A 111,299-nucleotide genomic window follows, 5' to 3' on the forward strand; every position below is an offset into this window, starting at 1 on the left:
CAAATGCTATTTTGTTCTCACAACCACCAAGTAAAGTAAGTTTTATTACCTGCTTCTTGTCCTTTTTGGTTTAGGAAATGGGTTCATTTAGGTTAGGTGACTTGCTCATGGTCACCCACTTAGTTTGCAATCATGAATTCAAATATTGGTCCCTTTTCACTCTTACTTGGCATTCTGAAGAGAAAGCTGTGTGCAGTCTGAATAAAATAAGATCTTGATTATGGGAAGGTGGCCTGGGTGTTAAAAAAAAAAAAAAAAAACACCATTCAATAAAAAAAAAAAATCTGTTGTACATCTGTAGAACTCTCATGTCTAGTTATATTCATGCTATTTGCTTTAATTGAAAGACAACAGGGTCTGTCATAGTTGTAAACATCCCTTGAATATAGAAGTATTAATTATATTCAACTCCAAGAGGACTGGACACTGGCATTCTTGTGAGGTAGATTTAGTATTTAAAATTGTTCCCAGTAACCTCTGAGTCCTATTCTCCTCCACCAAGGTAGACCCACATTGGGGGTGCGGGGAAGGGAATAGATGATAACTTGAGGACTAAGGTCGGATGATTTAGACCAGGGGAAATAAGGGAAGGTCTCAGTGAATCCCTGGGAGATGTTTTGGGTCAGCTTTAGCTCTTGGCATTCTCCTCCTGCTAAAGTATCATTTGTTTCTGTGGGGGGAAAAAAAAAAAAACATGTGATGGAGACCACAGTGAATCCCAGCTTCAAGATTAGTCAGGTGATGGGACTCCCCTGGTGGTTCAGTGGCTAAGACTGTGCTCCTAACGCAGGGGGCTGGGTTTGATTCCTCAGGGAACTGGAATCCATAGGAGGCAACTAAAGATCCCACCTGCTGCAACTAAGACCCAGGGGAGCCAAAAAAAAAAAAAAAATTAGTCAAGTGAAACTGGATAGACCTAAAGAGTTGGGAAATAGATCAGGAAATGTGGTCCCTTACAAGGACCCCCTCCCTGTTAGTGTAGTATCAATCTCTTCTAACATGGGCTGATGACCTCTACTGACTTGGCCCTGAACACAGAAGCAGTGAAGCCAGGTAAAGTGGAGAAAGGAGGTGAACAACCATCTTCAAATAGCCAAGTAACGCCTTAACTATCCCCATCCTGCTAACGAAGGTCAGAATCCAGCCCAGCCAAAAGCCTGGAAAGGAAGCACAGAAGCATGAAAACCAACAACAGGGAACCTCACGATGCTTTCAAACGGCAGTTCGGTCAAGGTGTGTGTTTAAGAGTCATAGATCAAGTGTAGCACTCGCTTTTTATTTACTGATGCTCTCTCTTCTGAGGTTCTAACTTACATAAACCCGGTGAACAGCAGCAGCAAGAAGGCATAGGGATCTCAGCGTGCCTCTGATGAAATCCACAATGCCTCCTCGAATTCCCCGCCCGATGTTCTCTGTGCTCAAGGAGCCTCATAACCTTTTATGCCATTCTTGCTTCGTAGTTCCTTCTATCTTGGGTTTGAGAGGCCAGAAAATCTCAACTCACGTGCGTGTCCCTAAAGCCCCCGCCCCAGCCCCAAGGGTGGCTGCCCCTGGGCGCAGCAGTAAACGCGGCTGGAATAGAACAGGGTCCTCCAACGTCTGTTTCCACCTCTGATTTCCGTTAAACATTAGCTCTGGGGTCTGCGCGCAGACCCCAAGGGGCCGGCCTCCGGGGTACGGAGCTTGGACACTAGCCCGACCGCCGCAGAGGGCCGGGGGCGCACTTCCTGCGGGACGGCGGGCGGGGACCAAGCTGACCGCCTCCCCTTTCCCGCCCCTCCCGCGCTCTCCCCGCCCCTGCCCCTCCTCCTCCCCCTCCCGGGACCGCCGGGCGCCGCGGGGGCGGGGCCGCGAGCTGGCTGGGCGGCGTGGCGGTGCGGCCGGGCGCCCGGGATAAGGTGCGAGCGGACCCGCCGCAGGCTCGGGTGCCGAGCGGGGGCGCGCGGCGCGGCTCGGAGCGGAGCAGCCCAGCCCAGCGCGGCGCGGGCAGACGCAGCCGGCGGGTGGCGGTGGCGGCGGCTCCCGACCCCGCTGGTGCTGGGCCTCCGTTCGAGCGCGGCCTCGGCCGGGGCGCTGGGGGAGCCCGCGGAGGCGGGCCGTAGAAGGAAGCGGCGGCGGCGGCGGGCGCGTCCCGAGCCGAGCGCGCCATGTCTGGCGGGCCCCCCAAGGCCCTGCCGTCCACGGGGCCCCAGTCTCTGCGCGACATGCCGCACCCGCTGGCCGGCTCCAGCAGCGAGGAGGCCGTGGGCGGCGACAGCACGCCCAGCCCGGACCTGCTGACTGCCCGCAGCTTCGGCGACAAGGTGGGACGCGCGGGGCTGCGGGTTGGGAGACTGGTTGGGCTCCCGAGGGGGGATGAAGGATCTAGAGCCCGGCTGGGCACCGGGCCGCGCCCACCCTGCCGCCCGTTTCCCGGGGGCCGGCGTGCCCTCACCCCGGAGCCTTGGGAAGAAGCGTCTCCTCTCTGCCGCCCCCGCGGGGTCGCAGCCGCGCAGGGGGAGCGGTCAGAGTCGAGGGCTGGCCGGGCTTGGCTGGTCTCGAGCGCCAGTGACAGCTGGTGGGGAGGGGTCCCTGCTCGCTGAGGCTGGAGGCGTGTGTGCAGTGCTCAGCGCCTGTGTCCGGGGATGGGGTCCCGGTTCCTCCAGATGCAGTCACTTGTAGCTCCACCAGTTTGCTGGGACTGCAAAGAAAAAAGAGTTAATGGTTTCCGTGGTCTTAACTGCCAGAGGCTTCTTACCCCCCGTCTGTCACGTGGGGAGTGATCTTTGTTTAGGTTTGCTGTGTGCCCCGGAGAGTCACCTGACTCAGATCCCCGCCGGCTGCGGGAGGAGAGTGCCCCTGTGGTTTTCTGTCTGGGGCTCCATTTACCTCTGACGGTCTCCCACGCTGTTTAGGCTTGGCAGAGGCTGGTTTTGTGGCTGATGGGAAGAAAGGTCGCCCTTTGACCTCCTTTGTGTAGAGGGAGGTTCCTGATTCTCTTAGAGCAGCATGACCCTCCTGCTGCTTTGAGGGATAGGAGAGTCCAGTGAGCGGTTAGGGACGGACGGCATCTCCCTTCCCCCCACAGGCATTATCAGCGCTGCTGTTGTGACTTCGTCACTAATTGCAGAAATTAGAGTTGTTCTCAACACCTGTGATCAGGATAGTCTCTCCTAGTAAAATACTAAATGAGTGCCTCTTTGTCCCAGTACTAAATGAAATCAGGAGACCCAACTTTCTTTCCCCCTTAGATGGGAGGACATATGGTGGTGAGTGAAATGAATGTGAGAGCACTGAGCAGTCAGAATAGCCAGGGAGTGGGACTTGATGAACCTTCCCAAGAGCTCTGTGAAAGCAAAGAGTAGAGTTGGGGGAGCAAGGGGAGGGACAGCATTAGGAGTAAGGGAACTTATAAAGCTAAGGAAACCAATGGGTTGAGCAACTGGAGATATGTGCGTGTCTCTTTGTAAATATTCCTCTTTATTTTATAGATTATAAACTATATGAAGGTTTCAGTCGCTTGGAAATACCTTGCCTGTATTTGCTATTTAATAAGTAATTGTTGAATGATGATAATTTGTTGCTTTCTTAGGGACAGAGAACTTGGTCCTGTGTGTGCATGTAGAATAGGAATTGAGGTTAAACTTCTGATTTCTTTCTCAGGTCTATATAGGATAGTGAATTAATTATCTATGGCTGTGTAACCAATTACTCCAACATTGAGCATCTGAAAATAGTGTCTGGGTCAGAAATCTGGGACCAACTTAAATCTCGGTGGTTCTGACTCGGGTCTTTCACGAGCTTCCCTTCAAGCTTTGACACGGGCTGTAGTCATTGAAGACTGGATAGGGGAGTGGACTCCAGCTTCCATGCTCACTCATTTGGCTGTTGTCAGGGCTTCGTTCCTTTCCGTAAGGCTGCTTGAGGTGACAACTGGTTTCCCCCAGAGCAAGGAATCCAAGAGATGGAGAGATCCCAAGATGCATAATCTCAGAAGTGACATAGCTGAGCCATATTCTATTGGCCACACCGGTCATCACTGGTACAGTCTGGGAAGAAGGTATAAATCCCAGGAAGTGAGAGTTGTTGGGGCCGTCTTGGAAGTTGACTGCTTAATGAACCACTGTTGGACACCTGACTCAGAAGTGTGGGCATCTTTGCTAAGTACTGAAAGGACAGATGCCCTGTGCCCCCAGGATCTAGTTGGTGGCCCTGAAGTCAAGCTTAAGTCTGATCATCCCTGCTTCCTTTACAGGGACAGTTCCCTGAGAAAGACAAACTTGAAGGCATTATTATTAATTATTGGAATATTTAATGTCTCATTAGAGCTATGAGGAGCATCAAAATGACCTCCCTCCCAAGGGCCTGATTTATAGTGAGCCACTTTTCCTTAGAGGCTTATAGAGCAATAGAATTTCTTTCTTTGACTGGGAGGAACATTTTCCTTGAGGCTTGGCATACACATATGTTCTTGTAACTCTGGAGAAAATTCTGCAGAGAGAAGCTTATCAAGCAACGGAGGTGAATCAGGACCGGTGGAAGGAGGCCTTCCCTTTGTCCCGGTTTCTCTTGCCCAGGAAATATCGGGGTCATGGGAGAGCAGGTAGGAGCATTGAGTGCTATGGTCTGTCTTTGAAAAGGAGCCTGTGTCGTCTTGCCTTTTGGGGCTCTGGGGTTGTGACCCTGGATGCCTGACTCATAGTCAGTTCTGGACCTGGAGAATGAGTGTTTGACAGGCTGCTCATAGTGCAGGGGTATTGTATTATGCAGAGGGGAATTGCTTTTTGTAGTGCTATGAAAGGGAAAGCCTTGCGTCTCAGTCCAGCAGACACTTCTCAGTGGCCTCTGGGGTTTTGGGAAGGAAGGAAAGACCAAATGTGATGGCCTTTTCACCCACAAAGTCTAAAATCATTCAAACCTTGGTGTGAAGGGCAGAATCCTTTCTATCGACCAAGGGTTGCTAGAAATGCTTTTGATGCTGGCTAAACTCCCCAGGTCTTCTAGCGCTCTATCTTTTATCGCCACCTGAAATGTAATAAACCACTCGGCCCATTTATCTTTTTTACTTTCACCTGCAAACCACTCTGGGCTTGCTTTTCCCCTAACTCAGCCTCCAGCTCTTGTGTTCCTCCCAAAACATAACACCAAGTCCTCTCAAGCCCCACCTGTGGTTAACACCTCTACCCACATCCTCAACCTCTTCACTGAGCTCTTCCACCTACTTTCTGCCCCCTTAGGTAACTACTTCCCCTTCAAAGTCTTCAAAACGGAGGTATCTTTTCCTCCTCCACCCTGCTTATTTCAAGTTGAGGCGATGGGTGTCGGGGTCCTTTCCTCCTCCACTCTGCTTATTTCAAGTTCAGGCGATGGGGGTCGGTGTCCTTTCCTCCACTTCCTCTTAAAGACCAAGTGCTGCTCCTTTGAGGCTCATGTCATTGTATTTGCTCACTCAGAATATGTTTGAGGGCCTCCTACAAGCCAGGCACTGTTCTAGGAACTCAAGTCAACCAGCTGAAAACCCCTGTCCTGGTTGGTTATATTTTTAGTGATTTTATGTAATGCTGTGAGTGAGTGAGTGAGTGAGTGAGTGAAGTCGCTCTTTGCGACCCCATGGACTGTAGCCTACAAGGCTCCTCTGTCCATGGAATTTTCCAGGCAAGAGTACTGGAGTGGGTTGCCATTTCCTTCTCCAGGGGATCTTCCTGACCCAGGGATCGAACCTGGGTCTCCCTCATTGCAGGCAGACACTTTACCATCTGAGCCACCAGGGAAGTCGCTAAGTAATGCTGTGAAAGGAAGTCAAACTGGAGGGGCGGGGGAAGTGTTCAGGATCACTGGCTGTACAGAGGTGGGTTTCAGTAACCTTATTGAGAACTTGAGATTTGAGCAGAAAATTTGAAGGAGGTGAGGGAGTTAGCGAGTGGATGTCTGGAGGAGTGTCCTGGTAGAAGAAACAACCAGAGCAAAGTCCTCAAGGTGCCTGCTCAGCGTGTCAGGGGCTACCCTAGAAGCCAGTGTGTAGGGGCAGAGTGCTAGTGGGGAGGCCTTGACCATGGGTAGAAGGGGGAAGGGGCCAATGATCTAGGGCCTGGTATGCCACTCTCAACTTTTGCCTTGACTTGAGTACCGTTGCAGGGACTTGAACAGTAGGAGGGTATGATTTGACTTAAGTATTGAAGGATCACACAGGCTGTTGAATTGAGAATCCTTTATTTGCTTGCTCCACTGAGTTTAGTTTCCTTTTAGTCAAAAGGACATAAACTGAGTGCAAGCTGGCTGAAGAAAAGGGAAAAAAAAAAAAATCTCTTGGCTCGTGTTGAAAAGCCACAGGTATTTTGGTTTCTGGAATGGCTGGAACAAGGTATTCAAACGATGCTGGGAGTCTGTCACTTTCTGACTCTTCGCTCTGCTTCCTTCTCTCTGTGTTAACTAGTGATGTTCTCAAGTCGGTGAAGGGATACAGTCTACAGACAAGGTTTGCAACTCCAGCCGAAAGAGAGCACCTCTTTCCTGATATTAATAATTCCAGCCAAAGCTCTGGGCTACAGTCTTCTGGGCCTAAATTGGGTCAGGTGCTGAATCTTTGTAACTGATTGCCCAAAGCCTGGGCCAGGTCCTTATCTTTGGAGGGTAGAGAAGGGAAGTTTTTGTATGTATGTTTTAACTGTGAATATAAATATAGATGAAGTATATAAATGTTATCTGTATTAATAAAATGTATCTGTACAGTTTAAAGAATAATAAAATGAGCACTTATGTTCCTACCCCCACCCTCTGGACATAGAGTTAAGGCATAGACTCTTACTCGTATTTTGGAAGCCCTCTTTGTGCCTGGGAAGAAGGAGGTGGTTTCCGAAGCAGGGTCAGGATGCTACTAGGAGGAGGAATGAATGAATGTTGGACAAGCATCTGTTGTTTCACAACTGTCCGTTACAGACCTCCCACTGCCGCCTTCGTCCCTACTTCTTCGTAACTTCCCTGCTTCTCTTATTCGTTAAAATCTTTAAACCCCCAGCTATCTTCCCCAATTACATCTTCACTGCAAGAACTCTGTCCAAATCTCTGAAACTGTCAGTTGCTTGACCTCGTGTCTTTTACCTCCATCCTTTTTCCCAGTTCAGTTGCCCTCTCTGTGGCCACACCCTCACACCGTGACACAGCTGTGCCCACTCTGAAATAGTGCCATCATATAGCTCTTATCTTGCCTGTCCTGCTGCCAGTCAGTGAGAACTGCTTGCATCTGTTCCCCAAAGGCCTGTGCTCACCGGACTCCTTTAGATTCCATGGCTCAGCCTGTCAGTTTCTTTGCTGCTGTCCTTGACGCAGTCCCCTCACTCTTCTTCCTCTACATCCAGTCTGGGTCCTTCTGTTTGTTCCTGTCTTTTGCCCGTGCCTTGGGAGGCGAGGTACCTTGAGAGCTGCTGCCAGTGTAGCCTCACAGCTTCCAAGCACAGCCGGGGCCTTGCTGATGTTGGGCTTGTTGTGTTGTGCTCAGTCGTGTCTGACTCTTTGTGACCCCATGGACTAGAGGGGCTGTTAGTCTTGTCTTTACTATAGCCCAAATTGATGAGCCTAACATCCACACATTACATTCATATTTACATTCCCTTTTCCACCCCTCTGCAATTGTGCTGGAAGAGGGGCTGTATGGACTATAGGACCCCACCAGGCTCCTCTGCCCATGGGATTTCCCAGGCAAGAATACTGGAGTGGGTTGCCATTTCCTTCCCTAGGGGATGTTGGGCTGGGCCCTCCTTTCTTTCCTCCCATTCTGCACCGTGGCTGATGGAAGCTTTGCTCCTCACACCTTGCACCCCCCACCTCCACTCTACCCGCTCATTCTGTTGGCCTCACTTTCTGCCTTAGAGAAGTTAGAAGCTGCTGTAAAAGAACTTCCTTTCACCAAACTCAGGATGATCAGAATCTGTGGCCTCCCTTTCTATACCTCCCACCCGGGTTGCAGTAGAAGAGATTCTGAGGCCCATCCTGGACTATAGGTACAGCCCACCTGCTCTGGCCTCTCAGAGGCCCTGCTTTTTGTTGGCCTGCCTCACTCCTGTGTCTTCACCCACTCTGTCAACTGGCTCATTCCCATCAATTTTGTAAAAATTTAAAGAAAATTTTTATTAAAAATATTTTTTAAAATTGAAGTATGTTTGATTAGCAGTGTGTTAATTTCAGGCGTACAAGCACAGTGATTCCGTTTATGTACCTACATCCATATATATCTTTCAGAATCTTTTCCCATATAGGTTACTAAAAAATATTGAATGTAGTCCCCTGTGCTATACAGTAGGCCCTTGTTGGTTTTCTGCTTTAAATATACTATTGTGTATGTTAATCCCAAGCTCTGAATTTATCCATCCCCTACCCTTTTTCCCTTTGGTAACCATACGTTTGTTTTCCATGTCTGCAGGTCTGTGTCTGCATTCCCATCGGTGTTTACATGTCCTCAAGTTGCTCTTGCTTCTAAAACAAAGAGCAAAGGGAACTCTTATGATGCTTCCTTCTCCATCTCATGCCCTATTTTGTGACTCCTCTTAAGAGCCAAACCTTTTGAAAGAAAGGTTTGCTCCTCTTGTCTAGTTCCTAACCTCTGGCTTACTCAGCCTACTGCTGTCTGGCTTCTGGCTTTACTACAGGTCCCTTGTGACTTTCTTATTGCTAAATCCAGTAGGCACTTCATATCTTTGCCTTCCCTGATTTCTTTTTAGGTTGAACAGCACTCGATCCTGCTGAGTAACCCCCTGTTTGAAACTCTCTCCTCGCTGGGATTTGTGTTTTAGAGTGTGCTGTCTGGAGCCAGGTTGTCTAGATTTGAATCCCAGCTCCACTACGTGTAGTCTTTGTGACAGTAAGTTATTCAACCTCTCTGAGCCTCAGTTTCCTCCTCTGTGAAAAGGGGATAACAGAAGTGAGTACCTCCATCACAGGATTGATACGAAGATGCAGTGATTCACACTTAGAGGAGCGCCTGATGCAAAGTGAGCCTTGAACAGCTTCGAGGTGGTAGTAGTGGGATTTGTTATTCCCTGGTGCTGACCTCTTCACATTTTCTTGGTACATTTCTGTCTGTTCTTTGTCAACTTGAATATTGGTTGTGGTCTGGTCAGGGAGTTAAAAACTACAGTAGGTTTTTTCAAACTGAGAGACTATAATGCAGGGAGTTAATTACATTGGTGCTGGAAGACATGTTGAAGTTACGCCGAGGACAGGGAGGTAACCCAGAGCCTAGGAATAGCCGGAAGCTGCAGTCACCCAAGCGGCGGGGGTTGGGGGGCTGGAGGAGGTGAGGTCAGCAGAATCCAGGAGCTTCTGTGGGAACTAGACCGTGGCTGAACAGCTGAGCCAGTGCAGAGACCACAGGAAGAGGGAGCGCTGGAGAGGAAGCAGCTGCGGCCAGGGATGCTCTGTGACCCAGAGAGGAGGGCTTAGGGTTGGGGAGAAACACTCTGGCTTCTCTCCTCCTCTCGCTTAAGGCCTTTCATCTGTGGCATCCATTGGCCCCCGTAGCGTCCTTGGTGGACACGTGATCCCAGCAGAGCCAAGTAACCAGAGATTTGCTCAGATGGCTGCTGGGGGCAAAGAATCTCTCTTTTTGTTAAATCATGAGCCATTGTTCCCTGTGATGTGGAGAGTAGAGCCAGAGAGGAAGGTGGAGTTGGAGAGGAAGAGGGGGACGATCGCTGAAGATCACTTGAAGCCTGGATCCACCTGTGCCGGCTGTGGCTGAAGCCAGCACTGCTGCCCGGGCATCCTGGTTACAGGAGGGCGTGATGCCCTTTTTAAAAGTTCGTTTTTATTTTTGGCTGTGCTGGGTCTCCGTGGCTGTGTGCGGGCTTTCTCTAGTTGCGGTGAGTGAGGACTACTCTCTAGTTGCGGTGAGTGAGGACTACTCTCCAGTTGCGGTGAGTGAGGGCTGCTCTCCAGTTGCGGTGCGTGGGCTTCTCGTTGCGGTGGCCTCTCTTGTGGCTCCTGGGCTCTAGAGAGTGGGCTCAGTAGTTGCGGTGCAGAGGCTTAGTTGTTGCCTTGTCACGTGGGATCTTCCAGGACCAGGGATAGAGCCCGTGTCCCCTGCACTGGCAGGCAGATTCTTAGCCACTGGACCACCAGCGAAGTTCCATGATTGCCTTTTTGTTTATACTCTTTTCAATTTGATTTGTCCCTTGAAACCTAAAAAAAAAAAAAAAGACCAATACGTCTACTTTAAAACATGAAGTGAAAATTAAATTTTACTTTGGGAGCTTGGAGTGGAGGATGATTAGTTCCTCTTGGCCACCCCCACTGCTGGATATGTTATAAATACAAGTGTATTATCAGCAAATCAGCTTCGGTGGCAGAGGTGTGTTTTCACCAGGTCCTTGAAGTTCAAGGAGGCTTTCAGATGCGGAGTGGGGAGGGCATCATGGGCCCAGGGAGCAACTAGAGCAAAGTTCCTGAGATGGAAGAGACTTGTGTCCACTGGGGTTGCGTTGGATTAGGTCGTGTGTCGGGAGTCGGTTTGGAGAGCCAGTATGGGGATCAGGGAGAGAGGAGGTGGGAAGACAGAGCAAGAGGAGGCTGAGACTGCTTTGGATGCTCTGATGTGGAAGTTGTATTTCTTAGGCAGTAGCCAGCCCATGAGAATGTTTGAGCAGGGGAGTTGTGATCAGTGCTTGGGGTGGGGAGAGTCTGGCGGTGAAACAGCTAAGTTAGAAAGGTGTCAGTTAGGTTTAGGTTGCCGTTGCGGCCTGAAAGAAGAAAAATGAGAAGATGAAAAGATGACTAGTTTTGGTGCAGTGGGGATGGCTGGTTTTCTAGTCTGAGAAAGAGACTGGCGCCCTCACTGAGAGGGAGAGCACAGCTGGGGAAGCGCACGTGAGCAGGTGTAAAGATGGCCGGAATGCAGCATGAAGTCAAGTTGGGACAGCTTGTCTGAACCCTGCTGCTAAAAGCCCACTCACACTTCAAGGTTTAGCACCCTCGCTGCCTCCGGGAAGCTCTTCTTTGTTATACGAATGTGTAACTCCAAGCAATCCAAAGCAAGATGAGAGTGGAAGATGCAGAGGTTGAGGTCACAATTTAAACAAAGTGGATATTAGCCGTCAAATGGAAGGCAGGCGATCCTAGCAGTTTGTAGGACGAAAGGTGGTAGCTTGGGGGAAAAACAGGGTTGAGGGAAGGTCTTTAGGATGGGGGATCAGGGATTAATAGAGGTTACGGGGAGGAGGACAGATGTTCCTTGGTAAATGAGAGTCTCTCAGAATAGGTACCTAAGTAACAGGTAGTCGAAGGTGCAGTAACTCATATGTGAGCAATTGGGTTTGTTTACTAGGCCCTGGGGCGGGGAGTCATACACTGTCTCACGTTTGCCTTGCCCACAGAATTCCTCATTTTGGCTGCCACAGAGCAGGGATCAAGAATTTGTGTGAGTGTGTGTGTGTGTGTATGTGTTGGGGCAGGAGGGGACAAGGGCATGAGTGACATGCAGAAAAGGTGTTTCAGGACTCTTGTTTGAAAAAAGGCACAGAGGCAGGAAAAGCATATGGCATCTTTGGGTGTCAAAGTTTGGGCACTTCTCAAAACCTGAACCTCTTGAGTATCTGTTACATACCTGGCTCTGTGCTGGATGCTGGGGACATTGAGAAAGATTAAAAAAAAGAGAAAGATCTCTCGGGACTTCCTTGGTGGTCCAGTTGTTAGGACTCTGCACTTTCACTGCGGAGGGCAACGGGTTCAATCCCTGGTTGGGCAACTAAGATTCCACATGCTGCGTGGTTCAACGAAAAAAAAAATGTCTGTCTCCTGAGAGAGTCATGGTCCAGTGCAGAAGAGAGGACACATATACCCAGATGGTTTGCAATAGAACGTGAAAACCCTAGATAATAAAAAAGGCCCTGCGGCCTTGGGCAAGTTCCTTAGCCTTGTAAGGCCTCAGGGTCTCCCTTGTTAAATTTTGGATTATTGCACAGTAGTGTTCTGAAGTTTAGAATAGTGTCTGGCACATAGTAAGTACTGTGAAAGTGCTAGGTGTTGTTACTGCCTTAGAAGCAATAACTGGGGGTCCTGGGAGTCTGTACAGAACATGCACCTCAGTTGTCCCCACCCTGTAGCAGCCCTTGTCCGTTACTGGTTGACCACTGCATGGATGTGGTGTTTGAGCATTAAACTCTGAGCACTTTTCCAGCCTGCCCATGGATGGGTGAAGCAGGTTCAGCAGTGGGGGAAGCAGTTGGGCCAAGAAGTGTGGGTTGTTGGTGGTTGGAAGTCAGGCCAGTGTGCACTGAACTGGCCAGCGAAAGGAGACAGATGGGCACCACAGCATCTACATGGAAGTAATGTGTAGGGAGTGTGGTAAGGAGTGACCGTGCTCCAGGAGCGTGGTGACTTTTCCAAAGGAGATGCCGTTTAAGCTGGAGGCTGAAGTAGATATTTCCCAAATGGACAGGAAAGAGGGGTAACTGGAGCAGAAGAACCAGTCTGTGCCAAAGCTTGGCAGTGTCTTTTTGCAGGAGTGGTGGGTAGAGGGGAGGCAGCTTCAGGAGGGCTTTGACTCACTGGATTCAGGGGGTGTACTGGTCAGGAGTTTCGTTTGCAAACAATAGAAACCCAGCTCACACTACTTTAAGCAATACCATATGCACAGACCATTAAAGCCACCTTTTAGAAACATACAATGTAGTGATTTTTAGTATATTCACAAGGTTGTACAGCTGACAGACACCATTATCTAATTCCAGAGGGTTTTTGTGACCCTCTGGACCCCATAAAACTTGTGACCCCAGAAAACTCTTCATTCTCATTAGCAGACACTCCATTTCCCCGACTCCCAACCCCTGGCAATCACTAATCTGCTTTTGTTCTCAATGAATTTTTTTATTCTGGATATTTCATAAAAATGGAGTTACAGAATATGTGGCCGTCAGTCTAATGTTTTTAAGTTTATCCATGTTGTGTGTGTCAGTACTGATTCCTTTTATGGGTGGATAATATTCCATTGTATGGATAGAGTACTTTCTGTTTATCCATTCAGCAGTTAATGAGCATTGGGTTTGTTTCTTAGATACATACGGTTGACCCTTGAACAATTTGGGGATTAGGGTGGTGACTCCAACGCAGTTGAAAATCCACATTTTAACCTTATAGTCAGTACAGTTCTACATCCACGGTTTTAATCAACCTTGGATTTTGTAGTGAGAAAAATCGAATAATAAGAGGACCCACAGTTTGTTCAACAGTCCACTGTATACTTAAAAAAAAAAAGACACTAGACTTCCTGGTGCTCCAGTGATTAAGACTCCATGCTTCCAATGTAGGAGACTTGGGTTCGATTCCTGTTTGGGAAACTCGGATTCCAGCTGCCCTGTAGTGAGGCCAAAAAAAGAAAAAAGAAAAGACATGAAATACAATTTATTTAATTTTCTACAATAATTTTGACATTCGAAGTTAGTAGTAGTTTTAGACTTGAACGTACAATGAGGTGGTCGTCAATACCCTGATTATTTTTTTTTTAACCATCTCAGCCATTTTTAGGTATATAGTTCAGTTGTTCAGTTGCTAGTCATGTCTGACTCTTTGCGATCCATGGACTGCAGCATGCCAGCCTTCCTTGTCTTTCACTGTCTCCCAGAGTTTGCTACACTCATTCCCATTGAGTCGGTGATGCCATCCAACCACATCATCCTCTGTCATTCCCTTCGGCTTCAGTCGTTCCCAGCATCAGGGTCTGTTGCGGTGAATTGGCTCTTTACATCAGGTGGCCAGAGTATTGGATATAGTTCGGTAGTGTTAAGTATATTCATATTGTGGTGAAACTGATCTCCAAAGTTCTTCATCTTGCAAAACTGAAGCACCGTACTCATTAAATATAACAACTCCCATTATCTCCCTCCCCCAGGCCCTGGTAATCACCATTCCACTGTCTCTATGACTTTGAAGCCTTTACTTTAGATTCTTCATATAAATAGAATCATAACAGTATTTGTGTTTTTGTGACTGGCTCATTTCACTTAGAATAATGTTCTGAAGGTTCATCCATGTTGTAGCATGTAACAGGATATTCTTTTTTAAGACTGAAAAATATTCCATTGTATGTATGTTGCTGCTGCTGCTGCTAAGTCGCGTCAGTCGTATCTGACTCTGTGCGACCCCATAGACGGCAGCCTACAAGGCTCTGCCATCCATGGGATTCTCCAGGCAAGAACACTCCTACATTTAACAAATCAGTTATCCACTGATGGGCATTTAGGTTGCTTCCACCTCTTGCCAGTGCCTCAGTGGATGTGCAGCTATCTCTCCAAGATCCTGTCTTCATTTTTTTTTGGATGTATAAACCCAAAAGTTTATATATAAAAACTGGATCATATGCTAATTCTATTTTTAAAGTTTTGAGAAGCTTCCATACTGTTTTCTATAGTGTTTGCACCATTTTACAGTCGCACCAACTGTGCACAGGGATTCCAATTCCTCTGCATCCTCACCAGCATTTTTTTCCCTATCTTTTTGGTAGTGGCCATCCTAATGACTATGAGGTTGTATCTTGTGGTTTTGATTTGCACTTCTCTGACTAAGGATGCTGGGCATCTTTTCATATTCTTGTTGGCTATTTGTATATCATCTTTGGAGAAATGTCTATTCAAAATCAGATTATCTGATTTTTTTTATTTTTGAGTTGTAGGAGTTCTTTTTATATCCTGGATATTAACCCCTTATCAGATATGATTTACAGATGTTCTGTCCCATTCCGTAGTTTGCCTATTAACTCTTTTGATTTTAATCCTTTGCACAAATTTTTTTAAGTTTGATGTAGTCTCATTTGTCTATTTTTGCTTTTGTTATCTGTGTTTTTAGTGTCATATCCAAGAAATCACTGCCAATTCCAGTGGCATGAAGCTTCCCCACCATGTTTTCTTGTAGAAGTTTTGTAGTTTTGGGTCTTTAATACATTTTGAGTTAATTTTTGTATATGGTGTTAAGAAGAGGGTCCAATTTCATTCTTTTGCATGTGAATATCCAGTTTCTCAGTATCACTTGCTGAAAAAATTATTCTTTCTCCTTTGAGGGTGTATATTCTTTTTAAGTATTCTTTCCTGGAGAATCCCATGGACAGAGGAGCCTCGTGGGCTACAGTCCACGGGGTTGCAAAGGGTTGGACATGACTGAGCGACTTCACACACACACATACTTTTAAATATAATTTCTTACTAGAATCAATAGAGCGTATCAATACTTGAAGTGCTAACATGAATTTTTGTACATGTGTTTGAACCTCCTCTGTCTTGTGGAGTGGGAGGCATTATATTCCTTGGGAGTTAAGATACCTACATTTTGGAAATAACAATTACCTGGGACAGGTCAGGGCTCAGATATTCCAGGTGAAAAATGTCTTACTGGATATATAGAATAAAAATGGTTGTAGAATAATTCTTTTACTGTGAAAATGGAGACCTAGCCCTTTTCAGGCTATTTAATTAGGGAAGAGGTATGTTCTCAGGAGGGCTTCCCTGGTGGCTCAGTGGTAAAGAATCCACCTACCAATGCAGGAAGATCCCCTGGAGAAGGAAAAATGGCAACCCTCTCCAGTACTCTTGCCTGGAAAATCCCATGGACAGAGGAACCCAGCAGGCTGCAGTCCATGGGGTCACAAAAGAGTCAAATACGACTAGTGATAAACAACAACAACATTTGTAAGGAATTAGGCTTATCATCCTGCTGCGTCAGCATCTGTGCTACAAAAATGCAGTATAGCAGCCTTTTTTCTGCACTGTCTGGTCCAGTAAATCTTGTTTGTTTCATGACGTGCATCAGCACTAGTGAAGGACGCTTGGACTTTTTGTTCGTTCCTCAGAGATTTATATGGGCCTCTCATGTGCCATGCTTGGGGAATGCAAAGATGATGAGATGACCTTACCTTCTAGCCACTCAAGGTCCAGGAAGGGAGACAGGGAGGTACAAGTGAGTCACTGCTGTTTAACATTATAACAGGGGTACGTGCTGAATGCCAGGGGGGTAGTCAGAGTAATTTATTAAAGAAAATTTTAAGTGAAGCATGTTGGAAGGAGGTCTTGGGTTAGCTATTAAAGATAACAACTGCATTTTGCCTTCTGAATTAGTCAGTGTTGGGATTTCAATGATTTGAATAATTGTTTTTTGGCCTGAGTTAATAGTAAATTTTTCAGTCCTTTAGCTTTTAGTATATGCATGTTAATGCAGTGACTGTTCTTCACCAGTGTATGTATATCCAAGATTGGCCATGTAATTTGTGGGGCCCAGTGCAAAATAAAAATTCTTACCCCCATGTTAAAAAAAATTGTTAAGAATTTCAAGATAGTAATAGCAGAGCGTTAAACCTAGTGTGAAATCCCTCGGCACATGGGGTCCCTGTGAAGCTGGCCCTGAGTGTACCTTTTGGACATCCTGGTTTCCAGGTCCTGTTAAAATCACCTCTTGACCATCTCAGTCTTCTGGTTCAGGACTGTTGCCATTCTGGGGGTATGCTTGCAGTGAGTCGGGGTCCCCCCGACTGGCTTCTCCATTCTGGGTTGACTGCGGGGCTTGCCCGGAACACTCCATCCCCCAGTCAACATCTAGACTAACTTAACACGGTCTCCTGTATGCCCAGACTGTCATGTTTAACATCTGCTCGGGACTGTTGTCATGTCCCTAACTGTTGCTTCTCTTCTCTTTTCCTTTTGTTCTGATGTCTTCCCTGTCGAGGGTGTCCCCTCAGTTATCACCTTTACCCAGCGATGATAGTACCATGTGTCTGTGATCATTACAAACCTTTAGGGAACACCTCTTTTAGTTGGGAGCCATACTGCATCCTCCCAGAGCACTCCCCTAGCATGCATTTACTATCTCCTTTTCCTTTGACAGCTGGGAAAACACAGGCTTTGAAAGATGAAGTTGCATTTACATATCCAAGGTCACAGAGCTAGAAGAGAGTGGGGCTGGGATTTGAACTTGGATCTGTCCCGCCTTAGAGCACGTTCTCGTCATCACCACGACTGCTGCAAACTGGCATCGACCCGCTCCCCACTGTTTGAGCGTTTATTTGCATCAGGCACTGTGGGTTGCGTTTCTTATACAAAACGCAGTTTCAGGCCAAGGGAAATGAAACCAACCCCTGTGTATCTTAGCCTGTGTCTCTTCCCTCATCTCAGTTTCTGGTTTTTTCCAGCCCCTTCCTCCTCCCCTAGCAGCCTCCCTTGTTAGAGAAGTCTCCCAAGGCTCGCTGCCTGCTGCCTGCTCGCTCTCCCGTCACCGTCAGGCTCCTTGGATGAGCAGTCTTTGTGCAGTGCTTCCATCTGCCTCACCATCTGCCTCCTCTTGCCTCAGCATCCAGCCCCACGGGCCAGGTCCTGCCTCGACCGCTCACGGCTCAGGGAGAACCGCAGCAGCTGTTTTTGTGCCGTTAACAACTCAGGCCTTTAGAGCCGCAGAGGACTCCGTGGTCTCTCCCTCCAGGACCCTCTCTTTTCAGTAGAGGAAATTGTGACTCAGAGAGAGGAGTGATTTATCAGATAGGGTCACCCGGCTGGTTTGTGGCAGAGTTGAGGTCAGGACCCAGGTTTCTAGACCCTTGGTTCAGTGCTCATTTTCCTTGAGTGATATCATTAGCTAGCTTCCCCTCAATGCTTTTTTTCTATGCCTTTTTTTCCTCAGGGTCTTAAACTCTGTTCACGGCCCAATGCCTGGCACATAGTGGATGCTTCATTCACTGGATGAATTAATTCTCTCCTCTCTTGGCCTTCCTTCCCCTGCTCTGCCCCGCTTTGCTGGGCTCTCCTCTGTTTCCTTCTAAGTTCCAACGGTAAGCCCATCCAGCCATGCTTCCTGCCCTTTGCTAGTTCCTTAGGTTTCGTCTCTGGATGGACTTTACTACTGCAGCAGGGCTTAGGACTCCCACATCTTCCTTTTTAGCTTTAAACACATCTTTCCAGGTATTTCTGTGATTCTTGTTTTTAGCACGTTATAATCTCCCTATGGTGAAAGTATTTGAAACCTCATCTTTCTTTGTCTCTTTTTTAAACATGCTGTTTTTGTATATAACATCACTGTTCTTTTTCTTTTTTAAAGAGAAAAAATATTAAAGATACAGGGCCCAGGTATTATCAAGAGCAGATTTTCCCTAAAAATGCAGGAATCTAGGTCTTTTGCCTGTAGGCAGCTGTGTGCCCGATGTGGAGGCTCACTGCTATGGCCTGCATATCCCTGGCTGCACTTCTGTTGTGTTTTCAGAAGAGAAGCCTCAGGCCAGAGAGCAGTTCGTGTGAGCAGTCAGGGAGGTCTGTTGCCGCAGGTCACCTCTCCAGGTCTGCTTTACTCCAGTGTGGTGTGACCGAGGTGTGATCCCCTGCAACTGGTCTCAGGACTCAGTGAAGCTCAGATTCTCAATGTCTCACTGCAGAAAGAATTCAGTAAGAGACAAAGTGATAGATAAGAAGCGGATTTATTTAGAAAGAAACGCGCTCCACAGAGTGTGTAGGCCGTCTCAGAAGGCGAGAACGGCTGACATCACTATTCTTTAAATGTCCTTCTTCCCGGACTAGGAATTGAACCAGTGTCCCTTGCATCGCAAGGTGGATTCTTAACCACCGGACCACCAGGAAAGCCCTTTTCTGTAGATTTTAATCTGTTCTCATCAAATACAGGTGAATACTGGCTCAGAGTGAGCTTTTACCCTTTTCTCCCAATGATCATTCAATTTTCTGAACTATCTTTTTTTCCCCTGGAGTTAAGACATTTTTTCTTTCCTGCCTCAAGTCACCGAGGAGGAGCAGGACCTTGCCGTGTTTCACCAGCTGTCCGGACCTTGTCAGACCCTGTTTCATGCTCTTGCCCCCTCCCTCCCTGACCACAGGGCTGCCGTGGCCCTTGCTTGGCTCCATGAAAGAGACACGTTTTCAGCCAGTGATGTGAGCTCTTCTCCCTTCCAGATTTCCTCATAGCAGTCCTTATCCTGGTGAGGGGTTCTGGGCTTCGCTGCAGCTTTTTAGAGAGAGGGGTGACCAACTTACAAACAAGTGCAAATGGAAGACGTGGTACCAGGGGGTGGATATGTTAGTGATGGAGAAGGAGATGGCAGCCCACTCCAGTCTTCTTGCCTGGAGAATCCCGTGGACACGGGAGCCTGGTGGGCTGCTGTCCGTGGGGTCACACAGAATCGGACACGACTGAGGCGACTTACTTTGCATGTATGCATGCTTATGTTAGGGGCAGACCAACAGCTCTGTCTGAAACAGTGCAGTGGACTTGACTTTTTCAGTGTAACCAAATTCTCCTTCCCAGGTCTTCTGGGAGGCTCGGCACATTATTGTAGGTATCTGTGGAGCCTTTTGAGTAACCTAGGTAGTATTTTATATAGTATTTTATACTAGACTGTTTAGATTTTTAGACTGAGATCCAAATTCGGGGCTAACGTGCATCTACAGATTTCTTTCTTTTTTTTTTCTTTAATCTTTATTTTTATTTATTTATTTGTCTGTACTGGTTCTTAGTCCTGGCATATGAGATCCTTTTGGCTGTGGTATGTGGGATCTAGTTTCTTGACCAGGGATCAGATCTGGGCGCGCTGCTTTGGGAGTGTGGAGCCTTAGCCACTGAGCCACCAGGAAAGTCCCCGCAGATTACTAAGCATGTCTCAAGTGCTGTGGTTTGAGCAAAATGGTCACATCTCCACTTTCAACCTGACTCTGAAGAAGGTAGCCACTTGTTTTTTCTCTCAAATCATTCTTCTCTTGAACATGTGAGTGGAAAAGGATAACATTCATTAAAGACACACCACAGCGTCCCAAGATTGTAAGCTGTAGAAGCAGTGTTTGCATTTTAAATAAACCAGTTTTGGTATCACATAGCTGAATATGTTTTCAGGTATTAACCTTGACAGGCTGGCTGCTTACTTAAAATCACAATACTGTCCACTTTAAACTCTCTTGGAGGTTAAATTATGATGAAACTGACAGAAGAGTCTTGCTGTTGACTTATTCATGAATCAGGGAAACTTCATTTCTCTGTTGGTCTGTGATGTTGCAGGAAATGGATAGAGAGAATCTGTCCATCATGAGAAACAATGTTGCCAGCAGCAGGAGGAATAAAGTTTTTTTGCTCCTCTGGTTCCAAATCAATGTAATTTCAAACTGTTACATTAGAGAAGTTAGAGTAGTGTAGGTTTGAAGCTGGTGCAACTGAGTAGAAAGAAAAAAAACGGAACCTTAAGAGTTAGCCAAGGGAGTCCTAATATAATCACTTACTGGCTGGGAAGTCACTTACCTGCCCTGAGCCTCTGTTATCCTGTTAATAAAATGAGAATTATAGTGCGTGCCTACCTGCTTAGTTGCACAGTTATGTCCGACTCTTTGGGATCCATGGACTGTAGCCTGCCACGCTCCTCTGTCCGTGGGATTCTCCAGGCAAGAATACTGGAGTGAGTGGCCAATTCCTCAGCCAGGAGATCTTCCCAACCCAGGGATCAAACCTGGGTCGCCTGCATTGCAGGCAGATCTTTACCGTCTGAGTTAGTAAGGTGGTTCTGATAACTTAATGACATGCATAGTGGGCCCCAAAAGCTGTTCTCATAACTTTATTTATTTAGTTGTTATTTTTGGCTGTGCTGGGTCTTTGTTGCTGCGTGGGCTTTTCTCTAGCTGCGGAGAGCGAGGGCTGCTTTCTCGTTGTGGTGTGCAGGCTCCTGGCTGTGGGGGCCTCTCTTGTGAAGCATGAGCTCTAGGGCATGCGGGCTTCAGTGGTTGTAGTGTGGGCTTAGTTCCTTCGTGGCATGTGGAATCTCCTGGATCAGGGATCGAACCCATGTCTTTGGCATTGGCAGATGGATTCTTCACCACTGAGCCACCAGAAAGGCCCCATGACTGATCCTTGTAATTGATATGAACAACATATTTTAGATGACTACAAAGATTCCTTGCCTGTTTTGATAGGTACCAGTGGTAGGTGTGGAGAAGGCAATGGCACCCCACTCCAGAACTCTTGCCTGGAAAATCCCATGGATGGAGGAGCCTGGTAGGCTTCAGCTATGGGGTTGCGAAGAGTCAGACACAACTGAGCGACTTCACTTTTACTTTTCACTTTCCTGCATTGGAGAAGGAAATGGCAACCCACTCCAGTGTTCTTGCCAGGAGACTCCCAGGGACAGCAGAGCCTGGTGGGCTGCCGTCTATGGGGTCGCACAGAGTCGGACACGACTGAAGTGACTTAGTGACTTAGCAGCAGCAGTGGTAGGCATATGTGCATCATGTGGTGTGTTAACATTCAGAACATAATAATACAGGTGAAAGAAAAGAAAAATGCTTCCTGGACTATAGCAAGGTTGTATAGTTAAGAATTTTTATAAGACTGCACGGAAGGAAGAGGAAACAGACCCAGTTCTACAGAAAGAATGCATAAATTGTGGGAAAGAAAACCTTGAGTCAGCTCTAGGGTTATTTTCTGCAGTTCAGGGCCAGATTATAGATAGCTTTAACCAATAAACAGCTCACAATAAACATTCACAATCATGTCATATTTACATTAACATTGATCTGATTATTGCCATGACTTGATTATGGTAGATGTTTTCACTTCCTCTCCTTTATTTGATTTTCATTTTGTTTGAATAAGAGTAAATTACTCTTGGCTCATTCAAGGTGCTAAAAAGGAAAGGAGAAATCTTTCTGATGTGTGAGCTATATACCTTGAGAAGAAAGGTCTGTTTCAGCTGGCAAGAAAACAGAACTCCCTCCTAGAGGAAATAGATGAGAGGAACCAGACCTAATCAGGAAGCTCATATTCCATTCATTTATTCATAAAATATTTATCCAGTGCCCGGCACTGTTCTAGGTGCTTCTAGCCAAATCCCCTTTGGACAGACCATTGCATTTCTGGGCTTTTCAGGTTCCTGTTTCTCTTCCTCTGCCCCAAGATCAAAAGATAAAGTTCTAAAATAAAAATTACTATTAATTGCAGTTTCTTATGGCCTGTATATAGAGAAGCTATTTATTTTTGAAATTTTATCATGCACTTAGCCACCTTATTGAATTCCTAACATGTTTTGAATCATTTTTCATTTATTTTCTACTTGGAAATCCAAGAGAATCATATACTTTGCAACTGAATGCTTCTCTCCTAAAATATACTTTTTTCATTTTGTTGTACTGACCAAGACCTATGGAAATTCTTAAAATAGTGAGGGCATTTTTATCTTGTTTCTTGTTGAAGGGGATATATCGAGTATTTTCTCATTAGATATGTTTGTTGTTGTTTTCTTATCAAGTTAAAGTTTTGTTTTACTTTTAATTCATTGCTTACCAATTTTAAAAAAATTAGGAATGGAATTGGGTTTAATAAAATGCCTTATTAGCATCTATGAAAATTATTTTTTTCTGCATTGATATTTTAATATAGTTAATTTCCTAATATTTATACTCAGGATGAGTCCTACTTAGTCTTGGATTCAGTTTGCTAATATTTTGTGTGGAATTTTACTTTTATTCTTTATTTTCTATTTATTATGCTTTCTTTTTGTTTTATTTCTCCTTTTCCTGACTCTGGATACATCGATCAAGTGTCCTTTTGTTCAATTTTATTTTCTTCCAAATTCTGTTTCCTGTTTCTATTTGACTAAAGTTTATAATTATATTCTTCTACCATAATCAAGGTTTAATTAGTATTTGTAACTTTCTCCAGAACAAGGAGAGACCTTGAGTTAGTTTTTACTTCCTCTTTTAGGTTTTAGTGAAATTACTGAGTTCCTCATTGTGATCAATTTTTTTTTTTAGATTAATGCCTCTTCTATTTTATGAATTCTTTTTTTTTAATAGTGCAGTTTTTTAAAAATTTTATTTTATTTTTAAACTTTACATAATTGTATTAGTTTTGCCAAATATCAAAATGAATCTGCCACAGGTATACATGTGTTCCCCATCCTGAACCCTCCTCCCTCCTCCCTCCCCATACCATCCCTCTGGGTCATCCCAGTGCACCAGCCCCAAGCATCCAGTATCGTGCATCGAACCTGGACTGGCAACTAGCTTCATACATAATATTTTACATGTTTCAATGCCATTCTCCCAAATCTTCCCACCCTCTCCCTCTCCCACAGAGTTCATAAGACTGTTCTATACATCAGTGTCTCTTTTGCTGTCTTGTACACAGGGTTATTGTTACCATCTTTCTAAATTCCATATATATGCGTTAGTATACTGTATTGGTGTTTTTCTGTCTGACTTACTTCACTCTGTATAATAGGCTCCAGTTTCATCCACCTCATTAGAACTGATTCAAATGTATTCTTTTTAATGGCTGAGTAATACTCCATTGTGTATATGTACCATAGCTTTCTTATCCATTCATCTGTTGATGGACATCTGGGTTGCTTCCATGTCCTGGCTATTATAAACAGTGCTGCGATGAACATTGGGGTACACGTGTCTCTTTCCCTTCTGGTTTCCTCAGTGTGTATGCCCAGCAGTGGGATTGCTGGATCGTAAGGCAGTTCTATTTCCAGTTTTTTAAGGAATCTCCACACTGTTCTCCATAGTGGCTGTACTAGTTTGCATTCCTACCAACAGTGTAAGAGGGTTCCCTTTTCTCCACACCCTCTCCAGCATTTATTATTTGTAGACTTTTGGATCGCAGCCATTCTGACTGGCGTGAAATGGTACCTCATAGTGGTTTTGATTGCATTTCTCTGATAATGAGTGATGTTGAGCATCTTTTCATGTGTTTGTTAGCCATCTGTATGTCTTCTTTGGAGAAATGTCTATTTAGTTCTTTGGCCCATTTTTTGATTGGGTCATTTATTTTTCTGGAGTTGAGCTGTAGGAGTTGCTTATATATATTTGAGATTAGTTGTTTGTCAGTTGCTTCATTTGCTATTATTTTCTCCCATTCTGAAGGCTGTCTTTTCACCTTGCTAATAGTTTCCTTTGATGTGCAGAAGCTTTTAAGTTTAATTAGGTCCCATTTGTTTATTTTTGCTTTTATTTCCAATATTCTGGGAGGTGGGTCAAAGAGGATCCTGCTGTGATGTATGTCGGAGAGTGTTTTGCCTATGTTCTCCTCTAGGAGTTTTATAGTTTCTGGTCTTACGTTTAGACCTTTAATCCATTTTGAGTTTATTTTTGTGTATGGTGTTAGAAAGTGTTCTAGTTTCATTCTTTTACAAGTGGTTGACCAGATTTCCCAGCACCACTTGTTAAAGAGATTGTCTTTAATCCATTGTATATTCTTGCCTCCTTTGTCAAAGATAAGGTGTCCATATGTGCGTGGATTTATCTCTGGGCTTTCTATTTTGTTCCATTGATCTATATTTCTGTCTTTGTGCCAATACCATACTGTCTTGATAATTGTGGCTTTGTAGTAGAGCCTGAAGTCAGGTAGGTTGATTCCTCCAGTTCCATTCTTCTTTCTCAAGATCACTTTGGCTATTCGAGGTTTTTTGTATTTCCATACAAATTGTGAAATTATTTGTTCTAGCTCTGTGAAGAATACTGTTGGTAGCTTGATAGGGATTGCATTGAATCTATAAATTGCTTTGGGTAGTATACTCATTTTCACTATATTGATTCTTCCAATCCATAAACATGGTATATTTCTCCATCTATTAGTGTCCTCTTTGATTTCTTTCACTAGTGTTTTATAGTTTTCTATGTATAGGTCTTTAGTTTCTTTAGGTAGATATATTCTTAAGTATTTTATTCTTTCCATTGCAATGGTGAATGGAATTGTTTCCTTAATTTCTCTTTCTGTTTTCTCATTATTAGTGTATAGGAATGCAAGGGATTTCTGTGTGTTGATTTTATATCCTGCAACTTTACTATAATCATTGATTAGTTCTAGTAATTTTCTGGTGGAGTCTTTAGGGTTTTCTATGTAGAGGATCATGTCATCTGCAAACAGTGAGAGTTTTACTTCTTCTTTTCCAATTTGGATTCCTTTTATTTCTTTTTCTGCTCTGATTGCTGTGGCCAAAACTTCCAAAACTATGTTGAATAGTAATGGTGAAAGTGGGCACCCTTGTCTTGTTCCTGACTTTAGAGGAAATGCTTTCAATTTTTCACCATTGAGGATAATGTTTGCTGTGGGTTTGTCATATATAGCTTTTATTATGTTGAGGTATGTTCCTTCTATTCCTGCTTTCTGGAGAGTTTTTATCATAAATATTTTATGAATTCTTTTTAACAGTTGAGTCAAATTTCACAGTAGCATCAGCTCTCCCTTAAACTAATGTTTTCTTTCTCAAACAAATTTTTGTCTGTTTTTCAGTATACTATATTTTATGTCTGAGAGTAACTTAAGGAAAAAAAACACAACCACCCTGGATGATATATATTCTATAACAACAGCTGAGTGGTATATATTATTCTTTTCTTGTCTGAATGGTAATTTGGCTGAGTATTTCCTCTTGAGACGTATATAGAGACTGCCCCACTGCCTTCTTTTCCACTTTAAAAACATAAATTTAAAGCATTGTTAAGAAGTAACTTCTTGGGGTGTAATTTATATAAAATAAGTGTGTGATTCAATTAGTTTTAACTCTTGCATATATACCTGTGGAGCTACTATCACAATCCAGATACAGAGCATCCCCTCCAGCGGTTTCCATGCACTTCTGTCGTTCATATTTTCCCCCACCTTTGGCCTAGTTAGCCACTGATCTGCTTTCTGTCACTATGTCAGTTTGCACTTTCTAGAATTTTGTATAATTGGAATCATAAAATATATACTCTTATTCTCTAGTTTCTTTCAACATGATGACTTTATATTGTTGCTCTATCTATAGTTCTTTTTTAAAAAAATTATTGAGTATATTCATTCATTCATTGAATGAATATAATCACTATCTGTTTCTCTGTTCACTCATTAATGAATATGTAGGTTGTTTTGAGCTTTGGGCTGTTACAAATTAAGCTACTACACTGAAGAAAGGAGAGCAAACTGACCTTTAAAGCAAACAGAAGGAAGAAATTAAGATTAGAGTGGAAATTAGTGGAATAGAGGATAGGAAAACAATAGAGAAAATTAATAGGACCAAAATTTCATTCTTTGAAAACAGTCAACAGAATTGGCAGCGTTTAGCTGGAATTGACCGAGAAAAAGAGACGATTCAAAGTACTAAAATCATACATGAAAGAGTACATGTTCCTGACCTTGCAGAAATAATGAAGGATTATAAAGTCATGGTGTGAGCAGTGTCAGTGAGCTGTGTGACTTAGAGGGAAGGGACACATTCTCGGACACACATACAGCTGCTGTGAACATTCGCGTCCATGTCTTCAGTTGACAGGTTTTCGTTTCTCTTGGGTAAGTACCTCACAGTAGAGTTGCGGTGTCCCAGAGTCCCAGCAGCTCCACGTCTTTGCTGAGGCTTGGTGTGGTTTGATCGATTCTAGTGCATGCATAGGAGTGTCTCATTGTGACTTTAGTTTTTTTTATGTGGTTACTAACGATGTTAAACCTCTTTTCAAATGCTAATTGATCATTTGTATACGTTTTCGAAGTATCTTCACATCTTTTGCCTGTATTTATTGAGTTGTTTTTCTTATTGAGATATATACATATCTATTTATATTTTGAATATAATATATATACTGTATCTATATATTGAATATACTATATATATTGAACGAGTCACATAGTCTTCTTTTTTAAAAAATCACTTTACTGAGGTATGGTTGACATACAGAAAGCTGTATATGTTAAATGTATATAATTTGAGTTTGGAGATAAGTATGTTTCTGCTTAAATTGTCACTATAGTCTATGCCATAAGCATGTCCATCATGTCCCAAAGTTTCCTCCTACCCTCTTAATATTGCTATTACTAATATTGTTATTTGTAATAAGATCTACCTTCTTAGCAAATTTTAAAGTGTACAATTTTTTTCTTTTTAAGTTTTTTCTTTGGCCACACCTCACTGCATGCAGAATTTCCCTGACCAAGGATGGAACCCACACCCCCTGTAGTGAAGTGCAGAGTGTTAACCAGGGAAGCCTCACCACTGTTAACTATGGATGCTATGCTGTACATTAGATCTCTAGTGCTTTCCATCTTGCATAATGGAAACGTTTCTTCCCGTTCCCCAGCCCATTTCCCATTCCCAGGAGAATGGTAGTCACCGTTCTACTCTTAGCAGCTATGAAATGGACTATTTCAGATTCCTCAGATCAGTGGGGTCATGCAGCATTGTCCTTTTGTGACCCACTTATTTCACTTCACATAATACTGATAATATTCTCCATGTTCCTTCATGTCATTGCAAATGGCAGAATTTTCTGTTTTAGGCTGAATAACATTTCATTGTGTGTGTGTGTATATATATATATGTATCTCACATATATTCTTTTTAAGAGTTTTTGATATATTCTAGATACAGGTGCTCATCAGATATGTGTATTGTATTTTCTCCCATTCTATAGCTTGCCTTTTTAAATTTGACTATGTGTGTGAGAAGGGGAGGAAAGAGTGAGCACGACTGAAAATTTTTGGTGTGTGGTATAGCCAGTGCATTGCCATGGCACAAAATCCAGAAGAGACAAAATTTTATCTGGTGAAAAGTGTCCCCTTTGCCCAGGCCCCATCATTTCCCTTCCTCTGGCAGCAGGTTTCCCTCCCCAGAAGCAACCAGCTTTACCAGTTTCTGGAGAAACTTCCTAGAGGCAGATGTTATGCACGAATGTGAAAGTACACACATGTAATCCTTTTGAAAGTCAAACGGCAGCATACTGTACACAGAGTCTTGTGCCTTGCTGTACACTGTTACAGATCTCAGAGACCCTTCCATATGGTGCATAAGTCTGTTCCTCCCTCCCCTCCCTGCCTTTCCTGTTAATGACCGCATAGTATTCCTTGGTCTCAGTTCAGAACTTAGAGTCCCAGGCGAGAAGTCTATGCCAGTGCCTTTTTCTTCTTTTTTATTTTTTTTTTTTCCTTTTTCTTCTTTACCCGATCTTCCATGTATGCCTAGGGTTTTCTTCTTCAATTGAGAAGTTTAGCGGCCTGCTTGTATTTAGGTGTCTGTTTTTCTTAGGTATTTCTACTGTAAAGCCTTTCTGCTTTGTCTACATCCTTTTTATTTTTCATTCTCTTTTTTAGAAGAAAGGACTTGTGGCTGTTTGGATTTTAGTCTGTACTTTTCGAGGCTCCACTCTTTCTGGGCTGATTTTATCAGGTTATATTTTCATTCTTTATGTTGGGAAGATTCATTGATTTGATCTTCTGAATGATGGATTTATTTTTAATTTCATTCCACTCCACTGTTTCTACTTTTCTGTTTAAATTAAAGCTAACTTGTTTTAGCAATCATGTTTCTAGACGTGCTCTCACAATGTGGTGTCCACAATGATGATCCTGGCGTCGGGCAAGAGCTGACCACCTTTAGATGGAGGTGCGTGGACCTTCTGGTCTGCAACTGGGGTTTGGCTGCTTCTCCCTTCTTGGAGAGGTACATGCTGTTGTCCCAAGTACTGAGATTTGCTTTTGGGCCTCCTCTGGGGCATGCATTTGTTTGGCCATGTCATACCTATGTTTGCATACAAACATAGGCCATATATGCATATATGACCATAAGCTGGAGAAGGAAATGGCAACCCACGCCAGTATTCTTGCCTGGAAAATCCTGTGGACAGAGGAGCCTGGTGGGTTTCTGTCCATGGGGTCACAGAGTCGGACACGACTGAAGCGACTTAGCATGCGTGCATGCATTGGAGAAGGAAATGGCAACCCACTCTAGTTATTCTTGCCTGGAGAATCCCAGGGATGGAGGAGCCTGGTGGGCTGCCGTCTATGGGGTCACACAGAGTTGGACACGACTGAAGCGACTTAGCAGCAGCAGCAGCATGGCCATAAGCGATACACAGAGACCGTGTAGTCAGCCTCTGCCTGACTGCAGTGGTTGGGTTGGGATGGGATGCCACGCGATAAGAAGAGGATGGAGAAGAGCTCCGTGGCTTTACTCTTGGGCAGGCTTCCTGTCGGGGTGGGTGGCAGATAACAGGACAATAGGCTGGGTGGACCCTTCTTAATTGAGGAAGTGGGGAGAGAGTTGCCCTGCAGATGGAGAACTTCACAGTTGATCCAAAAATACCCTTCCTCTTTTCTTTCTTTTGTTTTTTTCTTTTTGATGGGTCTTCATTGCTGTGCAGGCTTTTCTCTAGTTGCCACAGTCAGGGACTGCTCTCTAGTTGAGGTGCACTGGCTTCTCATTGCGGTGGCTTCTCTTGCTGGGGAGCCTGGGCACTGGAGTGAGAGATTTTCGGTAGCTGTGGTTCCCAGGCTCTAGAGCACAGGCTTAATAGTTGTGGTGCATGGGCTCAGTTGCTCTGCGGCATAAGGGATTTTCTCAGACCAGGGATCAAACGCCTGTCTACTGCATTGGCAGGCACAGTCTTTACCACTGAGCCATCAGGGAAGTCCCCCTTCCTCTTCTCTTCTCTTCAAGTTGCATTAGAAACTCAGCACTCCACTCCCTTTTCCTTACCCCACCTGCCAACTCAGTGCCTGCTCTGTTCTTACTCACTTCTGAATTTGGGGTTTTCTCAGACCATTCCCATATCCAACATTTCCCACTGTGGTCCAGTTAGGTTGTGATCTCTCAACTCTGGCTAAATTTGATTTTTATATAAATTTGATCCTGTCTTTTCACACCTTTTCCAGAAATACTGCAAATTTTTTTTTGAATGATGGCATCCATCCCCATTTTCCAGATTTTGAAAACAGATTTATTCTTAATTTTGTATTTCATTTGTCATTTCTGTGGAATTTGATGGAATGCAAGAGTCAAGCCCAGGACTCAGCTCATACCCACCGTGGACATAGTGGATTTTGTTATTTTTCACTGGCAGGAATGTACCTGACTCTTTTACCGTTTCTCTTTGTTCCCCTTCCACATAAAATCAGTAGCAGCAGCAGCTTCTGCTGCTGCTAAGTCCCTTCAGTTGTGTCCAACTCTGTGCGACCCCATAGACAGCAGCCCACCAGGCTCCTCCGTCCCTGGGATTCTCCAGGCAAGAACATTGGAGTGGGTTGCCATTTCCTTCTCCAATGCATGAAAGTGAAACGTGAAAGTGAAGTCGCTCAGTTGTGTCTGACTCTTTGCAACCCCATGGACTGCAGCCTACCAGGCTCCTCCGTCCATGGGAGTTTCTAGGCAAGACTACTGGAGTGGGGTGCCGTTGCCTTCTCCTAGTAGCAGCAGCAGCAGCTGTTAAATTGAGTGCTCTGGGCTGCATGTTATATCAGAGCTGATTCAATTGTTCCTTCACTTTGTGCCCCCTGTGTACCAGGTGGACAGTGTTTTGGTTACGCACTGCGCTTAGCAGACTACCCCAAATGAGGCAGGTTAAAAGACACATTAACAAAATTATGTGTTTATTTGGCTGCACCAGGCCCTAGTTGCAGCATGTGGGAGCTTCACTTCTCACTGCAACATGCAAGGTCTTTGTTGCAGCATGCAGGATCTACTTCTCTGACCAGGAGTCGAACCTGGCCCTCCTGCGTTGGAAACGAGGAGTCTTAGCCGTTGGACCACCAGGGAAGTCCCAAAATATGTTTATTCTTATGCCTTGTGGCTCCATGCGTTCCCTGGACTCAGCTACATGGTTCTTGCTTGGTGTCTCTCGTGTGGTCATCTGAAGGCTTGCTTGAGTTGGGTGCCTGAGTTGGCTCGTGGCTGGCAGTTAACTCAAGTGACATTTTCATGTGGCTTGGACTGCTCCAGGCAGGCTGGCTGGCTTCCTGGGGATGTGTCCCAAAAATGAGCATCCCAAGAGATCGGAAATGGAAGTTCCTGGGCCATGTGAGGACTGCGCCCAGAATCAGCACAGCATCACTTCCGCCATATTCTTTTGTTCAAAGCATACATGGGGCCTGCGCGGATTCATTAGGGTGGGTTGATAGCCTCCATGTCTTGATGGGGACGCGGCCAGGGCACACTGCAGGTAAACATGTGGGATGGGAGATACCATTATGTCTGTCCTTTAAAATACATGAACTGACCCAAACACAAAGATAACCAATCCCAGGACCATAGATCCTCAGACCTTCTGGGACAGAGGCAGGTGGATAAACAGGCAGTCACAGCACAGGTGATAATGTGTTTTGAGAACGGTAGGCACAGGCATGATAGCAGTGTGGGAGATATCTGGCCCAAACTGGGCAAGTGCTGGTGCAGATGGGGGGCTCTGTTAAGAAAGGTGGCATCTTAGCAGGAATATCTCTGGAGCTGAGTTTTAAAGCACACAGGGACATTAGGTAGGTGAAGGTTATGAAAAGAGTTCTAGAGATCAATTGCACAACAGTATGAATGTACTTAACACTGTTGAACTGTACACTTAAAAATGACTAAGATGGTTAAGTTTCATGTTATGTTTATTTTGCCACAGTTAAAAAAAAAAAAAAGCACGGGACCTGTTTGGCACAGCCTAAGGAAAAGGAAATCACTCTAGAGTCCTGAACACTTGATGTGTGGATTTGCTGATAGCAGCTGGAAGGAGATCTCTGGGCCTTTTACTTGCACTTTTGGAAGCTATTATCTTTACACCCAAAGAATGGGTTTCCTGCCTGCTTTACACAGACTCCTCCCTTGTTGTAGTAACACCACCGTGCGTAAAACAACTTGCTCCTTACTCTGAGTTTTAGTACACCGTTTGGCTGACTGTCGTTTGTGTCCTTTGCTTCGTTGGGTGATTTTGAGGACTGTCTGCTTTCCTGGGCTTGAATTTCATAGGAAGACGAAACTCACTGGGTATAAATATTACCATCTGCTGTTAGTCTCAGCTGACAGAGGAAAAGCATGGGTCACTGGAGACAGATACATGTGGGTCATGCCTCCTGCGTCTTTGTTCTTGAGAGAGGTATTGGTGACAAGGCAATGGCACCCCACTGCAGTACTCTTGCCTGACAAATCCCATGGACGGAGGAGCCTGGTGGGCTGCAGTCCATGGGTTCTTCAAGAGTCGGACACGACTGAGTGACTTCACTTTCACTTTTCACTTTCATGCATTGGAGGAAATGGCAACCCACTCCAGTGTTCTTGCCTGGAGAATCCCAGGGATGGGGCTGCTGTCAATGGGGTCACACAGAATTGGACTCGACTGAAGTGACTTAGCAGCAGGTGTGGCTGCAGAGGAGGGACTCTCAAGAGTCTTCTCCAACACCACAGTTCAAAAGCATCAATTCTTTAAGCACTCAGCTTTTTTCACAGTCCAACTCTCACATCCATACATGACCACAGGAAAAACCATAGCCTTGACTAGACAGACCTTTGTTGGCAAAGTAATGTCTCTACTTTTCAATATGCTATCTAGGTTGGTCATAACTTTCCTTCCAAGGAGTAAGCGTCTTTTAATTTCATGGCTGCAGTCACCATCTGCAGTGATTTTGGAGCCCCCAAAAATAAAGTCTGACACTGTTTCCCCATCTATTTCCCATGAAGTGATGGGACCAGATGCCATGATCTTCGTTTTCTGAATGTTGAGCTTTAAGCCAACTTTTTCACTCTCCTCTTTCACTTTCATCAAGAGGCTTTTTAGTTCCTCTTCACTTTCTGCCATAAGGGTGGTGTCATCTGCATATCTGAGGTAATTGATATTTCTCCCAGCAGTCTTGATTCCAGCTTGTGCTGCTTCCAGCCCAGCGTTTCTCATGATGTACTCTGCATAGAAGTTAAATAAGCAGGGTGACAATATACAGCCTTGACATACTCCTTTTCCTATTTGGAACCAGTCTGTTCCATGTCCAGTTCTAACTGTTGCTTTCTGACCTGCATATAGGTTTCTCAAGAGGTGGGTCAGGTGGTCTGGTATTCCCATCTCTTTCAGAATTTTCCACAGTTTATTGTGATCCACACAGTCAAAGGCTTTGGCATAGTCAATAAAGCAGAAATAGATGTTTTTCTGGAACTCTCTTGCTTTTTCAGTGATCCAGCAGATGTTGGCAATTTGATCTCTGGTTCCTCTGCCTTTTCTAAAACCAGCTGGAACATCTGGAAGTTCAGGCTTCCTGCTGAAGCCTGGCTTGGAGAATTTTGAGCACTACTTTACTAAATTAGCATTACTTCATCTAAATTAGGAAACAGCAAATGAAATCCAAGAAGCTAACTCTGGCCAGCTACCTTGTTTTTTTTTTAAATATATATAACTCATGAGTAAAGAATTGTTGTTGTTAACTTTCTATTTTGAAATAATTATAATTCACAGTCAATTATAGATTCACCAAAAGTGTGTATAAGAAGATTCCAGGTGCTCTTCATCTACTTTCCTCCAAAGCTAAGTTCTTGCTTAACAGTGCCAGCACACTGACATTGGTACAATACACAACTCGTCCAGATTTCGCCCGTTTCACAAGCGCTCCTTTGTGAGTACACGCGTGCCCGTTGTTTGTGCAGTTCTATCACGTGTGTAGATTTCTGTAACCAGGACCACCACAGTCAACACGCCGGCTCTCCCCACACTGAGCAGGGCTCCCTCCTGCTGTCCTTTAATAACCACGCCCACCCCGTCCTCCATGACACCTTCAGTCCTAAGAGATTTTGAATGGCATTTTTAAATGACTGAAAAAAATTTATATTTCATGACATAAGAAAATTAGTGAAATTCAGCCTTCTGTGTCCATAACTGAAGTTTTACTGGGATGTAGCCGCACCTGTTTGTCCACGTACTGTGTAAGACTTCTGTACCCCAACGGCAGACTTGACTTGCTGCAGCCGAGACTGTGTGACCCGAAAAGATGGAAATATTTACTGTCTGGTCCTTTACCAGAAAAGCTTGCCAGCCTCTGATATAAAACATCATCTGGTTATTTTTTTAATCTTGCGTTTCATTCCTTTTTAAACAATTTGAGGTATGGTCAATGTATTTCATTTAATTTGGTATATGACGTGATGTTTATTTTTGCACTTGCTGTAAGGATATGACTTAATTGTTTCCTGGTTGGTTAACCAAATTCTTCATCAGCATTTATTGACTAATCTGTCCTTTCCTCACTATTTGAAATTCCATAGTTATCGTATACTAAAAACTCAGATCTGTTCCATCAATTTAGATATTGATGGGATTAATCATTAGGCTACTTTGGCAGAGTATTTTCTACCCAGGATTTCTCTGGGGATGAGAAGCCCTCGCCTTCTGCATTAACACTAAGTGTTCAAGCCAGATGTGCCCATGCACAGTGGTGGTTGGCCTCGCAGGTTTATTTCTGCCTGCACACCCTGTGATGGCCCTGGCTTGATTCTTCTGGAGCCTGTGGGGGATCATGGCTGGCCACATGGAGCTGTTGGTTAATGGTCTCTGGTCCCTTATGTTGGATCTTCTCTGGAGCTGGCTGGCTCTTAAAACATCCTTTGAGAGGCAAGGTCTCTGGCACTGGTAGATTGGGAATTTACTGGTTTGAAGGAACACACGTGAAGGATTGCTCACGACCAGGCTGTGCTGCAGCTTCCGAGGTGAGCGCGGTGGTGCTGGGTCTCTTGTTGGGTAGGTCCTTGTTCAGAGAGAGCCGTGACCAGGGGCCAGTGCGCGACAGCCATAGCCTCTGCTCTGGTCTCTTGGCGCTGGGCTTCAGTTGTGCATTCTGCTTTGTACTGGCAGAGTGACCTTAGGCCCATCCTCAACCTTCCCTGGACCTGTTCTCTTAGTAGGAACATGCATAATCAAGCTCACCTCCCCCCATCCCACCCCTGTATCATTTTGAGTGTTGAGACGTATCAAGTCAAGCTTGCACGGTGCTCAGCAGAGAGTATGAGCTTAAAATATTTGATTTGTTTTTCCTTGACTTAGAGGTGTGCGTGTATGTATGGATTTTTGTCTCCAAGTCCTGTGATCTTTCTCAGTCCCAAGGGTTTGCTTTCGGTTTTGGCATTTTGTTTTGTTTTGAGTCGCTTTATAGCCCAGGCTCCCAGGGCACTCAGCTGGCTCTCTGCCAAAGGTGGGTTCAGGTGACAGCCAGAACCCTCTAGCCAGGTGCTGGAACCAGGCGGTGCTGACAGTCTCACGTGGCCTTAAGTGGATGCTGATGTGAGATTCCCCCCGTGAGTTCCTGAGTGAGTGTGCTGGCTGTGACAGAGAAAAAATGACCTGAGACAGATATGCCGGCAGCAGGTGATGGAAGGTGAGTGGGTGGAGTCTGCTGGATGGAGGCGGCTCCCCACTCCCGGGTCAGAGTGGCAGGTCCCTGGCCACTTGCTGTAAGCCTTGCCGAGCTCAGTCACTCTGGCAGGATTTGCCCGCTTGTCCCAGGGATGGGCTTCATGGATTTAACCACAGCACACAGGGCTGTTGACCTTCTGCTTACTCAGTTTTGCTGGAACTTCAGGAATTTCGAATCCTCTGTAATTCACCTATGTTTGAAACATGATCCCTCTAGTGTGGCCAGACTCTGTCTGTTTGTTTTTTTTTTTCCTGCCAAGGAGACATTCATCAGAGTCTCCCACGCCACCCGACATTATTGTTGACGACTCTTCTCACCTGTCCTTTCTTCTCTGGCATCTTCCACCTGACTCAGGTACCACCAGGGGCAGGGCAGGGGAGGTGTGCCTGGACAATTACAAGGGCTCCCCAAAGGATCCCTCTCTCGTCTCCTATTTCTTCTCCTCTCTATTTGATCTGTGTTTTTGTTTTTTTTTTCTTTCTGAAGTCTTTTTGAAAACCTTACATATGATTGCTACTTTCTTGCCTAAAAGCTTGAAAGTGAAAGTGAAGTCGCTCAGTCGTGTCCAACTCTTTGCGACCCCATGGACTGTATGTAGCCTACCAGGCTTCTCCGTCCATGGGATTCTCCAGGGAAGACTACTGGAGTGGGTTACCATTTCCTTCTCCAGGGGACCTTCCTGACCCAGGGATTGAACTGGGGTCTCTCGCATTGGAGGCAGACACTTTAACCTCTGAGCCACAGGGAAGCCCTACAAGCTTAGCTACTGCCTGTAGGGTGCACCACAAATTCTTAAGCCTGGTATTTGAGGTCCTTCAGAGTTTGGAGCTCACCGGCCCTCTAGGCCTTCTTTCCAGCTGCTGCCCCTGGCTCAGCCCACGAGGCCAGACCCCAGCCGTGTCCTTTGCCTCTTAGCCTGTGTCTGTCCTGCCGAGGCGGCGCTCCACACTGGGGACGCCTCAGCCCCACCTCAAGTGGCTCTTCGCTGTGTACACGGGCTTTCACAGGCATTCTCTGTATCCTCCATGCTGCCTGGCCACCTGGATGGGTTGGCCTTACCATTTTCCAGCGAGCATTGGTGAATTCAAGTGGTTTTGTTGCTGCCGCAGAGCTGGTAGGAGGGCTGGGGTGGCAGGGTGCCTCTCTGGAGCCGGCCTCGGAGCGCAGTTACTCTTGCTTTCTCTGGACTCCAGCACAGTGCTGTTCCCTTATTCATGTATGTGTCTCACTAGATCATGTTGCTGTTTGTCCTGGGTCCCTGCCACACCCGCACTCCACCCCGAAACTTGATTCCTCAAATTCCCCTGCTTCTAGAATAGTACCTGGCACTCAGTGGGAACTCGATAAATGTTTGTTTGGATGAAGACATGAATGAGTAGATTTTTTTCTTTCCATATCCTGTAATTTGTGGTTTGAGGGAAGATGGTACCCTGGTAATTAGGCTACTTAAAACGCCTGTGTGTAGGAAAACATCTCTTTTGGCTACAGAAGAAATAGAAAGTGGCCATTATTTTGTCCCATTCCCTCTGCCATCTCACAGAGATTCCTTGAAGTAAGATGCTGAAAACATATTTAATTATATCTATTGTAAGAAGGTAATCCTTCAGCTAAATTTTGTCAAACAACAGCTATACCTAAAAGTGGCTTTGAAGAAAGCTAACTCTCCCTTGATCTGTCAGGCCCCACCTCCCCACAACAACCACCTTAACTGAAGAGTAATAATAAGCATCTTTACTGTCGACAGTTGACATCTTTCTCTGTCGTGTGTGAAGTGTAAATGAAAGCATCTTGAGAAATCCTTGTGTCTTGCTCTCTTGTATACTGGCTTCAAGACAAACCTCCGCACCTCCCCACGGGGATGCATGCCCTCCAGCCTCTGCTGCACCACCACAGGGAAGCTGCCCGCTTTCTGACTTTGTTTTTATGTGTCATTTTATTTATTTATTTTTGGCTGTGCCTGGCCTTGGTTGCTCTGCAGGCTTCTCTCGAGTTGCGGTGAGCAGGGGCTCCTCTCTTAGTTGCCAAGCTCAGGCTTCTCATTGTGGCGGCCTCTCTCGTTTTTGGAGTGTGGGCTTTAGGCACACGGGCTTCAGGAGTTGCGGTGCAGGGTCTTAGGTGCTCCTCCACATGTGGGCTATTCCTGAATCAGGGATCGAACCTGTGTCCCCTGCATTGGCATGTGGATTTGTAACCACTGGACCACCAAGGAAGTCCCTGACTTTGTTTTATCCTCATAGTTCATAGGCAGATAAGGTCGCAGTATTTTTTTTTTTCCTGTCATTCATTCCTTGACTTCTTTTATCTGTTTCTGCCCTCTACGTTTGTATCCAGTCTGAAATACTTCCACTCATCCTTATATTAATATTTATAGGGCTCATTTCTGCCTCTGAGCTCAGAACACCCACGTAAGAGGGCCAGACCAACCAGTATGAAGCAGGGGGCCCTTTTCTTGCATGTCCTTCGTTTCTGCCTTTCCACCACTTTCCTTGTCTGGTTACTTAGTTGTGAAACTCTCTTGAGCTGTTTTGGTGTAGAATGCCCTACTCTGGCTTTTTCTTTCACTCCTGGTTGTTTAGGACTGTGATCAGCTGGATGTTGAGTGCCTTCTTATTTTCCAGTAAATCCATTCTCCATGGAAATAAAGAGAGAGCCCCCATGTCCCGGTCCAGTTCGAGTCATGTCAATAGGAGTGTGGGGATTAGATCTGGAGCAACCAGGTAGCCAGGTAGGTCTCAAGCCTGGAAATGCATCTGTACTTTTGGGTGGGAGGTGGGCACGCTTCAGGCTTCTAAAAAGGATGCCATGGGGATTGCGTATCTCAGGCTTTGAAGAATTTCTCAGAAAACCATCTCTTTTAGCTCCTCTGTAGTTAGATGCAGATTCCTGAATCAACACAACAGTGTTTAATCCACACGACTAATATTGAGAGAATCCTATTAGGGAAAGAATCCTAATAGATCAACCAACTGTGACATATTTGAGTACAGTCACATATTTCCTTCTGATTTGACAATTGCTCACCTCAGGTTAGTTTTAGGCTTGGATGGAGGTTCAAGGGCATCCCTGCCCCTAAAGGCAGGGTCTGTGTGTCACAGATCGTTGAGCGTGAGAGTATGCAGTTAAGGAGCACAGATCGTTGAGCGTGAGGGTGCTCAGCTAAGGAGCACAGATCATTGAGTGTGACAGTACTCAACTAAGGAGTGATTTGAATTTAGGGAGCTCATGTAAGTTCAGATATACTTCTGCTTCCTTTTTTAATTGAGAGAGACAGTTTAGAAGCAGTAGGGCTTAACTTTATCCCCCATGGGTACCTTTGGGACTCTAAAAATGCTAGGTTCTCTCCAAAAGAAGATTCAGATTTACAAGGGCACGTGCAAAATCTTGCACATTATTTTTGGCCTGGGGTGTCTTTGGACTCGAGAGAAAGAGTTCCGATTATGGAGGAATGGTGAGCCTCAGGTCATTTTTGAGGACAAGACGCTTTTAGTCTCGCTCAATGTTCCAGGCTGTTTTAAGCACAGCTGAATGGTGTAAGCGTGGCCTTAAGAGTAACCACTTCACTTGAATTGGTGGTGGAGTCTTGCCCTGGTCTGTTCCTCACTTAAATGGTTTTTGTCCTTGGAAAGGGATTTGGTCTGAGGTGATGATTAATCAACAAGTGTTTGATCCCCTAGTAGATATTCAACAATATAAGTATATTGTTTTGTCTCAGTCCTTGTTCTGAAAACCAAGATGCTTCCCTTATCTTTCCGTAGGCGTCTGACTCATTACCTCAAATTCTTGAGTGCATTCCACGTGTGCAGTGCTGTGTCAGATGGTAACAAAAATCATGTCAGTTAGGACCAGTTTGTGAGGTGAACAAATGGTACAGTTAAGGAGTGTTATGTGAAGGGTGGGAAAGAACTAACACATGTAAGGGATTATGGTGGCACATTACTTGTGTGTTTCCTTGAATCCTTACACCCTCTGTGTCATAGATGGAGAAACTGGGGCTCAGAGAGATTGAGTACCTTACTCCAGGCCTGGTGAGGAGCAAAGCCAGAATTCAAGCCCAGTCATTTGGACTCTAAGCCCAGGTCTTCTTCCTGCCTTGCCTCTTCTGTTGAAAGACCAGAGGTAGATGGAGTGCGCCGTCTATGGGGTCGCACAGAGTCGGACACGACTGAAGTGACTTAGCAGCAGCAGCAGCAGCAGCAGCAGCAGCAGCAGCAGGGTTGGGAGAGTATAGAAATGAGACCCTTAGACTGAATATCCCCAGTAGGTTTTTTTTTTTAATTTTATCTGACTGCACTGGATCTTAGTTGCAGCTCGTGGGATCCAGTTCTCCTGACTAGGGAGCCATCCCAGGCCCAAGCTTGGTGTCTTAGTCTCTGGACCTGGAGGGAAGTGCCCCCAGTAGGTCTTTATGAAACGTTGTTTCTCCTCTGTTGATTGCCACCCGTCGTGTAACTTTTTCTCAGTTGGTCTTGTGGAGCTCTCTATGTGCTCCTGTGCCTCACTCTCATTCTTGTGTGGGGTGTCTGGGTTGTGTGGTGTACCACAGCACTAGGTGAGAGAGCAAAGACCTGACGTCCTCACAGTACTGCCTACGTGACCGCTGACGTGCAACTTCTGAGTCTTTCTTATAAGTGACACAAACAACTTGGATGATCTGAGGGGTTCTCCGCCCCTGCATGATTTTGATGTAGAAACGTCAGGGAGGAATGCCTTTACTGCTGAGCTTTCAGTTGGCAGAATGCATCAAGGTGGAAAGGAAAGAGGTTTTCAAAGAGGTTTTTAGAGTCATGTTCTCTTTGTTGGGTACTTTGGCTGAGGTTTAATTCATGTGTTCAGAAAGCTGTCTGCTTGGCCTTTTCATTCCTCTACATCATGCATGTACTTGACCAGCAACAGAGTTACAACCTTTGTGATGTGGGTCCTAGGTATCATTCAGTTAGGGACAAGCTTGCAGAAATACCTCTCCTCCTTCAGCCTGGAATGTGCAGACCAAGCTCTCCCACTATCTTGTTTTCCTGTTCAGCAGATTTTCCTGTTATTCTCGAGTTGCCCCAGCAGCCTTTGCGTGCCTCCCTCATCTTGCGTGGACCTCCATTGTATCCCATATTCTTTTGCGTCATAGGTAGAGGTTTTTGTGGCCGTGTGCCCAGCCAGATTGAGTCATCTAAACACAGGTGTCACATCCTCGTAGCTCCCTGTCAGCACTTTGACTAACGTGTGTTAGCTGTTTCACTATGTGGTTGAACAGTATATATCCTCTTTAGAAGGATGGAAAGAGATCATGTTTAAATTCATCTGAGGGTAGGAGAAAAACCTTTCCTCCCAAGAATCGCAGGAATGTCTGAAGAGTCTTAGAAAAAGCTGGTGGTAGACATTGGAAGCTGAGCTGGAGAATGTGGACGTGGGCTCTTGCTCTTCATTTGTAATCTTGTCGGAGGTCGTCTTTTGGGTCAGGCCAATAGAGGATTTTACTTGAAGGAAGTTTTTCTAATAGAAAAGCTGGGGAAACAGTTTCATTTGAGATGACTTTATTAACCTACAAATAATTAAAAGTGGTCTCTTAACCCATGTCTAAAGAAGAGTCTTTCCCTTATAAGTTATGCTTCAGAATCCAAAGTGGGAAAATGTAAGTCTGCTCAGGGAAGATGCTAACCTAGAAATCACAGACTGCTGGGCTGTGGGAACTTGGGGATGCTTGTGCAAGCAACCTTGGAGGTCTGGGAGAATATTGGAGATGAGGCTGTAGGGCAGGGGTGGAAAGGAAGGAAGACCGAACTTCTGCTGATGAGCAAGTAAGAGTTCTAGGACTTAGGTCACATGGTTAAGATGAATTTTATGTAACTCTGCAGGAAAAAAAAACAACAACTGTACCTCTTAAAATTCCATGTCCTTTATACACTATTTCCTACCCAGATTTAAAAAAAAAAAAAATTACACAGACATTTTTGGGACTTCCTGGTGGTCCAGTGATTAAGATTCTGAACTCCCAATGCAGGGCGGGGGTTGATCTCTGGTCGGGTAACTAAGGTCCTTCGTGCTGCATAGCTCAGCCACGAAATAAATTGCATAGACATTTTTATAATTATATGTATTAGCCTTGCTGTGGTAGTGAACAGCTCCCAAAATACAGAGGTTTGCAACAAGCATTCATTTCTAGGTCAAGTTATGTGTTGGTGGCTATGAGTCCGTTGCTATGGCTCTTTTCCACAAGTCTCCATTCTGAAAGCTCAGCCTGTTTGGCACATGCTCGTTGCAGAGGAGGGAAGAGACCATGAGAGCTGATGGAAACATGCCGTGGCTCCTAACGTGTCTGCTCCCATCTGGCGTAGGTCTCATTTGCTCATGTGCCATTGGCCGAAACAGGTTACTTAGGGAGTGGGGATGAGCCTTCCTGGGGGCAGTCACTGGCAATAGTGAGGGTATATAATCCTCTTAAAGGTACGGAGGGAATAGCTGTGGACAATAATACAGTCTACCATACGGTTTGGTTTCTGTCCTCTCCTTTGGTCGCTGAACCATGTAGTAAATGCCTTACCTCGGTTTAAAGTGCTTTAAATGCATTTTCTCCCTATTATGGGTATCACAATTTTAGATTAATTTTTGTTGAAACCAGCCTTGTGCCAGAAAGTGATGTGGTAGAGCAGCGCGTGTCTGGCTTGAATGGTTGCAGTGCATGGAGCCCTGCCATGCATTGTTGCTTCAGCTCAAGTCTCCGGAGCGATATGAATAAAGGGGTGATATTAGGCATCAGAGTCTTGTTTCTGAATTTAATACACATGCCTTCAGGGTTTCATATTGCTTCATTCTTTAAAACTATATTACTGAGATCTAATTCACATACTCTAAAATTCATCATTTTAAACTATACAATTGAGTGGTTTTTAGTGTACTCACAGCACTGTGCAACCATCATTAATGTTGAATTCTAGATTATTTTGTCACCCAAAAAAGAAACCTCATATTTATTGTGTTCACTCCCATTTCCTCTTGCCTCCAGCCCCTGGCAACCAAAAGTCTGCTTTCTGTCTCTCTAATTTGCCTGTCTGGCTTCTTCATGTAAATGGAATTATACATGTGGCCTTTTGTGTCTGGCTTCTTTCACTCACTGCAGTGTTTTCAAGATTCAGAGCTGATGTTTTCTGATATATACTCTTTAACATATTTCGGGATCTTTTTTTTCTTAGAGATTTTAATGGAATGAGTGATATTTACCAGTGAATGATGCCAACAAAAACATTTTGGCAGATGTGGACATTATTATATTTGACAATGATCAGTTAATGTAATACATAGCATTATAACTTTCTTAATGTTAAATAATTTTTGATTTCCTGGAGAATGTTTGACTCGACCCTGATACATTATTTTTCTTTCTTTCTTTTAAAAACCAATTCTTTTAATGTATCATTTGCTGTTACTTTATTGACAAAGTTTACACTTAATCTAATTTCCTTTTTTTGTCCTACTATTTTAATATCAGATATTCTCTGAGGGCTCAGACAGTAAAGAATGTGTCTGCAATTCAGGAGACCCTGTTCAATCCCTGGGTTGGGAAGATCCCCTGGAGAAGGGAATGGCTACCCACTCCAGTGTTCTTGCCTGGAGAATCCCATGGATAAAGGAGCCTGGTGGGCTACTGTCCATGGTGTTGCAGAGTTGGACTTGACTAAGCGACTAACACTTTCAGTTTTTCATAGGTAACTCCTGTAATAAAATGATTTGAAACCTTCCTTATTTTTTGAAGTGTTTTGGAGTGTTTGAACAAAACAGAGCTTTTTTCCTTGAGGCTCATAAGAGCTCAGCTGTAAAGCTATTGGGACCTAGCTCACCTTTCAGTAAAAGTTCTCTGACCATAGTTCTGAGGTTATTTATTTGTTTAGATTTTCTGCCTCAATTAATTTCTCCTTGGCCATACATTTTCCTGCAAAGTCATTCAAATTTATAGAGACTTACAGATTTATTAACATAGCTATTCATAGCACACCCTTGTAATTTATAATCATACATAGAGGTAAGATTTAAACCATTGTTGCCCGCTCATTTTCCCCTCACTCTTTCTGTATTGATCAGGCTTCCTAAGTTTTAGTTTATGTAATTCATCTTTTAGAAGAATTAAATTTTTGTTTCATTTATAACTTACAAAATTAAAAAAAAAAAAACACAACAACCATTTTTTGGCCAGGCAGCATGTAGGGCCTTAGTTCCCCGACCTGGGATTGAACCTGTGCCCTCTGCCTTGGAAGCTCAGAGTCCTAATCACTGGACCTCCAGGGAGGTCCCCTGTTTGTTTTCAACTTATGCTTTAATTTTTTTGTTCCCTCTTCTACTTTCTGTTGACTTTTCTTTTTAAATGAGAGTACAGAGTAAATGTGGACTAAAGTGTACTGTTTCATAGGATAAATCTTTTTCAAATGTATACATTTATCTGCTCTTAAGGACTATTGCTTTCCTCATGTTTCAGCTTTCTTGGGCCTGAATGATGAGTTAATATAGGCTGGATAAACTTTTCGGTTTTCTTGGGTCTAATGAGGTAATACAGGCCCGCTAGTTGCCTCTCACCAGAACAGGTGAGTAATCAGATACCCTGTTTGCACTTAAAGTAACATTTGTCTTCTTGGACTCTAGGTTAAGTTGAGTGACCAGTTGACAGGTCAGTTGAGTGGTCTGTCTGTGGGAAAAAGCCCTAGAAGAAAGCAAGCCAGGGTCAGGGACAGTCAGTTAGGAAGACTTGGCTTGGTTCCTCTGTTGTTTGGGTCCAGTATAGCCTGGCCTCCTCCTCGTTTTAGGTGCTCGCCTCCTCTCGTAGCGTCCAGCATTTTCAGAGTGTGCGATCTTGCCTCCTCTGTGCGTGGTGGACCCACCCAGGGCAGCTGACTTCATGAAGGTGTAAGCAGGCACCTTCTTGTTCCTCTGACCATTCTCTTGTTCAGGGTGCCTTGAGAGGCTTTGGCAGGCTCTTCTGAAACTAGATCATCGTGGTGCCCACATTTCTCTAACGGTATCAAAAAGAGAAACTGCAGTGTTTTAGCTTGACTTGTTTTCATTACATCCATGTTGGCTCCTAATGCATACTACTTTCTTTCCTAAACCCTGGGTTTAATATAGCAATAGAATTTTACTGGTGACTTCTGTTAGTTTAATAACCTGTCTTGCGGTTGGCTGACCATGATGTTGGATCTTTTAACTGAAATTCTTTGCAAAAGAGGAGTTTCCAGAGTGGCCTAATTATGTATTTCTCTTCCTAAGTAAAAAGGGGCAGCCGGGAGAAGAAATTCTCTTATAACTGAAATTGCATAGTAAGAATCGATCATTTGGAGCAATGAGAAGTTTCTATTTAGTTGTCAGCTCCGCAGTTGTAACTCTCACAAGGGCTACTGTAGGTAGATCTGTTGTTACAGTGAAATATTAACAAAGATGTGGTTAAGGCAGGGACTGTGACTCTAGGTGTAATTTTAATTTAGCAGCATTTATTGTCTACTGTGAACCCAGCCCCATAGTCTGTAAGGGTATGCACGAATATGTGCAGACAAGTTGACTTTTGTGTGTGTGTGTATTTTAATAGTGATGTAGAGCCTACCGTGTTCCAGGTACTGTTCCAGTTGCTCCATATGTTAACTCAGTCTCATTATGCCCATTTTATAAGTGAGGAAATCGGGGCATAGAGAGATTAGGAATTTTCTGAAGTCATAATGATAGTGACAGTGAAGTCGCTCAGTCGTGTCCGACTCTGCGACCCCATGGACAGTAGCCAACCAAGCTCCTCCGTCCATGGGATTTTCCAGGCAAGAATACTGGAGTGGGTAGCCATTTCCTTCTCCAGGGGATCTTCCCAACCCAGGGATCGAACCCGGGTCTCCCGCATTGTAGGCAGGCGCTTTACCATCTGAGCCACCAGGGAAGTGGAACCGGGGTTCAAAACTAGGCAGTCTGGCTAGGTTGGCCTGTTTCATTCTCATTCAACTGGCATTTATTGAGTACGTTATATTGGGAAGAGATTGAGTTGGATCATTTCCAAACTCATTCATTCATCAAATACTTACTGAGTACCTACTATGTGTCAGAGAACAGAGGAGTGGACAAGACAATGTCTCTGCTCCTGTGGAACTTATGGACTGGTGGGGAGTCAGACAGATGATCAATTAATATACAGTACGTTTTCAGAGAGAGGTGAGTCCTGCGATGAAAATAAAGCCAGGGAAGGGACTGGAAAATGCTGGAGGGGTGCAGGGCTGTTTTTAGATTTTTGTGGGCTGAGAATGCCTCTCCGAGTGGGTGTCATTTGAGCAAAAACCAGTTTGAGGAGAAAAGCCAGCCCAGTGGCAACAGGAGCAGGGAGAGCCATGTCCAGGCAGAGTGAGCTACAAGCATGAAGGCCCTGAGGTCAGGATAAGCCAAGGCCAGAGTGTGGAGAGCAGGATGAGCTGGGGGGAAGGGGAGGATGTCTGGGAGGAGGTAAGAGACAGTGGTAAGATCATGCTGGCCCTGGTGGGTTATGGGAGGGAATCTGGATTTTATTCTGAACGTGAGTGGATGGAAGTCTTGGAGAGTTTTGAGCCAGTGTGTGTATGTGTGTGTGTGACATGTTTTGAATGACATTTTTCAGAGCACATTCTGGCTGCAGTAAGGAGGACTGACCATAAGATAGCAGCAAGGAAATAGGAGGCTTTTGCGCTGAGCCAAGGGGCTGTCTCACTTCTCCCGTCCTGTAATTTACGCTAGTTGCGAAGGCACGGCTCTCCCACAGTACCTGCTCAGGTCTCAGTGAAGCAGACACGCTGCCGGAGGACTCCAGGGGCAGAGGAATCAGGTCACTGTGTCCATCTGACCCCCTGCCCTTCCTCGGAAGATTTTCATATATTCTGTTTACATTTGTTCCTCATGGGGACAGTATCTTGAGAGGGGTTATCTGGGGAATAATGTATTCAGACCCTAAGGGAAAATGCTTGCATTCCTGGATTTGTTTTAAAAACAGATGCTTCATGTTTACCCAAAAGGATTTATGGCCTGAAAATGGAGACAGGGGACAGTGTTGGGTTGGGAAACACAAAAGGGATTCAGCTCAATCACACCCTTGACCCCAGAAGCCTGGGCTCAACTCAGCAGAGTGATGACTGGCTTCCATACGTTTGAACACAGTCCTCAACTTTTCGAGTCTGCTTCCTTATTGGTAGAGATAGTGTTTGCTTGCTAACCTCACAAGGCTGACGCAGGGGGCATTGAAATAAGAATGTGGAAGCCCTATGCACAGATGTGCTGTGGAACTCGAGGACCGTAGCTTCCCTTTTTAGAAAATTCTAGGCATATCGCTCATTGGCTGTGCATATATGCTCAAATAACACCCCAGGGAACACGTGTAGGATAGGCACGGGTGTTTTTCCTGGTCGTGTAGTTCCAAAGGAGAGAATCTGCTATGTGACAGGGTCTGGTTGACGTGCTCTTGTCCTCCCCAAACCCCACTGACTTGAGAACTGAAGTTCCCACTCTCCACCCAAGACTTTTTAGACCTTCTTGTGGGCTCTTCCTGGAGGGTTTTTGACTCAGGTCCCCAGAACAAAGGTTAGGGGAGCTGGCTGGAGTCATGGGGGGACCTGCAAACAAACAGATAATCACGCACACACGCAAACAAGGCACAGTTACAGAGGCTGCACAGTGCTTGTGGGAAAGCTACATATGTAAATAAATGATTAAAACTATGAAAGTTGCTTCCATGGATGTATCTTTAAGGTATTGAGAAGGGAGTGGCTGTTCTGCCTGGGCATGGATCTAGGAAGAATTCCAAGAGGGGGTCATTTGGGCAGATTCCTGTGAGATCCTTGGAGCCCCCTGCATAGACAGAGGGGTGTGTATATGCCGTGCAAGCCATGATGAGGAATATGAAATAGCATAGTGAGTTCCAGGATCAGTTCAGGCCAGATTGTAGAACATTGCTGTCTGAGCTGATGTTGGCTTATCTGACTGAAGGTTTTGAATTCTTTTATTCTTTTGTGCAATGTTTAGCCGTAGGTGATGAAGCTTTTCTGAGGCCCAGTGAGCTAGAGTTGATTAAAAAAAAAAAAAAAAATCAGAGGGGAGCCCCTCAATGCCTAGTTGAGTGTCTTGCCTGAGGTCAGCGTTTAAATATTTACAGAAGAGATAAAGATGTGATGGTTGTCTCAGAGCTCCAGAGATGTCCTCTCCTGGATCCCTAGACCCTGTGTTAGGGACACTGCATGCCCCGTGGCATCAGTGTGCTGAGGAAGCAGTTTGCAGGATACTGCTGCACCAAGGTTCTGTGGTCCACACAAGAGCAGCTGCTGAGGGGCTTGCCTTCCCAGCTAACAAGCCCCTTGGCTGGGAAGTGAAGGGGTGGGGTCCATTCCCATTGAGTATCTTCTGTGAAATGCTACCCTTTCAGAAATTACAAAAGTATTTTTGATGGCATATGTTAAGAATGTGATTAAATTGTCTGTGGTCAGGGAGACAGAGGAAGGTGCTTTTTTAATTTCCTTTCCGTCACCCATGGAGTTGGGTAACATTGCCCTTGACCCCAGGCCGTGCTTCCCTCCGCCTTGTTCCAGACCCTGTTCCCAGATGTGCCATGTTCAGCTGGAGCTCGTGGATACGATGGCTTGGTTGACTTTTCATTTCCTGTATGTTCTTTCCTCTGGGGGCTAAGTCATATCCAGCCTGCACACAAGGAGACCTCATTCAGGGGAAGCACCTCCCCACGCGCAGCCTGTGATCCGACTGCCCCACGGGCCAGGAATGCAGACAGCATTCCTGACCAGGCCCTTTGCTTAGTATCATGTCATTTCTTGCCATATTCCTTAGTCTTTGCCTTCTAATTATTCCAAGGTGACATTCACATCTGCTAGGACAGGGTTTTGTTCTCTTGTCAAATCTTAAAACCAGAAAAGCAGCAGTAGCATAAGGTAACTGGAAGAAAAGCAGAAAAGGTAACTGGAAGGCTACATATTTTTTGATATTAAAGGGACATAATTGATTCAAGTGGCTTCCTGCTGAGACCTAAGAAGAAAGAAGTCCCTAAGTTTTTAACCTTTCCTTCCCTTTCTTTTCTGGTATTTGCTCTCCCCACCTCCTTTAAGCCTTTCTATTGTGGAAAATTTTAAACAAATATGGAAGAGGAGAGAATATTTAATGAATCTGCAAGTACCAGCTTCAATAATGATCAACTTTGGTGCATCTTGACTCTTTGTGACCCCATGGACTGTTGTCTACCAGACTCCTCTGACTGTGGAATTCTCCAGGCAAGAAAGAATTCTGGAGTGGATAGCTATTCCCTTCTCCAGGGGATCTTCCTGATTCAGGGACTGAACCCGGGTCTCCTGCTTTGCAGTTTGTTTACTGTCTGAGCCACCAGGGAAGCCCATTACCCACCTGCTGCTGCTGCTGCTAAGTCACTTCAGTCGTGTCCGACTCTGTGGGATCCCACAGACGGCAGCCCACTAGGCTCCTCTGTCCCTGGGATTCTCCAGGCAAGAACACTGGAGTGGGTTGCCATTTCCTTCTCCAATGCATGAAAGTGAAAAGTGAAATTGAAGTCGCTCAGTCGTGTCTGACTCCTAGCGACCCCATGGACTGCAGCCCACCAGGCTCCTCGGTCCATGGGATTTTCCAGGCAAGAGTACTGGAGTGGGTTGCCATTGCCTTCTCCGATTACCCACCTATCTGTCCTTAATTATTTTAAAACAAATGTTAACACCACACATTCTATCATTTAATCTATGAATACCATAGTTACATGTTACTAAAAGATGAAGACTTTATAAAATCATCATACTTTCATTACCACACCTAATAATTCTTTCATGTCCTCAAATAATTATTTGATATTAAAGTTTTCCTGAGTATCCAAAAATGTTTTAATCCTATGTTTTAATCAGGACCCATTGCAATTGTTGATAGATCTCTTGAATTTCTTTACATCTATTGGTGTTCTTTCTATCTCTTTCTCTTTTTTCTCCTTGCAGTTTATTTATTGAAAAAACTGGATCTTTAGTTCTCTTTAGTGTCACAGAGTGTAGACTCTGCTTATCTTGTCCTTATAGATTGTTTTAACATGCTCCTCGCTCCTCTGTGTTTCCTATAAATTGATGTGGTGCTTTGTTCGGGATATAGATTCAGTTTTCTGGGAAGCATGCTTACTAGGTAATGGTGTGACTTATTCCAGATATGTAATGTTTAATTATCTCTTTGTGATGGTTGGTTGAGTTTTCAAATGTGTCAGGTATTTAAGAGGGTTCTGGCCCTTTAATGTACACCTGGGCCCAAGCAGTGGTCTTGAGAAAGTGGGGAAATGAGAGACTGTGGCGTGCTCAGAAGTTCCTTCTCTGTCCAAGTCTGATGATGCAGGTGGCTCTTAGGTTCTCCGTCCCTGAACTGTTGGTTCCTGCAGCGCTGGGAGATGAATCAACAGGATTTGGTGGAGAGTGCTGCCTGTTGTGTGTTTCTTGTGGTCATAAAAGACTCTGTTCACTTAAGAAATGTTAAGAAAGGAGAGGATCAGATTCTCCGAAAGTTTTTTTTGTATTTAAAGGTGTTTCTCGGTTTGGCCCCACCAGCCGCTTTCGCTGGTGTTCTCGAGTGTCTCAGCTCACGTGTAAGGTGATTCTTTTCTTCCCTCAGGATCTCATTTTGCCCAATGGTGGTACTCCAGCAGGCACGGCGAGTCCAGCTTCTTCATCTTCCCTTCTCAACAGACTTCAGCTTGATGATGACATGGATGGTGAGACCAGAGACCTCTTTGTCACGGTTGACGACCCCAAGAAGCATGTCTGTACGATGGAGACCTACATCACGTACAGGATCACCACCAAAGTAGGTCCCTGTGTCCTCGTCCGCCTGTGTGCACTGCTTGGAGAAGCCGTCCTGCCGCCGTGATCCCTGCCTTTTCCTTTTCCCTCGTCCGCACAACTCTGTTCACCTTTATCACAGCTATGGGTACAGCTTTTTCAGAGAGTGGATATATTCAGATTTAAAAGGGTTATATGCAAGTTTTTTCTTTTATCTTAAAATGAAGGAGAAATTGTGACTCCAGTCTTTCAAATTTAGTCATAAAAAGTAAGACACTTACTTTCTATGGGGATAGTGTTTAACATGTTAATCTCTCATTACTTTCTCTCTCTCTCTCTTTTTTTTTTTTTGGCTGCACTGTGTAACATGTGGGATCTTAGTTCCCCAAACAGGGATTGAACCTGAGCCTCCTAGACTGCCAAGGAAGTCCCAGAATCTCTTTACTCTTGAAAGTTATGAGTCCTTGTATCAGCCTGAAGTTCTGTGATGAGATCATGATTTTAATCTGGTGTCATTAGACTTGATGTCAAAAAAGGATGGGAACTAATATCTATTGACCTTCTGCCATGTGCCACTGTTTAACTGCCTGGTCTTTTCTGCGCTGGTTGACATTTGAAAGTTCGTGCGGGTGTACATGCACATGTGCTGACATGGTTTCCCCCATCTCTTTTGCCACTGGGTAATATTCCGCAGCATTGCCAGGTGCTTCAGTGTGTATTGTCCTCGGAGGTCCTAGGTTGATACATGTATTCCCATGAGTCATTTCTAGCTACTCATTTTTTTTCCCCTTGTTGTTGTTCAGTCGCTAAGTCGTGTCTGACTCTTTGCGACCCCATGGACTGTAGCCAGTCAGGCTCCTCTGTCCATGGGGTTTCCCAGGCAAGAATACTGGAGTGGGTTGCCATTTCCTTCTCCGGGGGATCTTCCTGACCCAGGGATCGAACCTGCATTTCCTACATTGCAGGTGTGTTCTTTACCACTGAGCCACCAGGGAAGCCTTAGAAAAACCAGAACTTTGACTATATGTACCTTTGTTGGCATTTTTCACCCTGGGGTCAACTTATTTTTTAGCCTGTAGTCAGTGAAATGCAAAACCTGGTTTTCTTGCATTTGTGCTCTAAACAGCTGAATGACAAGGTGACCACCTTGCTGGCACAGCAGCGCTCGCCTGTCTTGACGAGTCCCCGCCCCTTCTGTCCTCCGCCTGCACTGTGCCTCCCTGTCATCAGGCTCTCAGGCTGACGCGGTCCTGCAGCTCACCACGCTCTCCTCTGCCTTCTCTCTGCCCTCCCTTGGCCCCTTTCTCTGTGGTGCTCTTACTTCTGCCTCTTTTCCTGGGGTTATTTTATTTTCTCTTAAGTCAGGATTATCTCAGAATGATCTCTTCCAAGTTCCAATCCCACATTTTCCCTTGGCTTCAAGGACAACACCTCAAGGCTGAACTTGTTGCAAGGTTTGGTTTTTACTTCTTACTGTGAATTCCACTTCTGACCTCAAATCAGAGTCCTTTTCTTCTCCTGTGTCAAATAGTGACACCAGGTTTAATACCTTGGTGATTCATCTGGAGCCTTCTTTCTGAGTGTTATATAAAAAGGATGCTTAGGGATATGTGAAAAGGAGAAAAGGATGGATGTATCCATCTGAATGCAGAGTTCCAAAGAATAGCAAAGAGAGATAAGATAGCCTTCCTCAGTGATCAATGCAAAGAAATAGAAGAAAACAATAGAATGGGAAAGATCAGAGATCTCTTCAAGAAAATTAGAGATACCAAGGGAACATTTCATGCAGAAGATAGGCACAATAAAGGACAGAAACAGCATTGTCCTAACAGCAGAAGATATTAAGAAGAGGTGGCAAGAATACACAGAAAAACGGTACAAAAAAGATCTTCACGACCCAGATAATCACGATGGTGTGATCACTCACCTAGAGCTGGACATCCTGGAATGTGAAGTCAAGTGGGCCTTAGGAAGCATCACTACGAACAAAGCTAGTGAAGGTGATGGAATTCCAGTTGAGCTATTTCAAATCCTAAAAGATGATGCTGTGAAAGTGCTGCACTCAATATGCCAGCAAATTTAGAAAACTCAGCAGTGGCCACAGGACTAGAAAAGTTCAGTTTTCATTCCAATCCCAAAGAAAGGCAATGCCAAAGAATGCTCAAACTACTGCACAATTGCACTCATCTCACATGCTGGCAAAAAAGAAAGAAAGAGGGAAGGAAGGGAAAGAAGGGAAGGAAGGGAAGAAAGAAAGAAAGAAAGTGAAGTCACTCAGTTGTGTCCAACGTTTTGCAACCTCATGGACTGTAGCATACCAGGCTCCTCTGTCCATGAGATTTTCCAGGCAAGAGTATTGGAGTGGGTTGCCATTTCCTTCTCCAGGGGAACTTCCCAACCTAGGGATCGAACCCAGGTCTCCTGCATTGCAGGCAGATGCATTACTGTCTGAGCCACCAGGGAAGGCCACATGCTGTTAAAGTAATGCTCAAAATTCTCCAAGATAGGCTTCAACAGTACGTGAACTGAGAACTTCCAGATGTTCAAGCTGGATTTAGAAAAGGCAGAGGAACCAGAGATCAAATTGCCAACATCCCTTGGGTCATAGAAAAAGCAGGAGAATTCAAAAACAAATTTACTTCTGCTTCATTGACTATGCCATTGACTTTGTAGATCACAAGAAACTGGAAAATTCTTAAAGAGATGGAAAACCAGACCACCATACCTGCCTTCTGAGAAACCTGTATGTATGTCAAGTAGCAACAGTTAGAACTGGACATGGAACAACGGACTGGTTCCAAATTGGGAAAGGAGTATATCAAGGCTGTATATTGTCAACCTGCTTGTTTATGCAGAGTACATCATGCAAAATGCCAGGCTGGATGAAGTACAAGCTGGAATCAAAATTTCAGAGAGAAATATCAATAACCTCAGATATGTAGATGACACCACCCTTATGGCAGAAAACGAAGAGGAACTAAAGAGCCTCTTGATGAAAGTGAAAGAAGAGAATAAAAAAGCTGGCTTAAAACTCAACATTTAGAAAGATTATGCTAAGATCATGGCATCTGGTCCCATCACTTTATGGCAAATAGATGGGGAAACAATGACAGTAACAGACTTTATTTTCTTGGGCTCCCAAATTACTGCAGATGGTGACTGCAACCGTGAAATTAAAAGATGCTTGCTCCTCTGAAGAAAGGCTATGACCAACCTAGACAGCATTTTAAAAAGCAGGGATTACTTTGCCGAGAAAGGTCCATCTAGTCAAAGCTATGGTTTTTCCAGTAGTCGTGTATGGATGTGAGAGTTGGACCATAAAGAAGGCTGAGTGCTGAAGAATTGATGCTTTTGAACTGTGGTGCTGGAAAAGACTCTTGAGAGTCCCTTGGGCTGCAAGGAGATCCAACCAGTCAATCGTTAAGGAAATCAGTCCTGAATATTCATTGCAAGGACTGATGCTGAAGCTTTAGTACTTTGGCCACCTGATGTGAACAACTGACTCATTGGAAAAGACCCTGATGCTGGGAAATATTGAGGGCAGGAGGAGAAGTGGACAACAGAGGATAAGATAGTTGGATGGCATCATCAACTCGATGGACGTGAGTTTTCGCAAGCTCTGGAGTTGGTGATAGACAGGGAGGCCTGGCGTGCTACAGTCCATGGGGTTGCAAAGAGTCAGACATGATTGAGTGACTTAACTGAATGAACTGAGGGATATTTGTGGATGAGAGAGGACAGATGGGAACACGGGTTCCCAAACACCTGCTCTTGTCCAGGACCCCCACTCCTGGTGAGATTATCAAGCAGAATTAATGGTCCGAGGATGAGGTTGTACAAATACTTTATTGCTTTGACTCCCAGGCCTAGTTCAGATTTCTGATGACAAAAACTGGCCAAAGTACAGAGTTGCTTTTCCTGAGCTCAGATGAACCTATGGCTGGGAGACAATGCAGGCAAAGTGTTCCCCACCCAGGTCTAAGTCATGGGTATCTTATCTCTCCATTTGTGGAGAGCAGCCTTCTCAGGGCTGGCAGATCCTAGCAGTTTTCTCTACAACTTCTAGAAGATAACATCATAATATAGAGAATTACTGAGCATTTCCCACATGCTGTACTTTTTTTTTTTTTTTTTTGCAGTCAGAACCCTTCAAATTTTATATAACTAATATGTACCCATTACAGAGAAATTAAAAAACTCAAGTAAGTTAAAACAATAAAATAAAAAAAACACAAGCTCACCAGCAAGAAATAATGATTTAGAATTCTCTGAACTATTTGTCTCTATCCATTCACAAAAATGAGTATTTTGCTAGTGGCCAATTCACTTAATATGTTGCAAATGTCTTTCTCTGCTAGTAAATGCCAGTGAGCACACTTTTATGCTATCATTTCTAAGAGTGCAGCAGTATCCCATTCTGTGGATGAGCTGTCATTTATTTTGTGCGAAGTGCTTTAAATATATCACCCATTAATCCTTACAAAGTAGGTACTTATAGTATTCTTACTTTTGCAAATGAGGAACCTAAGACACAGCAATAATTGAGAAAATTGCTCAAAGACATGCAGCTAACATGTGTTGAAACTTAAACCCAGATCTGTCTTGTGCTGTGCTTTCAAAAAGCATGATTTTCCAGAAAGTCCCACCCCCACTCCCCCAACACTGTGGTGTCTACTACCATGGTCTGACTGTTGAAACTGATGATAAATTGAAAGTAGACTGGGTGTTAGAAGTAGAGAGGCGCCTTCTGCTCCCTTTAGAAGCCATCCTCTTCTTGACTTTTATCCCATCACCAGATAGTCATCACTAAAGCTTTTTTGTTGTTCAGTTGCTAAGTCGTGGCCTACTCTTTGCGACTCCATAGACTGCAGCAGGCCAAGCTCCTTGTCCTTCACGATCTCCCAGAGTTTGCTCAAATTCATGTCCATGGAGTTGGTGATGCTATCCAACCATCTTATCCTCTCTCACCCCCTTTTCCTTTTGCCTTCAATCTTTCCCAGCATCAGGGTCTTTTCCAATGAACTGGCTCTTCCCATCAGGTGGGTCAAAGTATTGGAGCTTCAGCATCAGTCCTTTCAATGAATATTCAGGACTGATTTCCTTTAGGATTGACTAGTTTGATCTCTTTGCAGTCCAAGGGACTCTCAAGAGTCTTCTCCAGCACCACAATTCAGAAGCTTCAGTTCTTTGGCACTCAACCTTCTTTATGGTCCAGCTCTCACAACTGCACTTGACTATTGGAAAAACCGTAACTTTGATTATACGGACCTTTGTCAGCAAAGTGTTGTCTCTGCTTTTTAATACACTGTCTAGGTTTGTTATAACTTTCCTTTCAAAGAGCAAGCGTCTTTTAATTTCATGGCTACAGTCACAATATGCAGTGATTTTGGAGCCCAAGGCTTATGCCCCAATTAATTCCTCTCTTCAAATGCCTCAGTGGTCAAAAGAGGCTAAATGCTGCTGAGGTCAAGTTATATATAAGGATTACAAAGTGAATGTTAGATTTAACGACAAGAAGGCTGTTGATGACTAAGGTGAGAGCAGTTTCACTGCAGTGGTGGTACAGCACCCCGTTTGGCAATGAAAGTCAACGAGAGAAAGAACAACGGCTATAGTGGGGTTGTGGCTTTGATAGGAGAGGCATTTTGTTAGGATGGAAGACACTTGTATAAGTGCCACGTGGCCAATGTTGGTAGAGAAGAACTGGGTCAGAGGTTGGAGGTAAGGATGGAAGCCACTGAGGAGGGGAGAGAGTCCTGAGCAGAACTGGGGGAAGGAACAGCCTCCATTGAGGGAGCCTACTTTTCCCATTGTTTCTGGAGGAAAAAGGAAAGTAGGAGTTTTTTGTGGCAGGAAGTTGAGGGATTTTTTGCTTATATCTTCAGTTTTCCCATGAAGAGAGAACCAAGTCTTTACAAAGAGTGAAGGGGGAGGTTTTGAAGTGGGGCTTAGAAGCTTTCAAAACTGCATTAACTCAGGAAAAATGGGGAAGAGACTTGACTAAGGAAGTATCCAGAGATTGCTTGGCAGTGTTGCAGGTCCAGTTGTAGAATTCATGGTTTCCGTGTGTTTCCCTGATTTTGTTTTTCCTTCAGACAGTGCCTAAGTCTGGAAAAGCAGGCAGTAGGTGGTTGCATTTTTGCCAGAGCTGCTTAAATGATGGGCTTCCCAGATGGCGCTAGTGGCAAAGAACCTGCCTGCCAGTGCAGGAGACATGAGAGACGCGTGCTCTATCCCTCGGTTGGGAAGGTCCCCTGGAGGAGGGTATGGCAACCCACTCCAGTATTCTTGCCTGGAGAATCCCGTGGATGGAGGAGCCTGGAGGGCACAGTCCACAGGGTCCCAAAGAGTCAGACAGGACTGAAGCGACTTAGCACGCACGCACTCGTGAATGACAGCTTGGAAGGGGTGTTTAGGATATCAGCAGGTCAGAGGTTGAAGTGATTCATCGTGGAACTGATGGCTGAATAAGGAAGAAAGTGAAGACAGGAGTGGATGGATTGTCAGGAACTGTAGATCCCGAGGCTGAATAAACAAGGGTCCTGGGAAATGGAAGAGTCTGTGCTGTAGGAGGTGCCAGTTAGTATGGGAGATATCTGAATTTCAGCATGATGGCAACGTCTGTGGAGCGGCCGTGGGCATGGGGTAAGGCGCTGTTGGCTTGGAGGTGAGTGTTGTGTGTGGGAAGACCTGGGTGTTGAGGGCAGCCGGGTTACGAAGCCTGAGAGCCTGGTGCTGTCAGGGAGTCAGCAGAAGGGCCGGTGTGTCAGCAGGTGACAGTGTGAGGAGAGGCAGAGAGGTCTCTGTCCTGATGGCAGGGGCCTCGCAAGGACTTTCAGGGGCCGTGGCAGAGTGGGAGGAGTGAGCCGGCTGTCACCAGCGGCTCTCGGTCTTGCTCTCAGAGGTTTGTGAGATGTGAGAACGCCTGTAGCTTTCCACCTGACGGCACAGCAAGGTGGAGGGCGGGGTATATTCTCAGGGGAGAGCCAGCTTTCAGGATTCGAGCAGGTCGGGGAACTGCAGGACGTTGTTACTTAAGGAACAGGAGTCCCAGGGAACCAGGTGGGAAGATCTAAGGAGGAGGTAGATGGAAGCTCAGAGGGAGGCAGCCAGAAGCCTCTTCAGGTATCGTTTCAGGTGTGCTGAGCACCGCGGGGCTTTGAAGCAGAATGAGATGCTGCTGCTGCTGCTAAGTCACTTCAGTCATGTCCGACTCTGTGTGACCCCATAGATGGCAGCCCACCAGGCTTTGCCGTCCCTGGGATTCTCCAGGCAAGAACACTGGAGTGGGTTGCCATTTCCTTCTCCAGTGCATGAAAGTGAAAAGTGAAAGTGAAGTCACTCAGTCGTGTCCGACTCCCAGCGACCCCATGGACTGCAGCCCACCAGGCCCCTCCATCTGTGGGATTTTCCAGGCAAGAGTACTGGAGTGGGGTGCCATTGCCTTCTCTGAGAATGAGAGGAGCTGGCTACCATTTGATAAGGGAAGAGGTCCTTTCTACAGGGAGGGAGTTGCTTAGGCTTCTTAGGATTCAGCTGTGGCCTAGATAGATGACATTTATTACAAAAGACTGAATCTCTCTAGAGTGAAAGGACTGTAAGTTTTGAATTTAATGAAAAGTCTTGGGAGAAGCTTCAGTCCACAGTCACTGGGCCCATCAGCCCCTAGGGAATAAAGAGGCGTTCTTCTGTGGGAAGGTGAGGCCCGGGGGACTGGGTGAGCTCCTGGGTGGTTGATTTTACTGTGGCTCTGTGCTGTAGTCTTCCAGAGTGTTAACAAAACGGGGTGGAGATGCTTAAGAATGACCAAGGAGATACTCGTAGGGTGCAACGGTGAAAGTGGATATTCTTCGTTACCACTCTTGTGCTCAGTTGCCTATTTGTAGATCTGACTTTAGGTGTGTACACATGATCTGGTGGTCTTTGTGGAACATTCTAGACTGTGGAACACAGTAAGGTGTGAAGTGGTTGCCTCTCATCATGGGATTGTGGGTGTACACTTCCTTTTTTATTGTTTTGTTGACTATAGATACTAGAAAATAGAGATAAACACTTGTTAGTACTTTATTTTTCTTTCTGAGTTAGACCCTGAATTTCAGAGAGGAAAATTTTATTACAGACTCAGAGTTGGGGTTTTATTGACCTGCATCTTTTACGAGCACTACGTGTCTTACAACAGACTAGATTTCCCTCCAGAAATTCACAGTAATGTCTGTGGCCCAGTTTTAACAAGCATGCAGAATTCCAAGGTGAGTGCGTGTTGCTAGCCTCGTTCTCAGCTCTACTTTTTATTTCTGTCCTTATTTTTCCTCTATCTTGCTCACCTACTTCTAATTTATGTCACTTGATCATATTCCAAGTATCACTATATCTTTTCTAGAACAAGTGGTAAAAAGTAAAATAAATTTTGGGTCAGCAATTGTGAGCATCCTTTCTGTTTTATGATGATTTTTTTTAATGTTACTGCTTTCCAAAGCATCAAACAAGTTTCACTGATTTCTTAAGTCCTCTGTCCTTAAATGAGTTATTTTTTTAAATGAGCAGGTTTTTTGTAACTATTAAAAGTATTATAGGAGAATATTAGAAAGTTTGGAAGTAAAGTTGAATGTAAAGTAGATAGTTGTCATTATCAGTTCTAGATTTTTCTTCTAACTTTTTATGTCCAAAATTTTAATACCAATGAAATCATACACAATTTTGTATCCTGCTTTTTTGGAGAAGGCAATGGCACCCCACTCCAGTACTCTTGCCTGGAAAATCCCATGGACGGAGGAGCCTGGTAGGCTGCGGTCCATGGGGTCACTAAGAGTCGGACACGACTGAGCGACTTCACTTTCACTTTTCACTTTCATGCATTGGAGAAGGAAATGGCAACCCACTCCAGTGTTCTTGCCTGGAGAATCCCAGGGATGGGGGAGCCTAGTGGGCTGCTGTCTGTGGGGTCGCACAGAGTCCGACACGACTGAAGCGACTTAGCAGCAGCAGCAGCAGCATCGGAGAAGGAAATGGCAACCCACTCCAGTGTTCTTGCCTGGAGAACCCCAGGGACGGGGAGGCCTGGTGGGCTGCCGTCTGTGGGGTTGCATAGAGTCGGACACGACTGAAATGACTTAGCATCCTGCTTTTTTCCTTAAAACTATATTGAAACATTTTTGTTGTTAAAAACGTCTTGTAGGCATGATTACTGATAACCGTAGAATAATTATACCATAATTTCCTTGACCATTTTTTTTATTGTTGGATGTTTAGTTTCTTTGAATTTATTTTAAATAATATTGCAGTGAACATCATTATAAAATATCTTTGCCACAATTTTAAAAAGTATTTTCTAATGATAGAGCCCTAGACATAGAATAGTAGCAGTTAAAGACAAATATATAAAGGGCTTCCCAGGTGGCACGTGGTGAAGAATTTGTCTGCCAATACGGGAGACTCAGGGGATGCGGGTTCAGTTCCTGGGTGAGGAAGATCCCCTGGAGAAGGAATGGCAACCTGCTCCAGTATTCTTGCCTGGAAAATTCCATGGACAGAGGAGCCTGATGGGCTATACAGTCCATGGGTTTGCAAAGGGTCCGACGTGACTGAGTGACTGAGCACACACACATAAGCCACAAATAAAGGAGATAATTAAGATAATTTTGAAAAGCTTACAATGAGGGCAGCCTTCTTACCAGTGACACTAAAAGTAGTAACCCTACAGGGGAAAAAATGGATAAATTTGACTGTTTAATGATTTTAAAAATTCTGTGTAATAAAAGCTATTTGGCAATCATGATAGGTTGCCGCAATCATGATAGGTATTTGGTTTAATTATGGTATATCCATGTGGATTAAAGATGATTATATAGATCTGACTGTTTAACGATTTTAAAAATTCTGTGTAATAAAAGCTATTTGGCAATCATGATAGGTTGCTGCAATCATGATAGGTATTTGGTTTAATCATGGTATATCCATGTGGATTAAAGATGATTATATAGAGCTGAACTTGTTGATATAGAAAGATATCCGATGTATTAAAGAGAGATAGAAAATATGAGTGACTATGCATAGAAAAAAACATGGAAACCATAATATAATTGCATTTTTTCTCTGTTTAGAGGGATTATGGTTTTTATTTTATATTACTTTAATTTTCCTGAAGTTTAAAAATAAATGTGTCTAGTCTAAATAAGAAGGAAAAACAAACAAAAAAACAAAAGCAATTGCCTGAAAGTAAAATTGGTTACAGCAGAAATAAAACTTGTGTTTCATCATACATACTACTTTTTGTGGTTATCAAAGATTGATTTCAAAGAGTAGAAATGTTGCATAGACTATAATTCAGTGAAATGGTTTTGCAAACTATAATAAAGAGGAGCAACCAGTTGATATCATTTAACATTTAGGAGGGCAGAAAGCAGAGCCCTTTTACCAGTTCTGTTTACAATGAAAAGGAGTTGCATTAATTTGTCATCTTTAAAAATCTACTTCTCATGAGCCCATAATCATTGGCAAGTCCCCAGACAGAGTCTGTTGGGGGCACTCTGCAGGGGCTTGAAGATCTTCCATTCCAACTGCCTTCCTATCGTTGAGGGAACTGCGCCTTTGGGAGTCTTGGTGGCATCCTGAGATGCTGGGACTGCTCATGCCCTGCTTCTGGTGCAGTGCCTTCCTACCATTGAGGGAACCGCGCCTCTGGGAGTCTTGGTGGCGTCCTGAGATGCTGGGACTGCTCATGCCCTGCTTCTGGTGCAGTGCCGGGCTTTGCTGTTACTATTCTTGTTCAGTTGCTCAGTTGTGTCCGACTCTGACCCCGTGGACTGAAGCACACCAGGCTCCTCTATCCTCCACTGTCTCCCCGAGTTTGTTCAAACTCACGTCCTTTGAGTCGGTGGTGCTATCCAATCGTCTTGTCCTCTGCTGCTCCCTTCTCCTGTTGCCTTCAATTTTCCCAGCCTCTAGGGGGCTTCCCTGGTGGCTCAGAGTTTAAAGCGTCTGCCTCCAACCTGGGAGACCCAGGTTCAATCCCTGGGTCAGGAAGATCCCCTGGAGAAGGAAATGGTAACCCACTCCAGTATTCTTGCCTGGAAAATTCCATGGACAGAGGAGCCTGGCGGGCTACAGTCTGCGGGGTCGCAAAGAGTCGGACACGACTGAGCAACACGACTGAGCAACTTCACGTCACTTCACTTTTGTAGCATCAGGGTTTTTTCCCAGTGAGTTGGCTCTTTGCATCAAGTAGCCAAAGTGCCAGGCTACTGCCCATGTTTCTGTCAGCCTTGTGCCTAAAGATTCATAAATAGTGATTTCGATTTAAGTTTTTTCCTTCTCCCCCCCCATCTCTCTCTAGTTCTACAACACTGATTCCTCTGGGGAGTCTTCTAATAAATCATAAATGCCTAATTAAACAAACGTGCCCATGTCTCCCGCTCCTGCCTCTGCTTCACAGGGGAAGGTTGTGTTTCACGGGCATATGCTGGTGTGCAGAACTTTGACAAGGGGAAAAGAGGCAGAAAGAGTTGGGGTTTTGTCCAAGATTGAGTCCTTTGACTTCACAGTTTTGCTCAGTCTGTGAGCCTGGCTTCTGGGGAGGATGAAATCATAATTTTTGATGCCAGAGCTGTTCAGTGGCTGCTTCTGTGATGGATGACTCTTGTTTATGTGTTTTTAAGGTTTTCTTGGTTCCATGGATTAAAACAGACTTTTGATGTGAAAGAGTTCAATAAGTTTATAAAAGATAGCTTGAGCCATTTTTATTTTGTGCTTTAAATTCTGAGAACTATGACTGTCATATAGTCGGTACCCTCACAGGGAAAAGTGCTGTATCTGAGACATAATTTTGGTTTGGACTAATTAATGAATGAAAATCTTGCTTTGGTATAAATTTATTTTATTTAGTATTGGTTTTTATTGTTAAGTGTTGAAATCACATTTCAGAAAACTTATATTCAGGGAAGGGGATGTGATTAATATTTTTTCTGCCAAAAAATGATATTTTAGTATTATTTCCTTCTAGAGTAAAAAAAAATCATCTAAAATGCAGTATAGTTTCAGGCTTATGGTCCTGGCAGGATATGGCAGAGTAGGCGAAACCTTTTCTATTTTCATCTAATCTGGTTCCTAAATGAGCAGGTAATCTGTTATCTCTACTTTTTGTTTTTCCTCTGCCTTTGACAAAACCTGTCAGCATATTTAGCAGAAGGTGGAAACATTTTTTTTAAAAACAGAGTCACAGATTTGGATTCTCAGCGGAATTACTCTGTGTGTGTGTTATTCGCTTCAGTTGTGTCCGACTCTCTGCGACCCCGTGGACTGTAGCCCTCCAGGCTCCTCTGTCCATGGAATTCTCCAGGCAAGAATACTGGAGTGAGTTGCCATTTTCTTCTCCAGGGATCTACTAAAAGAAAATTTCAAAGTTAAGCTTGGAGAAGATGAATCAAATGTTTTCTGAACACAGTTCTGGGGGATAGTTCCAATTCCTGAAGGAGGGGAATGAAATCTCAACATTTTCCTTATAGATCCTTGAAATGTTTAACTGGACCCCACGCCTAGACTCGTCATTCCATCCTGGTAAACCCTGCCATGTGGCTGGCGTGTTTGGTGGAAGGAAAGTGTGTTCTTGCCCAGTTAGGTTATCCAGAAAGAGCTTTTTTCCTTCCCTTCTGCCAAGACAGCTGCTCTTTCCTTACCCTGATTTTGTTCTGCTCTTCTCATTTGCAGAGTACTCGGGTGGAGTTTGACCTGCCAGAATATTCTGTCCGTCGAAGATACCAGGATTTTGACTGGTTGAGGAACAAACTGGAAGAATCCCAGCCCACTCATCTCATTCCCGTAGGTACTAAGTCAGTACAGCTTGTTACTCACTTTTCCTTCTTTCTCTTTCCTGACAGTGTTCACTCTCACCCCTCAAATTATGGGCAATCACTGCCTTACGTTTGCTACCAGATCTACCCAGCAACTGTTCATTTTGTGGATGCTGTATAATTAGTTCATATTTTGGGTTTTGACTTCTGATCTGCTATACAGTATGCTGGTTTCTTGGATGGGGTGGGGTAGATTTTCATATTCCTTGTGAGAAGGAGATTGATTTTTTTCAGGTATGGAGAGTCCTAGTTCTCCTTTGCTGCCTCCTCAAAGGCTGGCTGTCACACCCTCCCTAGATACAGTTCTGAGGTTTGGAGAGCTGCCACCAGGTGGAGAGAGATGCCTCAGATTACAGCTAGCCGGGTTTTCTTTAGACATGGGTAATTCAGGGAGCAGGGATCTAGCGCACAATCCATCAACCATAGCTTTTCCTTTCAAAGAACAAACCCAAAGCCACCTAGCTCTATTTATTGAAGAAACATACTACTCATCCATTACTTTAGTTGCACATTAAAAAAAAAAAACTAGAGCAAATAAAATTTAAAAGACTACTTAAAATCAGCATACATGTGGAGTACTTCTCTGATTACTTTCTATTTGAAGTATAAATGACTATTTAGATCCTAGATGTTTCTTGAGCTTTGGGGCTTTAGGGAAATTTGGGTCATGAAACACTTTAGCAGGGCTTTATCTTTCAGTAAAAACCTCGGCTGGGTAACTGCTCAGCACTGCCTACTGCGTCTTCCAGTCATCCCCTCGTGGTTGGAACAAGCTGACTATGCTGGGAACACTACAGCAGTTTTCTTAATTTTCTTCTTTTTTTCTTTGTTGGGCCAGATCAAATTCTTTTTATTTTATTTTATTTTTAAACTTTACATAATTGTATTAGTTTTGCCAAATATCAAAATGAATCCATCCCAGGTATACATGTGCTCCCCATCCTGAACCCTCCTCCCTCCTCCCTCCTCCCTCCCCATACCATCCCTCTGGGTCGTCCCAGTGCACTAGCCCCAAGCATCCAGTATCGTGCATTGAACCTGGACTGGCATCTTGTTTCAAGTGGCCATGTTGCTAGTGCTGTGATGAGAATGAACCCCACCCCCCACCCCCTACTCCCTACTCCCGTTCCCTCTGCTCTCGAGGCCTAAAGTTTTCCTTTTCCTTCTTCTGATCACTTAAAGACATGCCAAAAGAAAAAAAGAAAAGCCAATAGTTTGTAAGCAGTTGAAACTATCCCTTAAAAATATTAATTTGGCAAAATTGGCGGCTAGTGAATTTTTTTTTTAAATAGACTTTTATTTTAGAACAGTTTTAGACTTACAGAATTATTGAGGAGACAGTACAGTGACTTCTCATAGGCCTCACAGCCAGTCTGGCTTACTATTAACTTTTCTACTAGCACGGCGCGTTTGCCACAAATAACGAACCACTTTACGTTTAGTCGTCATTTCCTTAGTCCCAGGCTGTTCTTGGTTGTGACGGTTCTCAGGCTTTCCTGGTTTGGGATGACCTGGATAGCTTTGAGTACTGGTCAGGCTTTTTGTGGAATGTCCCTCCGTTGAGATTTGTCTGGTGTTTTGCTTGCAGTTAGCCAGGCGTGATGTGTTTTGTGGAGGAGAAGCACAGAGGTTAAGTACAATCCCCATTACATCATGTCAAGGGTACATACTATCATGAACGGTATTTATCACTGTGGATGTTAATCTTATTCACCTGATTTGAGGTATTGCTTGTCAGGTTTTTCACTGTGCAGTTACTCTTTTATTTCTCTCCTTCTCTGTACTGTATTGGAAGAAAGTTGCTCTTTATGTGTAGTTCATACTATGCATAAGGGGAATTAATGCGCCACCTCCTGGCAACTAGGCGAATTTGAAGTTCCGCCCTTAAAGACCAAAGTTAGACAGCGACACCTGCTGGTAAAACATAGGAGCCTCTTGTGCAGACACAAGCCAGAATCAGGAGACTGGAGTCTTCCAGAATGCCCAAGGTGAATTTTTAAGTCTGTATCTTTAACCAGTATCTTTAAGTCTGGTTTCCTTTGGTCTGGGTGGAAGCATCGAGTAGAAGGTACTTTTGAAGCATGTAGAGATTTAAATTTCTTCGTAAATTCTTAGTGCATATCTGGGGAGGAGAGAGAGTCAATGTAGGTGAGCATCTCTGACTTAAACATAAAAGTCAGACTGGAAACAAACCATTTTTCCCCCCAGAAGTCCACTTTACAGCAGCTTTTCTAGGAGGTGATTGTCTGTTATTAATAATCAACTTTGTGTTGGTCCTTTTACCGCCCTTGGGAAGGTGAGGGATTATGACATAGACAGACTCCTATCCAGGAGAGTTTCTTATCAGAGGGAGACCCAGTAAACATACAGCATAATTATTGTTTAAATTTTCATTTCTTTTTTTTTTTAAGAAAAGCTTTATTGAGATCTGATTAATATACCATACAATTTACCTATTTGAAAATACAAGTCAAGAGCTTTTAGTGTATTCATAGAGCCATCAGCAGATCAGTTTTAGAACCCTTTCATCATCCCTAAAGGAAACCTCTTAATCCTTGCCTGTTAATTCCAAACCCTGTCTTCCCCATTGCCTGGCGACCACTGCTCTATGTTCTGTCTCTATAGGTGTGCCTATTACTGGACATTTGATATAAGGAGAATCATACACAATGGTCTTTTGTGAGGCTTTTTTTTTTTCATAGCATAATGTTTTCAGTGTTCATTCATGTTCTGGCACGCGTCAGTCAGTGCTTTGTTTTTGTTGTCAGATGAGCGTCCCTTCTATGGATGTATCACGTTTTCCCTGTTCGCTGCCTTTGATGGACAGTTGGGTTGTTTCCACTTTTTGGCTGCTGTGAGTGATGCTGCTGTGAACGTTTATGTGTAAGTCATTGTGTGGGTCTGTTTTCATTTTTCTTGGGTGTATACCTAAGACTATAATTGCTGAATCACGTTTAACTGTGTATTTAACCTTTTGAGGAACTGCCAGGCTGTTTTCCAAAGTGGCTGCTTCATTTTATGTTCATGCCAGCAGTGTATGAGGGTTCTGTTTCCTCCACATCTGCATCAACCCTGGTTATAACCTTTCTTTTTGATAACAGCCACCCTAGTGGGGATGGATTGGTATCTCTGTGGTTTTGATTTGCATTTCCCTGACAGCTAACATGCAACCATCTCATCTTTGTTCGCTCCCTTCTTCTTCTACCTCAGTCTTTCCCAGCATTTCCCAGTTTCCAGCATTTTCCCAGTCTTTTCCCAGTGAGTCGTCTCTTTGCATCAAGAGGCCAAAGTTTTGGAGCTTCAGCATGAGTCCTTCCAATGAATAGTCAGGGTTGATTTCCTTCAGGATTGGCTGCTTTGCTCCTTGCCGTCCAAGCGACTCCCAAGAATCTTCTCCAGCGCCAGGTTGTCCTTTTATTATTGCATTTAAATGGTTCTTCATATAATCTGGATACTAGTCCCTTCTCAGGTATATGATTTTCAAAAACTTTCTCCCATTTAATGACCTGTCTCTTTATTTTCTTGACGGTGTCCTGTGAAGCACAGAGTTTAAATTTAATGAAGTCCACTTTGCCTATTTTACTGTGTGTGTGCTTCTGGTGTTTTAGCTAAGAGACCGTTGCCTTATCCCAGATCATAGAGATTCACATCTATGTTGCTCGCTGAAATTTTTATAATTTTAGCTCTTATGTTTAGGTCTTTAACCTATTTTGAGTTTGTTTTTGTACAGTTAGTTTTCATTATCCAGTTAGTGAAGCTGGATATCTTCCTGTGACTTTACTGGAGGTTGGCATTTCTTTTATGAATTGCCTCTTCATTTAAACATTTTTACTCATTGCTTTGTGAATACTCTGTATATCTGCAAAGGACATTAACCCAGTTGAGAATATCTATTTTTTTCTTAGTTACCTTTTTCCTTCAACTTGACTCTGTAATAGATAATATCCCTTCCCTCCCAGCCAAGGTAATTTTTCCCATACAGTTTCTGGCTTTGAAGCTTGTTTCTAACCTAGGATGTTAAAAAAAAAAGTTATCTCTTTTCTTCTATTACTTTTATGTCCTTATGTTTAGTGCTTAAAGCTAGAGTGTATTTTGGTGTGAGATGGGAAGATCTTATTTTTTTCAGATGGTGAGTTGCCCCACAGCCACTTAGGAGTAGTCAGTCACCTATATCATAGCTCGTGTGTTAGACTCTGTCATGCCTTAGATTTGTATAGTCTTGGGCTGTTTCTGAACCTTCTGGTTCATCGATCTCTTTAGTGTGGTATCCCTGCTACACTATTGAATGTAACAGTGTAACAGAATGTACTTATATACTTATTACATAAGTTTACAGAATGTATCAGCATCTGGTTGGATCTACCCACAGTATTCTTTGTTTTCCAAGTTTTTATGGCTATTTGCACATGCTTTATTTTTCAAGTGAACTTTAGAACTTCAGTGAATCAGCTGGAAAACTGGGAATGATGGTGGAGAAATGGAATTTTTGCTTTTTCTTTTTGACAATTTTAGTTGGCTATGGTTAAAACTTTGTGAGAATTCCTGAGCTCTCAGAGCCTATTGCTTATATTAGGAGCACGGAGATAAAGTTCCCACTTTTTGGAGGGCTTCTCTGGAGCCATGTGAAATGGTAGATAAACAGCCAGCCAGACTGTGGTTCTTGGGGGCCCCCAAGTTTGCTTCTTCCCGTTGGCTGCCCTGAGGCTTGTGCTGTTTTCAGCCCCAGTGGCTCTGAACTTGGTAGCTTCTGGGGCTCTCCCAGGGAAAGTCAACCGCTTACTTCCTAAGTCGACTGTTGCTTTGCCTGAATAGTATCACAGGATGGTTAATGGTGATGGGTTTTTCTCTCAACCCAATCTTTTCTGCTTTGTGTCTTTAACAAATTCTGTCCTATTAACAGTACCATTATGCTCTCTAGTGCTGCAAAAAATTTTTCTCTTTTTATATCGCTTTGCTTTTCTGGAATTTGAAAAGCAGAAAGAATCAGATGTTTTTCAAGCGGCACCCTAAAGCTAGAGTTGTGCTGGATGTGTATTTTGTCATCTCGTGATGGCAGTTCCACTTTCATGCCTTGGAGAAGGAAATGGCACCCCACTCCAGTGTTCTTGCCTGGAGAATCCCATGGACGGAGAAGCCTGGTAGGCTGCAGTCCATGGGGTCGCTGAGGGTCGGACACGACTGAGCGACTTAGCAGCAGCAGCAGCAATGGCAGTTCACTTTGTTTTTCTTTGTAATCTGACAGTGGGAGCCACCAGAATCTTCACTGTGACATGGTTTTTGCTTTTTAATTTACAGTTTGTCTCAGAAGTGGGCTTTAACACTGCTTCATTAACTAGGGCACAACTCATTACACAGCAGAGAGATTTCATAACTCGATGGGCACAGATTTTGGAGATGAAGCAAATACATTTATTAAAATCTTTAGTTTTTAATTTCACTTGGAAATTTAATTCTTCAATTTTTATGATGGGAGCCTTCTAGAAGGCTGCATATGTGTATTATGGACCCATTTATGTATTGGGTAGTGGTAAACACGTAGGAATTAATAAGGAGAAATTTGTAATACAGTGTTTGTTTTTCTTAATATGAAATAATCAGTAAAATGTCTCACTTCACTCTTTAGTTGGCTCCTTTTTTTGTACTGTTCAGTATATGTGCTTTTAGCTGATCAAGCACGTAAGTTCATAAGCAGTGAATTCACTGGTTGAACCTCGAATTAAATCAGGCCTGGTGACTGTTCTTTATTAGGAACAAATTTTTTTTAAATTTTATTAAAGTATAGTTGAGGTACAATATTATATAAATGACAGGTATACAGTGTAGTGACTCACAGTTTTTAAAGGTTATGCTCCACTTATAGTTACCATAGAATACTGGCTATATCTCCAGTGTTGTACATACAGTATTTCCTTGTAGCTTATTTTACACCGAATAGTTGTACCTCTTACTCTCCTGCTTCTGTGACTGCCCCTCCTCTCTCCCTGCTGTTACTGCTCGTTCGCTCTCTATCTCTGTGAGTCTGATAGTTGTACCTCTTACTCTCCTGCTTCTGTGATTGCCCCTCCTCTCTCCCCGCTGTAACTGCTCATTCGCGCTCTGTCTCTGTGAGTCTGATAGTTGTACCTCTTACTCTCCTGCTTCTGTGACTGCCCCCCCCCTCCCCGCTGTAACTGCTCGTTCGCGCTCTGTATCTGTGAGTCTGTTTCCGTTTTTGTTACAGTCACTAGCTGGTTGTATCCTTTAGATTCCACCTATAAGTGATGTTGTTGTTGTTCAGTCTCCCAGTCTCGTTTGACTCCTTACGACCCCATGGACCGCAGCATGCCAGGCCTCGCCGTCCCTCACCATCTCCTGACTTTTGCCCAAGTTCATGTCCGTTGCATCGGTGATCCAGCCATCTCATCCTCTGATGCTGTCTTCTCCTTCTGCCCTCAGTCGTTCCCAGCATCAGGGACTTTTCCAGTGAGTCAGCTGTTCGCATCAGATGACCAAAATACTGGAGTTTCAGCTTCAGCATCAGTCCTTCCAATGAGTATTCAGGGTTGATTTCCCTTAAGATTGACTGGTTTGATCTCCTTGCTGTGCAGGGGAGTCTCAGGAGTCTTTTCCAGCGCCACAGTTCAAAGGCACCAGTTCTTCAGCACTCAGCCTTCTTTACGGTCCAGCTCTCACAATGTCCGTGACCACGGGGATATAAGTGGCATCATAAGTATTTTCCTTTCTCTGTGTGACTTGTTTCGCTTAGTATAATACTCTCCAAGCCCATCTATGTTGTTTCAGATGGTTAAGATTTCCTTTTAATCTTGATGCTCTTTTATTTGTTTTATTTTTGGTTAGCAATATTTTCTGTTAGTGTGATATGAATAGGAAAAATAGTTTTCTGTCACGTAGTGGCTATGCAGTAAATATCTGTCAAATTGTATAGAAGAAGCAATTAGAAAAATGAGAAGAGGACATCGGACACATAAAGACTGAGCAATTGAAATCTTCGTTTAGATTTCCTACCCAGAAACAGTAGCTTTTCTGTGACAATCTACTATACTTTTATTTCATAGATTATTAAATACTTTCTTATAAACTAACATAAAGTATGGTATATATGAAAGTACTTTTCCAGAGTATTTAGTGCTCTAAAATGTAAATGTTTTAAGATTAAACCTTGATATATTTAATAGATTGTTGTAACGTTTTGGAAATAGGATTTTTGAAGGTTCCAACATATATATATGCATATATAGTTTTTTAAAAACTTCATTATGGAAAATGTCAGAGTCGCTTCAGTGCAGTGACCCCTCAGTGTACTCATCACCTAGTTTTAGCACCTATCAACTCATAACCAGTCTTGTTTCATCTCTGTCCCTACCCACTCCCTCATCCTCACACCAGGTGATTTTTTTTTTTTTTCCCAAAAAAGTGACTTAAACAACATTTTTTAATCTAATAGTTCTGGAAGTCAAAAGTGCAAAATCAGTTTTCATGGATTAATATCAAGAATACTGGAGTGAATAGCCTGTTCCTTCTCCAGCGGATCTTCTGGACCCAGGAATTGAACCCAGATCTCCTGCACTGCAGGCGGCTTAGCAGAATAGTTGGTATATTAATGTACACGGGGCTGTATCCCTTCTCAAGTTTCTAGGGGGAACTTGTTCTTCCGTTTTCCATCTTCTGGAGGCTGCCTGCATTGCTTGGCTCAGGCCCCTTCCTCCATCTTCAAAGCCAGTGGCATTGCATCTCCTCTCCTCTCTGACAACTGGTTCCATCCTTCCATTTTTTTTAAAATTAAGATAAAATTTACATAACATAAAATTCACCAAAGTGTATAATTCAGTGGCTTTTATTATATTCACAGTGTTTTGCAATCACCATCACTATCTAATTTCAGAGTATTTTCATCATCCCAAAAAGAAGTCCCATACCCATTAAGTAATCACATCCAATCCCTTCTTTTTCTCCAGCCCCAATATTATGAATAATGCTGTTTGAACATTTACTATACAAGCTTTTGTGTGAAAACTTGCTTTCAGTGATTTTGGCTATATACCAAGGAATAGAATTGCTAGATCCTATGGTAATTCTAAGTTTAAGTTTTTGGGAAACTGCCAAACTGTTGTGCCAGGGGCTGTGCCATTTTACATTCCTGCAGCAATGTATGAGAATTCCCGTTCCTCTATGTGTGTGCCAACACTTGTGATTTACCTTTCTTTCCCGCCTTTTATGGCCATCCTAGTGGATTTGAAATGTTATCCCAGGTGATATTTTTTTTTTTAATACTTTGGCTTAAAACATATATGGAAGTGCTGCTGTTTAGCCCACTTCCTTTTTTGCTTTCTGTCCTCAGAATTTACAAGTTAATACAAATAGTTGGCATTCATTTGACATCTACCATGTGCTGGGAGCAGTGTTGAGCTCTTCACTTGTATTATTTCATTTACGGGGTGTAGTTACCCTCGACTTGGCCAGCAATCCACATTCATATATGGGCTTCCCTGATAGCTCAGTTGGTAAAGAAGCCGCCTGCAGTGCAGGAGACCTGGGTTCAATTCCTGGGTCCAGAAGATCCTCTGGAGAAGGAATAGGCTACCCACTCCAGTATTCTTGGACTTCCCTTGTGGCACAGCTGGTAAAGAATCCGCCTGCAATGTGGGAGACCTGGGTTCGATCCCTGGGTTGGGAAGATCCCCTGGAGAAGGGAAAGGCTACCCATTCCAGCATTCTGGCCTAGAGAATTCCATGGCCTATATAGTCCATGGGGTCGCAAAGAGTAGGACACAACTGAGTGACTTTCACTTCAGATTCCTATGCATAAGCAACCCAGTAGGTAATTATAAGGGTGAGGAAGAGAGAGGTGTATTCTTTTAAGGAAGCTTGAAATGGGAAGAAACAAATTTATGAAGCCACAGACATCTGACGATAAGATTGCTTATTACAGAAGGAAATTCTGTTTGCAGAAGGATTCACTCCCAGGTTCCTTTAACTAGCAAGCTTCTTTGGTTCATTAAACCACGTTCAAGGTACTAAATCTGAAGAATGGATAACTCTTTTCAGAAGGTTGTCTGCTATGTGAAACGAGGCACACCTAACTGCTTATTTGTTCATTAGGCCTTTTCCCTAATTCTTGTTCAGCATAAGCAGATGGGAGTATGCGCAGCAGGACTCATGAGATAAAAATGTCACTGGATTTGGTAATTAGAAAGTTTTGATGATTTGAGAAGAGTGGTTTCTGCATTAGGCAGGGATGGGGCAGAGAAATGCAGCCTTGAAGGCAGTACCACAGATGGCTTCGTTTTGCAGTGAAGAAAGGTTAGGGGTGGAGAAATCAAGGGGAAAGAGTGAAAGTAAAGGTAAATGATTCTTTTCAAAAGGGTTGAATGAGATGGGAAGGAGAGTGAAGATATAAGGTTAAGAGATAGATTTTTTTTTTTCATGGTCAGTAGCCAAGTGCTTCTTTTCCAGGGGTGCTGGTATTGCCAATTCCTAAATATTTCAAATGTCTTGTGTTATAAAATCTGGGTTGCTTCTTGGCTTTCCCCACACTTAAGTGCTTAGGATTCTACTTTGGGGGGCTAAGTTCCTGTTCATGTATCTTATTTCAACATTTGTGTATGTGTGTGTGTGTGCACGCATGAGCTTAAGGGTTTATAACTTAAAAGAAAAAATTTTCTTTTTAGACATATTACAGAATTTTAGGAGGTTGCAGACTTAAATGCTTGTTCCAGTTTTCTGTCTCCTCATCAGCACTTGTTGTTTCTTTTCCTTTCCTGTCGTTCTCCATGTCCATTCTGGTCATCCTAGTGAGATATCATCCTAGTGAAGTGGCATCTCACTGTGATTTTGGTTTGTATTTCCCTAGTGACTAATAATGTCGAGCATCTTTTCATGTGCATTTTGGCCATTTGTCTGTCTTCTTTGGACAAATGTCTACTGGGTCACTTAACCTTTTAAAAATGTAAATGTTCTTTTAATATTTCATAATCAAAACACTTCCAAATTGTGCATTAGTGGATACTCTCTTTCCCTGTGGGGCAGTGATGAGGAAGGCCTTTTAATGAAGCCGCTATGGAAATAGGTTAAAGCTCAAAGATCCCTTGGCGGCCAGGTAGTATTAAATTGCCCACAGTGTTGGCTCAAAGTAAATACAATGGAGAAATTCAAGTAAGGAGTAAAGGAAGTTAGTTCTATCATTAAGAACTTTTAAACATAAACCTAAATGAAAAAAAGGGGGGGGGCTCTGGAAAAGAGGGTATTTTATAGACACAGGGGTTTCCCTAATACACTTATTTTTTCATTTACCAAATTCTTTTATTCCTTGAACTGGAAGTAGAATCTTGAGATATTTAAATAATATGATTTGTGTCTGGCTCCTTTCCTGTCTTTCTTATCTTGCCCTAACTTTCCCACTAGGTCACCTGTGCATCAAGCGGCGTAAAGATAACAACTGGATTTACTGGTAGATGTTACCCGACTATTGGTGTTCCAGAGACCGTGCTCTGCTGTTTCATTTTTTTTATTATTATGAAATTGACAGTGTGGTTGTAATTTTACTCCACCGGCATTTTCTCAGGCTTGTTTATACTGATGACTACATAAAGATCTAACTGATTTAAGAAAGACCGTTCTTGATGGATGGGTCCCAGGACTTATTTGCTAGCCTAGTTTTTCTTTGCACCTTCCAATCAATTATTCTGAATATTTTTCTTCATGTCATTGTAGCCACTTCCTGAGAAGTTTGTGGTGAAAGGTGTCGTGGATCGATTTTCAGAAGAGTTTGTGGAGACCAGAAGGAAAGCTTTGGATAAATTCCTGAAAAGAATTACAGATCACCCTGTGCTCTCCTTCAATGAACACTTTAATGTTTTCCTTACGGCCAAGGTAAGGCAGACTCTTTCATACTCCTCCCCCAAATTAGCATTCTTTCTACTCTCCCTTAAAAGCTGTTCTGATCTCTCCAAGGCACACCTGTAGTTAGTGGGTGGCATAGAATTGCTCTGGGTTTGTGTCTTTAGTGTTTTTTCTTGGTGCTCATCTGCCCTGGCATGGTTTCCGTGTTAGAGTTCAGGAGAAATATCCCCCTGCTGCAGCTGAGAAAGTTAGACTATTTTCACTTGCCAAAAGCAGAGATGTTTTCCTGAACACTTACCAGCGATGTTACCGGACGAGGCCATTCTGATCAACAGTGGGCATGAAAGGGCGAGAATGTTCATTGAGTGTTTGGTAAGGACATTTTCACAGGAACTTCGTGAGTGTTGGCTCAGAGTCTCATTTCACGGGTGAGGAGACTGAAGCTCAGGGCGTGTGTACGAGTTCAGCTGGCATCACTGGGATGTAAACTGGGTCTTTGTGGCTCCTGAGGCCACAGTTTTTCCTGGGTATCGAACCACCTGACCAAGAGGAGTTTAGCATTACTTCAGTTCAGTTCAGTTGCTCAGTCGTGTCCGACTCTTTGCGACCCCATGAACTGCAGCACGCCAGGCCTCCCTGTCCATCACCAACTCCCGGAGTCCACCCAAACCCATGTCCATTGAGTCGGTGATGCCATCCAACCATCTCATCCTCTGTCATCCCCTTTTCCTCCTGCCCTCAATCTTTCCCAGCATCAGGGTCTTTTCCAATGAGTCAGCTCTTCACATCAGGTGGCCAAAGTATTGGAGTTTCAGCTTCAGCATCCGTCCTTCCAGTCAATATAGCATTACTTACCTGCAGCCAAGTTCCTAGCAGGTGGGCATTTTCCAGGCACTTGCCAGGGACAGAGTTAGGACAAACACAGGTGCTGGATTCTACATAGTCAGATTCAGGTTGGCCGTCTCCCCTTCCATAAATTTAAGAAAATTGAAATCATTATCACACATCATTGAAATCATAACAGGCATCTTTTCTGGCTACAATACTATGGGACTAGATATCAATTATAGGGGGAAAAAAGCTGTAAAAAACACAAACACATGGAGATTAAACAATACATTTCTAAATAATGAAAAGGTTACTGAAGAAATAAAAAGGGAAATAAAAAAATTCCTGGAAACAAATGACAACGGGAACATGACAGCCGCAAACCTGTGGGCTGCAGCAGACTCCAGGTGGCCACCCCCTGACTAGTCTCGGGACTCCCCTGTTGGCAGAGCTGGTCCAGAACCCGAAGTGCTCAACTCTGACCGTCTGCAGAAGTGAGAGCTCATGTTCAGACCCTCGTGCCAGCTGCCTTCCACCCCCCATCCGTTTACGCTCATGCCTCCTAGTCTCACATTCAGGCCATAGGTAATTCCTCCCGCATCGGCGAGGATGCTGAGGTCCAGGGACTTTCCAGTTTCCTTTTTCAAAATCCCAAATTGAGAAACATTTACAAACAGCGTCACCTGACGTAAAGACCTTAGAGGGAATGCCGTTCTCCAGACAGTGAGGACCACATGCCAACGTCCGCCCATGTTGTGGTTTGTTTGTTTGTTTTCTTTTTGCCAAATCTTAGTTGGCACTCAGCCTCCTGGATGACATTCTTATTTATCTTCTCTTTTCCCTGGAAGCCTTCCCTCCACAGTTCAAACTTGTGTTCTTTTTAAAAAATGAGAGTATTTCCTGGTGAACTGCTGCTCAGGCACAGTTCTTCCAGAGTAAACACAAAGTGAAGTCCCCCCTGTTCTCCAGAAGTGCAGCACACCGTTTCACCCAGATTGCAGGTTCTTCATCCAGGCAAGCCTTCAAGTTTCATCATTTTTATTGAATAAAGGGACAAAGCAGGAGAAAGCTTAGACCCCTGGTCACTAGGAATTTGTGTGAAAAATAAGGAGGAAGGTTTTTTTTTTTTTTGTATATGTGGTTTTTATTTGTGGGCCAAGCAAGATGAAATGATGTTTAAAATGTCTTCAGTTTTGTTATTGAAGAAGAACACACGTCCAGAAAAGTATGCCAATCATAGCTCAATAAGTGATCAGCAAATGAACATACCTTTGTGATCACTACCTGTATCAAGACAGAAAATCTCCAGCACCCTGGAAGCCCCCGCTCCCAATCATTCCTGCCCTCCTCCTCCCTAGAATAAACACTGGCCTGATTTCTAGCATCACAGAGCACTGATGGGTTTTGTCGAACGGCCTTTCCTGTCCCTGCGTCCTGCCTCCCACCCTCTACTTCCCTTACGTGGCTTCAGTTGGGTATAAATGAATGAATCTCAGCTCTTGAATTTTGCTCCTAAAGACAAGTTAGGATATTTTGTACAGGAGAAAGGGACTCTTTAAAAAAGTTGTGATTAAAGGAACGTGTGCAGGGTCAGTGTTCCTTATTGGAAAGGAAGGAGTCCAGCTCTGGAGAGAGAGACCTGGTGTGCAGATGCAGGGGTGTGAGCGTGGTGGCCACGATGACGCAGGGGAGGAGACGTGTGTGTGTCTGTGTGTGTGTGGTTAGCGCCCTACCTAACTCAGCTACTTTTCTTTTGCTTTTTTAATAATTAAAAAAATATATTTATTTGGCTTTGTTGCGTCTTAGTTGTACTGCAGCGTATAGGAGCTTAATTCCCCAGCCAGGGATTGAACCCACCTCTCCTGCATCACAAGGTGGACTTTTAACCACCAGACCACCAGGGAAGACCCCAGTCTCTTATTTTTGGTGTCCTCCATTTCCTAAAGGAATTGGCTTACCCAATCCTGGCCGTGTGAGCGGGTGAGCCCTTTGAGTCTGTCTCTTCGTGTGTCATCCTTAGGACCTGAACGCCCACAAGAAGCAAGGGATGGCATTGCTGACTCGAGTGGGTGAGTCAGTCAAGCATGTCGCTGGCGGCTACAAGCTGAGAAATCGGCCTCTTGAATTCGCAGCCATCGGCGAGTACTTAGACACGTTTGCGCTCAAGCTGGGAACCATCGATCGAATAGCCCAGCGGATCATCAAGGAAGAAATAGGTGAGCTCTGTGTCAAGGTCTGGATCAGGCCCGCGAACCACGTTTGCAGAAATGGCACATGTGTGCCAGGCAGAATCAAACTGCTGAACCAGGGGAGTGGTAGCACCAGGCCACACTACGCCCATAAAACCAACACACACACATGTATATACACGGAGCGGGGGAGGTAGTTAAGGCCAGAGGGGACTTTTGGACTCCATCCCTGGCCCTGCATTTCATCCTGTGTTTGATTTCCCCACGGCAAACAGCCACTCTGAGCTGCTAGGCTTTTCTAGTTTTATCTCTCTCTCAACTTCCCTTCTTCCATCACCAGAGGATGAGATGGTTAGATGCCATCCTCTCTCTCATCTATAGGGACGATCATTTAAAAATTAAACTTGAGTATCTTTTCTGGCAGAAAGGCGGTTCAGAAGGACAGCCTGTGTTTGCCAAAGTTCTGATCCTAAGGAGGTTTCAGACTTGAAACTGACTCACCTGCCTCGCCGTGGCTTCATTTCAAGCCCGCTCTTCCTGAGAGCTATGAGGCCTTTCTTTAACCTTCCTGGTTGCTGCCACTGCTTCATCCCCACCCGTCTCTTGGCCACTTGCTTTTCTGTATCCCAGAATGTGGGGGCCTTTTGTCGTCTTCCACACGTGTAGGCCAAACACACGTGAACAGTATTAGTGATCACGCTGGCACGTGATGTGAAACGTAGGAAAGGATTCCCCGGTAGCTTCAGTCCATTGGTTACTAAAAAATGGCAGCAACATTTTATCATAATGGCAAGAATCCTGGTGACAATTGATGGCCAGCTTTTCTTTGTGAGGAGAAATAAAACGACATTTTCCCCTGTTCTGTGTTTTAATTCTCCTTTACCTGCTGCTGGTCTTATGTGGGCCTGCAGGTTTTAGAGATGGCTTTAGAGGGCTGACTGTCGGGGTCCTGACAGGACGTGCAGCCACGCTGCCTCTGGCATCTGGGCCAGGGGCCAGAGTCTGCTTCTTGCCCGCACTAACACAATGACCTCTCGGCACCTCATGGTCTGGGTCCTGCCGCCTCTCCTGGGCCTTTGGGGACCAGGAAGCCTGCCTGGGGAAGCGCCTTTTGATGGGCCCAAGGTGTTGGGGTGAGCCCTGAGTGAGAAAGCAAGTCTGCCTATGTAAGACCACACTTTCTTATATCAGGTATTTCCTAAAATTCCATTGTTTTTCCCTCGTGACTGATTTTCTTTTTTTTACTTTTTTTCCTTTTGAAAACATCCCCCCAAACCTATATGAAACTCTGCTTCCATGGCCTGTCAAAATACTGCTTCACTGTAGCGGTAGGCGAGTAAGTTTTGGGGAAAATATTTAGTGGATGTCACCCCAGCACTTTCCCCCGAAGGCATAGTGGCTCCCATTATCCAAAGGCATGACATTTCCACTATGGAGTGGAGTTGATTGATGTTATGATGTTAGCTGTAACATTAGCTTACAGAGATTGTAAAAAATATTCTGTTACCATCAGTGCTGTGTTTAAAGGGAAGCATGCTCAGAGAGCTCTTTGCTGCAGTAGTTACTGAGTCAGTAATACCAGTGATTGCTGCCCAGCCAGATCTCAACTGGTTTCTCAGTCACTCAGTTGTGTCTGACTCTCTGCGACCCCATGGACTGCAGCATGCCAAGCCTCCTTGTCTATCACCAACTCCTAGAGTTTACCCAAACTCATGTCTATTGAGTCGGTGATGCCATCCAACCATCTCATCCTCTGTCGTCCCCTTCTCCTGCCTTCAGTCTTTCCCAGCATCAGGGTCTTTTCAAATGAATCAGCTCTTCATATCAGGTGGCCAAAGTATTGGAGTTTCAGCTTCAACATCAGTCCTTCCAATGAACACCCAGGACTGATCTCCTTTAGTATGGACTAGTTGGATCTCCTTACAGTCCAAGGGACTCTCAAGAGTCTTCTCCAACACCACAGTTCAAAAGCATCAATTCTTTAAGCACTCAGCTTTTTTTATAGTCCAACTCTCATATCCATACATGGCTACTGAAAAAACCATTGCCTTGACTAGACGGACCTTTGTTGACAAAGTAATGTCTCTGCTTTTTAATATGCTGTCTAGGTTGGTCATAACTTTCCTTCCAAGGAGCAAGTGTCTTTTAATTTCATGGCTGCAATCACCATCTGCAGTGACCTTGGAGCCCAAAAAAATAGTCAGCCACTGTTTCTATTGTTTCCCCATCTATTTGCCATGAAGTGATGGGACCAGATGCCATGATCTTAGTTTTCTGAATGTTGAGCTTTAAGCCAACTTTTTCACTCTCCTCTTTCACTCTCATCAAGAGGCTCTTTAGTTCTTCTTCACTTTCTGCCATAAGGGTAGTGTCATCTGCATATCTGAGGTTATTGATATTTCTCCCAGCAATCTTGATTCCAGCTTGTGCTTCTTCCAGCCCAGTGTTTCTCATGATGTACTCTGCATATAATTTAAATAAATGGGGTGACAATACACAGCCTTGACGTACTCCTTTTCCTATTTGGAACCAGTGTGTTCTTCCATGTCCAGTTCTAACTGTTGCTTCCTGACCTGCATACAGGTTTCTCAAGAGGCAGGTGAGGTGGTCTGGTATTCCCATCTCTTGAAGAATTTTCCACAGTTTATTGCCCAGCCAGATCTCAACTGGTTTCTCTTCCCCTTTTAGAGTATCTTGTAGAGCTGAGAGAATACGGGCCCGTGTACTCCACGTGGAGCGCTTTAGAGGGGGAGCTGGCCGAGCCCCTGGAGGGTGTGTCAGCCTGCATCGGCAACTGCTCTACAGCCTTGGAGGAACTGACCGATGACATGACAGAGGACTTTCTACCTGTGCTCAGGGAATATATTTTATACTCTGACTCCATGAAGGTGAGCTGGCTCCCTCCTTGTGTACCCAGGTACTTTCTTTGTGGTCATTAACCAGTAACTAAGTGGTTATTGCCTATTTGCTTGTGGTATTGGGCTTCCCTGGTGGCTCAGCTGGTACAGAATCTGCCTGCAATGTGGTAGACCTGGGTTCGATCCCTGGGTTGGAAAGATTCCCTGGTGAAGGGAACAGCTACCCACTCCAGTATTCTGGCCTGGAGAATTCCACGGACTGTATAGTCCACGGAGTTGCAAAGAGTCAGACACGACTGAGCTACCTTCACTTCACTTCACTTCATTTAGGTTTCCTTCTTTCTAGATGGGCAGGATCAGACGTGTGGACTGACCTCTTTCTTGAACATGTAAAAAGAAAACATGGTGAATCCAAGTATGTGAATTAAATGAAAAAAAAAAAAAAGAAAGTTTGGAAGAGATTCTTACTAGAATCTTAGAGGGGGAGCTAGCTAGAGTTCTCTGAGAGTTTGAGATATAACATCTGATTAAGAACAGTATGTTGTGGGAAAAGAACAATTGAATAATAATTAGAGCTCTTTGAAGTTAAAGTGTGATTGCTAAAATAAAATTGAAGAGCACAGTTGGAAAATGAGGCTGAGGAAATCTTGGAAAGTATTGTAAAACAAACTTAAAATGTAGTTGGAAAGTAGAACAAAAATGCAAAAATACTGAAAATGTGAAAGAATGATAAAAGACATAGAGGATTAATCTCAAAGGTTAATTAATCACCGACTAATAAGAGTTCCTGATTGAAAGAATAGAGAAAACTGAGAAAGGAAAATTATGAAAGAAGCAGTACAAGAAAGTTTCCCTGAACCAAAGGGCATAAATCTTTAGATTAAAAGGACAGGTTGATTACCCAGCAAAAGGACTGGACAGAAAACCAACCCAAAGCATATCATTGTAAAACTTTAGGACAGAAGTGATAAGATTCAGGTACAGGATCAAATGCTTTAATGTCTGCGTTAGAAACTGCCCCAGCCTGCACTTAGACCAGTTGGAGAGTGTAGCTGCGGGGGACTCCTATGCTGGTGGGCAAGGTTTATCTTGGCTAACTGGCTCATTTTTATAGATGAAGAAGCAGAGGCTCACGGGTGGGCCTTTTCTCTGCTCCACGGTCCCAGTTCTAATGAGCAGCCACCTTATGTTCGTGTCTTTACTGTTGGCGAGAGAAACTGGATCAGTTCCTGCTTTTCAAGGCTGCGGTGCACATTGTCTGTGTTTAAGTGTCGTCGTGGCACGGCACGTTCTGTCCCCTTCAGAGGCAGAGAGAAAGCACAGGAAACGGGCCCTAGGAGGCCACGTGGAACTGATGGATCATGTTCAGTGGACAAAGAAGACAGCTTGTGCTGGATTGGTGGTTGAAGATGTGTGTTTCCAAGAACACTGTGGAGTGAACAGAGCTTGAGAGAGAAGGGTACCAAAGTTACCCTCAGGCCCAGGACTCAAATATGCTGTAGACATCTGCAGGTGAGCCCCTTATATGGGCTCACATTCTATACACAGCGTGTATATAAAATATGATTATGAGAGTGATGGGCTGGGAGAGAGAACACGTTAGAGTCTTTAGCAAAGTTCTAGCAGTGCTTTTTGAGCACTGGTGTCATTATGACCAGGCCAGGAGTTGGAGAAGCTTTATTTAAGAAAGTTAGGGAAGGGCCCTATGCTTCATATCTCACACTGCCTTATTCATGGAAGGTAGTCGGCGAATATTTAATTGAAGCTGACAGTGTGGTGCAGTTTGGAATGTTTACAGATATGTAGCTATTGTATGACACCTATCTTGTTATTTTTAATAACTTGTAGTAGGTTTATCTACAAGTCAAAGAGCATGCTTATCTCAGAGGTACTGGTGATGACTAGTGAGATGAGAGTCAGAGGAGAGAGTGATAAGGTAAAGGCCAAAGTGAGTGGAGCCAGTTGAGCAAGGGAGTGGGTGGCAGGTGGGGAGGTCAGATAAGTAAAGGTGGGAGGTGGGGAGGACACGTAAGTAAAGGTGGGAGTGGGGAGGGCAGATAAGTAAAGGATAAGATATGAGGAAATACACGGTAGTATCTTAAAGGTCACAGTCGGTAAGTCTGGATTTTGTTCTTAGGAATAAAAGACAAGCCATTTGGTTTCATGCAGGGAAATGACACGCTATGGTTTGCACTTTTAAGAAGACAGTTAGTGCTATAATAATGAAGAATGGATTGTGGAGAGAAAGGGTCGGGGAGAGGGAGAGAGAAAGAGATAAAGGTCCAGAGACCATCAGCAAACTGTTGCAGGGAGCCGAGTAGCAGATAACTGCGTGGTAGAGCTTGGGGAAGTGAGCAGACTTGGGGTGTATTTTGTGTGCAGGACCAGCTAGACTCGCGGCTCCGTTAATGTGAAGTGAGAAATGAGGGAATCGAGGATGACTCCTGCGTTTTGGGCTTCAGCAACTGTGTTGATAGTGGTCCTGTTCAGTGAGGTGGGGAAGTTTGGAGAAGAACAGTTGGGAATCAAGTTGTTTTGGCCATACTGAGTTTTTAAAAAGTGCCTATCAGACATTAAAGTAGAGCTGTCATGGCAGCTGGTTATGAGTTCAGAAGGAATAGAAATTTGGGAGTCATTTGTTTATAGATGGCATTTAAATCTATGAGAGTTGGGGCGATCATCTGGTGAGATGAGACTGAGGCAAATAGTCCAGGAGTGTTCCTTGTATCTTCCAGTATTTAGCGGTCTAACGCCTAATTAGGGGGGTGGACAAGTAGGAGGAAGGAGCCTGAGAAGGAATGGTCAGTGTAATATGAGAAAGAGTAAAGGAGGACCTTAGTGAAGCCAAGAGAAACAACTGTTAGAAAGAGCTTGATAAGCAGTGACCATATGAATTAATAATGTGGAAGTCACTGCCATCGTGATTTGAGGTGTAAGATGTAGCTACGAAGTTTGGGTTGGAAGACAGCTTGTTTTAAAAATTCTGATTATTTCATTGCCATATGATTTTTTGACTTTAATTTTTCTTAAATTTTTTTGGAAGATAGTTGATTTTTCCATGCTGTGTTTGTTTCAGGTGTACAACAAAGTGATTCAGTTATACGTATATTCATTCTGTTTCAGACCTTCCCCCATGTAAGTTATTACAGAATACTGAGTGGAGTTCCCTGTGCTATACACTAGGTGCTTCTTGGTTATCTATTTTATATATAGTAGTGTATGCATGTTAATCCCAAGCTCCTGATCACCACATTTCCCTTTTGTTAACCATGTTTGTTTTTGATATATATGTATGTTTCTGTTTTGTAAGTTCATGTGTATCATTTCTTAAAAATTGGATTCTACATATGATATTTATCTTTCTCTGTCTGACTTAAACTTCACTTACTATGATAAAGTCCAGGTCCAGTCTGATGATTTCTTTGGCCTATGCGTGTATTCCCCCAGAGACCACGAGGTGGAGCTAATGAGTCAAGTGACTAGTCTATGCTTTTAGGTTGCCCACTTAGGGTGCCTTTCAAAACCTAAAAAAGAGATTTTCTAGAAGGCTGATTTGAGGGAAAGAAAGTCCTCCTTCCTAAACAAAAGTGACTATAGGCTTGAGGGCCTGATTTCTTGAAAATGTGACGAATTAGGAATGTATCAAAGTATATAATGATCTCAAATATTTTTAAATTTAGAAAAATATAAAAATCAAAACTCAAGATTCCCAGTTAGGGCTGACTGGATACATATTGAAACTTCCTCTTTTCATACAATCAAAATGACTCCAGAATGATTTTTTTTTTCTTTAAGGCTTAAGTCCAGGGGGCAAGGAGGGTATGGTGGGAGGGAAGAGCAGCAGGAAGGGAAACAGCAGCAGTACAATTAGGAACCAAAAGCGAATTGAGAGGTGATAGAGACTCAGGTGACTCAGAGCTGCTTACGCTGACTGTGGGGAAAACTGAGAAGCCACCTAGTTTACACTGTGGACTCCTTCAGAAAGGTGAGGAGTGGACAGCACCAGCTACCCCTGGGACTGTGGGAAAGAGGGAGCTGAAGACAAGGGTTGAGCAGGAGTCTGTTTAAGAAGCAATTAGAGCTTCCGATTCTGTCCTCCTTCGAAACACTGGGGCACTGTCCCTTCGCCACTTGGGCAGAACTGGAGGTGTATTCTCTGCTGCACACACTTGGTCACTCAGTCGTGTCCGACTCTGCGACTCCGTGGACTGTAGCCCGCCAGGCTCCTCTGTCCATGGGCTTCTCCAGGCAGGAATACTGGAGTGTGTAGCCATTTTCCTCCTCCAGGGGATCTTCCCAACCCAGGGATCGAACCCACGTTTCCTGTATCTTCTGCATTGCAGGTGGGTTTTTTACCCATTGAGCCACTGGGAAAGTCCCCATAGAGGGTCTCTGCTCCAAGGGACGCCAGGCACAGTTGAGGGTGGGGACTGAAATCCTAAAATCAAGAGCAAAAGGTCACTAAATGTTGAAACTCTTGGTTGTCTTTCTTGGTAGAGTTGGAGGGCCTTTTAGAAAAATCTAAACAGGCTGGGAGAAGAGACTAGAATATACTGATATTTAGTGGCAGAGGGAATCCTCAATGAAAGGACCCAGCAGAGTCCCTGTAGAGAACTGTCAGGAAGCCCTCAATATCAGAGAACTTTCAGCCAGTTTTTAGTGTTTCCCTCTTGGGCGAGTGTGCAGAAAAGGCTCACCAAATATTTAAGGGAAGCTTCTAATGTGAATACAAGTAAATACAAAGAAGGAAAAACATAAACATCACTGAGGGAGAAGAACTTTTCCGGGAAAAAAACTCACTGATGTCTTCAGAAAGAGATGTCACAGGTATAAAACAAGCATTTTTAAAGTTCCAGAGAATAAGCAAAGAGCTCATGGAATGACGATCAGGATAGAAATGGGAAAAAAAAAAAAAACACAAACAGGAGAGTTAGAAGAACAGTTTACGGAAATGACTATAAAATGAAACAAAAAGACAGATGGAGGATTGGAGAGAAAAATATGTAAAAATGAGAGGACCAGACCAGACATCTAATATTTCAGATCCAATATCTGAAAAACAGGAAGAGAAAACAGAGAAATGGGGGGGCATCAGAGGCATTCAAGAGAAAAGACTGGAAGTGAAGATAAGACATGTTGCAGGCCGTGCCTGAAAGATGAGGTGGTTGATGCTTCACCCCCTCCTCTACATTTTTCTTTATTTTTCAAATTATCTGTAACAAATATTGTTTAAAATGAAGGCATGATGTGTGGTTTTAGTATTAGCAACATTGTCCTAGAAAATTGAACTCACGGGTGGTCTGTCATCAAAGAAGGAATGGGTGAAAAAGAGCATGTTGGGAAGGGCGACTTAAGTGTGGCCATTTAGTCACACATTATGTCACCAGGTCAAATTCAGACTGATTTTCTTGCCTCTAGGGAAATGTTCTCATAGACGGACACCCAAAGACAGGCCGCAGGGCTATGTTGGGTGTCAGATGTTTTTTAATGATTATAAATGTTCAAAATTGAAGTGTATTTGATGTATCAGCTTCCTGTGTGCCCCATAATGAGCCCACATTTGCATACATTGTAAAATGATCACCAAGATAAGTGTCAGCTAACACTTCTGTCACCTAACAAAGTTAGTGCAGTGTTATTAACCGTGTTCTCCTTGACAGTACACCCTCATGACTTATTTATTTTATCCCTGGAATTTTGTACCTCTGGATCCCCTTTAGCCGTTTCGTAACCCTCCTAATAACCCTTCTTCTCTCTGACAACCACTGATCTGTTCTCTGTGAGTCTGGACTTGGTTTGGTTTTGTGTGTTTGAGTTTTATTCTCATTTGAGCTTCTTTGTTATGGAACACTCATCATTGTACACAAATTCCCCCTGGGTGTTTTGGGCTGTCAGCTCTAGGCATGCCAGACCATAGGCCACTCTGGACTGTCATTCTCTTCATGTGGCTGAGCTGTTCCTGCTGCTCTCATTTACTCTGTCAATCCCATTTCACCTCTTGCAAAAGGATTTGATGCTTAAAAACTTTCCGGACCCTGGGAACCTTCGGGATAGCTGCTGACCATTTGCACCGGGGCTGCCTTTGGACTGCATTTTCCTCCGCCCCAACGTCTGTGAACCCACAGCCTCCTTAAGGGGAGGCGTTCCTGTTTCCTGGGTGTCGGGCTTTCCAGTTGATCCTGACCACCATGGCACTTTGGAAAACATCCAGTGCAGATGCCGAGAGCCAAACCACAGGATGTACTGGGTCGGCCAAAAAAGTTCATTCGGGTTTTCCGTAACTTTGGGTTTTTCCGTAAGATGGTATAAAAAAAACCTGAACAAACGTGTTGGCCTGCCGAGTATCTGTGATCTAATTTCCTGATGCTTTTGTTTAATAGCTGTTACTAGTTTGCTCTGTAAACATTTTGGATGACACGTATTATGTTTCCATTGCTTAACTTTTTTATTATAGAAATGCTTAAACATATCCAAAAGTAAAGTGGAGGTGTACCTCCATGTACCCATTAGCCTGCTCCAACACTCGCCCACTCACGTTCTGTCTTATTCTAGCTCTCCTCCCACCTGCTCCCAGCCCTCACCCCCTGGCTTATTTTAAACCAAATCCCAGGCATTACATCATTTCGTACAAAAATACATATCTCTAAAATACAAACATTCTTTAAAAAATTTTTTTAATGCGGATCATTTTTAAAAGTCTTTATTGAATTTGTTACAATATCGGTTCTATTTATATTTTTGGGTTTTTTGACCATGTAGCATGTGGGATCTCAGCTTCCCAGCCAGGGATTGAAACCATACACTCTGCTTTGGAAGGTGAAGTCTTAACCACTGGACCACCAGGGAAGTCCCCAAACATTCTTTTAAAAAAGAAAAAGGACCACATTATTCAGTTCAGTTCAGTTGCTTAGTCATGTCTGGCTCTTTGTGACCCCGTGGACCACAGCACGCCAGGCCTCCCTGTCCATCACCAACTCCCAGAGTCCACCCAAACCCATGTCCATTGAGTTGGTGACGCCATCCAACCGTCTCATCCTCTGTCATCCCCTTCTCCTCCTGCCCTCAATCTTTCCCAGCATCAGGGTCTTTTCAAATGAGTCAGCTCTTCGCATCAGGTGGCCAAAGGATTGGAGTTTCAGCTTCAACATCAGTCCTTCCAATGAACACCCAGGACTGATCTCCTTTAGGATGGACTGGTTGGATCTCCTCCCAGTCCAAGGGACTCTCAATAGTCTTCTGCAACACCACAGTTCAAAAGCATCAATTCTTCTGCGCTCAGCTTTCTTTAGAGTCCAACTCTTACATGACTAGTGGAAAAACCATAGCCTTGACTAGGCAGACCTTTGTGGACAAAGTAATGTCTCTGCTTTTTAATATGCTGTCTAGGTTGGTCATAACTTTCCTTCCAAGGAGCAAGTGTCTTTTAATTTCATGGCTGCAGTCACCATCTACAGTGATTTTGGAGCCCCAAAAAATAAAGTCAGCAACTGTTTCCACTGTTTCCCCATCTATTTGCCATGAAGTGATGGGACCAGATGCCATGATCTTAGTTTTCTGAATGTTGAGTTTTAAGCCAAGTTTTTTACTCTCCTCTTTCACTTTCATCAAGAGGCCCTTTAGTTCTTCGCTTTCCGCCATAAGGGTGGTGTCATCTGCATATCTGAGGTTATAGATATTTCTCGTGGCAGTCTTGATTCCAGCTTATGCTTCTTCCAGTCCAGCGTTTCTCATGATGTACTCTGCATAGAAGTTAAATAAGCAGGGTGACAATATACAGCCTTGACATACTCGTTTTCCTATTTGGAACCAGTCTGTTGTTCCATGTCCAGTTCTAACTGTTGCTTCCTGATCTGTATACAGGTTTCTCAAGAGGCAGGTCAGGTGGTCTGGTATTTCCATCTCTTTCAGAATTTTCCACAGTTTATTGTGATCCATGCAGTCAAAGGATTTGACATAATTAATAAAGCAGAAATAGATGTTTTTCTGGAACTCTCTTGCTTTTTTGATGATCCATCAGATGTTGGCAATTTGATCTCTGGTTCCTCTGCCTTTTCTAAAACCAGCTTGAACATCTGGAAGTTCACAGTTCACGTATTGCTGAAGCCTGGCTTGGAGAATTTTGAGCATTACTTCACTAACGTGTGAGATGAGTGCAATTGTGTGGTAGTTTCAGCATTCTTTGGCATTGCCTTTCTTTGGGATTGGAATGAAAACTGAACTTTTCCAGTCCTGTGGCCACTGCTGAGTTTTCCAAATTTGCTGGCATATTGAGTGCAGCACTTTCACAACATCATCTTTTAGGATTTGAAATAACTCAACTGGAATTCCATCACCTCCACTAGCTTTGTAGTGTCACACTTAAATAGATATTTTTTTCCTTAATATTTCCTCAAATATCCAGTTAGTGTTCAGTTTCCCCAGTTGTCTCAGGCACTGTTTCTAGGCTTTTTCCAAAGTGGGATATAAATCAAACCCATACATTGCTTGATATAGTTCTTAAGTATTTTAAGAATACCTCTCCCTCTATTTATTTTTCTTTGCAATGGCTCAGAGGGTAAAGCATCTGCCTGCAATGCAGGAGACCTGGGTTCGATCCCTGGGTCAGGAAGATCCCCTGGAGAAGGAAATGGCAACCCACTCCACTACTCTTGCCTGGAAAATCCCATGGACAGAGAAGCCTGGTAGACTACAGTCCATGGGATCGCAGAGAGTCGGACATGACTGAGCAACTTCACTTTCTTTCTTGCAATTTATTTATTAAAGTAAGGAGTCATTTTTTCCCCCTCTGCATTTGAAAAGAGAAGTAGTGAAGTTCCAGGTTACTGGGCCCATTTCGAAATCATGATGAAATGCTCTACGTTAGATCTATATATAACATTGAGAGAGCTTTACTCCGTGTCTCTGATTAAAAGTCTGCTTTCATCGAGGTCCTCCCTGGCCACCCCGTGTGTGATTCGCCATCTCCCAAACCCTCAGTGCCCCACATCTTCCTTTCTGTTTTTGTTTCTCCTCCTGAACACCCAGCATTACCTTCCAGACTCTTATGCTGATTATATTTTATCTGTGTATTGTCTGCCTCCTCCCTGGAACGTAAGCTCCACGAAGGCAAGGGTTCTGTGTAATTTGCTCTCTGCCGTATCTCCAGCACGTGGGTAAATGAAGAGACGTTATGGCAAGACAGAAATGGGGTGGGGATGGCCGTGCAGACCCGGGGCAGAAGGACACAGGGTGGGAAGCATGTATCGCCCCATCCACTGGCATCAGAGGGGAAAAGCCTTTTGCCCATCACTCGGTGCTGGAGAAACTTCTCTGCAGATGCTGACCCAGTATCTTGAAGGCCCTTTCACTCGGTTGTAGGCTGAGACCCCCTCAACCAGAGGCCAGCGTGGTCGGGTCTATTGGCAGAGCCTGTGCTGTTTGGGGAGGGAGGCCAGTCCCTTCAGACCACCGCCCATGGTGTGCGAAGGTGCTCCCACAAGGACGGTAGTCTTCAGCAGTTTATCTTGATTCGGAACAGGTTGCCCTGGCTGGCTGGCTGGCAGGCTGGGGAACCACGCACTCTGGAATTCAGCAGAGAAGCCCGAGTGAGTCACCACTGTGCTCTTAGCTGGTGGTGTGGCCTCAGCCAGGTCTCTTTGTGGTGCCTCAGCGTTCTTGCCTGTAGAGCGGAGATAGCACCCTTTCACTTCCGCAGAGTTCTGAGCTTTTGTGGTTGTCACGAGTTTGTTTCTGCAGTCCAGTGAGGTAGGGGCGTTAGCCCAGAGCCCCTCTTCAGGCTTCAGGAGAAGGCCGCGTCCGGGTTGCTCTGGACTGGCAGCAGCTGAAGAGAAAGAGCCCTTAGCTCTCCTTGGCGCCAGGGCAGGCCTGAGGAAGGAAGGGAGTGCGGCTGAGTCTTGGGCCCCCTCGTCTGCCTTGAGGCAGGGGAGAGGCCACGCACTGAGCTGAGTGGAGTTGACAGGACTCCTGTCACCATCTCTCCCTGCCTGAGGGCCTAGGCAACTTCATCAGAGAGACTTGAGACTCTCTCAGCAGAACTGAGGGCTGGAAGCGTGCCGCACCGTGCTTACTGTGTTTGGAAGGTGTTTAAGAGCATTTCTAGCTTTGCTGGGAGTTTCTTGCCACACTGATAGGGGTGTGTCATTGGAACAACTCATCGTTTGTGGAGCCTGTTCCTAGCCTGAATACACGTGCTTTTCCCCAGACCACGTGAGGCATCCTGTGAAGGGAGTGCAAGGCAGAACCAGGCTCCTCAACAACACCCCCCAGCCCTGTCCTCCTGGCCCCCAGGGAACCACGTTTGTGTCCCCACAGAGAGCAGCTACTGCTCATACGAGACCAGTGGATTTAGAATGCTTTAGGCTCTGTGACATCTAGAAAGGAGCCCTGGCTTTTTTGTTCTTTTGTGTTTACTTTATAGATTTGTCCCGTCTAGTACGACAGCCACTTGCCATTGGTGGCTGTTTCAGTTTAAACTCAAATTAAGGAAAATTAAATAAAGATTTAAATCCAGTCCCTCAGTCACAGCAGCCACATTTCAAGAGCTCAGTCGGCATGTGGGCCAGCAGCTGCTGAGCTGGTCCATGCAGGTCGTGGATCCTCTCCATCATAGCAGAAGGCTCTAGGCCCAGAGGCTGATGAGTGTGGGGAGGAGACCTCAGAGCACCTACAAGAAAGCTGAGAGCAAAACAATGAAAAGCAAAGCTATTACAGGTTTCATCTCATGTTCTTCTCGTGGTGAAACACTTCTCATGGAGAAACACTTCTCCAGGTAAATACTTAGGGGAGACTTGGGGTTCCCCATGTTGACACCTTCCATGAGAAGGTTGTCCCCAGAGTGTTGTCAGTGACTCAGTCGCTCATCACGTTTCAGCACGTTGTACAACTGAATGTGTCCGCTGTGGTGGCCGAGGAATGGCCCCCTCCCACCGGACCCCATGCTCTGCTGGAGAACAGGAGATTAGAAACTCAGAGATTAGAAGCTTCTGCGTCAGTGGCAAAGAAAGTTCTTGTTACTCTTGGTTTGCCACTTGTGGTTCTACTAAAAGAAGAAAAAGAAACCTTTGGATGAAACATGCTTTTCTAGAAGGTTGACCGTAAGCTTTTCTGTTCTACCTGCTGGGATCTGAGCGGCAGAGACAGAGGGAGGCGCCCAGGGCATAAGTTTAGGGACTCACACTCGGGTGCCAGCCTTGAACTTGCACAGACCCAGGACTGAATGTCTCCTTAGAGTTTGTATCCTGGGCGCCTGGCTTGCCTCCCCCTAGTTCCGCCCAGGCTGGCCCCTGTGCCCGTCCAGCACTGGGTCTGGCGGTCTCCCCATGTGGTTGCAGGACTTCTGGCCTCATCCATGGCTCTTTGAGCACAAGCATCCTTGTTCCATGTCCACATGCCTCCCATAGACAGAACCCTCAGGTCTGAGCTGTGTATCTTTGCTCTTCAAGTACCCTACCCAGAGTGGAGGACAGATATGTGGCTAATAGTGGATCAATGAGCAGATCAGTCCAGTCCACCAGGGGTCAACTCAATGAATTAAAGAGACAAGAACTCTCCTTAGACTTTTCCATTAACAGTTCAGACAACATCCCACCTTGGCACCTGCCAGGCTCCATGTCCCGGCACAGCTGAGGTCTCTGTGCACAGTGGGGCTGAGGGTCCCCTCATCCGCATACCCATGGAGTGGGCACTGCTCCCCCCACCCACCCTTCCCGGGGATTCTGTGACTGAGCATCAGGCTGAGTTACTGTGCTGGAAAGCTCCCTCTCTAAGCACGATTCTCCTCTCCCTCCTCCACTGCTCTCTCCAGAGCCCATGTCAGCCACGACCAGACAGTCCTAGGAGCACAGAGCCCATGTCAGCTGCAGCCAGACCATCCTGGGAGCTTGTGGCGATGGTTTGGGCAGGTACGGGGTGCAGAAGCAGTGGCGTGCTCATGCCTCCCTTTCTCCCGCCCACAGAGCGTGCTGAAGAAGAGGGACCAAGTGCAAGCCGAGTACGAAACCAAACTGGAAGCCGTGGCCCTGAAGAAGGAAGAGCGGCCCAAGGTCAGGGGACCCCGGGGCGGGCGGGCTGCGGCACCCCACAGCTGCGCCAGGTGAATGCACGTCCCCTGATCGGGATGACCGTAGTGACCAGTGCCAGCTGGATGGGGTTGTGCTGTCCTTTTCCTCTTTTTGCTCCCTTTTATGTCTGATGTACATTGAGAGTTGAGCTTTTTCTTACTCTTTCCTGGGATTTTTTTTTTTTTTTTTTTTTGAGGTTTCCAGCTCCGCAATTCAGAGGCAGTTCCTGTCTATGAAATGGGACCGAGGAGAAAGGAGAACAGTCTAGATCAGTGTTGTCAAAACTGTAACCCACCCAAAAGCACCGAAGCTGAGAGGCACACTATTAAAGTGCTGTGTGCCCAGCTGCCCTTTGTCTGCAGCTGCCGGTCCCGCTGGCCAGCTCCAAGCTGCTCCTCTGATTTTCTGGAACACATGCAGCCTGCTGAGCCCACGTCTCAGTCTCATTTAAAAGAATGACAAGGGATACTGTATTTAAAAATCTCACTCTTAACAATTCAGCTTCTAAATATAAGTACAGAAGTCACTTTTCCTGGTGAGGGATGGAAGGAGAGAGAACAAGTTCTGCCTCTAGTCCAGCTTGGAAGCTGAAAATCCAGTTTAAAAGATGTCACTTAAATAGTTCTATCAGCCGTCCTACCCACTCAGCACCCCGTGCAAGCTTTCTCAGAGGCCAGTTTTGTCTTCTGGTAGATGTTCAGCCCGATTTGGGGTGGCGCCTTACCAAAGGCAGGAACTAAAGGGTATGACTAATAGGCAGAATTAAGTGCTGACTGTGCCCGGGATCACGGGCTGCCTGCGGGTCACACCCGCCCGGGAGCAGAGGACGCTGCTGTTCTGGCTCCCGCGTCCCACCCAGCTCAGCTGTGGGGCTCGGGCCTTGTGCTCTACCCTTTGTGCTGGCCTGGGTGACTTCTCTCCTCCCAGTGGGTGTTGAAATCTTCCTGCTGCTGTTGCTCTCACCTCCCCGGAGCATCACTCGCTCACCCATCCGACTCATTCTCTTGGCCACAAGAGTTCTTCCAGAAAGGGGAAGGGTTTCTTTCCAATCTGGAGGTTCCAAACATTCCTGCACCCTAAGCACAGCATGGCGGGGAAGGGCTCAGTGTCTGTCTTCCCTCTGTCTTGTGGGATTCTGAGCCACTCCAAAGTGAACTTGCTTCTCATATAGCAATGGTGATATTTAACAGCACAGGTAAGTGTAATCAACAGCGGGGTCAGCTGAAATTGCGTCTCCAGTTTGGGGTCTGGAGCAGCCGCTGCTTTGGTGGAGCGTGGAGGGCTTGGTTGGCGGCCTGTTCAATCAACCACCATTTGGTAGGCGGAGCATAGGATTGGAATCAGATGGCCCTGGGTTTGAATCCCCACTCTGTCTCCCAGCTCAGACTGGGTTTGCTCACCAGCCTCTGTGGGATTCATCCATGTGATTGCTGTGAAGATGGGAGAATCAGTTGAGTGTCTGATGCAATAACAGATGCTCTGCTGGTGGGTCCTCTGTTGTCGACTGGCTCCCCATGCTTCTAGCAGGAATGCTGAATGAGAACTTCGTTTTCCAGGTTTGTTGCCACTTTTTTTTTTTTTTTTAATTATTAAAATTCTTTTTCTGAGTGCACTGTTGGGGGCATTGTTTCCTTGTGTCCCAAAGTGTCCCCTGCATCCCCACGCCTCCCAGATGTCCCCGCAACAGAGAGACAGCTGCTGTGGGAAATGAGGAGCTTAAGGTTTGGCTGTGTTCTGTTTAATGTCTTACGTTTGAGCTTCACTTTCCAGAGCTGCTGTTGGTGAGAAAAGAGCCAGGCTTTCAGGAAGCGGGTCAGGGCTGATATTCCCCCAGGACTCAACAGGTTCTACTGTTGGTAACTGTCGTGGGAGCAAGACTGCTCACAGATCCATCCCAGAGCTGTAGGCAAGGAAAGGACTCCCACCTGAAGATGGGGGGTTCTCACAGGGAGGCTGGGTTTGGGCTGGAAAACAGAAGATCTGAGGGAGTCTGGGGGCTGACTTCCTTTTGAGGTGAAGTCTTGAAAGGTTGCTCCGAAGAGTGAGGCAAAATTGATTTTATGTGAAGCCACGGAGAGGTGTTGAAAACTGACCACTTCTCTGTAACCCAGGAGAAGGGGTTGGCCTCTTGGGTCTCAGTGTCCCTCACTGGGATTTCACAGGGGTGTGGATGGATGCCTTTGGACAGAGGACTGAGCCCTGTGACTCCGGCTTGGCCGGGTGGATGGGAGCCTGGTGGCTGCGGCTTCTAGGCGTATGCTGTGCTGGGGGCAGGCAGTGATGAGGCCTCTGGAACGGAGGAAAATGTTTGTATCGTAGAATTTAAAGATTGTTTTGGTTTTAGGTGAAGGAAAGTCTGCAGACCCTGAGGTGGTTTATTCTCAGGCAAGTGGAGCTTTGGTTGTGCAGACTTGGCTTCCTTATTTTAATTTTGATTTTAATTTGGAGAAATGAAAGGCTCTGAGCAGGGAGGGAGCTGACTGCTTTTTGCTGCCTCTGTCAGGACCACGGACAATTTGCCCTTCCTTAGAAGCTATCAAAGCTGTTAGTGGAAACAGAGGGGGCCTGAGGAATTGCATTTAAAACTGGACGGGAAGCATGCACACTGTAATGTGGACTCCTGTGAGGGCAAACCCTGGGGGACCAGGTATTCTGCGTTTGACTCTCTTCAAATGCGTATATAGTCACACGTTGATTCAAAAAATTAAAAAAGAAGGGATGCCAAGAGAAAATGTTTTATGAAAGGTTAAAAGGGAAAGAGAGGGGCTGTTTCAGGCCCCGACCCACTGAAGCCTGATACTGGATCCTTCCAGAGGCTGTTGGAAGTAGGTAGCACCATCATGGGGGGAGGCGTGTGGTGTGGACGTGGATGGAGCAGAAGGCAAGATGTGCCACTTCTCAGGGTGAGCGCAGGTCAGGAGGGGAAGGGGCGCTGGAGGCCACTTGGACAAGCCTCTCAAAGGCGGTGGGCCTTTACAAATTCTTAGAACCACCAGAATGGTGAACATTCTGGAATGAGGGGGATGTGCCAGTGGGTAGCAAGAACTCTAGTTCTGAAATAGCAGATAGAAACAGGGGGACTTCTGAATATGGAGCTCCGTAGGCCTGAGAGTTCTGTAGGAATATCTGTTGTTTCCAGATACCTCTGGTGAGTGAGGAGAGGCACGCCTGATGACTCCCAGTTCTCTCCACAGGAGCCATGACCTCAGCCTGGTTTAGGAAGCTAGAGTAATGCACCACAGCAGGGAAGGGCTCTGTCACCTCCGTTGTTTAATTCCTACAACAGCCTTCTATCAAGGGGGTTCCCACCTTACAGATGAGCAGCCAGGGCTCAGGGGACTTATGTGACCCACCCACAAAAGCTCTCACATGGTGAATTGGACCCCCGATATGTCTGGTTCCCAAGTTGGAGCCCTTTATCCCCACTGCAAAGGCTCCCAGCAACCTTTGCTTCATTGAGGGGGAGGCTTCCTGCTTTTGGAAGATGTGTGGCTGATGCTGGAGCGACTTGGGGGGAGAACCTGGGCCTGCCTTTGGCTCTTCAGTCTGTGGCCGTCCATTAAGTCATCATGCATGTGAGCCCAGGGCTCCCCTCTCCTCAGTGTGTCCGCTCTCCACACATCTTGGGCGCTCATTTTTCCCTCCTCACCAGCCATTCTCTGAAGTTTGCTTCTTTTTATCTATTTCTTTTTAAAGCATTCTTACTGAATATTTGCCAAATTCAGTAGTCTCTTCTCAAACTTTACCCTGCCTCAGTGTTTTCTCAACTTCTCTTCCATCTCACAGGTCACATAGAAAATGAAAATATTTGTATGGAACATTGGGATTGAAGACCAGATTGCTTGAAACTGGAGGTGGCCAGCTCTGACTTCCTTGGGGGCTGGGGGGACCAGTATTGCTGTGGTTCACATGGCGCCAGTTAGGAAGCTCTGCCCGTTTTTCAGTTGGCAGCATGTGACTGGGAAGACAGCTGTCTCGAATTGACTCTGTCCCTGGTCCTGGCACCTGTCCCCTAGCAGCCGTGAGTCCCCTCTCTCCCCCAGTACTGGGGTCATGTCTGCCTTATGTAATCTTTGAGGACTTTATTCACCTACTGTCATCATGGGAACAGATAATATGATGTCTCCAGCCTACCTCTGAGAAGGAAACTTAGAGATTTATATGTAGGGCCGAGCAATGCCTGTTTCATGGAAAGAGCTCAGTGATACATTTCTCAGTGAATGCTGAGTGAACTCACATTCCCGCCCTGCTCTCTAACACAGATATATGCTTTATCTCATCCTGTGTTACCCTTCCCCCTTCACTCCATAACTCATATCCTATAATGGAACTTCTCATGAGAGTTAGGGGAACCAATAAGAAGAATGCAGCCTTGTCCTCTCTTGAGAAAGTTTGGTCTCATGAAGTCTTATCTGGGGCTTCCCAGGTGCTCAGTGGCGAAGAACCCACCTGCCAATGTAGGAGCCAGGGGAGATGCAGGTTTGATCCCTGGGTTGGGATAATTCCCTAGGGAAGGAAATAGCAACCCTCTCCAGTATTCTTGCCAGGATAATCCCATAAACAGAGGAGCCTGGCAGAATACAATCCACGGAGTCATAAAAGAGTTGTACGTGACTTAGCACCTAATTAACAGCGAAGTCTTATCTGGAGACTTTTTTGTCCTCCTTGGTGGGTTGTGAACAGCAGCCCCCAACCGTTAAGCACTGGATATTTCCATCTCTAACCCCTCCAGACAATACCTCTAAGAGTACCTCAGTCAAAAAGTCAAAACACTGAGATAAGAGGGAATGCTGGTTGTTGCTCATGGGTAAATTGAGACATCATCCAGAAAGAAACAAAAATGAGAGGAACGCAAGCCCCAGTGGCCCTCCTCTCCATAAAGTTGGGCAATTCGGTAGCTGGTTACTTCAGAGTACAGCTCACCTCTTAACACAAAATTGCTGTTATTCTCTTCTTTTTAAATCCCACTCCCCCGCCACCTCCGCCCCCCCCCCCCCCGCCCGCCTCCTCCATCCTTGTGCTTCTATGGCTCTGCTGTCTGACTTGTTTCCTGCTTCTGTGTCCAGGTTTCGTAATAACTTTTGCCAACTCCTTTAGTAACCCTGTGCGTGTAGGCCCTTCCATGAGTTCTACTCTTTGTTCTCTGCCAGCTGGGGTTCTCTCTCTCTCTCTCTGTCTTTGGGGGTCTGTGGCCTGTGAGCCGTTCCTGAGGTGGGTCCAGGGGTTGTCTCACCTCTTGACGCTTGTCTGTCCCTCTGGAGTCACTTCCACCACCTTTTTTTTTTTTTTTTTTTTTTAATGTTTGGCTGGGTCTTAGTTGTAGCACTGGGATCTCTGCCAGGTCACGTGGGATGCTTCCTTGCAGTACACGGCCTTGCTAGTTGTGGGGTGCAGGCTTAGTTGCTCCTCGGCATGTAGGATCTTAGTTCCTGGACCAGGGGTTGAACCCACGTCCTGCATTGCAAGGTGAATCCCCACAGTGATGCTGCGAGGTCCCTCCATCTTCTGTGAGGGGTCGCCTCAGTGGTACCCCTCCCGTCTCCCGCATCCGCGCTGTCCTCAGTCTCCAGCTTCTCCTCACAGTGTGCGTGCCACAGGCTCCGAGTGAAGTGAAAGCACCATCTGCCTCCACGTCCGGCTGTGTTTGTTTTCTTCCCACCTAGACTCTGGGGGACTTGAGACAAGATCTGCCTGCTGAGACCTAAGCACTTTGATGTCCCCTCTGTGCCCCGTGTGGAATATGTTGGGAAAATGATAAGCTAAAAACATTTCCCACATTGAGGCTCAGGCAACCATACAATCCAGTTTCCATCCCCAGACCAGACCCAGGAATCTTTCCTAGGCGAGCACTCCCTGGAATCAGAGAGCCTACCCGCCTGTTCTCACTGTGTCTAGGAAGTCTTCCTTTCAGAGCCTGGCTTTCCTCCTTGCTGCAGCAGTTTTGTTAAGCAAACAGGATGTTGTTTCTGGACACTTTTCCCCAGATGCTATAATTAGCAGTGGTCGCAAGAGGAATAAGGGAAGTGGACTGTGCCTGCCGGGAGGGCGGGGAGGCCAGGCCTGGTTTGCTGGGTGGAGGCTGGTTCCCAGGGTGTTGGCCAGGGATGCTCTGCAGACTTTGCAGACGCAAAGTCAAGGCAGGATTGTTTTTACTTCAGTTTCCCCCCAAGGTGGCCAACAGTAACAGGTTAATCAGGAGGGAATGGCAAAAGTGACTTCAGTTCCGGCATCAGAAGATAAAAATCGAGTCCTTTTTAAAATTTCCTCCAGGAATATGTGCTTTAGAGGACACTCACCCCGGCCCTTAGAAGTTCCTTGCTTGTTTTACTTTGTTTTGCTGAGTAACTTGCAGGACCTCAGTTCCCCAATCAGGAATTGAACCTGCCCACAGCAGTGAGAGCACTGACCATCAGTGTCCTAATCACTGGACCATCAGGGAATCCCCCACATTTCTTTTCTTTTCAGTTGCCTAGGATATCTTTCTGTATCTTCTGCTCTCACTCATCCTCATCTCTCCCAGGATAGTTTCCATGCCAGGTAACTCTTGAATTCCCTCGCCTGGGTGGCTCCCATTCCCCTGCTCTTGTATACTGCAGCCATGGCCAAGTAGTCTGGCTGGCAGATGGCCAAGTGCCCTCAGCACTTTGGAAGCCCTGAAGGAGTCAACTTCCCCAGGCTTGGCCTTGTTTCTGGGCTCCTTGCCCATAATGTCTGGGTATAAAACTTCCCTGGTTGGTAGAGATTGACCTTGATGCTTACATTTGGGATCAGAGGCCCCAGCACACAAAATGTACAAGGCCTCACTTGTTTTGGGAAAGCATTTGGTGGGTGACTGTGTGACCCAGCTTTGGGCAGGTTCCCTCCTTGCCCCCAACCCCCTGGCCACCATCAAAGTCCAGTGGAGCCTCTTGAGTTAGGAGAGAAGCCAGCTTTATGTTTTGGGTACTAGGGTTACCATTTCCTATTACCTTCTTATAATATCGGGTGTTTTCTTTCCAACTATATTGGAACTATACTATCCAACTATCTACACCCAACAATATTGGGTGTAGAGTGGGTGAAACTCACCAAAGCAAAGTGAAAGTTGTGAAATTCAGGCAACCTAGTTCTATTTTGAGAAAGTCTTCTAAACTTCCTTAAGGAAAACTAGAACCAGCCTGCTGTATATTTCTTCTTTGAATTTCATGGTTTATGGCATTCATAAACAACTTGCCTTCCATTTCCCCAGAATTACCCAGTTTTGACTCTTTTTTTTTTTCCAACTACAATTTTATTTTATTTTTAAACTTTACAAAATTGTATTAGTTTTGCCAAATATCAAAATGAATCCGCCACAGGTATACATGTGTTCCCCATCCTGAACCCTCCTCCCTCCTCCCTCCCCATACCATCCCTCTGGGTCGTCCCAGTGCACTAGCCCCAAGCATCCAGTATCGTGCATTGAACCTGGACTGGCAACTCATATCATACATGATATTTTACATGTTTCAATGCCATTCTCCCAAATCTTCCCACCCTCTCCCTCTCCCACAGAGTTAAGACTGTTCTATACATCAGTGTCTCTTTTGCTGTCTCGTACACAGGGTTATTGTTACCATCTTTCTAAATTCCATATATACGCATTAGTATACTGTATTGTTGTTTTTCTTTCTGGCTTACTTCACTCTGTATAATAGGCTCCAGTTTCATCCACCTCATTAGAACTGATTCAAATGTATTCTTTTTAATGGCTGAGTAATACTCCATTGTGTATATGTACCATAGCTTTCTTATCCATTCATCTGCTGATGGACATCTAGGTTGCTTCCATGTCCTGGCTATTATAAACAGTGCTGCGATGAACACTGGGGGTACACGTGTCTCTTTCCCTTCTGGTTTCCTCAGTGTGTATGCCCAGCAGTGGGATTGCTGGATCATAAGGCAGTTCTATTTCCAGTTTTTTAAGGAATCTCCACACTGTTCTCAATAGTGGCTGTACTAGTTTGCATTCCCACCAACAGTGTAAGAGGGTTCCCTTTTCTCCACACCCTCTCCAGCATTTATTGCTTGTAGACTTTTGGATCGCAGCCATTCTGACTGGTGTGAAATGGTACCTCATAGTGGTTTTGATTTGCATTTCTCTGATAATGAGTGATGTTGAGCATCTTTTCATGTGTTTGTTAGCCATCTGTATGTCTTCTTTGGAGAAATGTCTATTTAGTTCTTTGGCCCATTTTTTGATTGGGTCATTTATTTTTCTGGAGTTGAGCTGTAGGAGTTGCTTGTATATTTTTGAGATTAGTTGTTTGTCAGTTGCTTCATTTGCTATTATTTTCTCCCATTCTGAAGGAGGCAAGAATATACAATGGATTAAAGACAATCTCTTTGACTCTTTATTTTTGATTATCTGCTACCTGAGAGTGCATGGATAAGTCTCCAGCTGATTTGTAAAGTGGACCAATTGTCTTCTTATTGCAGTGAATTCTCTGGTTAATGAGAAACGTCATGGGTAATGGGACAGTTCATGTGATGTGAAAACACCGATTTTCTGCTTTCAGTATGGGGCATGGGAGAATAGCAGGGCGGTACCAAACACTGCTGTACACTTGCAAAACCTACATACACTTTCACTTACAGATGGGTAACTCCTAAAAGGAACCAAAGACAAATGACTCTGAATCACAGTGTTTCTTCTTCCTGTTTGTAAACAGGCAGGTGTTTCCCCCATGAGTCACTGTTTAGCTTGGATGGGTTTGAATATTTGGGTCAGGGATGGCACTTTTCAGAATTCCTTCTTTCACTTGGAAACCCAAGGCTATGCCTGCACCTCCAGAGGAGGGAATGTGTTCGTGGCATTATAAGACAGTAATCTGGCCTCTCACAAACATGAGCCCGGGGCGTGAGGTCCTTGTTATACATACAGAGCTCTCATGTACGCATCCCCCTCCCAGGTCCCAGCAGATGTAGAGAAGTGTCAGGATCGGATGGAGTGTTTCAATGCTGATCTGAAAGCCGACATGGAGAGGTGGCAGAACAACAAGAGACAGGACTTTCGGCAGCTGCTCATGGGAATGGCTGACAAGAACATCCAGTATTACGAGAAGGTAATGAGCTGATGATGAGACGACAGCCCTCCCCTTAATAGCCAGAGCCTCTGGTCAGGGCCTGCCAGAAGTCCAGAAGGATCCTGCCAGGCCCATCTCCTTCCCTTAATTTACGTGTTTAGCCTTAGTGAACCCGTGTGTCTTTGCCCTGCTCTGCTAGATATGGTGCTGGGTTTGGAACCAGGGGTCCCCCTCAGGTGCCCACAGGGGTTCCACTTGCACACCCTGCTGATGAAACTGGTTTTACCCTCCAAGCCCTCTAGTTCTTCTAGCAGCTGCTTCCCAGTCAGGCCTGTAGCACATGGATGCGCCCAGTTGATGGAGGCTTTGGGGCCCTGTCAGGCTGTTCTGTGGTTCTGCACCCAAGGGTTCTTCACGTTTATTCTGCTATGGATCCCTTTGGTCATCTGGTGAAGCCTAGAGACTCCTTATTAGAATACTATCTGTTTTTTAAAATAGACTTTAAAATACTGTTTTTAAATACCTAATACAAAAGGATATAGGATTACAAAGGAAAACTATTAACACTAAAAAACGTTTTTTTTTCGTGAGTCCCTTGATCTGTTCAGGTTAAGCCCCCCAACACACACGCACGCACGCACGCACGCACACAGGCTCGACTATCATCAAGCTGCAGCTGAATATCCTCAGTCAAGGTTTGCCCCTAGCACATCCAACTCTAGAGCATGGTTGCTAATGAATCCTAATGAATTTGTTAAAAGCTTAATGAAGATGAAGAATGGCCCAATCATAATTCAACAAATAACCTGTAGACTTGAAATCAAGCTGGACAAGCATTAACTCAGCTACTCCCACCACAATTCTAGAAACACGTCCTCGGCCCAAACTGGAGGAATCCATCTCCTTCAAAAACATTGATGCTCTGGCCACTGCTCAGAGGCAGCGTGTCTGCGTCTTAGTTTGGAGGAGGGTTAAGGGAAAGAGTCATGGAACGGCCCTTGCCTGCCAGGTCGAGGATGGACTGCTTCGGGGAAGCGGGAGGGGCCATCCTCCTTTTCTCGGTATCTTTCTTCCGGATGCTCGCTGTGTGTCTGAGTTGACGTTGGGCTGGATGCTTTGCATATGTCAGCTTGCTAAATTTAAACTTAATCTTCACCATAACACTGTGAAGTGGGTTTTAGAGGCTCTCAATTTAAAGCTGAAGACATGGAAGCTCAGCAAGGTTTTAAAACTCTGCCCAAGGTCACACAACTTGTGAATGACTGAACTAGGGTCAGAGTTGGCTCCACTGGGTCCACAGGTCTGAGGATTCCCACACACTGTCAGTGATGGGGACAGTCCTGCCTGCCCACAGGTGGAAAGATCATTCCAGGTGCAGCCAAGGCTTCATTCGTCTGCTGACTGGGCTGTTAGGCAGGGTGCCTCTCTCTGCCTTTGTTTCTTCATCTGTAAAATGGGGGTGATCCTCCTCCACTGAGTGATGGTGAAGAAACACTGAAATGATGCCGGAGCACCTGGAATGTGCCTGGCAAGTGGTTGATATGCAGTGAATGGGGCTTCCATTCCTCCCTCCCTCCCACCCTCACTGTCCCCCACTTTCCCACTGCACCAGGGCTGACTCAGCTGATGTCCCCTCCTCTTCTTGGTGATTAATTCCAGTGTTCCCAGGGCCCAGATCTCAAACCCAGGGCCTTTATCTGTGTCCTCCCACTATACCACAAACAGGCCCCTGCCCTGGGGCCTCGTCTTGGCAGATGCTTTTTGTGTACTATCTGTGTACCTGGTCGCTTGCACACATCGATACACAGCAGCAGGACTCCTGCCATTCAGTTCAGTTCAGTTCAGTCACTCAGTCGTGTCTGACTCTTTGCGACCCCATGAATCGCAGCACGCCAGGCCTCCCTGTCCATCACCAACTCGTGGAGTTCACTCAAACTCACGTCCATCGAGTCGGTGATGCCATCCAGCCATCTCATCCTCTGTCGTCCCCTTCTCCTCCTGCCCCCAATCCCTCCCAGCATCAGAGTCTTTTCCAATGAGTCAACTCTTCTCATGAGGTGGCCAAAGTACTGGAGTTTCAGCTTCAGCATCAGTCCTTCCAATAAGGACCCCTTGTCTAGTGGTAAGTGAAAGTGAAAGTCGCGTCCTACTCTTTGCAACCCTATGGACCATACAGTCCATGGAATTCTCTAGGCAAGAATACTGGAGCGGGTAGCTTTTCCCTTCTCCAGGGGATCTTCCCAACCCAGGAATCAAACCCAGGTCTCCTGCATTGCAGGTGAATTCTTTACCAGCTGAGCCACAAGGGAAGCCCAAGAATACTCAAGTGGATAGCTTGTCCCTCCAGCAGATCTTCCTGACCCAGGAATTGAACTGGGGTCTCCTGCATTGAGCTATCAGGAAAGCCCCTGTCTAGTGGAGGAGACACGTTAATCCAAGAATCCCACCTCTTCAGAGAGATGCAGGCCCTCCAGGAAAAGAACAGAAAGCTGGGAGAAAAGTTGAGGGAGGCATCATTCAGATCAGGATGGAAGGGGCAAGCAGAGTGGGCAGGAAAGGCCAGTCTGAGGACACAACTTTTAACCTGAGTCACAGAGACGAAGGACGAGTATTCTAGGCAAAGGGAGCAACGTGTGTAAGGGTCCTTGGGTGGGAAAAGCTTGAGCATTTGGCCAGTATTTCACTTGGTAAAGAAAGCTCGTATTTAGTTGGTTCATTTGTATTGTTTGAATTTTTTTTACAGTGAAAATGTTTCCATGTAATAGTTGTATAATAAAATATATCTTTAAAATGCTAAAAAAGGAAGAAAGCAAGCAGGCAAGCTGGTATGGCCTTGGTCCCCATCACTGACATAGAACCTTCCAGAGGAGAGATGATGGCAGAGGTAGAGAGCGGGATCCAGGATGCCACGGACCCCGCTCTGGGTCTCTCTCTGACAGCAGGTTCCTTGAGGCTCCCCAGGCTTCCTTCTGTAGGGCAGGGTCTGAGTCCAGCTTCGTCTCCAACTTCAGAGTCACCAAGGAAGGAAGCAGTGAGCCATTCACCACTCCCTTCCCCTGGCTTGACTTGGGGATGTGTGTCTGCTCCCCTCTGCTCATGTCTCCTCCTCCCTAGTGACTCAGCACGAAGTCCTGCTTCACCCCGGTGCTGCCTCTCAGGAAGACCTTGTGTAGTTCTCCACCTCAGATCCGAGATGGCTGAACGAGAGCGCCCCGGGTCACACGTCTGGCCCATTCCAAGATGGTTTCTACCTCCCACCCACACATGGAGCAGTGTCTCCATCCCGGATGGGAACCTGGGGCCTCACCAGGGGTTTGCAGCCTGCCTTTCTCTTCTGCTTTTGAAAGGGAGGGGGTTTCTTTCAGTGAATACCTTTCCACTCACTGGGATGAGCTTTACAGATAGTTCACTTAGGCTTCGTAGAGACATTGCTGTCTTTCACAGAGATGGGGGAGGAGGATGTAGTCGAAACAAACACCCATTGCCTCCCTTCTTTCCACCAGCTCTGAATAACCCGTGTAGGGCATCATTAGACAAAGGTGACCCAGCAGGACTGACTGGGAGGGTAGCTCAAAGCTGACCCTGAAATCTGCATCTCCATGCTGACGCGCTGCGTGTGTGTTGTCATTCCAGTGCCTCATGGCGTGGGAGTCGATCATCCCGCTACTGCAGGAGAAGCAAGAGGCCAAGTAAGCTCCTTCTCGGGACCGAGACTCTCCTACCTACGCAGGGCCTGGCACCCACCCCGGAATGTCCCTGCGGTTCCGGACACGTGGCACCGAGAAAACAGTCGCAGCAGCATCTCTCCTCGGTGTATTCCTTTCCCTCCCCCTCCCCCTGCCTCTGTCTGACAGTTGTTTTCCCTGAGTATTTATTCCTTGGTGGAGTCCGTAAAGGGCTGTCGTCATCTCTCGGTGGAAGAAGCTGCCTTGGTGGTGTGAAGGAGCCTGCTTGGTGGGACACTACGAAGATTTGAAACTGAGGGACACGTCAGCCCTCAGCTGACATTCTGACATCTCGTTACAGTCCCCTCTCTGGGGCCAGCAGAGTTGCCTGCTGAGGAAGAGAACCGGGTCCTGCTTCGCAAGGCCATGAGGAAGGCATGAACAGGAGGCAGCGCTTGCCTTCTGTGGATGCCCGGCCGCTCTGACATTGGCCTCCATGGGCCTTGACTTGTCTCGGCCTGGAAGGTGGTGTCGGTGCCTCCAGGAAAAGTCCTTAATGTACAGGGGTCTGTGTGGCTCTGAGTGTGGCCTGCTGCCTGCCCGTCACAAGTGACACCTATGTTACAGTTTCTGGTTCATGTGGGACCATTTAAATCGGTGTCTTGGTGCAGCCACGCTACAGCCAGCCAGCCAGGGTCTTTGTCCTCATGCCAATGCCTTGGGAAGTGGAGGGAGCAGTGTTCCCCAAACTCGTTTTCTGACACTAAAATGTAGTAGATTGGGAACTGTTTTATGTAAAACGAAAAAAAGAGTGCATTTTTCTCTGTGACGTTCTTCACCGTTCTTTTGCTTGTTAAATGTCATCAGGGTAGAGAGACAGGCCTGAGAGGGGTCATCTGTTGTCCTGAAGTCGGAATAATCGAGTTGTTGAGAGTTGTTGAGAGTTGCTGAGGTCGGCGGGCGTATACCGAGCCCCACCTCCCACGTCCACTTTCTGCAGTTTGCCTTTACCTCACCAAACATTGCTGGTTTAATGTTTCCTCCTGTGTCCACTGAACGTTTGGTCAGCCTTTGGGAGAGAGGCGGGCGTGTTCTCAGGATACAGTGAAGGTTTGTAAACTCTAGTGTGAATGAACGGTCCACGTGAAGTGCTTTAACTTTACTGTTTCCTAGTCAGAAAGAAGAGCCTGCATCTAGATGGGCCTCGAAGATGACACGTGTGACAGCAAACTCTTTGCTTCTAGTTCAGCTCACATCTCCTCCTGGCTCCATTTGAGGCTTCATTTCAGACTCTTAACAGGTTTCCTTCTCAAGTGTGTCAACACAAAGTAGACAAAAGGGATCTCTTCCTCCAGCTCGTTATCTCTCCCCTGTTGAAGTGAAACTACCTATGTCATGTTTGTGTTCTTTCGTCTGTGGCTCATCTCTATAAAATTACAAATCTGAGCCTCAAATAAGTGGTATTATTTTTTTGTTTGTTTGTTTGTTTTAATGAAACAGCTGTGCTGAGACCCTGCTGTGTTTGCAAGTGAACCTGCAAATACTGGTCAGCACGCAGCCTCCTGAGGGCACTGCATCCTGCTTCCAGCTGCAGAGGTGATCTTGGGGCAGCCGCTGGACAGCCCAGGAGAGTTTGGTTTCGTTTTCATCATGTTTGAAAGAGTCATGGTTTAAGGGATAATTTGTGTGTCAGTTGGTACTTTCATGCACTGTTAGACCCCGTTCATGCCATTCTAAAATCCTCTGATGTGAATCTTCCGTTTGGTACAATGAGAGATGATTCAGTGGAGAAAAAGGGTAAGAAGAGTTCATTGACCCCGAGTGGTGATTCAGTGTTTCATTCTACCTCTAAACCATCCTGTTGGTGTGGCTGAGGTGGTGCGGGTCCAGCCTGACAGCTTGCTGGTAGAATCAGGGCGTGTATCTGATAGTGGGTTGATGGCCTTCTGTGGATATTTTGCAGAAGACACTAGACTGTCCTAGAGGTGAACACTTGTCTTGGCAAACGTGCAAAGTCTTGCCTGGTGGAACATATGCTTTAAAAATGTCCAGCATGACGAATGCTTGGGAAGAACCATGGAAGGAGTTACAGGAAGACTAGACTCTAGTCTGCTGCTACTGGCCAGAGCCCAGGGACGTTCCTGTGGGAGGTCAGTTGGGCAAGAAGGCAGCCCTTCAGAAGAAACCCATCAGGTTCCTTGCTGGGACATATGGAGATAGGTGGGGTACACAGTCATCCTCTTACATGATTGGAGGCAGAAGACTGGTTCTGAAGCACTGCAGGCATCTTGGGCTTTTTCTTTCTCTGTGTGGTCCCTCAGTGAAGTGCCTGTACTTTTAAGCCTCCAGGGAGAGCTGGAATGAGGCAAACCAACCTCCAGCTTGCCACTGGTGGCAGAGCTTGGAGGACCAGGGTACCTTGCAGCCTTCCTTGGAGGAGTGGTCGTTCCAGAAAATGAACCTTTGTTCCTTACTTCTGGCTGGCATCTGATGAGGTGAGGAGGCTGGCCCAGAAGGCAAGGGATAGTAGGCAGTGGTGGAGGCTCTCCAGCCCTTCGCATCCCCGTGGGCCCCACCACCGAAGGTCCGCAGCCCCAAGCATTCACCTCTTTATCTCCATCATCACAAAGGTGATTCCCCATGAGAAGCGTAACCCAGAGACCTCTGTGCCAAAGACTGCCTCCTGGTTCGTCACCCCGTCCTTCATGGCTCCACAAAGTCTTGAATCACCAAGTCCTCTCTTGTGTTTATTTTCCAGGAGAAGTTTGCTTGAGGCTGTGTCTTAACCGTAGACGCATGTGGACAGGTTGAAACTTGAGTACGTGGCCGTGGAGTGGAAAGTCAGCCTGTTGACTGTCCCTGGGCTGGGGAAGTGGAAGGTTCCATTCACCTGGGTTAGAAGTCCAGGCTAGGGCAGAAGACAGAACTTGTAGAAACTGAGCGATCTTAGAGATGCAGATGAGGTTGAGGAGAGCAGTGGTGATTTATAGCATTTTAGGGACACTGCTCGTCGTTACCCGGGGCTGGATTGCCAAGAAGGCTCTCAGCTACTGTGCTCAAAGCAAGGAACCTCTGCTCCTGCTCAGGCCAGGTTCGGGGTTGGGTTTTACCCTTTATTAAGACTTAATGATGATTGCTCAGATAAGTGCAATTGTGGACGTGACTGGCTTGTTTTCACTGTGCTGCTCATTGAACCCGCCACACACCTTTCTTTAGCTGAAATAACAAACCAGCACACCTCTAGGGATGGTGGTGAATGTAACCTAAGGGTGTCTTCATGCCAAATTTCAGCCACACCCAGAGGGTGTCTTACATGTTGTTGACTTGAATGTGTTTTCTCAGTCGCCATCCGCAACAGGGGGAATAAAAGGCACACCTGGCCCTCATTGCTTGCGAGGCTGCCATTTGCGTTGGGATGCCGGGCAGTTCAGCCTAGAGAAGGGAACCTGCCGTGTGGCTGTCTGCACGTGGACTTGCTCTTGGGACAGTATCAGCCCAAGAGGCACTCGGAGTTTGTATGACTTGGCCCTGCCATTGACAGCATTCAAGTCGAGAGCACTTGATTCTGTTTCGACGCCGTTCACTGAGTCTCATGAGAGTCCTTCTCTGCCCTGTGTCCTGAGCTGGTGAGAGTGAAGGGAGAGCAAAGTCCAGACTAGCCCATCTTCTGAGCAGAGCAGCCAGGGTGGAGCCCATTTTCAACCCATCCCAAGACCCAAACAGATGAGGCCAGTGTAGGTCTGTGTGTGGTCAGGGTAGGGCGTGCCAGTGCTGGTCCCCGCCTCCTCACTCACGGCCTGCTCTCGAGGTCTGTGGAAATAGGATGGTCTCATCATCAGGCTGGGGTAACACAAGATTATGTTGGGGATTTGGGTCTGCCTTCTCCCTTCCCAGAGTCCCCAAGGGCCACCAGGTGGAGCATGCCCACGCACCCGCTCACTCCCTGTGGTCTCTCTTCTTCCGACGGCGTGTCCCTTGAATTTGCCTGCCACCCTCTGGGCCAGACCTACAGACGGAGCTGGGTGTGTTGGAGTTGTTCACCTCCTTGCGGTTTTGAATTCAGTGAATTTAAGAAACCTGACTTTTTTCATCAGCCCACCCAGTAGGTGGCCAGCTCTTTAGGTTGAGGGTCCCTGGTCTCCCCATGTTGCACAGATCGGAGCAGGCACAGGGTTGTGTGTGTTAGAAAAGTTTTGGGGGAGGGGTATTACAGGGGGTGTGACTGTTCTCTCAATCATACGTGTTTGAAATGTTCTCTGGGTATGACTACCTAACCCTTTCTGTGTGGCAAAAAAAAAAAAAAAACGTTATCCAGGTAGTTTTTATTACCATAGGTAGCCTGTAAATAAGTGCTTGGAAAAAATAACTCTAACAAACCAGTAAGATATTTGTCTCATTCATAAACATTGTGTATTTAGCACTTGAAAAACAACAAATCCAGACTTTTGGACACGCCACAGACTGTTAAAAGCCTAACTGTACTTTTTGAGAATTTGTCAACAACTACTAATATGCCTTATTCTTCAACTACTGTTGTTTAGATTCTGGTTAGAAAAGAGTTTTTAGAGATGTAATCAGTTGTTCAGTTTAAACACTTGAGGCCTAACCTAGCCAGTCTTCATTCCACTTAAAGAAACAAGCCAGAAAGTGAGGTTCATAATTAGGGCTGCCTTTTGGGAAGAGAAAGCTAAGTACTGCTATTGCCAAATGATATTTTTTGATAATGTCAGGAAATACAGGGACCACAAAACCTTTTTCGTTGTTGTTTTCAAGTGTGGAAGACGCATCTCGTGCCTTTTGGCACATTTTTTATTGTAGAGGATATTATGGTATCAGCATCGACAAATCACAGATACAAAGAACTCTATAGATGATGACAATATTAAAGGTTTACCCCGATTCTGTAGAAGAGCTTTTTAAATGATACTGTGGGGCCTCCGAGCAGCGTATTTTACATAGAAATTCTCCACAGGTCGAAATGCCAAAAACAGCGAACACACGGTGTTGACTCACAGAATCTCGTCCTTTGTCACAGAGCTTTCGCTGTTAATAAAAGCCAGTGACTGGGTACCGCACGTGCACCTCTCCAGGCAGCGCAGCCCTCGCCAGGTGATTCTGGGCTCCCTGGAGGCCGGTGTGAGCAGGCAGACCCTGCCCACACGGCTGTGTGGCAGGCTGGCTCACAGTCTCAGACCATCCCTCCAGTCACGGATGCTGCTGGAAGGAGGGAAGGGGGATGCGTTTTCCCCAGTGGGGACGTGAGGAGGAGATAGGACACTGCAAACAAAAACGTGACTCAGTGGGATAGAGTGAGGCCTGTGTCAGCTGGGCCCTCGTCAAATAACAAACCAGCATGTCCGAACAGTCAGCGCCATTGCCCTGGGCACCCCTGTGGTTTGGTCCCGTCTTGTAGGGCCCTGTCCTCTGTCCCCCGTGCCTGTTCCCTGATGTCTGTGTGTCGGGAATGTGTTCAGACATGAGGTACATCTGATATATTCCCATGAAATAAACTGCCAGCAAACTTTCTAACTTTTAACTGTTGGGGGCGGGGGGAGGAAAAAACCAAACCTTTTTGCTTAGGTCATGTCCAAATTATCGACTGTTTATTATTTGAGAAATCATTCTTTACATTTAAAATTTTAAAAGGAAATCCTTGAGGTATTGATGAAGTCCTCCGTGTAAATGTGTTCTCTTCTGTCCATGTTGCCATTAAGCCAAATTAAAAGCTGTGAAAAAAAAAATGTGCTTGAGAATGTGTGTTGTAGATGAGAAAGTGATTTACAGATCAAAGTCTTTGTTTCATGAAGCTACCAAACTTTAAAAAGAATGTCACTTTTTTTTTTTTTTTATTACGGAACCCAGAGATTATTTAAAAAAAAAAATTCTTGTTGCATTTTTGATGCTGGCATGAGAATTTTGTCCACTTTTTTTCATATCTGTAAAAAAAATTCTGTCCATTGTTTACTATGGGATTAGTATTACATTTCAAGATAAAACAAATGAATTTGTATTGCTTGATAAAAACTATTAGCTTGTAAATTTTAAAAAGGTTTCTTTACCTCAATTAACTTAAAGTAATGGACCAATAAACCTGTAAAAGATGCTTTCTTTACCTTGAGTCATGTTCCATTTGTACAGCTTTATAGTACATGCATGACTTTTAATCGTATTTTCTCATTTTCTCTAAGGAGGTATCCATTTATAGGCAAGAATCAGGATATGCAAAGCAACAGGAAAAAATACCAACTGTTTTATTCTTCATTTCTTATCCTCAATTTACCCTCTCCTACATCTTACAAGATGGCACTGATCTGAGAAGTTGAAGAAACCACCTACTGTCCATATGTAACTGTGATTGGCAGGAAGGCTGGCAGCTGGCCTAGGTAACTACATGAGGGATTTCTTCCCACTTTATCCCATAGCAAAGCACAGTGTCATATTCTGAGTCAGAGCCAGTCATTGCCTATTTTTTTTTAATTGCTATTTTTTAAAAAATCTGTAAAGAAAGGAGAAATATCTGTGGTTCTTTAGCGCATCTGAGTGTGTTGTAAATCAGAGACCACAATGCTCAGTTAAGCTTACCTAATGATGGCCATGCACTGGAACTAGACTCCTACAGGTGCTAAGCTTGGCTTTTTGATAGTAGACATCATGAATATAAGACTTGAGTCACACAAAAGAGGCAGTAAGGTGTGGGATAAGAGATTTGAGATCAAGTCTTAGCTTTTCCACTTACTAGCTATGTAGCTTTGGGCAAGTGCCATCTCTCTGAAATTCAGCATTATTATCTTTGAAATGAAGACATGCCTTTCCTGAAGGGTGGCCGATAGGACTAGCAATAATGTCTACAAAGCAGCTAAGTGTCTGCTGGGCCCCCCTTATGTCATAACCCTTATAGGAAGACTTATCCTATTACTTGTTCAAATCCAGCCAACTTAAATATCAGAGATGTTCCCGTAAGAATCCTTCCTGTGTGCTTTACTGAAAATTTATGTATTGCCAGTTGAAAATTTTAAAGGGGGATATATCGTTTTTTAAAACTGTTTTCCTTTTAAGAAGATTATGAAAATAGTATGCTGGAGGATT

General features: G+C 45.0%; 1 protein-coding gene and 1 non-coding gene across 2 annotated transcripts; one reads left to right on the forward strand and one right to left on the reverse strand.

Moving 5' to 3' along the window:
* The first annotated feature begins 1,899 nt into the window (after positions 1-1,899).
* On the forward strand, positions 1,900-110,316 carry SNX30 (sorting nexin family member 30). The gene is made up of 9 exons (XM_061426519.1): positions 1,900-2,303; positions 49,720-49,911; positions 62,589-62,699; positions 73,442-73,600; positions 76,419-76,614; positions 79,276-79,475; positions 91,400-91,486; positions 100,435-100,587; positions 104,182-110,316. Exons 1-9 carry the CDS (start codon positions 2,148-2,150, stop codon positions 104,239-104,241), a joined length of 1,314 nt encoding a protein of 437 aa, XP_061282503.1. The 5' UTR covers positions 1,900-2,147; the 3' UTR covers positions 104,242-110,316.
* On the reverse strand, positions 44,921-44,992 carry TRNAC-ACA (transfer RNA cysteine (anticodon ACA)). The gene has a single exon. It is a non-coding gene; the product is annotated as a tRNA-Cys (tRNA).
* Positions 110,317-111,299: the final 983 nt, after the last annotated feature.

Source organism: Bos javanicus, chromosome 8 (genome assembly GCF_032452875.1).
Source record: "Bos javanicus breed banteng chromosome 8, ARS-OSU_banteng_1.0, whole genome shotgun sequence".
Lineage (NCBI taxonomy): Eukaryota > Metazoa > Chordata > Mammalia > Artiodactyla > Bovidae > Bos > Bos javanicus.

Coding starts and splice junctions, on each gene's coding strand:
- SNX30 (XM_061426519.1), top strand. CDS start 2,148: ATGTCTGGCGGGCCCCCCAAGGCCCTGCCGTCCACGGGGCCCCAGTCT. Junction 73,601..76,418: donor ATGTTTTCCTTACGGCCAAG/GTAAGGCAGACT, acceptor TGTCATCCTTAG/GACCTGAACGCCCACAAGAA. Junction 91,487..100,434: donor AGAAGGAAGAGCGGCCCAAG/GTCAGGGGACCC, acceptor TCCCCCTCCCAG/GTCCCAGCAGATGTAGAGAA.